The sequence below is a fragment of the Eurytemora carolleeae genome, unplaced genomic scaffold (assembly GCF_000591075.1).
Source record: "Eurytemora carolleeae unplaced genomic scaffold, Eaff_2.0 scaffold152, whole genome shotgun sequence".
Taxonomy (NCBI): Eukaryota; Metazoa; Arthropoda; class Copepoda; order Calanoida; family Temoridae; genus Eurytemora; species Eurytemora carolleeae.
In genome coordinates, this window is record NW_019396057.1 from 267,773 (window position 1) to 408,955 (window position 141,183).

Here is a 141,183-nt window from a genome sequence, read left to right on the forward strand (position 1 = left end):
TTTGGATAAGACGTGAAAACTGAAAAGTAAAGGAATAAGACTGAGGTCGGTCTGTGAGGGGGGGGGAGGTTAAGTAAATGTAAAGGACAAGGAGGGATGTATAAGGACTAGAAGAAGAATGAAAGGTATTTGTGAGGGGTACGGAGGAAATGAAGTTAAAGGGTACAACAGGGATGACAAGTAAAAGTAAGGGGGGGGGTGTAACTGATGATAATTTACCAAGAGACAGCTTTCTCCGTTTAACGTTTATCATTTCATCTCCCACCTCTCATTCTAGACTCCTAAAGTCCTAAACTTCAATCCGTCCCATCTCTATTATCTCTATTTTCATCATTAGATTTTCTCCACTTAGTTCTCCAGTTTAATCAGTCCCATCTCCATTTTTCATTCTCAGCTTCTAACCTTTGATTCGTAATCGTCCAACCTCCATTGTTTCATTTTCTTCTTCAGAACTTCTCATATTCAATCCATCCCATCTCCATTCTTTCATTTTCTTCTTCAGAACTTCTCACATTCAATCCGTCCCATCTCCATTATTTCATTCTCTTTTTCAGAACTTCTCACATTCAATCCGTCCCATCTCCATTATTTCATTCTCTTCTTCAGAACTTCTCACATTCAATCCATCCCATCTCCATTATTTCATTTTCTTCTTCAGAACTTCTCATATTCAATCCGTCCCATATCCATCCTTTAATTTTCTTCTTCAGAACTTCTCCATTTCAATCCGTCCCATCTCTTGTATTTCATTCTCAACTTCTGAACTTCTCAACTAGAATTTGTCTTTCCTCCATCTTTTCATTCTCTTCTCCGGAGCTTCTCCATTTCAATCCGTCCCATCTCTTTTAATTCATTCTCAACTTTTGAACTTCTCATCTAGAATTTGTCCTTCCTCCATCTTTTAATTCTCTTTTTAGGAGCTTCTCCATTTCAATACGTCCCATCTCCATCCTTTTATTTTCTTCTTCATAACTTCTCATTTCAATCCGTCCCATTTCCATCATTTTATTCTCTTCTTCATAACTTCTCATTTCAATACGTCCCAACTGCATCCTTTTATTCTCTTCTTCATAACTTCTCATTTCAATACGTCCCAACTGCATCCTTTTATTCTCTTCTTCATAACTTCTCATTTCAATACGTCCCAACTGCATCCTTTTATTCTCATAACTTCTCATTTCAATACGTCCCAACTGCATCCTTTTATTCTCTTCTTCATAACTTCTCATTTCAATCCGTCCCATCTCCATCCTTTTATTTTCTTCTTCAGAACTTCTCACATTTAATCCGTCCTATCTCCATACTTTCCTTCTCAACTCTTGAATTTCTCAACCTTAATCCTTCTCTTCTTCATCCTGTCATTCTCAACTCTTGAATTTCTCAACTTTAATCCTTTTCTTCTCCATCCTTCCGTTCTCAACTCTTAAATCTCTCAACTTTAATCCTTTTCTTCTCCATCCTTCCATTTTCATCTCTAAAATCTTTTTAATCCGTCCCACCTCCATCCAAAACTGCTCTATTCCTTTCCTGCAGGACAATGTAAGTTTAAAAAAAGGTGTGCATATATTACAATGAGTGTGGGGGGGAGGAGAATATTTATCAAATTAGGTTATGTATGCATCGGACAGCTAAGAGAGGGGAAGCTTATCCATAATTATATTATAAACATTGTGCTTCAAGAGGGAGGAGAGGGACGGAAAGAGAATGGGCAGGTAAAATGAGGAGGGACAAGGAAGAAGGAGAAAGGAAAGGTAGAAGGAGAAGGTGGGAGGTTGAGAAGGAAGAAGGGAGGATTTTGGGCTTAGGGAGGAAGTAGGCAGCGGGATGAGGGAGGAACATTTTGAGGGGTAGGAATGGGGAGGAAGGGAGAGGTATGGGTATAAACGGAAAGGAAGGGGTAGGGTTTGGGGGATGGGGATAGAGGGGTATAATAGTAGAAGTAGCAGTTATATAAAGAGCAGATATAGTAGAAGTAGCAGTTATATAAAGAGCAGTCATAGTAGAAGTAGCCGTTATATAAAGAGCAGTCATAGTAGAAGTAACAGTTATATAAAGAGCAGTTATAGGAGAAGTAGCAGTTATATAAAGAGCAGTCATAGTAGAAGTAGCAGTTATATAAAGAGCAGTCATAGTAGAAGTAGCAGTTAAATAAAGAGCAGTCATGGTAGAAGTAGCAGTTATATAAAGAGCAGTCATGGTAGAAGTAGCAGTTATATAAAGAACAGTCATGGTAGAAGTAGCAGTTATAAAAAAGAGCAGTCATAGTAGAAGTAGCAGTTATATAAAAAGCAGTTATAGTAGAAGTAGCAGTTATATGAAGAGCAGTCATAGTAGAAGTAGCAGTTATATAAAGAGCAGTTATAGTAGAAGTAGCAGTTATATAAAGAGAAGAAGAAAATATATCAAAGGGCAGTCATAAGTAGAGTTGGCAGTAAAAGAAGAAGTCTAAGTAGAAGTAGCAGTAGAAAAAGAAGTCAAAGTATTAGTAGAAAAAACAGTAGAAAGCATAGAATAAGCAGTAGAAGTAGAAGACATAGTAAAAGTAGCATTAGCAGTAGAAGTCGAAATCAAAGTAGGTGTAGAAAAATAAGTCATAGTAGAAGTATTAGTATAAGTAAAAGTCATAGTTGAGGTAGAAGTAGAGAGCTAGAAGTCATAGTGAAAGCAGCAATAGAAGTAGAAATCTTACTAAAGGATACAGTGAAAGTAGCAGTAGAAATATCATTTGCAGTAGCATAAAAGATAGCTGTTTGTAGAAGAAGTATTATCAAAGGCAGTAGGTTCAGCAAAATTTCTGAATTAAAGCTAAATATCCTCCCTAACTACATCCAACATGGTTGTGTAATCTGTAAACAACTGTGGCTATTTTAATTCGCTTAACAAATAAATTGTCATTATCAGGTTGAAAAGGTTTACTAGGTTAGAAAATTAGAGTTTGAGTTAAGTGTTCAGCTCTATTGTCACCTCGTGATTCAATTTTGAAAGGAATTAAGTTTTTGCCACTTACTCTGATTTTCCAACCCCTATATCTTTGCAACCCTGTGTCCTAGACCTTGGATATTTCAAGCTATCAATTCTGTAAAATCAAATAATATAAGCTTAAAATATCATAGGTTTATACTTGCAGGCTGCAAATATATAAAGATGAGAAGATTTGAGTTTGTACAAAGTTTCTGAAAGTTTCTTTTTATTAAGTATAATACGGAAATGATAACCAATATTTTCAACCATTCTTTTTTTTGTTTTTTGTTTTGTCTTATTATTTATCTTCTGTCAGAGGAGAAATTAAACATTTTGTAAGAAAGGCAAACTTAACAAAGCACACAATTTTGAAATCATCGCAAATTTCTTTTAAAAATCAAAATCGACTCCAACCCTGGCTACTATGAACTCTAAACTGTTGACGGATCCTTTGACTTATAAAAATACTTCAACTCCTGTGTTTGATTGGTCAAAAAATATTTTTATTTAAAATGAATTTTTGTACGGTTGTGAACTTATTCTAAAAAAATATTTTGAAAGTAATCATTATAAACTGAAATGTGGAATTTGATTTGAAAATTTGTAGAAATATGTCTAGAATTTCAGTTTTCTACGGTATCAATTTTCATCCAGTCTGGCATTACCCCCCNTCCGGCCAACACCAACCTCACGCCGTTCCTGGAATGCAAATTCTCCGCTCACGAGTCATGTACGTGTACTCATATATGTACATTGTACCACATTTAGACGTTTACCGACCTATGTATTACAAAAATGACAAACTTAAATCATGTTTACAATGTATTTACAACGTTTACATAAAAGAATATTTGTATTTGTGCAGTTCAAATTGATAAGTATTGCATGTATCAAAGATTTACACAAATAAAAATTTGTACTAAATTCAGACAATCGCAACCTCACTTGGAGTCAAAGCCAACAAAAAAACTACAAATTGCAATTTTCAGATTTACAAAGAAAGAAAAATATTTAGATGAAACACTGTGTTTAACTCTATATTTACATTATTATTATTATCATATACATATTATTATCTATGTCTTCTCTATAGTTGACCTACTATGATTAACACGGTTCTCAGATCCTCCGATAATCCCACGATCAAACCCCTCCCTTCCCATCCCTTCAATGCTCAATCTCTCCTCTCCCCATCCCACCCTCACACTCCCCTCAACGCCCTCATCTCCTCCCTCCCTCTCCCTACCCTTTCTCCCTTCCTATCCTTCCCCCTCCCCCCTATACTTCCCCCCCCCTTCTTAAGTCGGTTTATAACTTTTCTTATCTCCCCTGTAATAAATTCTTTAATTGCTTTCCAACGCACGTATTTCCCTCTACAGCGCATCATCCAAGGAAGGAAATGCGATGTAAAAATGTTTAAGACCCTTAATATACACATATTTACGCATATTATAAAACCATGTTGGGGCCTTCAGACCAACTTTGCTCTTTAACGTCTGAGCTGCATATGGAGCTAATCCATAGCATGAAAGGTTCTCAGTTCCTCAGCTCCTTAGCTCAAAAATGTTCAGCTTCTTAATCTTTAGGTTCCTCAGTGCTGTACTGTTTATCACTCCATAGTTTCTAAGCTTTTTCCTTCAAAAATTGGCTCCTCATGCTTATTTGCTTCCAAAGATAAAAAATAAATTAATTCGCAGTTCTAGCTCCTGAACTTCTCCAAGCTCCTGCTCCCTAACTCATCTTATGATCTCTCAGCTATCAAGTTTTTCATCCCTATCAAGGTCCAATGCTCCTCTGCTCCTCTACTCCCCTGCTATCCTGCTATTCTGCTCTCTGGCTCCCCTGCTACCCTGCTCCGTTTCTCCCTTGCTCCCCTACTCTCTTGATATCCTGCTCCCTTGATATCCTGCTCCCCTGCTCTGTTTCTCCCTTGCTCCCCTGCTCCCTTCATATCGACCCTGCTCCCCTACTCCTCTGCTCCCCTGCTTCCCCCCTGTCTCAGTAAACATTACGCCTTACCCCTATCCTTGTTTAATCTAAAAGAAAATAGAAATGATGTTTTTCTAGATGTTTAACGAAGATCTTTAGATGGAGTTGAAACGAACCCCAGATTATGATTACAGCAGTTTTTGCTCCCAACGGAGGAGGGGGGGGAATGCGTTTTTATAGACAAGAGGGGGAAAGGAGGGAACATAGCCGACTCAGGCAAAATATCTCTATTCCCCAGTTTTTACTATTTTCTTTAGGCATCCATTGGAACGATTTTTGTTCATTAAATACGTCTCCCCTTTCCACTATAAATAAATTGAATTGATTCTTCACAGTAAAATCTTCAGTTTATATTTCAAGGTTTTTTAAGTGCGGAGAAAGGAATAAAAACAATTAAAAGAATAGAAACGGAATAGTGAAATAACGAATGAAAAAAAGAAGAAAAAAGTTTGACACGATAAGAACAACTAAATAAATCAGAAAGAAACTCTTTTAAAACTAAATTTCTGTGATTGTTTAAAATGAATCTTATATTACAAAAGTGATAAATACAAAGGAATTGACTCTTTGCCACAAACTCTGAATTTATAATCCTTATATCTTTGGAACCCAATGTCGTAAATCTTTGATATTTCAAACTTAGATTATTAGATCTAACAGAATTCATAGTCTGAAATATCTAAGGTCTGCGTCATTGGAATCCAAAGATATAAGGTTTAGAAAAGCAGAGTTTGTGGCAAAGACTCAATTCCTTTCCGATTTTTTCCCCAACCAAAATCGGTATTGGAAAATATACCCTGCACACTGCACAGTTTGCACAGGATCGAGCAATGATAATAGAAATTCATAAACCTTGCTACTTTAAATTCTTATTTAATTTTGATCACCTATTCTGTATTTTTTCCCGTATTGAAAAAATGCAATACTTAATTTACCTCTTATCTTATACTTATATTTTCATCTTAAATCTGAAATGAAAGAAATCTTTGAACACATCCTCTTGCTTTCCGGTTTCTCAACCCTTTCCCTTTTTTCTCCCTCCTTCTCTTCTCTTTCGTCTCAGATAATATGCTCCTCTTTCCTAGCTACGGGCCTGGTTATATATACTAGAATCATGGAAAAGTAAATGCTAAATTAAAACTTATTTTTTATTTATTTTATAGGGTACTTATTGTAAAAAGGGTTGTTACACGCTTCAATAACCTTTAATTTTATGAAGAATATCTTAAGTGAAGGGAGGGGTATATGGGGGTAAAGTGAATTTACTTTGAGATGGGGGTGGGGGGAGAATAGGAGAAGTGTGGAAAAGAAAGATGAGTAGGAAGGTTGAGGTAGTTTTCTGGTTTCCGAAAGAAACTATTGCTAATTTAATTCAAGGTTGAACGAAGGGGAGGTTTTACGATATTTTAGCAGAGACTAATTCCTCCCACTTTGATATTGTTCTTGAAATATGCTGGACTTCAGAACTACGAACCCTCCGGCGTTTAGTAAGGGGTAATATTAATAACAGGGTTACCCAGAAAGAATGGGACTTTATTAACAACATATTTAATATATTAAGTTCCTAATAATCTAAGGAATCAGGAGAATTCTGGATTACCGAGTCAGAGAACCCTTAACTGAACCTGGAGTTTCTTTGAAACCTCGCCCTGAATACCATGAGAACCTTCATTGTACTTAGGAAAGTTGGAGTATCTTGATAACCTCAGAGTACCTGGAGAACCCCAGAGTAACTAGAGACACTTTGGAGTATTTGGAGAACCTCAGAGTACCTGGGTAACCTCTAAGTATGTAATGAACCTCGGAGTATCTAAAGAACATCGGAGTGAATAGAAAACCTCGGAGTACATGGTTGGAACCTCAGAGTATCTAAAACCCACGGAGCACCTGGAAAACCTCGGAGTACCTAGAGAAGCTTGGAATACTTGGAGACCCTCGGAGTACCTAAAGAACTTCGGAGTACCCGGAGATACTCGGAATACTCTCAGAACCTCAGAGCACCTGAGGAACCTCGGAGTACCTGGAGACCTGGAATATTTGGAGAACCTCGGAGTTCATAGAAAACCTCTGGAGTATATAGAGAACCTCGGAGAAAAACCTGAAGAACCTTTGAGTATAACCTGAGGAACCTCGGAGTATAACCTGAAGAACCTCGGAGTATAACCTGAAGAACCTCGGAGTATAACCTGAAGAACCTCGGAGTATAGTCTGAAGAACCTCGGAGTATAAACTGAAGAACCTTGGATTATAACCTCAAGAACCTCGGAGTATAACCTGAAGAACCTCGGAGTATAACCTGAAGAACCTCGGAATATAACCTGAAGAACCTTGGATTATAACCTGAAGAACCTCGGAGTATAAACTAAAGAACCTTGGATTATAACCTGAAGAACCTTGGATAATAACCTGAAGAACCTCGGAATATAACCTGAGGAACCTCGGAGTATAACCTGAAGAACCTCGGAGTATAACCTGAAGAACCTCAGAGTATAGCCGGAAAAACCTTGGAGTATAAACTGAAGAACCTTGGATTATAACCTGAAGAACCCGGAGTAAAACCTGAAGAACCTCGGAGTATAACCTGAAGAACCTCAGAGTATAGCCGGAAAAACCTTGGAGTATATAACCTGAAGAACCTTTTAAGATTTGAAAAGTGTGAAAGCTTTGAGTTCTAGGAGGGGGGACTGCCCCCATACCCTCTCCCCTGCATATACGCTTGTTTATTTGTACTTTTGTTTAAGAGTTTTGTTTTAAATAATTTATTGCTTGCGTTCCTTGCGTACATATCTTTAAATCCTTGAAATCGGAATTTCCATTGAAATTCGCAAAAAAAAAGAATTTAAAAATGCATTTGTCTGGTAGTCTACTGTCTACACGTAATTATGTTAGGAGGGGATGGCTACATGAACCTTCAATTATAATTTTTACATGTTTAAATTGAGATCTTGTCTGGGATAAGATGATCTTTCAAGCATAGGGTTTCGTATCGGAAGTGGGGCGGGTTGGGGCGGTGCAGGGAGGAGCAAGTGCAACAGGAGGGGAAATGTCTATTTATTACGCTTTAGAGAGGATCGGTCTGCATGTTACTAGGGTCCATATACGCAACAGCTGGCCTACCAACTCTCCCATATTGATCTAAAATCTTCAAATCCTACCAAGTTGAGAGAGCTCAACTGAGAATCATAGAGAGCTGGAGAGAGCATGTTGGCTCACATCTGTAGACTAGGTTGCAATAGCTGTAGTTCAGCCAGAACAGTGCAAAACGCAGAGAGAGGTTTGCACAGCTTGTAATGTTCGGAGTTGCCGCTAGGGTGTGCTGAAGTAGTGTGGCGGCTTGACAGTTGCTCCGGACAGCTAGAAGCGGACTCACACACATGTAAACAATTCCAGATTGTACTTTGCAGTGAGTGTGTGTGTGTGTGACGATTTAGATTCAAAACCCGGAGAATAAAATGGTTCAAAAAGTTATATTTACCATTGACAAGTGATGTAGAAACAGTGACAGTAACTAGTAAGCCCCCTGAAGGCCTAAATTAGGAAAGTCGAAGGAATTTAAGAATTCTGAAATTCGTTCTAATCACTCCAATTAGAGCGAATTCTCTGTCTAAATCAGGTAAATTGAAGATTGATGTCTTTAAAAATTAATTTTCTAGAACTTTAACATGTTGGTGTGAATGGTTAATACTAATAAAAAGATGGATCAAATGTCAAATGTTTTTGACAGCTCAGATTTTAAATTTTTAAAACTTATAAATTATATAAATGTTGATTGACTGCCGGCCTTTTTACAATTTTAATTCATAATTTATTTTTAATCCAATATCAATCCGATTAATGAGTCTTTTTTTGTTGCCATATCTAAATACACGAATTTTTAATGAACATCGCAATGTTCTTTAAAAGAATGCCATTTGAACACTGAATGTCACATATTTCAATGATAATATAAAAGGACTTAATTATTTTGGGTCTGTCCTAGTGAACGATTTTTGGACCCCCCGAGCCCCCCNATAAATATTGTTGTATGGGATGGAAAAGGAGTGGGAGGGGGGGGGGAGGGAAGGGTTAAAGCTAGAATAGTACACCTAATTTGCACGGTTCCCGTTTAAAAATGTAAGTCTGTTTTGTTTTCTGAGTGAATATGCTCAAAGGTGACAAAGTGGAGAAAATAAAAAAGTTGAGTAAAGGGTTTGGGACATGGGAAAGAGAATCGTTCTCTAGGAATATACCATTATTTTGTATTCAAACGTATAATTTTCTGTGAAAGCATTTGTCAGATTAATTTTTCTTTATTAATTTGTATGAATTCTTTAATCATTAAAAATTATTATAAAACCACCTCTCATTGAAAAATCTACGCTGTTTATTCTCTAGATTTCATCATTCTATACGTATCTTAGATATTTCAAAATGAACGAGGTTTAGTGATTAAATATACTTTTATTTCAGTTTCGAGGTTGCGTGAATCTCTAAGCTAGTCCCTGACTCTACGCAGCATGTGTAAGTACTTGAATGTATAATTAAATCTTGTCTGGACGCTTTAGCCAAGCTTTTTTATGCAATACTGGTACCTACACCAGACAAAGAATACCCCCATTGCTGAAATAAGTTTTTATCCCCCACCAGGCATTTTTGAAATAGTTAAAGATATCAGAAATTTAAAATGAAATACTTTAATTGAATAGTAACATTATATAAAACATAATTTTTCCCGTTCAGACAACTTTTATTTATAACCTTCATTTTATGCTTTGAATGTCCTTCTCTATTTTACCCCTTGTATCCAAATTGACAAGTTGTTTCCAAAATAAAATGGAGACTGGAGAAAGTAGCGAGTTATAAAACACCCCAAATTACATTAATGATATCTAGCGTTAAATGTAGATTCAGAAGAAAATGTTTAGACTAAAATGTTTCGGATAAAATTTCCGAGTATTTACAAACATTTTAGGATTTGTACTTTGTAAAGCCTAGATACTGTAGGCTAGACTAAACTCGTGGAGGCTTGGGATCGGAGGGGGGAAGGGCTTAGTGGCAGGGACAGGGGGGGGGTATTGCAGAAAAGTACGAATCTGTCTCTTCAAATTTCGCAGATCTTAATACCCAACTTTTCCTAATCAACATATTTTTCAATGATATTTAAAACTAATTCACACAGTATTCCTTCCCCTCCTCTTACCCCTTCAGATATAAATACTCGTTCTTTAATCCTGCACAATCTTTAGACATATTTCTTTTCAAAGAATGCTGTTTTTTCTTCTACTCTTCTTTAAGAACAAGTAACAATTATGACGTAATCTGTCAGAGTAGTTACGTCAGGCAGTTTTGCAAGTTGTATATCGAGGCCGGGGTGGGGGGGAGTTGGCCTTTCCGTCTGATAGATTATCCTGTATAAGCTCATGTGTGTTGTTGTTGTTGTTGGTGGGGGTGGTAGGGGGAGGGTGTTCACACCTCCATATAACGTTAATAAATAGTGTACGCATACGCAGAGAATATAATCCTTTGTAAAGGGAAATTACTAATATATGTTCAGGGAATTATAATAAATGTATCTTCTATTAAAATAATATATCCCCCCATTGTACCTTCAATAGACTTCCATTCATTCATACATTCAGTCACTGTACTTAAAATGTTCTCATTACATTATGTACTTACTCCATTTACTTTAGTAAATGTGTGCGTGTTATACTAAATGTAAACTGTAAATTTAATGCGTACATTTTCTACTTCATGTAAAGTAAATTCGTACGTGTTCTACAACCGGTACAGAAAAAGCGTACGTTTTCTACTACTACCTGTGGAGTTTATGTCTACGAGTTCTACTACTTGTACAATGTACAGTAAATGCGTATGTATTCTACTACCTGTACAGTTTATGCTTTTGTGTGCTTATACCTGTAAGTCCATCGAATGACAGTAGTAAGCTTTGTTTATAGGGAAAAGAATAACATACTTAACAATGTTTAAAGGGGAATTTAGGGAATACATGTACTATATAAATATTGTTGTATGGGATGGAAAAGGAGTGGGAGGGGGGGGGGGGGGGAGGGAAGGGTTAAAGCTAGAATAGTACACCTAATTTGCACGGTTCCCGTTTAAAAATGTAAGTCTGTTTTGTTTTCTGAGTGAATATGCTCAAAGGTGACAAAGTGGAGAAAATAAAAAAGTTGAGTAAAGGGTTTGGGACATGGGAAAGAGAAGGAACGAGAAAGAAAGACCTGGAAAGAACGGGTTTGAGAAGACGAAGAGAGAAGTGAGAAAGAGAGAACGGGTGCGGGAAGAAGAAGAGAGAAAGATAAAACTTGTGTTGAAAGAAGAAGAGAGAACGGGTGTGGAAAGGATAAAGAGAGAGCCAGGAGTGGGAAGGAGGTACGAGAGAAGGGGTGTGTGAAGGAGAGGAGAGAACGGGCGTGGGAAGGAGAAGAGAGAAAGGGTGTGGGAAGGTGAAGAGAGAACAGGTTTGGGAAGGAGAAGAGAGAACGGGTGTGGGAAGAATAAAGAGAGAGCCGGAGTGGGAAGGAGAAGAGAGAAGGGATGTGTGAAGGAGAAGAGAGAAGAGGTGTGTGAAGGAGAAGAGAGAAGGGGTGTGTGAAGGAGAAGAGAGAAGGGGTATGTGAAGGAGAAGAGAGTACGGGTGTGGGAAGGAGAAAGAGAGAACGGGTGTGTGAAGGAGAAGAGAGAAGACGGGTGTGGGAAGGAGAAAGAGAGAACGGGTGTGTGAAGGAGAAGAGAGAAGGGGTGTGTGAAGGAGAAGAGAGAACGGGTGCGGGAATGAGAAGAGAGTATACGGGTGCGGGAAGGAGAAGAGAGAACGGGTGTGGGAAGGATAAAGAGAGAGCCGGAGTGGGAAGGGGAAGAGAGAAGTTGTTTGTGAAGGAGAAGAGAGAACGGGTGTGGGAAGGAGAAAGAGAGAACGGGTGTGGGAAGGAGAAGAGAGAACGGGTGTGGGAAGGAGAAGAGAGAACGGGTGTGGGAAGGAGAAAGAGAGAACGGGTGTGGGAAGAAGAAGAGAGTACGGGTGCGGGAAGGAGAAGAGAGAACGGGTGTGGGAAGGAGAAAGAGAGAACGGGTGTGGGAAGGAGAAGAGAGAACGGTGTGGGAAGGAGAAAGAGAGAACGGGTGTGGGAAGGAGAGAAGGATTTGAGTAGGATAAGTGGGTGGTTCCCTATATAACTCCTTTTATGGGAAGAGTTGTAATTTCATATATTTTCTGAATAAAAACACTTTTATGCACTTTTTACATCCAAAACTATTCTGTTTTCTTTCCTTGGTAGAGTAGGTGGGAGATGGAGGGGAGGGAAAAGGGATAGGGGAAGGGGTTAAGGGGGGAGTTTTATCAGTAAATACGGTAAGGGGCGGGTCTGTGGGAGTTAAATAGTAAAGACCGAGGAAAAAGTTTCATGTGAAGAATCATAAAACTTTTTCTTTCTACTATCGTTTTATTACCCTCATAATTATTTTAATTATTATTATTATCTGTAAATACCAAGTTTTTATCAGTAGCACCCACTACATCATTATTATAGAATGTATATTTTAACTTTTATTGTTATAGGCAAAAAGGGTTCATAATCACAGATGTTTCGTAATTGATTTGAATTTTATACTCTTTCTATAGCTCCCCTTTTTTTCCTTACAACCTATACCCCCCCCCCCTCTAAAGAAAACTCTTTCATCCCTCTACACTCCATAAAACAAAGTTATTCAATATGTCCTTCCTGGGTTCGGTAAAATTTGAAAACCAATTTGTTTTTCTGCGAACATCTCTTACAAAATGGGAATTTTCACTGGGTTCTTATACTTGCATAGTCCGTAGGGAGGGGATTACTTCCCTGTTTCTTATTCACAGTTTTCTTTTGTATCTTACTCTCCTGTTCTTTCATAAGCTTTCTTTTTTTTCTTACTCTCCTGTCCTTTCATAAGCTTTCTTTTGTTTCTTACTCTCCTGTCCTTTCATAAGCTTTCTTTTGTTTCTTACTCTCCTGTTCTTTCATTAGCTTTCTTTTGTTTCTTACTCTCCTGTTCTTTCATTAGCTTTCTTTTTGTATCTTACTCTCCTGTCCTTTCATAAGCTTTCTTTTTGTATCTTACTCTCCTGTCCTTTCATAAGCTTTCTTTTTGTATCTTACTCTCCTGTCCTTTCATAAGCTTTCTTTTTGTTTCTTACTCTCCTGTCCTTTCACAAGCTTTCTTTTTGTTTCTTACTCCCCTGTCCTTTCATAAGCTTTCTTTTTGTTTTACACTGACTTTGTTTCCCAATTTGCCCAAAACCCTTCAATAACTTTTCACTGTCTTTCCGAATTTCCCTGTCCATATCTAATAATTTCCTTGTCCATATCTTATTAATTTCCTTGTCCATATCTAATTAAGTTACCTGTCCCTCTCTTATTAATTTCCTTGTCCCTATATTATTAATTTCCTTGTCCATATCATATTAATTTCCTTGTCTATATCTTATTAATCTCCTTGTCCCTATCTAATTAATTTCCCTGTCCTTATCTTATAAATTTCCTTGTCCCTATCTTATTAATTTCCTTGTCCATATCTAATTAAGTTACCTGTCCCTCTCTTATTAATTTCCTTGTCCCTATATTATTAATTTCCTTGTCACTATCATATTAATTTCCTTGTCTATATCTTATTAATCTCCTTGTCCCTATCTAATTAATTTCCCTGTCCTTATTTTATAAATTTCCTTGTCCATATATTATTAATTTCCTTGTCCCTATCTTGTTAATTTCCTTGTCCATATATTATTAATTTCCTTGTCCCTATCTTATTAATTTCCTTGTTTATATCTTATTAATTTCCTTCTCCCCATCCAATTAGTTTCCCTCTCCCTATCTTATTATTTTCCTTGTCCCTATCTTAATAAATTCCCTTTTCTTAAACAACTTTTTTCTTTAATTTCTTTCCCTTACCTTTCTATATTCCTGTATCCGAGCTTACCATATTTCTCATCATTTCTTCTTTTCATTCTCTACCATCGTTATTCACACCTTTTTATCTCCACCTCCGAGTACTGCTCCTGTATCACTCTCTCTATCCTCTTCTATCTTCAATATTTTAAATACCCCTATCCTTGTTCCCATCCTTGAGATTTAAAGTTTATCAGATTCTAGTTTTCAATCAGATCTGAGTCCACTATTAGTTCTTCAAAGGACGGAGAAGAGATGGAAATTATATAATCCTGGACAGAATAATATTATCCGAGGGAGTTTTCTCCTCTTATCAATCTTCATAGTTAAATTCTTTTCTCCAAGTTTACATCTTTCACAGCTATTTTAAGCTCTTTAGGTTTATTTCTTTCACAGTTAGCTTTAGCTCTTTAGGTTTATTTCTTTAACAGTTAGCTTTAGCTCTTTAGGTTTATTTCTTTCACAGCTAGCTTAAGCTCTTTAGGTTATTTCTTTCACAGCTAGCTTAAGCTCTTTCGGTTTATTTCTTTCACAGCTAGCTTAAGCTCTTTAGGTTTTTTCTTTCACAGTTAGCTTTAGCTCTTTAGGTTTATTTCTTTCACAGTTAGCTTTAGCTCTTTAGGTTTATTTCTTTCACAGTTAGCTTTAGCTCTTTAGGTTTATTTCTTTCACAGTTAGCTTAAGCTCTTTAGGTTTATTTCTTTCACATTTAGCTTTAGATCTTTAGGTTTATTTCTTTCACAGCTAGCTTTAGCAGGTTTATTTCTTTCACAGTTTTAGCTCTTTAGGTTTATTTCTTTCACAGTTAGCTTAAGCTCTTTAGGTTTATTTCTTTCACATTTAGCTTTAGATCTTTAGGTTTATTTCTTTCACAGCTAGCTTTAGCAGGTTTATTTCTTTCACAGTTAGCTTTAGCTCTTTTGGTTTATTTCTTTCACAGTTAGCTTTAGCTCTTTAGGTTTATTTCTTTCACAGCTAGCTTTAGCGGGGTTATTTCTTTCACAGTTAGCTTTAGCTCTTTTGGTTTATTTCTTTCGCAGTTAGCTTTAGATCTTTAGGTTTATTTCTTTCACAGCTAGCTTTAGCAGGTTTATTTCTTTCACAGTTAGCTTTAGCTCTTTTGTTTATTTCTTTCACAGTTAGCTTTAGATCTTTAGGTTTAGAACTTTCACAGTTAGCTTTAGCATCGTTGGCTCATCTCGGGGGTTAGTTTTTCTCAGTCAGTTTAAGTTAAGCTCCAGGTATAAATTGTATCCGTACTGTTTTCTTTAAAATATAGTTCCATGTTTGTTTTACTAGTTTGAGCATAAACTTGTGTATTTACAATTCTGTTTGTTTTCTTCTCTAGTGTTTACATGCATGTCCAAATGTTTGTAAATTTGAATTTTTGTTTTGTCTGTCATTTTTTTAAATCCCAAATGTTGTTTTCCCCTGGACTCCTGCGCCCCAGATCTAACTAATTAATTAAAAGTTTTATTCTGGACGTTTATTATGATATTTTATTTGACGGAAAGCTATTAATAAGAAAAAAGAAAATATTACAGAATGCGTAAAATCAAAAAAAAACTGTCAGTTTCTAATTTTTTACACCGAAGAACGGTCGTCAGTTAATCGGTCCCTTTCATCGTTTGTTTCCATAATTTCAAGTTTACCTAAAAAATAAGCAAGTCTGGTTCAGAATTTGCTTAATAACTGGTTTAACTGTTTGTTTGTTTGTCCGTTCTTCTGTCTGTAGCTGTCAAATAGTGATGTATCCTCACAAAAGATATGATAACAGTTTTTTGAATCAATTACATTTACATTCTAGCCTTGGGTACTTCTATATACCTATATATAGCGATCAAAATATTCTTCACTCAAATTTTCAACAATGTTTTTTTTTTCACTGTATTTAAGCTAGAACAGAGTTTTTTAACGTTTTTAACGATTAGATTTGGAATTGGGATTTGTTATTTATAAATATATACATTATTGATCTTGGAACAAAAAAGGGGTTGAGGGGGTCAAACCTATATGTGGAATAGTATTAATCATTTTTTTTCGAGGAACAACTGAGCGGAGCTAATTATACACCTTTCAATATACGTTCGGTAGGAGTAGAAAAACATGAAACATTCAGATAAGATTTTTTTCCCTTGCTGGCAAAACATAAAGCCAGACTTCAAATTCATTTTTTTGTAAGATCACAGAGTGTTAAATACAAATTAATTATTTTGTGATCTCTAATCACAAACTAGAAATTACAGCCTCTAATCACAAACTAGAATTAACAACCTGAAATTACAAACTATAATTAACGATCTCTAATCATAAACTAGAATTAATGACCTCTAATCACAAACTAGAATCAACAACCTCTAATCACGAACTAGGTATAGCAATCTCTAATCACAAACTGGAATTAACAACCTCTAATCACAAACTAGAATTAACAACCTCTAATCACAGACTAGAATTAACAAGCTCAAATCACAAACTAGAATTAACAATCTCTAATCACAAACTAGAATTAACAACCTCAAATCACAAACTAGAATTAACGATCTCTAAGCACAAACTAGGATAAACAACCTGAAATCACAAACTAGAATTAACGATCTCTAAGCACAATCTATGATAAACAACCTCTTATCATAAACAATAAATAATTAACAACCTCTAATCACAAATTAGAATTAATAACTTCTAATCACAAACTAAACTAGAATTAACAACCTCTAATCACAAACTAGAATTAACAACCTCTAATCAAAAACTAGAATTAACATCCTCTAATCACAAACTATAATTAATGACCTATAATCACAAACTAGGATCAATGACCTCCCTGAATAACGAGATATTTAACCCTGTTATCTACCCCCCCCCCCTCCATAGTAACCCTTTCTTTACTGTAAATATATGGGGGTAAAGGACTATAACTGGAAGGTCTAATCCAAACCTATTTATTTTAATATAACATATTGAATTTAGCTCCCGTTCTCTATAGATCTAGTAGGATTATATAGTTCCATCCAGTGGAATTTTATACATTCTACATTGTTCAGTCTGTAAAGTGCTGGGTTGTATAATAAAGTTGGTTACTCAAGATGCGCTCCATGTACGGAAAATGTCGTCTTCTAAGATTGAGAGATGAAAACCCCATATGACGTTACTCTCGCCTCTATAATCAGTGACGTCATATGAGGTTTTTATCTATCTATCTTAGGAGGCGATATTTTCCGCGAATTGAAGCTCATCGTGAGTAACCAACATTTTTATACAACCTTGATAAAGTGTAAGTCTTTGAATAGATGGCAATACAGTATGGAAGGATGTTTAGTAGATGATATATATTGAATTTGTAATATCTATAAAGTAAAAGGAGGGTATGTAGTTTATACACAACTGTATATATAATATTGTGACAGTGTATGGTGCAGATTGATATTTGTACAACCCACCCCTTGTACTGTAAATATTTACTAGTTCAAGTACACTCAAGATAAGTACACAAAGTCAAGTGTACTCACCATCATAACTCATTCTGCAACATATTGGTAAGCGTATAGATGGGGGATAGGGGAAATGAGCTAGTAAAGGGGGGAGGGGGGGATTATCATGTTAATAGCCAACACTGTTTTTGCTTTTCAAATTTGTACTTTCAATCTTTTGATTTAGTAGTTTATTCATATTCACTATACTTGTACTTTCATCTCCGCTTTACTTGTACTTTCATCTCTGCTATATTTGTACTTTCATCTCTCCTATACTTGTACTAATGTACTGTCAATCTTTATTGCATTTTATATTAAGTCATTACCATTGAAATTTTATCTTACACATGTCTGTTAAAGTTGCACTCCATTCATTTTTTCATTCTTACTTTTTTGTGATTCTTTTAAAGTTGTACATTATTTATTTCTTTATTTACTTATATTGCAATTTTACCTTATTCATATTTATTGAAATAAGTTTTTATTGAAAGTGAAGGTTATTTATTTTTTACTATATTAAACTTAATCTTTAGTTATTTCAGTGAATGTGTACTAGAATTTTGTTTTTATGAACTTAAAATTTCTCTTAAACTTTTTCATTTGTTTGAATTTGTATTTTTAATATATCCATGTACATTGTACATACAGTTTACTGGAATATAAAAATGTCCAGGGTATTTGTACAAAAAAAGTGTATTCATGTTTTTACAAAATTATTTGGCTTGCTAGCAGTCATTGTTTTTCTATTGTCTGTAAAAAGGATGTTTTAGTAGAACGGAACCTATCCAGTTTTCAGGCATCATTGCCTAGATTTGATTGCGGTATGTCTTATTCTACTTCATGCAATATTCAGGCATTATTCATGCATTCCTCATGCATTCGACTCACTTCACTTCAATTCAGGCCAAAAAATGAATGCAAATAATGTCTGAAAAACAAAATCCAAATAAAAATGTCAATATATTTTAGCCAAAAAAAATATGTTCGCTGAAGCTAGTGAACAGTTAGTGAATCAAAGAGGGTAAAAACAAAGTGGAAGCTGACTCAAGTTAGAAACCAAATAGACCTTTAATAAAAAACTGATAAATTTGATTTTTTTTCAGATGGAGAGAGAGAAAGATATCCGAGTTCAAGTACAGATGATCACTCCAGTAGTGAGGATATACCGAGGAGGGGTTTAGCTAGGAGAAGAAGAGGAAACCTTCCTAAGGATTCCATCAAGGTACTGCTTTTTGCTTTTTCGTCACGAATAGGGTAAACTGTATACAACTTATTTACCCAAACTATTATAAAGTGAGTGTAAGGAGCCCCAACTTATAACTTCAGCTTAGGAATATAGTTGAGAATAACTAGGTTATCCAGGGTAACAATAAAACTAGGAGAATGTTCTCTCCAGGTATATGAATAGAACAAAGAGAATGTTCTCTCCAGGTATAGGAATATAACTAGACGATGTTCTCTCCAGGTATATGAATAGAACAAAGAGAATGTTCTCTCCAGGTATAGAAATATAACTAGAGAATGTTCTCTCCAGGTATAGAAATAGAACTAGAGAATGTTCTCTCCAGGTACAGAAATAGAGCTAGAGAATGTTCTCTCCAGGTATAGGAATATAACTAGAGGATGTTCTCTCCAGGTATAGAAATAAAACTAGGAGAATGTTCTCTCCAGTTATATAAATAGAACCAAGAGAATGTTCTCTCCAGGTGTAGAGATAGAACTAGAGAATGTTCTCTCCATTTATAGGAATATAACTAGAGGATGTTCTCTCCAGGTATAGGAATATAACTAGAGAATGTTCTCTACTGGTATAGAAATATAACTAGAGAATGTTCTCTCCAGGTATAGGAATATAACTAGAGAATGTTCTCTCCAGGTATAGGAATAGAACTAGAGAATGTTCTCTTCATGTATATGAATAGAACTAGAGAATGTTCTCTCTTGGTATAGAAATATAACTAGAGAATGTTCTCTCCAGTTATAGAAATATAACTAGAGAATGTTCTCTCCTGGTATAGAAATATAGCTAGAGAATGTTATCTCCAGGTATAGGAATATAACTAGAGGATGTTATCTCCTGGTATAGAAATATAACTAGAGAATGTTATATCCGGGTATAGGAATATAACTAGAGAATGTTCTCTCCTGGTATAGAAATATAACTAGAGAATGTTCTCTCCAGGTATAGGAATAGAACTAGAGAATGTTCTCTCCAGGTATAGGAATAGAACTAGAGAATGTTCTCTCCAGGTATAGGAATATAACTAGAGAATGTTCTCTCCTGGTATAGGAATATAACTAGAGAATGTTCTCTCCAGGCATAGGAATAGAACTAGAGAACGTTCTCTCCTGAAATAGGAATATAACTAGATAATGTTCTCTCCAGGTAAAGGAATAGAACTAGAGAATGTTCTCTCCAGGTATAGGAATATAACTAGAGAATGTTCTCTCCTGGTATAGGAATATAACTAGATTATGTTCTCTCCTTGTATAGAAATATAACTAGAGAATGTTCTCTCCAGGTATAGGAATATAACTATAAGAAGATCCATGTACAGGATAGAAAGGATAGAACTATAAAAATATTTTCTCCAGAGGGTAGGCATAGAATACACATGTGGTAGGTTGCGTGATTATTTTACTGTATTCATTCTTACAATAAACTTGTTAGAGTTAAACCTTAAATCAGCTCTACGTTTTATTTCTTATCTATTATTGTAACAACTCTTTTATTCACCAGTTGGAGGATTTAATGCATTTTTCCTTGTAATCCGAGCTAAAGAAAATTCTATGAAATATTTTTAGTTTAGTCAACACTTCTATATGTTTCTTGAGCTTGGTATAAATACGCCTTACTTAGCTCATTCTTCGTGAATTGGAGATTTGGAACAGGTTTGGTTCGAAACTATGTTCTTTTGGAACAAGGTTCTCTTGGGACAAGACTATCTTTTTCTATGGATAAGGTTCTCTTCGGAAAAGATCACGGTTCCTTTGGGACAAGTGCAACAAGGTTGATTTTTTTGGGGACAAGGTGAATTTTGAACTGAAGACCTTGTCTTTTAACTTCCCTTCCTAAATATATACTATTGAATAAATATGAAGCTAAACTACGGAAGTTGAAGAATATAAAATCTTTTAACGGTTTCATTCATAGCTTTTACTTTAAGCAAACAATGTTATCTTTTCCATTTTAGGAAAATTCAGCTAATCCTTGGTTATAAAAACATATCTTTGTCGCCATTTTCTCAACACTGTCAGGGCTCAATTTGATGAAATGTTGTATACTTACTCTGAGTTAAACTAACATAGTGCACTCCTTCTTAGCTCTTTCATCACCTACTGTATATTCATCATTCATTTAGAATTTCACAGCTTTTCTTTATAATAAGTAATAATTCATCTTTAACTCCAGTCCATTATATTCAGACGCTTAGATTATTTTTTTGCAACGTTTTTTGCTCCGATTGTTTATCTTTGATAACCTCGATCGGGTTAGCCTTGAACCCTGGGATTCTACTAGTATAGCGGAGGCCGTAGAGAGGCTGAAATAAGAGGCCCACTCTGGGTTAAAATATAAATATTAATCTAATTATTTTAATCTCAAGGAATAATGATTAATCTCTGTATTTTACGCTTTCTTTGGTTCTTCTAGATCTTTGATTTTTTATCTTTCTGTCATCACCGTCCTAGTTTCCCCGTCCTCCTGTCCTAAACATACTAGTTTCCCCGTCCTGTCCTGAACATACTAGTTTCCCGTTCTTCTGTTCTAAACATATTAGTTTCCCGTTCTCCTGTCCTAAACATACTAGTTTCCCCGTCCTCCTGTCCTGAACATACAAGTTCCCGGTCCTCCTGTCCTGAACATACAAGTTCCCCGTTCTCCTGTCCTAAACATACTAGTTTACCGTCCTCCTGGCCTAAACATACTAGTTCCCCCGTTCTCCTGTCCTAAACATCCTAGTTTGCCGTTTTCCTGTCCTAATCATACTAGTTTCCCGTTCTCCTGTCCTAAACATCCTAGTTTTCCCGTTTTCCTGTCCTAATCATACAAGTTTCCCGTTTTCCTGTTCTAAACATGCTAGTTTCCCGTTTCTTTTGTCTTTATACATTTGGTTTTACTATCTTAACATCTTAGTTTTACGTCCTCTTGTCCTTAACATCAAGAAGACCCGTCTTCCTGTCCTATTGTCCTAAACATAATTATTTCCTGTCTTCCTAAGCTAAACATTATAGTTTCCCGTCCTCTTGTCCGAAACCTCATGATTTCCTGTCCTAAACATCCTAGTTATCTGTTCTCCTGTCCCAAATATCCTTGTTTCCTGTCCTAAGCATCAAGAAGACCCGTCCTCCTGTTCTCTTGTCCTAAACATCATGATTTCCGTCCTTATGTCCTAAACTTCCTAGTTTCCTGTCTATCCAAAACATTGTAGTTTCTTGTCCTAATAATCCTTATTTCCTCTTCTCCTGTCCTAAACATCCTTATTTCTTGTCCTCAGTCCACTTCCTGTCTTCCTGTTCTGAATACCGAATGGATTAAGATTTGTGTTTAACATCTTCTGCCTCCGATTCTTTTCATTTTCTGCTTTGCTCGGTTTTTATCCCTAGAATATTGTTGCTAGCTGCAAAGCTGTGTGCAGAGTTGAAGGAAACTAGGTCATATTCTATCCTATCCTAGCTCCACTATCTTTATACTTTTAAATACATTCAATAGATTTAAATATTTGAATAATTCTTTATCTTTGGATTAGTTTGCAATAATACCCTCCTTCTTATCTGTTCACAAAGAATATGTTTTTAATCTATTAAAAACGCCTTTCGTACCTTTCTTGGCCCATCTCATAGCTAAACAAAGTTTTTACCCTACCCTCCCACGCAATTGCCCCCCCCCCCACCCCCACTATCACGACTTCTTTTATCATTTTTTAATAAGATTTTTACTCTATTTTCTGTTATATAGTCTCAGGATGTACTCTTTTATTTTTTGTATTCCAAATTTTGTACTTCAGCTAAAGATTTTATAGTTGATAAAAATTATAATTTTAGACAAACTGGAGATAATTATTTAATTTTACATAATATGGTTGAGTTAATAATATATATATTTAGGTATTGAAAAAATGGCTGTATGATCACCGATACAATGCGTACCCTAATGACGCAGAAAAAGTCTCCCTGGCTAAAGAGGCTGGCCTCACTGTACTCCAGGTGAGAATTTAAATATTGCGTAAAATACCTATTTGCGCATTTATTGGATTTAAGAATTGCAAATTTGTGCCATGTTTGCAAATTCGGTAGAATTTTGTTGCTGAGTAAAAATTCTAGTAAAATTTGCAAGATTGTACATTTTATAATCTAAGTATTAATGGGTATTAATTGTTGGCGCCAGTTTGACGCATTCTAAATTTAGGGACAAATATCCCCCCCCCCCCAAAAAAAAAAATCCAAATATTGTTTATGAAGTGTATTATGGATAAGTGGTATTTTTAATATTTTATTATTCAGATTTTCTAAATATCAGGTTAATGTCACACAAAAAATATTTATATTCTTATTTTTTAAACAGCTTATTATTCAGACTTGAGTTGATCATATGTCCCATTATTTATTTATTTTACTAAACATAAATCATATATATTGTGGGATACATGTGATGTTTCTAAATTTCTTATCAGGCCTTGTCTAAAATAGTGACGTACAGCTGCCATATTGTTTATTTAATATCCATACAATTTATTTTTGTGTCATCTATACAACACTACAGAGTAGACCAAAAAAATTATTAGTGCTTTTTATAGTTACTGGAAACAATACTTTTTTTGTATGAGAAACAGATTTAGCACCCTGTAATCATAAATGTATTTAGTTACATATATCTTTCCTTGGATAAGGAAACTGAATATAAATCAGTTCTTAAATATCGGAGAAAGCCTAGTTTTGTTTTATAAACAATAAACATGTCACAGAGTTTGTTTAAATATTTTTAAACTCCTTATCGTCTAAGCAGCAAATATTTATCCCTTTAATCCGTTAAACCCCCATATTTATCCAAGTAATATTCTTATTTTATTCAATTAGTGTTGAAAGAGCTAATTATTCATTATTTTTACTTTTATTTTTATTTTTTCATAAATACTATTATTACCTTATCTTCACTATTTTTGTAAATCCTTCTTCGGTTTAATCAGCTCCTATGCATCAGTTTATAATCAGCTCCTCTAATTCCCCCTATTTTTCCCTGCACTTCAATTATCCATCGAAAACGTTTACCATAAAAAAGCGTTCAATGTATGACGCATCCAGATAGGAAATCATTATCTTCAACTATACAGACGGATATTTACCAAACCCTCGTAAAGGACTCATCAAAAGGAAATTAAACAGATAAACTGAATTGATTTATCTAAAATTCCAATTTATTTTGAATCTGAAAATTGCAATAATATTTGCTTAATGAAAACTAATTTTTGACTAAACCTTCCTTAACCCAGTCAAACTCATACTTGTTATTGACCGAATCTACTTCAAAACCTTTCAGACTTAAGCGTTAATTTAGAGTCAATCCAGATAGTACATTTGGAGGGTGGGTGAGGGGGGGTATAAGGGGAGAAGGGGCGGATGTGGGGGTATTCCCCCCCCCTTATTTTATACAATTGAAATTGAAGATTAGAGCTCAAGTGCATACTGGTAACCACAACAGTAAAGAGGAGCCAAAGTCTGGTATATTGTTGTAATATGACAATAGAATTAGATAATTCAACCCATACAATTATACAATTACATTTATTATTTATATATCAAGTCAATCCACACTTTCAAATCTTCATGCAATGCATTTAAGTCATGTGTAAGTAAGTTATATGTTTACTATAGTTTTGACGACTACTTTTTAGATATATATATATATATACATGTATGGATTTATGATAACATATATATTTTTATATTTAATATATTTCTATAATTGTAGGTTTGCAACTGGTTCATCAATGCACGCCGTAGGATTCTTCCGGAGATAATCAGGAGAGAAGGAAACGATCCTCAGAGATTTACTATATCCAGGAGAGGAACTAGAGTTAGGTAGGTTTACTATATCCAGGAGAGGAACTAGAGTTATTTAGGTTTACTATATCCAGGAGAGGAACTAGAGTTAGGTAGGTTTACTATATCCAGGAGAGGAACTCGAGTTAGGTAGGTTTACTATATCCAGGAGAGGAACTAGAGTTAGGTAGGTTTACTATATCCATGAGAGGAACTAGAGTTAGGTAGGTTTACTATATCCAGGAGAGGAACTAGAGTTAGGTAGGTTTACTATATCCAGGTGAGGAACTAGAGTTGGGTAGGTTCACATTCGGAAGAGCAGGAACCAGGGTAGGTAGACTGATTATATCTAGAGTCCGGAAAGCCTTAATTGATTAATAATTAACGAGATTAAGTGCAAAATTAAAACTAAGATTAAGAAAATAATTCTGTTTAAACCCTGATATATATCCAGATCTACCTAAGTGTAAACCCTGATATATATCCAGGTCCCCCCGTCTACCTAAGTTTAAACCCTGATATATATCCAGGTCCCCCCGTCTACCTAAGTTTAAACCCTGATATATATCCAGGTCCCCCCGTCTACCTAAGTTTAAACCCTAATATATATCCAGGTCCCCTCGTCTACCTAAGTTTAAACCCTAATATATATATCCAGGTCCCCCCGTCTACCTAAGTGGGATGGAAGTTCTCGCGAAGCTGAGGAGAGTATAACTATATATAGAGCTGAGGATTCAGGACCAGATTTCTCAGATGACGAGCTAGAGTACAAAGATGTTAAGGTTAGACAAATACTTTTTAACGGGTTCTAAATTTGGTATTATTGGATTGCAGAAATGAGAAGTTTATTAGAAATAAAGGTACTGTGCTTGAGGTTTTAAGTGAACCTTGATCTTTAGAGGGGCAAGTCAGATTCACAAAGGTACTCTTTAAATCTTTACATCATCAATCATGTTGAAGATTTCGTCGATTCATTAGCTTTCTAACAAGTCATTTAAAATCAAAATATCTCTGTTATTCTTGATGAGACCAAGGTTTTTAGGGAACCGATGTGAATCGGACATGCCACGAAAACGAAGATTTCCTTGTACTTACGACTGAAGCCACTTCAAGACATTGTGATTGTAGAAAACTTGAATTATTTTTCTCACTTGTTTACGATTTGTGTTTTCTAAAGGACTTCACAAACCTTTTGTTTTTGGTCCGTTTTGATAGTAAGGATTCTTATTGTGTTTTAATTAAAAAAAAGTTCATCAAAACGTTATTTATTCTTAATATAAAGCCAGTGAATAATCAATTAATTTCTTTGACGTATATACACACTGTGAGTCATCCAAGGCTAAATTGCTGATATTGACGTTGCAGTTTAATTTATCCGTGAAATATCAATTTTTTATCATAATATGCCAAGAGGTTCAATGACATGCTAAGTCCTCTAATTTCTAGAGCGGAGAGGGGGTGGGGTGTATTAAAAAATTCAATGATTTTCTCCTTACATAATCTTTACCTTCGAAGTAGGGTTCGCGAAAAAAAACTTCAGTTGATAAAAATCCTAAAATAATTTTTAAGATTTTGGGGTATGAGCAATTAAGAAATTAACTAAATTTTTCCATCCCTGGTCACTTCAAATCATTAAAAAAAAAGATAGAAAAGAATCATTTTTTATTTTTATCTTGAGAAAATTTCAAATTTTAGAATTTGAAATATTAAAAGATTTTTTCAAGCAAATATGAAAATATTGAAAAAATTATTTTAAGTTGATTTCTTACAATGGAAACAACATTGGTTTATTTTATCCCACTTGTCTTTTTCATCTGTCTGTCTCTCAAAAAGACTGTCTCTAAGGATTAAATGTCATGATTTAACCTCATTTTAAACAATAATAATTAATTAGATTTACAACCTTCCATCCTTTCATTAATAGGTAGAGAACGGTTTTAATATTCTTAATACCATTTGAATATTTATATTGTAAAACTTTAACCATTGTTCAAACAACTTCACATTTATTATTTATTAATCCCTCAATCTGATATCTTAGCTGAAAACTTTAGAATTATGAATTTCGAGAGAATTTTTTGATCTCCTCTTTTTTTTATTCTTAAAATTAATGTTATCTTTTTTTTGATATCCAGTGTCTAAAATTCAACAAATTAGTGTCCTTTGATTAAACAAAACAGCCAATCAGAAGCCGGAAACTTTGCCCGTAACCTAAGAGAGAACTCTCCATTGGTTGAAACCCATGAGGGATATCCACAAAATCAAAGGTGTTAAAAAATGAAAATCGAGATTAATCTAACGGGATATTTCTTAAAGTTTAAAGGATACAGATTTCTCTGATGTTTGACTTAGGATTTGTTTGATTGAAATAATACTTGAGGGTGAAATTTTGATCTTGAGAAAATTAGTTTTGTATTGTTTTAACTTAAAGAGACTGTAGACGTAATTTCTAGCGACCCTCAATTTATAGAGTGGCATGTCCGTTTCACAAGGGTACCCTTCAAACATTTTATGTTCAAGAATTAATGAGATATTTTTGAATATATTTTATTTTTTCTCTTTTAAAGTGGTCTTCGGATTTCAGCTACAGAAACAATGGATGAAATTGTCTGAATGTAACACATCTAGAAAAACGACAATATCTTCCACATTATTAATCAGTTAAAGGTTTAAAGTGTTAATAAGATAATGTGTCTCATAATTAAAAAATAAACAAAATGAAAATGATAGGTTTAATGATTAAAAGGATAAAGATGAGAGAATTGAATGTTTAAGTACGTCCAACTATATTCCCCCTGGATACTGAAAACATTCTAGAGGTTTAAAAGAAAATAACTTGGCTCCCCCTTGCATCCCTTGCACAAAACCAGGGATGTATATTTCTCGTGCCAAACAATTCTTTGCGTTTTCTACAACCCAGAAAAGATTATTCGGGGGAGCCAAATTGTCCCTGCGTACACCAGGGTTGGGTAGGATATAATCCTAGTGCAGTTGGATAAAAGAGAGATTTATAATGGATTTAGATTTATTTTTAATTTAGAATTATATTGAATTTAATTCGAAAATATATATACATATACACACACATCCCTGTAGAAGTAATATTGAAGTTTACAGCAAATATAAAAGTTTATTGCAAGGAGTAAGTATGGTTTATACTTTATGAGTTTTGTTTAACCTGTTGTTCTTTCAGTTTTCTAAAGTTCTCTTTCTTCACATTGTATTCTGGGGCAACGATCCCGATCGCTTTATCCCGATATCCACTGTGGGCACTAAATTTTACGCAGACTCTGCTTGATCACTTGAGTTTGAATATCCGCAATTTTCTCTGTTCTCTCCTTGGTTGGGAGCAAAATACCCTGGCTACTGAATGGCTGTTTTTTTTCCACAAACGAGCAATGATCTTGATATTCACAATAAAGAGTTCCCAGTTCTCTGTTTAGATAAAAGTGACGAGCAAGGATCAAGGTATAACGTGGGGGACTGGGTAATCGTTGACTGATTGCCTGTAAAAAACACGTTGATGTTAGGTTTTTGTTTTGTTGTCTAAAGTGGTAAAACACTTAAATCTAATCTTGACAGAATACAATTTTTAATATTTGTTGATTGATTGATTGTTTGATTGATTGATTGATTGATTGATTGATTGATTGATTGATTGATTGATTATTTAGTGTCTGTCTAAGCAGAGGTATGACAGTGGAGAGTCTGGTGTGTTCTCAACCAGCTCCAGTTGTCCCTGTGGTTGCAGTAAAGATGACTCCTTCTCCTCCCTCTATATACCTCAATCCTATATAACTGCTAGGTAATCTAATCCTCCTCCTTCTATATACCTCAATCCTATGTAACTGCTAAGTAATCTAATCCTCCCTCTATATACCTCAATCCTCTATGTGGATTAATCCGAGTTTGTACAAAATTGTTTAAAAAAACGATTACCTTTCCTGTTCTATCTGTAAAATCTTTGATCAAAGTTCTGTGCAATAAAAATTTATTTGTTTTTCCTTGATTCCATCAACCGACAATATGTTTTAACAAATTTAATCTGAAGTGTTAACCTTAGAAGGTTATTTCAAAAACTGTTAAGTTCTATAAATCTACGAACTGCATTGTATAGGCTGACCGAAGTAGCGAGAAGAGACCTCACCTCAAAGAAGGTTCTCTCCTCTGAGGCTAGCGGAATATCCTCAGATCCAGATGGATCATGTAGCATGGAGGTCGGGAAAGACGAAGACCAGCCTCTGGACATGTCGAGGACAAGCAGTACTATTCACCATAAGCGGGAGCCGGAGGACGAACAGAAGCTCTTATTCTCCGGCCTCCACCTTCTTGTTACAGCTGTGGGGATACTAGAGAGACGAGCGCAAACCCGTCCCGTCCTTGCTTAATTAGGACTTGGAGAACTTAAGCTTATAGAATATTCGAACAGGGAACCTGGCTCAAATTCTTGACGACTCGATTCAGTTTTCTTGATGTTGAATCTGGTCGAGTATCTGGGAAGAAAGTAGAGAACCCCGCTCCCTAAAGACCTTTGTATATGCGCCGTGTTACCTGAAAATCTTGAGAAAATGTTTCCAAAAGACAATTCAGATAATCTTAGGTATCGTCAGTCTTCCCTATTTATATATAGGCCAGTCCATATATTGAAAATTTATGTTACCTTGCGACCTTTTTGAGTTACCAATCTATAGGTTCTTGTCAGTCTCTTGTAGATATTGCTATCTATTGCTTAAAAACTAAATCCTTTTCCCAATTCTATGTTTCCCGTTCTCCATTATTTTTAGTTTCGCTTAAACTTTATTCTCCGATTTAATTGATACTCTTTTTAAATTCCTTTCCAGTGGTGCCCCCCCCCCCCCCATGTTGTTTCATGTGATCAGATGTTACCAAATATATTAAAATTCTATATTAAAAAAGTAAAATTATTACAGTGTATTACGCTTCTTTTTAAAAAGAATTGTGGCCGAGAAGCCGGAAATATTTAGTCTTGAAGCTTGTAGATCATAAAGTCTTTGTCTGATGAACACCCTAAGAAAAGTTTTATTCTGTGTACACTCACTTAGTCCTGTAGTTGGGTGTACAAAAAAAACTTTTTTTGGGGGTGGCCATTTTCTCATTGACTTGCTCTTCTACAAGTTTCATCTTTCCTCCTACCTTAACTTAGTTGTAACTTTGGTGTGAAATTTGTACTTTTCAGTTCCTCAAAATACTTGGCATTAGTATCCCACATAGTGGGATTCACGCTTATTATTTTTCTACGTAAAAAATCTGGATTCAAAGAATCATTTTCTATCTTTTATACGCAAAACTAAACACTAAAGTATCATATATACATATATATACACAACGTTTAGTTATATAGTTGGCTTAGTGTTAAACTAAATTTTTTAGAAAAAATACAAAAAAAAATCAAAACTAACATGCAGCGCTTTAAATGTATAAAATGTATATTTCACTTACTTGTGATCCACAACCAAACCTTGTGGTTTGCGAAGCCTCCCTTTAAGGTTTGTGTTGTGGATAAAAACAGGAAGGAATTGTGAACCGTCGCCTCGCTGAAAGACAATATATACCAACGAATATAGTAAATTTAACCTAGGATTGTTGCTACATGGATAGGCCTCAGTTCAAAAGGAGATTTTAAGCAACAATCCTAAAAAACTTGGATCAGGGTATTTATTGCAGATTATAAGCAATGCAAAATAAATTTTCCTCAAATTTGAAAAAGATATATATCTAGAAATCACTTTCAGGTGCTTGACCTCCATGTTTCGTTACAAGTTCTACTGAATAATATCTAATCAAGATATTATTTAGAATTGGTACAAAATATTAAATATATAATCAATGTGTATGTTTAGTAAGAACACAGGGCCCAATCTCAGATATAAATCATTCTGGTTTATTTATATATATATAATTATATATATGTTACAAAATGCTTAGGTTTGGCCCTAGTTCTCTTAATCTCCAGTTTACATATATATAATATATATATTAATATATCTACTTGTATATGAGAGAACACAAATTAGTCCTAACATGTTCCCAAATCCAACATGTTTTGCATTTAATTCAGAATTATTTTCCTTTTGTTGGATGGGAACAGGGTTAAAACTTGCCACTTGTTGGCGGGCTATCTCTTTTTTTTGCAAATTTACTGTTAACCCTTTATTACAAAAAGAATGAAAGTATATCATTACCTCAAAATTGCCAGAAATATAAAACTGCCATCTCTGCTTCTAAAACAAAATTTTTAAATTTTTAAATTTGCAATAGATAGTATTTTTGATTTTAATCATTGATATAAAGATAAAAATCAAACATAAAATTGAGGTCAAATACCATTTTTCAATTAAACCGTGGTTGGAAGGGTGGGATTATGCCCCCCCCTTGTAAACTATAAAATTGCTTGTAAATCTGACACCTCTATAGATTGTTGTGTACTGTGCTAGTCTATTCCACTAACCAAGTCCATCTTGTCGTTATATTGGCCAAATCTTGTTGATACCATTCGTTTGCTCAGTCTCCCAACCCTAGCATATATTTATCCAAACTTGTAAATTTAGTCCCTTGTTGTGATACTTTTCTTTATTTGTGTTCCAGAATATGTTCATTCTTGTGAAATCTATCAGAATGTTTTTATTCTGGTTTTATCTGATCAGAATATGTTTTTTCTGGTCTTATCAACCAAAAGTATGTTGATCTGATATTTACCAGAATATGTTTGTTCTGAACATTTTCCAGAATATTTAAATTCTGATATATCTACCAGAAAATTCGTGTGATAAATCTACCAGAATATTTGTGTTCTGATATATCAACCAGATTATTTGTGTTCTGACATATCTACCAGATATTTGTTTTCTGATATATCTACCAGATTATTTGTATTCTAGTATATCTACCAGAATATTTGTACTCTGATATATTTACCAGAATATTAGTACTCTGATATATTTACCAGAATATTAGTACTCTGATATATTTACCAGAAAGAATGGATGGTTTAATTACTTGGTAATCAACTATAATCATTACCGTATATAATATACATATGCTTGTAGTACATGGATATAAATAAAATCCCAGTTTATTAAATCATTTTTTTTTATCAGACAGAGAAAACAGAAATAGCGAAGAAATCATCCTTATTATTTAAACTTCCCGCATTTTCGGTTTGTGTCACTGTTGTCTTAGAGCAAATCTAAATTAAAGTCATTTATTACAGTGTGGGTCACATTTACTCACATTTTAAAGTAACCAAGTATGATAAGCGGGGGAAGGCCGGCGGCCATGAGCCACCACTATTTCCCCTTCCGTGCCACATATTAGCTTTTTTCTCTTCCGGCAGCCATGAGCCACCACTATTTCCCCTTCCGTACCACCACATTTGATTCTTCCGGGCAAAACTACTTTTTTAAATGGTATATTTAGGGCCTTTAAAGTGTGAGTTTAAAAAATCCAGCCGCGTCACTCAAAAAAGCACAACTCAAACCATTTTTTCAATTCTACTTAAGATTAATATTTTGTGTGTTGAATTCTTAAACTGTTTTACAATGAAATTTTTGACAAATTTGACTGAGTATTTCATCTTGAAATATCACAAAGTTGGTTAATGAGTGATTTTAAAATGGATTTAGTATAATGAGTCAGTAATTGAATAATCATTAGACTTTGTGATATTTCAAGATGCAATACTCAGTCAAATTTGTCAAAATTTCATTGTAAAACAGTTTAAGAATTCAACACACAAAAGATTAATCTTAAGTAGAATTGAAAAAATGGTCTGAGTTGTGCTTTTTTTGTGACGCGGCTGGATTTTTTAAAATCAGACTTTAAAGGCCCTAAATATACCATTTAAAAAAGTAGTTTTGCCCGGAAGAGTCAAATGTGGTGGTACGGAAGGGGAAATAGTGGTGGCTCATGGCTGCCGGAAGAGAAAAAAGCTAATATGTGGCACGGAAGGGGAAATAGTTGTGGCTCATGGCCGCCTGCCTTCCTCCGCTCGTATGATTTCAAGCTCTATTTTAGAATACGGTAGAATATATAATATCAGTAAATAGACCTTTATTTTATGTAAAATGTTTAGATCTTATTTTCATGTTTATTGGGACACATTGTATATCTACATACAGTCGGTGTCTTATATATTAATACAATGAAGATGATTAAAAATTTTCTATCAAGCTTTCAAACAAGATTGAAATAAATAAAAGCTGTCAATCAGCAGTTTCTCTTTGCTTAATTGTTAACTTGTAATCTAAAAAAAAAATTGAAAAGATAAGTCGTCTTCATTGTATTGATGTTAACGCAGACCACTGTAGTTGATCCTCATTTGGGATTTCTCTTGTTGAAAAAATAGAGTTTTGTATTTTAATGTTTTCTATGAGAGAAGGTAATTTGGTGCAAGAGGAGCCTGACAATGTTGCTAAATTCTTCCACTAAATACCTAACAAATAGAAGAGATCATTAATAAGGGCGTATACAGGGGGGGGGGCATCCTCAGGAACTTTTTTAACAATAAAGGAAAACGTTGAGGAGGCTTAAATGAAACTCTGAGACGTTTAGGTCTGGTAAAATTGTATGCCTAAAAATATGTAAAAGGATAGAAATTGAATTCTATCGAATTCCCAGGGTGAAAAAAATCCATTTCTTTTATCATCTTCGAAAAGAAAGGAAAGAATTTTTTTTCATTGCTGACATATGATGTGACTCACCCTGTCCGTGACTTGTAGTGTGTAGATGAAGAGTAGTTGAGCAGTAGAGACTTAGTTTAATTTATCTATTTAATTCTAGATAAGGAGGCGAGTGATACTGTACACTGCAGTACATTCATTACATTTAAACATTTAGCTCTGCACCAGTACAGCGCAGGATACAGAGGAGGGGAGGGGGGGGAGTAGGAGGGGAGGGAGTTGGAAGCAGGGGAGATATGAGTTTGGGTAGGGTGAGGATAAAGAGGTTGGAGTAGGAAGAGGAGTTAGGGTTAGATTAGGAGATAGGGAGAGGAGATAAGGGTTGGAATAGGGAGAGGATATAGAGGTTGGGGTAGGAAGAGGAGTCGGGGTTGGAGTAGGAAGAGAGTTGGGTTTGAAGTAGGGAGAGTATATAGGGGTTTGAGTAGGGAGAGTATATAGGGGTTGGAGTAGGGAGAGTATATAGGGGTTGGAGTAGGGAGAGTATAAAGGGGTTGGAGTAGGAGGAGGAGATAGGAGATATAATAAAGATCAGACTTTAATGACAACAAAAAATCAATTATTTTAAACAATAAAAAAGATGAATTTTGTATTTTGCTTTGAATATAGCTTAAATATTATAAATGTAAGACTAGAAGTAAAAGGTCTGAATTAATTCCGTACAGTCGTTTCTGAAGTCTCATCTTTTGTGGGTAACCCTATATATAGCATGCACGAAAAAACAGACAGAGATAGATTGATAGATAGATACTAGAGCAGATAGATTATATTTTGAATTCAGATGCATTACGTGTCTAGGGATGGGGGAGATTTCGTATTCAGTCTGCCAGGGGGATTTTTGTTTTTACAAAAACAGAAATATTGATCCAACAATTTTTAAGTTTTTGAAATATAGGAGATTCCCTGACGATGGATTTGTTAGAATTTGGGAGGAAGGGGGAGGGGGGGAGCATGATGTCAAACAAAGATATTTACATTTGTTCTTTTCTTTTTAACATTGATGGTTAATTTCCTATTCATAACTATTGATAAATATTTATTCTCTATTTTTACAGTTTTCATTAGTTTTTTTTTCAATAAATTATCTAGATGCAGTTCAAATCTATATCTATATATAATTTGCTTGTCTGTTTGTTTGTAACGGATAAATGTCAAAATTGCTGAAACGATCAGGTCCACATTTTTGGTCTCCAAAAATTTTTGATTTTTGTAAAATTTTTAAAATCCACGATAAAATATTATTTAATCCGCAAACGTTTTTTCTTTTTTTGCTTTTTATTGTACAAAGTGAAGATACGATGTAGAAGATGGGCGCGAAGCGCTCTAAAATCTAGTGTGTATTGGATCGAATTCTTAAAGAAGAAAAGTTGCAAAATTATGACAGGAGAAACACTTTCTAGCTCAATATACATGCATTTTACAATTCTATTATTAATTCACAAAAATCGAAATATTTACCCTAGGTCTGCCCGATCACCAAAAGCATCTAGTTGCCCCGTGTTCCCCCCTATTAAAATGGATAACCTGCATTATAAAAAGAAAGAGATAAAATTGGATGATTTACTCCATGTGGCTTACTGCGTGTGTGTTTTTTGTAAAAATGTGATTTACTTACAAATATATATATATATATATGTAGATAAATAGACCCACTGTGCTCCCTAATAGACACATTGATAACATAATACCAGGATACTATCGGACAAATAGACATTCTTAGACAAGGTAATTGAGATTATAGTTATAGAGCTTCTACCTGGAGTCTCATGGGTAACTCGAGAAAGAACGATTTACTTCGAATTCAGAGAAAATAGTTCAAGTGAAAAAGATTAAACTACCTAAAGAAAGAGGAACTTATATTATTAAATCGTTTAACAGTTGCCAGCTCTGGGATCAAATTTAATGAATTTGAGCTGGGTCGCTGAACTACCTATACTGCCAGTTCAAATTTGAGCCACGATTCAAAGTTAAAGACTAAGTATTTGAATCTGTGATTCAAGTTTGAACCGGCGGTGGTTGGCAGTTCAAATATATTATATTCGGTCCCAGATAAGATATTTGTTGACTCTATAGCTAGTAACTCATTTGGTTCGGTGGACAGTGACTAGATTCAAGATAATACATGATTTCAAGATTAAGGAGAAGGATTGGTAGATTTCAATTGGATTCTAGATTCAACAAATCTGTACAACTCAATTCTATATTTCAATCCACTCTTTTTACAATAACCTAAAAAGGGTCCCATAATGAAAAAAAAACAATATTTGATAGAAGTGAAAGAACTGTATAGAACTGTATAGAACTGAATCGAACTGGTAACTGCCGAAAAAGATCTTTGAAAAAAAGTTCTTGAATTGAAAAGTCCCTGGAAATAAAGTCCTTCCATTTTGAGACATTATTTTCTATGACTTTTTTTCTGGTTCCAGTATGATTTTATACAAAAACCCCGGGAAAAAATCCTTTTACAGAGGAAAATGCCATGGAAACAAAAGTCCGTTTTATGAAAACGTCTAAGTCTTGACCTCATTTTTCTTTAGGACTTTATTTCCTGTGATCTTATTTCCTGAGACTTTATTGGCAGCCCCCATAATATTTAAGCAAAAAAAGTCCCAGGAATCTTAAACACAGGACTTTATTTCCAGTGAAATTTTTTCCTAGGACTTCAGAAAATTGGGACTTTTATACCAAAGTTTTTATTTCCAGTTTTTTATACCAAAGTTTTTATTTCCAGTTTTTTATACCAAAGTTTTATTTCCAGTTTTTTTCAGAAACTTTTTTTCCTGTGAAACTTTCCTACATAAATTCATAGAACTGTATAGAACAGTATAGAACTGTGTAGAACTGTATATAACTATAAAGGACTGTATAGAACTGTATAAAACTGTATAAAACTGTATAAAACTGTATTGAACTGTATAGAACTGTATAGACCTGTATAGAACTATATAGAAATGTATAGAACTGTAAAAAACTGTATAGAACTGTGTAGAACTGTATAGAACTGTATAGAACTGTAAAAAACTGTATAGAACTGTGTAGAACTGTATAGAACTGTATAAAACTGTATAAAACAGTATAGAACTGTATAGAACTGTAAAAACTGTTTAGAACTGTGTATAACTGTATAGAACTGTATAGAACTGTGTAGAACTGTATAGAACGATGTTAGTATTCCTAAAATATTTCTCAATTTACTTGAACAAATATTAGAGCAGACAAGGAATATAAATGAGCCTCTATAATTCTCCCAAACCAAGACAATGATACAATTAACAACAAATTAACAAATGCAATTTTATTTTAATTAAAATTACTTTTTAACGATTCGTTTCTTTTTTTTAGGTCACTGCGTTTTGCACCAGTTTTTACTGTCAAGGAAAAGTCCAATAAGCAGGAAGAAAAAGATCACTTGAAACTCAATATTTATTAGAATATTTTCAAAACAACTTCAACTAAATCTCTACAGGGTAACAACGATCAGGGGAAAAAAATTTGGGTTTGAAAAATTCAAAAATGCAAAAAGTCTAAAAACAAAAAAGTTATTAATAGTTAGAGAACTGTAGAGAACTTTTAATAAAGTTGAATTATGAATGATTGGTGAAGGTTAGGTGGAAAGGTTGAAATATTGACTCTCAGGGAGCAAAAATATTTATTTCAGGGAGCTATTGAATATTTCAGGGAGCTATGGTATATTTCAGGGAGCTAATGTATATTTCAGGGAGCTAATGTATATTTCAGGGAGCTAATGTATATTTCAGGGAGCTAATGTATATGTCATGGAGCTAATGTATATTTCAGGGAGACAATGTATATTTCATAGAGCTAATGTATATTTCATGGAGCTAATATATATTTTAGGGAGCTAAGGTATATTTCAGGGAGCTAAGGTATATTTCAGGGAGCTATTGTATATTTCAGGGAGCTGATGTATATTTCAGGGAGCTAATGTTTATTTCAGGGAGCTAAGGTATATTTCAGGGAGCTAATGTATATTTTAGGGAGCAAAAATATTTATATTATGGACACTGTCAACTCCGGTTCAATGTCAAGTACCGAGTCGACTTTTAAGGAGCTAGAGCAAGATGTACAGTACACATACAGACTTTATAAAGCAACACGGGACTGTGCGCTAAATAAATCAGCACCTTCTAGGAAGGACTAAAAAATATAAACTTTTTGGAATTATTTTATATTTGTAGGAATTTCTCTTATAAAGCTGCATGATGATTATTTTTGTTACTCACAAAAATATATTTTCGAGAAATAATATACATATATCTAAGGAAGCAGTGATGTTTCTTTGAAAAAGTTCTAAAGTTAAAGTCCAAGATGCCACAACATTTCAAAGTTAACCAAGTCTTGAAACTTTTCATAGTAGTTTGGATGTATGTGGAAATAGAATGGAGATGAACTAGAGCTAAACGACTCTTGGCCACCATTAAATTAACTCATAAAAAATGATTTAAAAGATTTAATTTAGATATTTAAATAATTTAGACGTATAATCAAAAACGTATCTGATTTATATTTATCTGAGCCCTCGATTTGAAAACTTCGGCTCGAGCCGTAATTCCTTAAACTCGACTTTAAGACCCAATCTTTGACCCAAGTCAGACGACAGCTTGTGTCATGTGATTGACAGCTGCAGATCTTCGGCTCGACTGAAGGAGTTAGGCCCAATGAAAATAAAACCGACCTTGGTTGGTTTTAATGGAGAATAAGGCTCAATGTTGAGTCTTGTTCTCATAAAAACCCGGAATGCGCCAATTCCTATAACCATGAAAATCCGTCAAATAGAACATTAAACCGGTTTTTGAACTCAACTCTGTGGAAAATAAGATGCAGCTTGAATCCGAAAGCTCAAGCCGTAAATAAGGCCCAACGACAGCTAAGACCCGAGCCTTATTTCCCCGAGTTTTTTAAATCGCTGGCTTTGGGATCTAAATTAAAAACCATTTGACTTTGAACCAGTGTATAATGTCCCACTTTTGCACCTAAACTTAGCGTCACCAATAAGCGTCATCATAAAAGCGCAATCTTGTTATTAATTCATCATTTGTGCGTCCGTCTAAATGCGTCCTCTTCTCCATGGTTATTAATGTTGCCAGCTACTTGGAGGAACAAGTAGATTCCCTTTTTCTATACCACCTCAAACTGAAGTAATTGCATATTAAATTAAAATCTTGAATGTTTTCAATCATAACTCCTGATATTCAAGAGCTACTGCAGAGAAGAACAAAAATTTGTTTAATTGCTAATATGTAGTCGGATAGATTTGGTCCTCTCATAAAATCAAAACAAATAGAGCTACGATGTCACAAATTCGTAGCAGTAAGGTCGCATGAATATGCCCTTCTGTCTATAAGTTTACACCATAAAGAGTAAAAAGATCTTGAAAAAGTATTTAGAATTGATAGGAAGAATTAAATAAAAAGCTCTCATTACAGCGTTCTATGACAACTATTATTAAATAATCAGCTGTTCAGTTAAACTGGATAATTGACAGACTGACAGATAGACTTAACTTACTTATAAACAATAGTTTCCAACAATTTTATACTTCATTTGGGAAAATGGAAGTTTACGAATGTCAGTAATAAAAATAATAAAAATCAAAATGTATAATATCACGGATTTATCTGTTTTCATTGGAGGATTTTCGACAATGATGAAAGACGAATCTTTTTTAAAACATAACCCTACCCAAGGTACTAATGCATGGAAAGTTATTTGCGGTCGCGTATACTCTGCGTACATATTGAAACCAGTTCTCTCTGGGCGGAATTTGTAAACAAGAATAGATGTATCACTGTTCGTCTAGTATCCGAGGAAAATAAAAGCATTTAATTTTGATAATTTTGAAAATTCACATAATAGTTTCCTATGACCAGAATATTTCATAGTTTATTTTTGTGAAAATTGATTCCATGTTTATAGGCTGCGGCATCCGCCTTGTGTTTACCTTTCCGCCCAAAGATGGTACACTGCAGTACAAAAAATACGTACACCTCTGAAATAACTTTCCTTGCATTAGTACCTTGACCCTACCCTAAGATTATGGACGTTACCAAAAGTAAAAATTTGTTAGAATGGTTAATTAGTTATAACTTAGTTTAGAACACAAAAAACGAAAAAAATCAAAAAACAAGACTTTATAACTCGACTGGTCTGGGGCTGATATTTAATGTAAAGTGTAAAATAGTAGAAAAAAGGTCTGGAGGATATAAATTAGTAAAGTACGAGGTTGGTAAAATTACGTTAAAACATATGTTTTCTGTTTCTTATTTCACCATAATTGAACTGAATTAGCACTCGCTGGATTTAAGTTTTTTATCTTCTAAACAGGAGATCACCCTTATCTAATCTTTTGTATCAACTTCCTCCCTACTTAAATATTTATCTCCCCAGCTTGGACTTGTATACAAAATTACAAAATTCGTAAATTAGATTAGAAATATGAAAAGCCCGTTTTATTATCATTACATAACGCGACCCATTACCTAAGCTTTTCTTGATTCCTCCAACTGGAAGGGATAAATGTGGTGTCTATTTACGAATTTTCTCCTTATTTAATTAAATATTGCAAAAAACGTGTTGAAAACAAAAAAGGATTAAACAATAGGGATCACTGAGCATCAATCCACATACACGTTTAAAAGATCGTGGTTTGAAGAGTACTGTCAGTTCCATTTTTCTTTATTTGAATTTCTTGAATAGAATTATTCAGATTTGATAAACTTGTGAAATATTACAAACATGTACTTCAACTCTCCCTGCCGTTATTTTACTCTTTTATTTAAAACATGTAATATTTCAGAACCAGTTTCCTTTTCATCCTGAGCACAAATATTAAATTGTTCAAATTCCTCTTAATATTAGATAATATTCCTAAACTGAGAGATGTTCTTTTTATACTTTATACAAAGTTTAATATTCACATCAACTGAATTGAAACTAAAACTTTAATATCAGCATCTATATCATGTACACGCTAAACTAAAGTTTATTTAGATTTGAATAACTTAGATCCTTGTGGTGAATGCTGATGATAATTTCTGGATTTTTCCAGAATACAGTAGAATAAAATTATAAAATGTAACCAATAATTTTGTATTTTGTAATGAAAATAAAATGAAATATTGATGAAAATGTTAAGGGCACATTTTTGAAAATAAAGAAGTCACAATTTATTTAAAAAGTTTGCTACAGCTGGAGGTACTTTATTTCTTTAGTTTTGCGTGAAGAGGAATCGGGAAGAACTGACATGAAAGTGCTATACATAAACTTTGAAACTAAAAGCAAAATTTGCACCCTCATCCTATACTTACTTTACAGAAACCCTGCTTACATGTCTTTTTACCACCTTTTGACAAACATACCGACACATAAAAATTTACCAATCTAAAGGCGGGATTTTTTGAAGTTATAAATGTACTTTAGGTGGACGTAAACAATTATAGAGTAGTGTATAACAGTTTCAAATCGTTACCCTCCTTGACCCGAAAATTAAAAAAAAAGAATCGTTTAACGAAACTTTTGAGTTTCATTTTTGGGTCTTTACTTTTGCGTAGATTTTTAAATATAACAAGTTCGAAACCGGGTTTCCAATACTGGGTTCATTAAGATACTCTGTCTTAAGTTTCGGGCTTAAAAGCTTGATCTGATTAAAATGAATGATATATCATCATTTTTTCTCTCTGAAAATTGACTATTTTCACTTGCTGAAATCTTCTGCAGAAACGATGGAGGACATGTTTAAATTAAACACTTTTCAAAATCAAGAAGACGACGTTATCGTCAACGTTATTGATCAAATAAAGGTTTAAAGGGTACCGTTGCAAATCGGACCTATTCTAAAAAATAATTTAAAGGTCGCTTGAAATTACAACGACTTTGTATGCGGATTGTAGAAGAACTTATCCTTCATGATAAGTTTTGATGAAGAATATATTTTAAGGAAAATTCTATTTTCTGAGAATTAATGAAGAGCAGCTAGGTCTATCAAACAACTAGTGCCACCGAAGAATTTCTGCAAACTCTTGGTAAAATAACCTCAACAGTCAACATCCCAATAGTCGTATAGAATAAAAATCAAGATGTACTTCAACTAGATATAGTTAGTTCAAATACTTTATTAATGCACTCTATGCCACACTGGTAGTAGTTTAACTATCCGTACCTTCTCTCACAATTCATTAAATTTAACAAGCATTCTTTTCCCAATATATACCCCTGTAGAGGTCTGTTTAAATTGTACTTTGTAGTGTACTATAGTGTACTATATAGTGTACTAAAGTGTAGTGTACTATGAACTATGAACTATTGAATTAATTTGAAATGGAAAAGCTAATCCTGAACTACATATATGTGTAAAGAGTCCAAGAAAAGGGGGGGGGGGTAACGTAAATATCTGAAACGACTTTTGATTGGTTCAAAAAACTGAAAGCATATCTCTATATCTAGATATAGATTGTATCCTGTTTTATTATAGCGTTAAACTCATCCTGCGCCATAAATGTATGGAAGGGGACGTATTTCACTTTTAATATATCCTCCTTCTATCTCAATATATATATACAGAGTGTCCAACAACATTTCGGATCGTTTATGGCACAAATTGCGAATTGAGAATAGGAACTAATCAGAAAATTAGAAAAATTGTATAAGGTTATTTTAAAAATTTGCATGGAGAAAACAGTAGGTTTTTCGAGTATTATCGTGTTTCAGCATTAAACCTTGAAGATAATCCAATATGATATGGGACACTCTGTATATTGAACCCCACTCCCCTCCCCCATGAACTACCCCAACCCCCCGGTCCCTTTCCTACTTTACCAAAATAAATAAACCACTTATTTTACCTTTTTCAAATTAAAACAATCCTCACCCAAAGAAATTGACTCTTTTCCACCAACTCTGATTTCAAAATCCTTAAATCTTTGCAATTATGAATTCTGTTAGATCAAGTAATCAAAGCTTGAAATATCATAGGTTTACCCCATCAGGTTGCAAACATATATGGATTAGAAAATGTGAGCTTGTGACAAAGACTCAATTCCATTCTTTTTTAACGCTGTAAATCTCAATTTTACAAAGAAACGTGAAAAATAATTTTTCCAGTTTTTTCCAAATCTGTGAAAATATCCTTTTCTAAAAAGTATTTAGCGCAGGTTGTCGAGTTCTTTGTTTTCATCAGCCGGAAGTACATGGATATTCCCCGCCATATTTCCCCAGGAGGGGTCGGGGGATAGAGGGTGGAGGCTCTATCCAGTAGGGTTGGGGGGGGAGGCCTGAAAGGGGGGTGGTTAGGCCTTGAAGGGGTGGGGGTTGGAGGCAGGCTGGACTGTATAGTCTAGACACACTGTCTCAGACATTGGTGGTGTCTACTGCACCCTATACAGGGGTGGATACTGGATATATATTTATCTACAATAAACATATTACAGGGGTGTTTGAGATATATAAAATTATAGAGTTTTATACCATTGACATATATTTGCTTTCCCAACCTCTAAATTTTACATATATGTTTCGATTTGGTTCAGCTGTGTGAAGGTTTAGATTAAATGTACCCCTGATAAATCTACCCAACAAATTTATCTTTATTGAAAGATCTAGGTTCTCTAGGTGCATAGATTCAATTAATCTCCGATAATCCGGATTCAGAGACATCTCATTAATCTTAAATTAAACTGGGCGGGTGAGAAAAACAAGAGCTATAGTTTACCAATTTCAAGGTGTAAACTGTATAGAGTAGATTTCATGTTTTGTTAGGAGATTTTCAGCTTATTGTTTAGACGCGTGAGGGCCGTTAAAATACCATCATTTGATACCGTTCCGGTTCAAAGATTTGGATGGATTAGACATTAATTACAGACATATATAAAAACACACAGACATACACCCATGCTCAAAATACATGAAGCTCTTCTCCTTTACTGTTTACTGTGGATTGTGGTTTGGAAATTTTATACAAATCGGGTAATAAAATTGAGGTAGCAAGAATTCAGTTTCACGAAAATTGACACCTACCCTCTAAACCTAACTCCAGCTACCATCTAAACCTAACTCCACCACCCTCTAAACCTAACTCCACTTACCCTCTAAACCTAACTCCACCTATCGTCTAAATCTAACTCCTTCACCCTCTAAACCTAACTCCATCTACCCTCTAACCCTAACTCCAACTACAGTCTAAATCTAACTCTTCCACCCTCTAAACCTAACTCCACCACCCTCTAAACCTTACTCCACCTACCCTTTAAATCTAACTCCACCTTCTCTTTAAACCTAACTCCACCACCCTCTAAACCTAACTTCAACTACCCTCGAAACTTAACTCCAACTACCCTCTAAACCTAGCTCCACCTACCCTCTAAGCCTAACTCCACCACCCTCTAAACCTAACTCCAACTACCTTCGAAACCTAACTCCACCACCCTCTAAACCTGACTCCACCTACCCTCTAAACCTAAATCCACCTACTCTCTAGACCTAACTCTACCAGCCTCAAAACCTAACTCCAACTACCTTCGAAACCTAACTCCACCACCTACCTTCTAAACCTAACTCCACCACCCTCTAAACCTAACTTCACCACCCTCTAAACCTAACCCACCTACCCTCTAAACCTAACTCCACCACCCTCTAAACCTAACTCCACTTAACCCTAACTCCACTTACCCTCAAAACCTATTTAATTCTCTACCTAAACCTATTTCCATACATATACCCCTAAACCTAACTCATCGATTTTGATGGTTATTATATCGTTAGAACTGACAAGGGTCAACCCAGACCGAAATATATTTTCAATAAATGTGGAACTAACATCTACTTTTTTACTCAACAGAGGTTTGGTCCATCACCATCACCGAATTTTAAACTAACTCAACCTACTTCCCAACCTATGAGCCATCCTACACTCAAAACGTTCTTACTTTCCAATTCGTGAACACACTTCACCCAGCCCACCCTCTCACCAAACCCGAATAAAATCAAGATGAGATATAACTCCTGATCCCATTTTCACTTCTTTTCCCTTTATTCAGCCGGCCACCACACACACACACACTCATAACCTGACAGACAGACAACCCATACTGGCTAGACAGACATGATTTAAACAATATTTAAGCTAGGCCTCAAACAGTCACTCAACTTTACAGACACCATAGCACAAAGAAAACTTTCAAATATTAACATTGAAATATAGACGTATAGACGGGATCGTAAAACAACGGAAAAATGTAACAATTCGTGCCGTATACCCTTCAATAAAACAATTTATTCACATGTGGTGTAATTAATGTAAATACTGCATGAAACCATACGTTCATCTTTTTTGTAAAACATAATTCAACCAAAAAGTACAATGCATTGTTTACATACATCTCAGCTGTCACTCTGTGCAGGAACTGGTTGCTTATTTCTGTCTGTTTATTCCTTCTTATCTATAGCTATATATAATCTATATACTTTGCATGTCTGTCTGTCTGTTTGTATTCAAACGTCAAAACGGCTGAGCCGATCGGGCCCAAATTTTGAATGGGACCTCACGTGATCCTTATAGGGAAGATTTATGAATGATCAAAATTTAAAAAATTTGTGCTTAAAAGTTTTTTATTTTTGTGAAATTTTGAAAATGCTCAAAAAAATATAATGAGATCCCCAAACTTTTTTTATACTGTACAAGAGAAGATGCTCACAGATAAAGCCACAATTAAAAGTTGAATATACGACGGGTCTAGTAATGTAATATATATATATATATATATATATAAAGTAGTAATCGCTCTTTGGATTCCCGATCATAACTCATGATCCCTGGACTGATTTTCCTTAAATTTTGATTAAGGAACTCAGTAGAAACACTGGAATGTGTTTAAAAATTCTAAGTTGAGGTGGTATCTTTAAAAAGTAGTTTATTTGTTTGTATTTCCGATCAAACTAAGCAACCCCTTGAACAGTTAGACTCAAATTTAGTTTCAAGGCAAAGCTGAATTGACCGATTTGCCACACATTTTTATTGGTTAAGTAGGGAATGATTTTTGTTTGGTTAAAAAATTACTAGTTGAGGTTGTCGACTATTAAAGGGAAAGATTAGAATTCCAGGCAAAGCATGGTTCCCATATAAAAGATTTTGAACTTAAAAATATAGAAAGCCTTCTATCTAAAATGTAAAATCGGCATGTGGTTATATTTTTCATCTTGTTCCTTTTAAAATCAAAACTTACAGTTTTATCATAAAAATATGTATAATCGGCATGTGGTTGTATTTTTCATCTTGTTCCTCTTAAAATCAAAGTTTCATTTTCATTTTTCGCATTTCTGTTACCAAAAATATATATTTAATGCACGAAAATACATTTTATTTTTTTTAAATTTTATTTTTGATTTTCACAATTTTAAGTTTAAAAGTACGTTTGAAATGCATATGAAATAAGGAAATTGAAATTCTAACTAAAAAAAAATCTGGACTTGAATGTTTAAAATGTTAAAACTTACATCAAATGTTTTATGCTTCTGGTTCTGACAGATTTCATTTCAATTCATCCAGCTAAACGTTAATATCGTAGACCAGTTTTCTGATTTTCATGAACCTTGTAGACCAGTTTTCTGATTTTCATGAACCTTGTAGACCACTTTTCTGATTTTCACGAACCTTGTAGACCAGTTTTCTGATTTTCATGAACCTTGTAGACCAGTTTTCTGATTTTTATGAACCTTGTAGACCATTTTTCTGATTTTCATAAACCTTGTAGACCAGTTTTCTATTTTTCATGAATTTCGTAGACCAGTTTTCTGATTTTCACGAACCTTGTAGACCAGTTTTCTGATTTTCATGAACCTTGTAGACCAGTTTTCTGACTTTTATGAACCTTGTAGACCAGTTTTCTGATTTTCATGAACCTTGTAGACCAGTTTTCTATTTTTCATGAATTTCGTAGACCAGTTTTCTGATTTTCATAAACCTCGTAAACCAGTTTTCTTGTATATGTATAAACCCAGACGACCAGTTTTATGATTTTTATGAACCTCGTAACCCAGTTTTAAAATTTTCATAAACCCCGTAGGTCAGTTTTCTGATTTGTAAACCCTGTGGTCCAATTTTCGGATTTTCATAAACCCCCATAGCCCAGTTTTCTGATTTTTATTGGCCCTGTAGCCCAATTTACTGATTTTTATTGACCCTGTAGCCCATTTTAAAGATTTATATAGGCCCTGTAGCCCGGTTTTTAAATTTTTATAGACCTTGTAGCCCATTTTTAAGATTTTCATAGGCCCTGTAGCCCGGTTTTTTTTTTTTTTTTTTTAGACCCTGTAGCCCAGTTTTCTGATTTTTATAGGCCCTGTAGTCCAGTTTTCTAAATTTTTTGACCCTGTAGCCCAGGTTTATATTTTTAATAGGCTCTGTAGCCCAGTTTTCTTATTTTTATTGATTCTGTAGCCCAGTTTTCTGACTTTTAAAGGCCCTGTAGCCCAGTTTTCTGATTTTCATTGATCCTGTAGCCCAGTTTTCTAATTTTTATAGGCCCTGTAGTCCAGTTTTATGATTTTTTTTTGACCCTGTAGCCCATTTTTATGATTTTAATAGGCCCTGTAGCCCAGTTTTCTAATTTTTATTGATCCTGTAGCCCAGTTTTCTGACTTTTAAAGGCCCTGAAGCCCAGTTTTCTAATTTTTATTGATCCTGTAGCCCAGTTTTCTGACTTTTGAAGGCCCTGTAGCCCAGTTTTCTGATTTTTATTGATCCTGTAGCCCAGTTTTCTGACTTTTAAAGGCCCTGAAGCCCAGTTTTATGATTTTAATTGATCCTGTAGCCCAGTTTAACGGGTTTGATTAACTCAATAGTCTAGTTTTCTATTATTTATAAACCCCTGTAGGCTGTAGCCCATTTTTCTGATTTTCATAAAATCCGTAGCCCAATTTTCTGATTTTTAACCCTGTAGTACAGTTTTATAATTTTTATAAACCCTGTAGCCCAGATTTATAACTTTTATAAATCCCGTATCCCGGTTTAAAATTATCTTAAACTATTTTGGTAGCCCAGTTTTTGATTATGATAAACTCCGTAGCCCAGATTTCTGATTTTTATTAAACCTAACATCCGGCAGAGGCGGATACAGGGGGGGGGGCGGCAGGACCTTTGCACTCCCCTGACGGCTTTCAGAATTGCTTCTCAATAGCACTTAAGGGAAACAAAACCTAGTGCAAAACAGAAAAAATATCTATCTTTAAAAAAAATTTCGCCTGCGAGGCATATTTTGGTTCCTAAATCTGAAATTAGGATTTTTTTATTCCGAAATAATTCTAGCACTCCCCTCACTTAAATCCTGTAACCGCCCCTGGCATCCGGTATAAATTTGTTTACTGAAACTGATGTTTTAAAGTTAGTCTTTTAACTTCAAATAAAGGGAATTTTCAAATAAATGCGCACTATGAAATCCAACAAAAATATAAATTTTTTTTAAAATCATAAAATTCAATGATTTGTAAAACTTGGCAGTCGGCACACCTGTAATTTACACAGAAACTTTTAAGTATTAAACTATAAATCAGACATATTGGACAAATTTTCAAAAATTGATAGGGCCCAAACTTTTTGTGGGAAATCAAATAACATTTTGAAGATGATGCATCAAAAAAAATAGATTTTTGTAATTGCAATTCGAGAAACAGGAAAATCTGCCAAATTATTTTTCTGTTGTCTAAAAAAATACGAAGGATAAATCGATTTTAGATTTAAAGAACAATTTAAACAAAATTGATCAGAATGAGCAGTTAATTAATTAAAATCCAAGATTCAGATGTCTTGACTCCTGCATGATCATCAAATAAAGAGATGAATCATTAAAGTTTATCCAGGTCCGTAGCTAGGAATTTCTCCTAGGGGGCACAAATGTAAGAAAGTAAAGATAGAGGTAAAATTTTTTTGACCTGAAAACTTCAATTTAATGGAATTTTCAGTATTCCCAAAACTAAACTTTGGATTTGAGAAAAACTCCCCTACGAACTTGAGAATGAGTATAAACAGTTTCTCCAAAACCTGGCCATATTTTATACATTATTTCAATTTGTCTCCGGCCATAATGTTACTTTTTGCAATAAGATATATAGTTCATAACATTAATCTAATAAAAGAAGGTAAAGGGATAAGTTTCTCATACACAAAATTATTTTTAAACCCTGTCAATTCATCAAAATTCCCAATTAATTATCTCAGAAAGGATTCAACTTTTCTTTAATTTGAAGAAAAAATTATCCTCAACACATAATAATATGACATAAAATAAGATTTTTCTTCCCTTTTTTCCTTCTTTCTTTCATTCTTCCTTTTAATCTTTTATATCTCAGATAATGTACCCGGTCCCCAGTGGCGGCCATAAGGGGGGTTATTGGGGTTATTTACCCCCCCCACCCGGCCCCCTAGCCTTTCCTAGCCGCGGCGCTCGGCCCGGCCCCCTAGCCCCCTACAGAATCCTTATGTCCGCCCCTGCCGGTCCCCCCTTACCTTTGGCTATGGGCCTGATTTTATCTGAACATAAGGCTGAGTAGTAAATAGTAATTAAGTTGTAATTTGGTTTTGTAACTGTAAAATCCCTGGATTTAAATGTCTCAAACACCGAAAAAAATCAATTTGGCCGCTTATAAGAAAATTGTTCGTGATTTTTTGTTAGAAAAAAAACGTCCCACCCCCGGAAAAAATTACTTGAATACCTTTAAGCTTTTTTATCTATCTCAAAATCGGCGTCGGTTATTAATTCAATTAAGCCAACCCATCATTATGCGGCAATGTGCATTTGTATACATAATTCTTAACATTATTTCCCATTAAAGGAGAGTACACAGCTTGGAAGTACTAGTAGGGGTTAAAGTGTACGAATACTCTCTACTATACTCGATCATACTATAGGAGAAGATACGAGAATGTACGCATTGAACCTTTAGAAGTTTAGTTTCTACCTGCTCCAACAAGCAGACTAAATAGGTCTTCATAGACAATAATCCACATAGAAAAGGTGAAATTGGCTGGAAAGGACATTTAGTATATATAGACTAAAAATATAAACAAATATTGTGATTCGTGATATCAGGTTTTACATTTAACAATATATTAACAAGAAAATACAATTCAGTCAAATTAATTGGTTAACAAACCTATTCTAGACGAATACTATAATAAATTAAAATTGCCTTCTATTGCCTAAATGCCATGTGTAACTTAAAGCAGTCTTAATATATTTAAGTAAACACATAAAAATAGTGATAATTCTTTAAATAAATGATTATTAAGAAATGACGAATACCACTTTACTCCTCGGGGCTACTGGAGAAACTGGGAAGGAGCTACTGAAGCAGTTAGCAGCATCACAAACTATTACTAAGGTAGGATCTGCTGAAGCAGTTAGCAGCATTACAAACTATAACTAAGGTAGGATCTGCTAAAGCAGTTAGCAGCATTACAAACAATAACTAAGGTAGGATCTGCTAAAGCAGTTAGCAGCATTACAAACTACTACTAAGATAGAAGCTACCGAATCAGTTAGCAGCATCACAAACTATTACTAAGGTAGGATCTGCTAAAGCAGTCAGCAGCATTTCAAACTACTACTAAGATAGAAGCTACTGAAGCAGTTAGCAGCATCACAAACACAACTAAGGTAGAAGCTACTGAATCAGTTAGCAGCTTCACAAACTACTACTAAGGTAGAAGCTACTGAAACAATTAGCAGTATCACAAATTATTTCAAAGGTAGAAGCTTCTAAAGCAGTTAGCAGCATCACAAACTACTACTAAGGTAGACGCTACTGAAACAGTTAGCAGCATCACAAACTACTATAAAGGTAGGAACTAAACTGAAGCAGTTAGTAGCATCACAAACTACTACTAAGGTAGAAGCTACTAAAACAGTTAGCAGCATCACAAACTACTATTAAGGTAGGAACTAAACTGAAGCAGTTAGCAAGATCACAAACTACTACTAAGGTAGAAGCTACTGAAACAGTTAGCAGCATCACAAACTACTATAAAGGTAGGAACTAAACTGAAGCAGTTAGTAGCATTACAAACTACTACTAAGGTAGGATCTGCTCAAGCAGTTAGCAGCATCACAAACACTACTAAGATAGAAGCTACTGAAGCAGTTAGCAGCATTACAAACTACTACTAAGGTAGGATCTACTGAAGCAGTTTGCAGCATTACAAACTACTACTAAGGTAGGAGCTACTGAAGCAGTTAACAGCATCACAAACTACTACTAAGGTAGGATCTACTGAAGCAGTTAACAGCATCACAAACTACTACTAAGATAGAAGCTACTGAAGCAGTTAGCAGCATTACAAACTACTACTAAGGTAGGATCTACTGAAGTAGTTTGCAGCATTACAAACTACTACTAAGGTAGGAGCTACTGAAGCAGTTAACAGCATCACAAACTACTACTAAGGTAGGATCTACTGAAGTAGTTTGCAGCATTACAAACTACTACTAAGGTAGGAGCTACTGAAGCAGTTAGCAGCATCACAAACTACTACTAAGGTAGAAGCCATTGAAATTCCTGTAATGCTATTTTACGTTTTGAAAACTAGTGTAAAAAATTCTTAACTTTCCCAAAACAACCGTAGCTCCCCCCCCCCCCGCTCTTCACTGATCTCCCTTTTTCCATGCAATTTGTTGTCTAATAAAAAATTGCAATTCAAGTTGAATTTTCTAGGTAATATCTGTCGGACGGAGACTAGTCGATCTACCAGGGGAGGGGTTCGACAAAATCGAGCAGAGAATTGTCGACTTCGACAACTTGGACAAACATGAAATAGATTTCAAGAATATCGACAAGGTAAGCTTAAATTTTTAATTTGCATGATTAATTAAAAAATAATAAAATTAAAAAAGAATATTAACAACTCACAACAGTGCCCAAAAGACCTATACCCAAGACCTCTTTGATTAGATATCTTATACGGGAAATTAAAAACTATTTTCTTATTACCAAAATAATCATATAAACATCATCGAAACTTAGAAAAAACAAGGTAGCCAATATGCATATATACAACCAATAAAATGGTTACCCTATTAAAATTTTTTAGGCTTTTTGTTGCCTGGGAACAACACGTGGAAAGGCGGGGAAGGAAGGTTTTATCAAAGTTGATTATGATTATGTACTAAAGGTAACACTTTTATCCTTATCTATATATTATTTATTATTATCTAAATATTCTTTTTATTTCACCGAATGGAAGGAATGTAAAGTTTTGTTGTCAAAACACGGAATGCCGATCAATTTCCCTAAAGGATTGAACAAAATGTTTCGTTTGAAATATGCATTTCTATAGAAAAGGTCGAAAAGGTGTTAAAAAATGTTCTCTTCATTATTTTGTGTTTTATTTTGCCGTTAAATAAAGTCTGCATCAATATATATAATCAATTTACGACTTGAAATTAGAATTTGTGAAAAAAAACTCGAACTATTTGAAGTCTGCGGAGATGCTGAAATCCGGCGAATGTACCGAGTTCCATCTTCTGACCAGTAAAGGTTCCAATCCTAGCTCATGGTTCCTCTATCCATCTACCAAGGTATTGTATAATGATACATTATCAGGTTCCAATCCTAGCTCATGGTTCCTCTATCCATCTACCAAGGTATTGTATAGTGATACATTATCAGGTTCCAAGTTTAAGTTTTAACATTATCTGAAGAAGTGAAAAAAAGACATTAAATATTTGATCACATCGCTTAGAACTTGACTATTATTGTTTCTTTATAAAAATAGGCAGAAAGTTTTGAGAATCTATCCAAATATAAATTTGGCTTGTCTGTCTGTTTGTTTGTATCCAATAAACGTCAAAACGACTGAACCGATCGGGCCCAAATTTTTTGTGGGACATCACGTGACCACAGGGAAGGTTTATGAATGATAAAAATAAAATAAAAATGTGTTTTAAAGGTTTTTAATTTTTAAAAAAAAATTAAATTCTTGAAAATCCGCGATTTTTTTTTTTAAATCCGCAAAATTTTTTTCTTCTGTGTTTTAAAATGTAAACAAAAAGAACATGTTCACAATTTAAATATAAGATGGGCGCTTCGCGCCCTAAAAGCCTAGTATATATATACTTTGCTTGTCTGTCTGTTAGTTTGTTTGTATCCAATAAAGGTCAAAATGACTAAACCGATAGGGCCCAAATTTTTTGTGGGACCTCGTGTGATCCCATGGAAGGTTTATGGATGATCGAATTTACGAAAATTTGCTTTAACAAAATTCGATTTTTATTTTATTTTGAAAATCCATGAAATTATCTTTATATAATCCGTGAACTTTTTTGCTTTTGTTTTTCACAATGGAAATAGAAGATGAAACGAAGCGCCCTAAAAGCACTGAATATTTCTGATCACATCAGAACGGATCAGGAATACGGAACTTATGTGACTTATGACATGCACTACTGATGATATTGTATACAGGGTAAGATAGAAGAAGCAGTGAAAGGATTAGGGTTTAACAAGATTAGAATATACAGGCCTGGTCTACTACTCTGCGACAGGACGGAGAACAGGTTTATCACAACATTTCATTAACTATCGGCTTCTGAAATTAAATGATCTTTTATAAAAAATCTACTGTAAGTCCTAATAAGCCTAAAATAAAAATTCTTAAATACTAATACTATTGATTGATTTTTTTAAGCGATAAAAGACAAAATATAATAGTTTCTCACAGTTAGGACAAAGAAAGCCGACCAAGTTTCTCACAGTTAGGACAAAGAAAGCAGTCCAAGTTTCTCATAGTTAGGACAAAGAAAGCCAACCATGTTTCTTATAGTTGGGACAAAGAAAGCCGACCAAGTTTCTCATAGTTAGGGCATAGAAAGCCGACCAAGTTTCTCATAGTTGGGACAAAGAAAGCCGACCAAGTTTCTCATAGTTAGGACAAAGAAAGCCGACCAAGTTTCTCATGGTTAGGACATAGAAAGCCGACCAAGTTTCTCATAGTTAGGACAAAGAAAGCCGACCAAGTTTCTCATGAGTTGGGACAAAGAAAGCCGACCAAGTTTCTCATAGTTAGGACAAAGAAAGCCGACCAAGTTTCTCATGGTTAGGACATAGAAAGCCGACCAAGTTTCTCATAGTTAGGACAAAGAAAGCCGACCAAGTTTCTCATGGTTAGGGCAAAGAAAGCCGACCATGTTTCTCATAGTTGGGACAAAGAAAGCCGACCAAGTTTCTCATAAATAGGGGATAGAAAGCCGACCAAGTTTCTCATAGTTAGGACAAAGAAAGCCGACCAAGTTTCTCATAGTTAGGGCATAGAAAGCCGACCAAGTTTCTCATAGTTGGGACAAAGAAAGTCGACCAAGTTTCTCATAAATAGGGTATAGAAAGCCGACCAAGTTTCTTATAGTTAGGACAAAGAAAGCCGACCAAGTTTCTCATAGTTGGGACAAAGAAAGCCGACCAAGTTTCTCATAAATAGGGTATAGAAAGCCGACCAAGTTTCTTATATTTAGGACAAAGAAAGCCGACCAAGTTTCTCATAGTTAGGACTAAGAAAGCCGACAAAATTACTCATGGTTAGGGCATAGAAAGCTGACCAAGTTTCTCATAGTTAGGACATAGAAAGCCGACCAAGTTTCTCATAGTTAGCGCAAAGAAAGCCGACCAAGTTTCTCATGGTTAGGGCAAAGAAAGCCGACCAAGTTTCTCATAGTTGGGACAAAGAAAGCCGACCAAGTTTCTCATGGTTAGGGCATAGAAAGCCGACCAAGTTTCTCATGGTTAGGGCAAAGCAAGCCGACCAAGTTTCTCATAGTTAGTGCAAAGAAAGCCGACCAAGTTTCTCATGGTTAGGGCAAAGAAAGCCGACCAAGTTTCTCATAGTTTGGACAAAGAAAGCCGACCAAGTTTCTCATGGTAAGGGCATAGAAAGCCGACCAAGTTTCTCATGGTTAGGGCAAAGAAAGCCGACCAAGTTTCTCATGGTTAGGGCATAGAAAGCCGACCAAGTTTCTCATAGATGGGGCAAAGAAAGCCGAAATTATGTATGGGGACAGAGAATTTGGTTAGCACAATGTTATAGTTTCGGGGTTCCGTACTGTTTTTTTTTTTATAAACGAAGTCTATAAAATGTTTTTTTTTAAATAGAAATGTATTGTTTAGTTTAGTTTTTGTTTTCGATTGTTTTAAAAATAAAATTCTTGATTGATATTTAGAGCTGGAGAAGGTTGGCTTAGATGGATTGCAGGGTTCACCGATAAATCCTACTCATGGTCGATACCTACATCCTTACTAGCCAGGTAGGGTTCACAGGGGTGTATATTTTCAAAAAATCATTTCCACCCCTTACAGAAATTCGTTTTTTCCCCCAGATGTTATTTACGTTTGCTCTTTATGGTTATTTTTCGTTGAGTTGGGGAAAATAAATAATTTTCAGGGAAAATATTCGATTATTAGGTTGAAAAGTATGAAAAAAAAGAATTGAAAATCTTACTTTATAATGTCCCGTTTAAACCCCCCCCCCCCCCATCACTTATCACGCAAAACAACATTTATTTTCGCCATTTCTGAGAGAACAAAACTGAAATGTCTAAATAAAGAAATAAAAAAATGTTGTTGTTAAAAAGAAATGGTTTGTTAAATTTCCATCGCACAATTTTTAGTCGGGTTTTTCTTCCCGTTTTCACTCACTTAACCGAAAATTTAAATAATCTATATCTGATGTTTATCATCATCATGATCAATCTTTTTCATACGTCATAAATTGATTCAAAAAAGGAAACTGAAATTAGAAAGTAAGCCTAGTTTTTTCTTTTTTTTTTCTTCAGAGCTATGCTGCTATCTAGTGAAAACTGCCCTGACGGGATTAGTGTACTTGAACACTCCGATATAGTCAAGATTGCTGAAGAGAAATAATATCAAATATCAAGACCATCTACGCCAACAAAAGCGCAGTCCCGATCTATGTCAACTTAATCGCCAATTGATCCGATCCGATCAATGTCAACTTAATCGCCAATTGATCTGATCCGATCAATGTCAATTTAATAGCCAATTGATCCGATCCGATCAATGTCAATTTAATAGCCAATTGATCCGATCCGATCAATATCAATTTAATAGCCAATTGATCTGATTCGATCAATGTCAACTTAATAGCCAATTGATCCGATCCATGTTAGCTTCATCGTTGAACAATCCATGAACATAGTCGCCAGCCCATATCTTCTAAATTCTGGTATATAATCATAATATTTTCATTATAATTTTTTAATCGTTAAGAAAAATTTTGTATTCTGAACACAGTTATAAGCTATAACCGTTGAAAATGAAGAAAATATCTAGCTTTTGGAATAACAAATACATAAGATATTTCTAATTTTAAATAAAAATATGTTACTGGCTGCAATCTTACCAAAAGATTTACTAACATAACATCTGAACATATTAGTTGAATTCTATAAGATGGCTGGACCCTGGCCAATACAAGGAAAATTTTGATTATATTATAAACAATTCTCATACATTTAATAGTATTCTAAATTGTACAACTCATTATATAATATTTTTAAATATTAATTTAATCAAATAATTGAAATGCTTGACATGGGGAAAAAACATAGCTCACTTGATAATATCCTTGAAAACTACAGTGTACATTTAACAACAGATGAATACATATTATTAACTAGAAGGAACTCAATGAACAATAGTTGTTCCTTCATTAAATAGTTAAGGACATCTAGAAGATCAAGTTGACCAAGGTCATCATTTTAATTCATATATAATATTTCAATATTATGAAGATTTTCTAAATTTTTTTTTCAAAAATGTCGATATATGAATGATGCGTGTGATGTTGTTAAGAGTTAAAAGAACATGATATATACAGTGTACACTATGTGAACAGTGGGAAACATAAAACTGTGGAATAGTAGCTGAAAATTCAACTTAAGTGAAATAGGTTGGTGTAAACTGCACAATTAATATTTTAAATATTCATTAGACTAATAAGTCTTAAATTCTATTTCTATTCTACAATTTCATAACTCTCACTGTATCTAGAAAGTAGATTTTCTTGTATTTACTTACAATCAATAAATCAAATTTAGTTTGAATTGAAGCAAAAATAAATTTGTGATCTAAAATGAATTTAATCAATATCTATAAGATCTGGTTTAAACACTTCAACACTGATCGTCAGAAATTTGTCGACAAAAAATATTTTGACAAGATTCTCTCCGTCAACTTCAACCAACTCACTCCTGAAATAAAAATTAACTTTTAGTGATTGAAACCTTAACTCCTGAGCCCGTGATTTAAAAACTTCGGCTCGAGTCGTAATTCCTTAAACCAAGCTTTAAGACCCAATCTTCGACCCAACTTTAACGACAGCTTGTGTCACGTGATTGACAGCTGCAAGATCTTCAGGTCGACTTAAGGAGTTAGGCCCAATGAAAATAAAACCGACCTTGATTAGTTTTAGTGGAGAATAAGGCTCAATGTTGCGTCTTGTTCTCAAAAAAACTGGGAATGCGCCAATTCCTACCATGAAAATCCGCCAAATAGAATATTAAACCGGTTTTTTTAATTCAACTCTGTGGAAAATAAGATGCAGCTTTAATCCGAAAGCTCAAGTCGTAAATAAGGTCCAACGACAGCTTAGACCAGAGCCGTATTTCCCCGAATTTTTTAAATCGCGGGCTCTGACGACCTCTAGTCCAATTCACAACAGTACTCTTTAAACTATCTAGCAATTTTTGTGAATTTCACATGAAGATAGCTATATATTAAACTATCAATTAACAGATAGAAAACGAAGATATATTAAATAATTTTTTATATAAATATAGGAAAAATACTGTAAAATAAAATTGTGAAAATGTTTAATTTTCTTATCTTAGGGTCAATTTATTCTAACAAGAACTGAGAAAACAAAAAATCCATTGAAATAGAAAATATGCTTTCCTTAGAAAAATATTTCAAAATTCAAATACTTAGAAATTCTACAGAATAATAGGGTTTTGTACTTCCATATAAGTAAACTGTAGTACACAAATGGAATAATTTAAAATTTCTAAAAACGATTACTCCATTATTTCAGGAATTTTTGGTCGGATTATACCGTTTCTTTTATACCGCAGTATTCTAGAAAAGATGAAAAAAGGTGGTAAATAATAACAAAAAGGTTAGAGGGTCATTTAAAAAATAAAAAAATGAAGTAATGGTCAACACTCTGGACTCTCGACTATTCAACCTGGAAGAAATCTTTTCTCCATGAGTAAAAACCACCTATACCTGGAAGAATCTTTCTCCAGGAGTAAAAACCACCAAAACCTGCAAAAAATCTATCTTCGCGAGTAAAAACCAACCATATACCTGGAAGAAATCTACCCCCGGGAGTAAAAATAATCTATACCTGGAGGAATCTTGCTCCAAGAGTAAAATCTAACCATACCTGGAAGATTTATGACGAGTTTGAGAACCTAGGTTTGGAATTCCTAGTTCTATGATCTGTTTTCGGTCCAGGGAGAAATCCTTCTGTGAGAATCCAGTTCCGCGAGGAGGATAAACCCTGAGTAAACCAGGAACCTGATCCAGATAGATCTCTCCTCTCCATACACCAACCTTATATATATGAATATAGACTTAGACTCGGATCTTCAGCTTGTCAATCAATCAATCAATCATTCTCACACCAATCAACAGACCGCTCAATCTAGTACCTAGTTTCAATCAAATCAAATCAGAACAATTTATAATTCACTTGATGGAAATGTTTTAGGGAAAAACATGTGTATAAAACCTCTTTAGTTTGTCCTATACTGGGGTGGGGGCAGTGCTCCGAATAATTCCATTTCTGATCCCAAATGGGATCGGGGTTAAATTACTTCTAGGAGCATGAAAATACACCCCTGGGTTCTAACCAATAAGTATCGATTATAAGTGAGATGAAAACGACGCGGACCGCCCTACCTTATCATTATACATGCTTTACAGACGGTACTCTATCTGAGGAAGAGTTTTTAAAGGTCGTCTTCTAATTTTTTAAACGTCTTTTTATTGTACCATATTTAATAAAACCGATATTTTATATTATAAAAATACGTTTGTACTGCCAATATTTTTGAATCCCAAAAAATGTGTTGGTGTTTGGCGTTATTCAGCCTACTTTTTTCACAGTTCGATGTTTACACTAACCTAATCTGAATACATGCAGGCGGTATTTGTACATCAGACAAATATTTCTTATTCAAATAGAGTACCACCTGTAATGCATGTATATTGTATAATCATATGGTAGGGCGGTCCGCGTCGTTTCCATCTCCCTTTTATTCGATACTCCTTGGTCTTAACTAATTTTTATGAATAAATTCACATATTTATTTTATTTCATTTCAACTGCCTTGTTTAATAAAATCCGGGAAGGATGGAAAGAGAATCCAGGAGCCAGTCTGATCAGAACCAGGAACAAGAGAAGATCTTCAAGCTTAATTCTCAACATAAATATATTACAGATTATATAAATATGTTGAGAATTAAGCTTGAAGATCTTCTCTTGTTCCTGGTTCTGATCAGACTGGCTCCTGGATTCTCTTTTCATCCTTCCCGGATTTTATCCTTCCATCTCTTACGGATTCTTAGTTTGTGATCTCTACAATATCATAATAAATTAAAAACTTTCTTTGTGCCGAGAACTTTCATTATTCTGAGTTATGCGATATTTAAAACGAAAAACAAAAATTAAGTAGAAAACCTTTTGAATAAAGTAAAAATACCTGAATGCATTTAATTTCAGGCAGCGTCTGTTCCCTACTTCTTCTTCTAATACAGGAGATATTACTGCTACTGCTTGAGATATTACTGCTACTGCTGGGGATATTACTGCTACTGCTGGAGATATTACTGCTACTGCTGGAGATATTACTGCTCCTAATGTCACTGTTATTTGTATTGTTGACTCTATTGCTGCCACCACCACTACTACTACTACTAGTGCTAGTTAGCTGGGTAATGTTTGTGGGTTTACTGCTGCTCTTCAGTTCAACTTTAATTATACTGAGTTGGTTTGGAGAAAGCTGCTGAAGATGCGCCAAAAGTCTTCTCAGAGCACTTGGTCCTTCCACTGAAAAATAACAAAAAATATATTTTTTCTTTAAAAGCAACTCTTGAAGTAATATGTATTATTTTGTTAAAAAATCACCCCACCCCCCCTCCTACTACCCTCCAACAACGATTTTTCTGACCGTAAGAAAGAATATCGTATCGCTGGGTGGGAGAAAATATATTTTTAGAAGTATCAGAGGGCGGGGTGTCTTTAAAGTTAATGTCCAATTTTAATTTTCTTCTCAAATCATTTTAATCATTTCCACTCCATTACCCCCCCCCCCCCCGGGGAGGGAAGGGGGGGGGGCTTTGTTCGATTAAAGCTAACCTGCTAGTTTTGGTAAAGCTGCAAGCTTAAGGATTTGCTGGTGCTCTGCTGAGATCTGAGATTTGAGCTGTTTAAACTGTTGAATCTGTTCAAGGAGAATTTGAACAAAATTGTCTGAATCAGTCTCGGAGTTCTCCGTCTTTCTTCCGTTAGAAACTCTAGAAAAAAAATAAATGGATGAAATAAGATTGCTGTTTCAGTTTAATCAAAATTTGAGGAACACAAAAAATAAAAATAAACATTTAAACATGTCATCCTTGATAATATAAGAACTAAAAAAACACTGCAATATCTCTTATTAAACCCAGTGAAAAATAAGATATCTCTTCTCAAGTCCAACTAAAAAGCACTTTTTTGATATTATCGACAATTATTGAATTTTATTTCTGTTCAACAAATCCCAAAATTAAATGAAAATCATTTAAACAAAAATAGGGATTGTACGTTAAATAGAAGCAAGTTGAACAAAACTCCGAGAATTGAATGGCCGCGCCCAGCTGTTACATTATTTGTTGCAAAGTTTTCTTTATCTAATACCTGTCTAAAATAGATATAGGTTGAAGGGGAGTAATCCCGACCCCTAGGAGAAGGTTGAAAACCTCCTCGGCCGACACTTCTCCTTCAACCTTCGGTTCCACCAAACCAAACATAGAAGACGTAGTTTTCAGATACTCGTCCTTCCGGCCCACCTCATTTTCTCCTTGCCCTAGCTTTCCCTTCAACCTCTCTATGGTAGAGTTGAGACTAGGTTTGGTAACAGATTCTGGAGATTTCTCTCCTTGTATTTCAGGCTGGAGTTTAGCATAATCTATCCTAACCATACCAGGTTTAGATGGACTCTGATCTCCGCAAGGCTTAGAAGTCAAACAGTTCTGCTCTGGGTGTCCAGGTTTAACCAATGGAATTATGGGATGAATTGTGTTGCTCAGGTTTGGATTTACTACTAGAGATGTTTGATGGGGAACGGTTAGTCCCATTGGACCTAAAACTTTCTCTGCAGCTGTTCCACTGCAGAACTTAAGAAACGCACTTTCAAACGTCTTTGGAGATCTTAAAAAAACCAGTTGTAAACAAAAATGGAGTTACGTTCATTAATTTTTTTAAGGGAATGTAAGCGTAATTTAAAGTGACCCTAAATGCAAAGATGGCAATGCCAGATTCAATCAAAACTTAACCCTTAAAAGCTTTGTTTGTTCAAGTATGAATTGGAGACAAAAAGGTATCAATGTTTTTGTTATGTTTAAACTGTTTATTCTGTGGTTTCTCTGCAAAAATGACTTGCGTATTTCTTGATTTTAATGAAAAAAGGAGAAGTAATCAGAACTAGATTATACCTGGTTAATGACTGGGGTTTAGGATGAATATTGCTGTGTTGAGGTTGGACAGGAAGAACTGTACAAGGTTTAACGTCCTCTGTGACCTCAACCTCAGACGAGGACGAGGTTGAGGAGAGAATATTAGAGGCCGGGTTCTCTACTCTACTACTCACAGAGTTTGAGTTCTTAATTTCAGGTTCAGATTCCTCCATGTTATCCATCTCACTAGTCTCACTGAACCCAGTGCTACTCTCACTACTATGATCCCTGGATCCTCTCCTTCTTGACTCCTCCGTGTTCCACTTCTCCTTCACCTTCTTCGTCTTCGTCTTGTTCGTCATCCTCAGACATGTTCTCATATTACAGGCTTTCCGTAAACGGTTTGGTCCGCCGAACTTTATCATGTCCAGACAACAGAAACATTTCCCGCAGTTCTCCTGAAATATCATTATCTAAAAACTTAGGTCAAAATAACCCTGAGACTAAACCAGTTGAGGTGCTTATGCTACATGGTTACTCCAGAAAGAATGAGACTTCAGAGACGACTTGAACAAATTTATTCAAACTTGGTTCTCTTTGCCCGTTCATTAAAAATGCCTTTTGAAGTTTATATTTTAGGCAGAAATCCAAATTTAAATTTAGTTATATCTTAAATAGCTTTCGGTCACCATATTAGTCGCATCTTTATTTGGTATCCCTGTATAATACATTTATCAATGACAAGGCTGGCTAAACACATCGATAGTCTTTCATTGGTCGCTAAGTCTGCTTCTTGTTTGGAAACTAAGAACAAAAAATCATAAATACAGAGTTACCCACAAAAGATGAGACTGTAAAGACGACCTAAAACTATTACAGTTTGATGATTAAGTCTCCCATGCCTTGAATATAATCTTAGCATGGTTTAATCAATGATTAGGCAAAGAAACAATTTAACATTTGCAGGGAATCATAAATACAAGAAAACGGACATATAAATTCTGTACAATCGTCTCATCCATTGTGGATAACCCTGTATAAAAACTGCATTATTTTGGTTAATTTTTTACCTTGATGCATCCTTGACAGACTCCACAGCGGGTCTTCTTATAATTAGTTTCCTCCTCCATCGAGTTACCAGAATGTCGTCTTTTCTTACTAAATATTAGTTAAATATAGATTACTAGAAATTCAGGGCGCTTCGCGCCATTATTTCTAGGCTGAAGCGCCCATCTTCTAGAAGAAAAGTTAAAGAAAAACGTTCGAGTTCCCCATAATCCGATTAAAATAATAAAAAAGGACTCATAAAAAGCAATCATTAGTTTTTGTAATATTTGCGTGTTCTAAGCCAAACTTTCATCATAAAATTTAATCAAAAACAGCAAATGCAGAGCTAGAAATATAAATTTTACTGCGTTCGTTGATTTACATTTAATTAAATCCCAGGAACCTGCACTAGTTACATTTTTAATATTCAATTCTAGATGATCAAAAACCTTCGGTAAAATAATGTTCCAATTATTTTTTAAATCCGAAAATTTTAGTCAAATGAGATCTATCTAATTTTGATAAATCAGAAATAGTTCATTAATCAAGAGGGTTCGCAAAAAAAGTGGGAAGAAGCTCTAGTGTTTCTACCTGCTCCCATATCCTTCATCAGTAGTAAACGTAGCATCAGAAGGTTCCATCTCTCCAGCCTTCAACCATATATCTTCAAGAGCTTCATAGTCATAATCATAGATAGCCTGCTCTATACCTAGATAAAATATGTGAAAACCGGTCAATCTTTGATGTGTAAAGGTGAAGTCGCTAATAAGGTGCCCAATTTCAACGACCGATAAGTTTTTTTTATCAGGCCAGCTCAAATATGGTTGGTTCCACTTAAAATTGTATTCAATGTTTTAAGATTTAAGCTGGCGCTCAATTGAAACCGGTTTTTGGTGGATTTGAGACGCGGATCAAGTTCATTAAAATCGGACTCTGAAGTCACAAAAACATTAGTATTTTTCTTGTAACGATTTCTCGTCAGCACGAGCGGCAAGCACGATTAACATTAAGCAATCTGCATTTTTTCCTCCCAATGTAATCTACATTCTACATTATGTATACTAACATATCAACAACTCTTAATACCTATCCCCTTATCTCAAGATTTCATAAAGAAAGATGAAGGGATGAAGAATGAGGAATGAAATGTACCTGTGTCGCTATCAGAGTCATCTCCTTTGTTCCCGAATGAGCCCTGAAAATGGAGTATATTAAAAAGTTTGCTCAGATTTTCCAAAAACCATAAATTTCTTGAAGAATCCAATGATTTAAGATTATTGTGAACAATTCACAGAATTAAAGAAGTATCCATTAAAGTTTATCTAAAGAAACAATGGTTTGAATATGTCTATCATGAATACAACAAAAATCAGCAATATCCTTGCTGTTCTTTTATATTAAAAATCATAACAAAACATTCACAAATTGTCAATTAATCGAATTAAACATTGTTTTAAAGAGTAAAATCAATTTCAAGTGACTCTCCATACAAAGATGGCAATGCCCGATTCACAGCGGTACCCTATAAAGCTTTATATGATTAAGCATGAGTTTAGATAACAATAAATAAATAAATAAAATGGTCAACCATCATCCCAGGGGAGTCAGGGTTAAGCTCTCATCAAACCGTACCACCATATTGGTTTATAATTTTAGATATTCATTATCTTTACTTGTAGAAAAACGACAACATCTAAAATTCAGTGATGGTGATGGACCAAACCTCTGTAGAGTAAAAAAGTAGATGTTAGTTCCACATTTATTGAAAATATATTTCGGTCTGGGTTGACCCTCGTCAGTTCTTGAGATTGTTTCAATATCTTCTACATTATCGATCAGGAAAAGGGTTTCAAGAGTACCAAAGTGAATCGGGCATTGACATCTTTGAATTGGTGCTCACTAGAAATTACGCTTATATAGTCCCTTAAAGCGTCAATAAATATTTCTAAAATAGAATTGTTTTGATGAAAGAGAAAGAAAATGGATTCGAGGTTTTGTGACTCAATCCTAATTATAGATTTCAAGCATTAAAGTATATTCAATTCATTAATCATATAAATCTATTCAATCCATTAGCTAAATTGTTAAAACCAATTCCAGTAAATCTTCCTTTGTGTTTCACATAATTTTCTCATAATTATAAAACAAAGAGAACTTGTAACTTTCATTGATTGTTTCACAAACATTGAAATATTTATTTAATCCAAGGGATATACAGGGTTACCCACAAAGGATGAGATTGTAAAGACGAATTGAAACTAAAAAAATATTAAATCAAGTCTTCTATCATATAAATATCTTCTAATGGCTTATCTTATTTTATGATTTGCCAAAGAAAGAAAGAAGTTATAAATCAGGGAACTATGAATATAAGAAAACAGACTGTGTTCTTTGTGGGTAACCCTGTATATTTTCAAGAACCTTTAAATCTTCAGGAAAAATTTTTAATCTCTAATAATTACAGTTATTTTATTTCCTAAAATTATCGCACAAAAAAATATTTTTAGAAGTTAGATGGGTATAAAACTTTTTAAAAAGATTTTTTAATTTTTTAAAAGTATAAAGTATTCATAATTTTAATAAAGCAAATACAAATCAATTCAATTAAGTGTAAAATTTAAAAAATCTTAATCTTAATGATTCTTACTTCAAAATCTATTCTTTTATTCTTTATAAAGATTACAGTGAAGAGTAAGAAATTATAATTTATGGAATATTAAAACCCTTTTAGATATCAGCTACCTATGAGGGGGAACATTCTTCCAGTAGGGGGAAATCGGAAAGAGGGGGGGGGAATATAAATTTTATGTTTCTTACTTCAAAATCTATTCTTTTATTCTTTATAAAGATTAGAGTGAAGAGTAAGAAATTATAATTTATGGAATATTAAAACCCTTTTAGATATCAGCTACCTAGGAGGGGGAACAGTCTTCCAGTAGGGGGAAATCGGGAGGGGAGGGGGGATATTAATTTGATGTTTCTTACTTCAAAATCTATTCTTTTATTCTTTATAAATATTAGAGTGAAGAGTTAGAAATTTTAATTTATGGAATATTAAAACCCTTTTAGATATCAGCCACCTAGGAGGGGGAACAGTCTTCCAGTAGAGGGAAATCGGGAGGTGGGGGGGGATATTAATTAACTCTGTTATTCACTTCACAACTGACCTCCTTAGGTTTAGGAGTATCCTGAGTAAATCCTGCCATACTCCGTCCTCCCAGGGTTCGATGGATCGGATGCCTCTTGTGTTTCTTCTTACTCAGATCAGGGTTGAGGATACAGTCTGGAACCTGGAGAAAAATATTTCAAATCTGACTATTTTAAACAGACAGACCCAGTGTTTAGGATACATTTCATTCTGAAGCGGATCCGGATCCTAACCCGCGCTGAAAAAATAGATCCGGATCCAGGTCGTCAATATTTTTTTAAAGATATACTTTTTTAAATTTTTTTCTCTTGATGAACCATTTAGAAATAAGGAACTTCTTAAATATTTCTCTCGATGAACGATTTAGAAATAAAGATCTTCTTAAATATTTCTTTTTTAAAAGTTCAGATTTGGGATTGGAGAGAAAAAAAGTTGCCTAACATTTTTTGGTTGATATTTTGTCCCTTGGATAACCGGATCCGTGGATCTGCATATTTTTGCGAATCCGGATCTCGGAAGCCAAAATGGTGAGGATCCATTTCCAACGGATCAGACCCATATGATTTTTAAAAGTCCAATAAACAAGAAACACATCTTAATTCTTAATTAAGCAGTGTAAACAGACCCGAAACCTTAATAGGTTGATTTCAAGCTAATTGTTAGAATTAGGACTGTTTCATTGTGGTCTTTCTATTTCATTTTTATGGGGATCACTGTAATGCATTATGATACAGCAAAATATTTGTTGTCTTAATTATTAATAGAACAATTTGGTTGAATAAATACTTTTATTAAATTTTAATTGAACATCCATTAAATCTATTTAATTATGATTAAACACACAGTTAAACATAATTTAATAAAGCTTTTACGATTCTCGGAAAAACTATTTTCATTTATAATTAAATCCAAGTGACCGAATTTAAATATAAACTTTGGCTACTTCGCTGGAAGTTGCCGGTTCAAATTTGAACCACAGATTCAACGTTAAAGTTTCAGGAAGGATTTGAATCGGTGATTCAAATTTTAAGCGGCGTTAAACAGTTCAGCGAACCCCCAAATTTATTAGATTTGGTCCCAGGACTCCTCAATAAAATACTACGACGTAATGTTATTTTACTTTTCGGTCCTTTCTGATATTTAAGTAACATAACAACCCCTCACCCATGGTTTTAACCCAGATAATCTGAGTCAGATTCCCTAGACCAATTTGGCCTGCAATACATCTCTCGTAACACTCAAAGGATGTTTGGAGCCAATGGAAATTAAGTCTTCGCTGCAAACTCTAATCTGTCTAATCAGTTCATCTTTGCAACTCAATATCATAGACTTTAGATATTTTAAATAGTGAATTAAGTTAGATCAAATAATTAAAGTTTGAAATAGCAAAGATTTACACAATCAAGTTGCAAATATATAGGAATCAGAACAAGGTCTGGAGTAAAATTAAACGTTACTTGTCCGTTTTATATGATGAAGGGTATAACAATTCTATTTCAAATATATATGATGAATCTAAAACTATTAAAAATGGTGTTGTCAGGCTGAAAATGTTAATTTTTTAACTTCGGAAAAATTTAAACGAAATAAAGTTTTTTTTACTGATCTGAGCTTCTCAAGTTAATAGTGCACACAAGCGATCGGGATTATGAGAATCCAACACAAAGGATCGGGATTATGAGAATCCAACACAAAGGATCGGGATTATGAGTATCCAACACAAAGGATCGGGATTATGAGAATCCAACACAAAGGATCGGGATTAAGAGAATCCAACACAAACACATTTCCAATCTCGTGAAATAAAAAATAAAATAAAAGAAATAAATAAATAAATACCTCTTCGTTTGTTTTATTGATTAGGAACTCCTCTGCACTAGGAGGAGGAGCTATAGACATCTTACTCATCTTAGGATCATCTTCAGGATGGTATCCTAGATCCTTTCCAGCCAACCAGTTCTCATACCTACATTAATAAATGTGATAAAATAATAACAAGTAAACAATCAATTATTGTATATCCGGTGTTGTGCGTGGAGAGCCTACCCTGCGTGATCCTACTCTCTAGTGTTTACACCATTTCTGCACAATGTTAGGCATCAGACCCAAAGTTAGAATGATTAGAACACATAGAGGGTAAACTCTCAGTCTCCACGTACGACACCGGCGCTAGTTATTTAGACTAGGTACTCAGACCAGTCGAGGGGAATTTTGCAATCGTCTTTCTTTTTTAATACCAACAAACAATAAGAAAAGAGAAACATGCATTCTTATATGGGGGGGGGGGGGTTAGATATATGTTTAATGGTCAAATTTTTCATTCATTCAAATCTTAAACCCCATAAGAGATTCTGACAACTCCTAACTAAATAATCCCCCAACACAAATTTTCTGTTTTCTTCTTAATGATGTTTTATGTCAATTATTTCAAATACTTTAATCACCTTTCAGGTTGAAATCGTTTGACGAAGCAATCCATGGATATGTTGACCATGTCAGCTTTGCAATGGCACCTGGAGGCTCTCTTCCCATACTCAACCCATCTAGGGGTAGCGAAGTTCGTACTCTCAGCACAATTAAACCCTGAAAAAGGCATGCTTATTATATAAAAAAATGAAAAAGGCATGCTTATTATATAAAAAATGAAAAAGGCATGCTTTTTATATAAAAAAAATGAAAAAGGCATGCTTATTATATAAAAAAAAAGGCATGCTTATTATATAAAAAATGAAAAAGGCATGCTTATTATATAAAAAATGAAAAAGGCATGCTTATTATATATAAAAAATGAAAAAGGCATGCTTATTATATAAAAAATGAAAAAGGCATGCTTATTATATATAAAAATTAAGATTTTAAATTACAAAAATATATGTAAGAAAGAAATAACAACAAAAAAGAAACATTTAAATTAAATTAAAAAACTGCGGTTTTAATTCCTTCCCGACAATTTGGGATTTTTATGTCCTAAAGACCTATCATAAGATCCAACAGGTCACTTTCATTTTTTTTGTCGCATGAAAACGAAAAACTGACCTGTATTAAAACCTGAGTGATATCCACAAGGAAACGTGATCATAATCTCCCCCTCATGTTGGACCACCTTGTTATAGGGGATGGAGTGCTGGCGGAGCAGGTTGGGGGAGATGAGACACATCTTATGCCGGAGAAAGGCCGGACACTCCTTCTTCAACTGGGGAAACATTCCGTCTGCCAGTCGTTCAAATCTCTTCATGAACCTGGGTGGTATGCAGTACCAGAACTTGGATGCTCCAAAGTGTAAGTAGTTGATACTGTGGAGATCCATATCCTCTGTATGCCAGGCAAATGTCGTCTTCCAACTACCAAAGTATAAGTACGCTGTGTTCACACCGTTGATCTCAATTCCATAATCCTAGAATATAATAAACATTAAACCATCTAATCTATCCGAGTTTCAAGGGGTTTCCATATTATCTATTTGATAAAAAAAACATTCTGAGACATTTATTAAATTACCGCCTTTTGACCAATTTTACCGACCCAAGATTTGACCAATTTTACCGACCCAAGATTTGACCAATTTTACCGACCCAAGATTTGACCAATTTTACCGACCCAAGATTACCCCTAACAGTAGGATGTTACTTAACTGTACCTTGTGAGATTTAAGTAAAATTACGTTTTGCCTTCAAAACAACCCTCGCTACGCTCTGGATGTTTTGTTTGCAAAATTGGTCTTGGGAACCCTTAGTACAATAAAATTTCCTTAAGTTCGCTGTAACGTAATTGAAAATCATTATTTGAAATGTCAATTTTAAATAGCAGTATTAACAAAAGAATTTTTAACTAGGTTGGGGGGTTCCCCTTTTTAGTCTCTCTCCATTCTACCTTGTTTACGTAATCGAGTATGGATCCCAATCTTGCGATATTCCAATGATCGCAGCTAGGATCAGTTATGGAGCCGCATACATCTGCCCCATACAAGGGAGCGATAAACGTTACATTCTTCCAGTATTTACGCTCCAGCTCCTCATAATCATTGTATTTCGGTGGCTCATATCTACAAAAATAAAAAATAAGATTTTAAAGTTTGAAAGTTCATTGATTGATTTATTACCCGTCATTTTTAGTGTGCTCCTGATATTCTTTCACCGTCATGGTTTTCTTCTGAACATTGATTGATTGGAATATTCCACGGTTCCCGTTTACAACCTAGAATATAACAAGATTTACCAAATTCTGAAATCTAGAAATTAAATGAAAAAAAAAATGTTTCCGAAAACAGTCGAGATCTTGAAGAAAAAAGTTTAATATTCAAAACCTACAAAAAATTTTTTTTGTTATATTTTAATTTGCATTTTTATTGTTCGCAGTTTCCTTTCTTAAGCACAATAACGCTGTACCAACTTATGAAAATGTTAATAAGAAAAAAAGGTTGTCAGTAAATCTAATCCTTTATAACTTGTGTTAAAAAATGAAAAAACGAAGTGCTATACTTAAAAATTCTACAATGGCATATGAATGCTCGAAAAAAGTGATACCTGACAAATAGGGTTCGGTATCTTCATCTGTTGAAGGGTTTTGTCTCTTTTCAGATTATATCCTGCTTTCCTCGGAACCCATTCCTTCGGAGGGATTATCTTCGCTAACCCAGCTTTATGTGCTCCCTGAATAAGAAAAATCATTAATGAATCCATGTAATTAAGAACAATAAGAAAAAAGGGGACCAACAAGTTAAAAAAGAAGGGATATATGTGTTTTATTCCTATTCTTCACCTCGTTAAGACAGTTTAGTGAATACAATTATATTTTAAGCTTTGATCATGAAAGTTAAAAAGTAACTAATAATATTTTTTGTATGTTTGCTTGATCAACACGTTTAACCAATTTTCCTCAAATTTTGATTGGGAAACTTGGTAGTACTAGGGGCATATTATCAGTTTGGTTCATGGTCAATTGGGTAATGATTTTTAAAAAAGAACAGTTTGGATTAGATATATACATTTTTGAAAAGTTAATGGTTCCGCAATCAATACCTGCGCCTCTATCTTCTCCATGTACTTGTTGAAGTCCTTGAACTCCTCCCAGGTTGGACGGAACACCATGATACTCGGAACATCCATACTAGAACCAGCATAACTCCTAAACAAGAATAAAATCAAACTTTAACAAGTTAATAAATACAATAAGTAATAAATGTGCACCCCCCCCCCCCATTAATTAAGGTTAAGTTAGATCGTATAACATAAAAACCCTGTAAAGAGAAAGGGGGAATGTGGTGCCCCTATCCATTTCAGTAAAAATCTGTTATAAATTAAAATATTATAACTAAAGGCTGTCCCCTCTCCCTTTCTATTATTCCAAGGGTGGTGGGGGGATGATTACCCATTAAAAGGTTTGTAAACGTAATTTCAAGTGACCCTTCATGCAAAGATGACAATGCCTGATTCAAAACTTCAAAGTATGATTTTGATATCAATTTATATATAATTTAAAATAAAGATTATTTTACATTAGAGGTTTCTCTACAAAAATAACTTGAACATTTCTACAGCGGGAAATCCTATAGAACTGACCAGAATAGTAAAATTTTAAACCAAGAAAAATGACAATATCTTCTTTTGCGATGATTATAAATAGGTTTCAAGGGTACCGTTGCAAATCTTGCATTGCCATCTTTAAACGGAGAATCGCTTGAAATTATCTCTTACAATCCTTATTAGCCACCACTTGGTAAATTCCTAATATACGATTTTTGGACCCCCCCCCACTTCCCCAATCAATTGTGTACATGGATCTTACACGTATGACATGAATATAATTGACCATGTGTCCGCAGCGATCGGCCCAGAAAGTGTCTTGACCCAACCTAACACTAAATATATACTAATTTTGTTGAAAATTGTTGAAAAAGTGGTCATATACAAAATTGATAGGAGGGGGGAGGGGGGAGACGGTCCAAAAATTGTATACTAGGAAGGACCCCACCACTGTTAGCAAAGATGAAATAGATAACATCAACTTCTTTCAACTCTTTTGCATTGTATAGTTAAAAAAATTTTTATTAAGTGAAATCAAACCATAATAAATTATTCTTACCAATTATGGTCTTCCGGGTCCCCTACACGTATACTGGCCATCCTGAACCTTGATTAGATTAGCAAAATCTCAATTTACAAGTTTGTTTATGTTCCCATGAATTTGAATTTAATTTCAAATAGTGTAAAGATTAGCATCTTTGAATCATCTCTTTAGGCAATGTAGATTTACTGATAAAGTAAAAATCTGAAAATAGAATAATACAAAATTCACTTGATATACTTTTTCGTCGTTAAAAAGATGTGAATAACCAGTATTTATAGATTTATCTAATGTCACGTAGATTACAGTAGAAATGCTACTAATCGCCATATTTGTTTTGGTAAGAATACGCGGCATTGGTTAATATTTCAGCTTTCTTTTATCAAACTAATTTGGAATGGAAGGTGTTTAATATGTCGTCTTTGACAGTCGTGGCCATGGGAATTCGTTCAGAGCCCGTTCTTTCTTTAGAGAAGTGGATATATGATAGTGGTCGACGGGGATGGTGTATTTTTCGACCTACACATATCCGCTATACTCCACTTCTGACCTACGCCAAATCCGCTATACAACACATCCGACCTATAGCACGTGGTTTTACAGCTGAGATATGGACTTGTGGCCGCAGCGCCCGCCCCCCTAGCCTACGTCCTAGCCGCTGCGCTCGGCCCAGAAATTGTCTTAACCTAACCCTCAAAATACAAAAATCAACAGCTGGCGTAGGTCCGATATTGCAGTTGGGATCGGAAAGTTAGTATAAGGTCGAAAGTTCAGAATGTATGGGTGTCCCACGAAACATGACAGTATGCAAGACTACTTGAATTTCGTCTTGATTTTTGATATAATTTGCTGCGTTTATTTGTCAACCTAATTTTTGAAGTAATTTTTTCTAGAGATAATAATCACAAAATTCCCCTAGTGCTGGCATTTCCAAAAAGTGGTCTGCCTTTTTTGTGCTTTCAATATTGCCCGAGATATGAAGAATTCCGTTCAGATTTCGACAATTTTGCTTTTATTTAACAAAATTGAAATCTGAACCAAACTCTTTATATCTCCGGTAATATTGAAAGCACAAAAAACGCAGACCACTTTTTGGAAATGCCAGGGCTAGGAGAATTATGTGATAATTGTTTCAAGAATCATACATGTTGAAGTATATAGAAGAATAAATGTCAAAAATAAATTCAAATATCAAAGACGACTTTCAAGTCGTCTTGCTATTGTCATGTTTTGTGGGACACCCTGTATGTTATGCCTAATATATATTCTCAACACTTTCTAGGTTTCTTGAGGAATTGATTTCAAGAGAGGAAAATCAATTAATTCTTAAGCTTCAGGACACATTCTCCGGAGAGAAAGACTAATCCAACATGAACTCATTCATCCTTCTCCGGAGAGAATGCGTAATCTAACCCAGACACATTCATCCTTCTCAAGAGAAAAGGAGTAATCCAACCCGGACCCATTCATCCTTTTCCGGAGAGAAGGCGTAATCTAACCCCGACTCTTTCATCCTTCTCAAGAGAAAAGGAGTAATCCAACCCGGACCCATTCATCCTTTTCCGGAGAGAAGGCGTAATCTAACCCTGACTCTTTCATCCTTCTCAAGAGAGAAGGCGTAATCTAACCTGGACTCATTTATTCTTCCCCGGAGAAAAGCATAATCATAATTGCGAAAATACTGCCAAGGGAAAACTTGTTTTTTAAAATATTTAAATTTAAATATCTAATATTTAAAGTGCCTAACTTGATTAAATAGTCTTTGTTCATTTTTCTGTATCTAACCAGAGCTGGGAACTTTTGAATGGTGGATATCGGGATTAATGCTTGATCCACTCTTTTTCTTAATCTCCAGATTAACATAATCTTGCAAGATTATCTTAAAAGTGTATGAAAAGCGATAAAATTCATATTAATATTTAGTCATCTGAGAAACTGTAGCAGCCAATCAGAGAAAAGCGGGCAACCAATGAGGGAACAGAAATATTCTCATTGGAGAAAACAATTAACGGATATCCAAGGAGAGAGAAAAAGAGTGGATTAAGGACTAAAATGAAAAGTTTCCACAGTGGATATTCGGATCAAGAAGTCAGGATTAAAGTTTATCCATTCTAAAGTTTTCAGCTCAGAAGCCATTAAAATATGATTTCTGTTCGTTGTTCTGTTGACAGAGTTGACGTAAATGATCTAACTTGACAATATACAGTTGTAGAGCTAAAGGCCTCTATGGAAGATCAAATGGGCGATTTCCCAAAGGGGTGAATCCCTAGGCATCTAAGAATATCAAGAGGATTTCCCTGGGGAGGTCAGAGCCTAGGTTATTGTCCAGGGGCGTCTATAAGTTCATCAAATTCGATTTCCCCACTCTCTCTACTGATGTAGTCGACAATAATCCAATATTGATATATTTCCAACCAAAAAATAGTTACATTTAAATGATGAAATATTTTTATAAATCTTTGACATATGGTTATGAATAATAATGGGTTTTAAATATTACTATTGAGCGCAAGTAGATTAAATGGGGGTTTCTAATGATCAGGAATAAAACATTTAAACTTCTGAAAATAATGACAGTTTGGTAACAAAGATTCGTTCACTGCAAATCACGAATTTTTTAGTCTTTACTATTTTTGAAACATGATCACTACATGAGGAGGTTGTTTATAAAATTATGCCGGAGCTAAGAAAATGTTGGGTTGGGCCACCGGAGAAAATCTTGGTCAAAGACGACCTTACAACGAAGTAAGGTAGGACGTTAATGGTTGACAACAGTGGTCACTTCTGATTCGAGGTCGCGAATATTTTTCTGAAAATTACCTATATAATGCACATTTCACAAAACTAGACGTTTAAAGAAAACACAATTATTTAACTTTATTTTGTACTTTGTTTATTCATCCACAGGTCCCACATGGTCAGCATCAAATTGTAAAATGTTTGTACTTTTATGTTTGTACTTTTCTATCAAGTCATCACTCATCAGTCTTATTTAGAATCATCTTAATCCGTAGTTTGTTATTTGTATTTTGTATTTTCAAAACAAAAATTAATTTGTAACTTTTGTATGTTTTGTATTGAAATGAAAATTAGGACGAATAGTGGGTTAAGTCTTAATATCTCTTAATTGATTGTCAATTTCATAAAAATCTGATGAAAGTTATCTGATTCAAAACCTTAATTTTTTAAATAATATTAAAAGCGTTGAATTGACATGGCGATTTTTATTAATTAAGTGTGTTGTGTAACTTGTAACATCAAAATTGTAAAAGAAATCTTTTTAAAATGAGTTTTGATATAAATATTTATTCAAATTCCCCACAAAGGTAAATATAAAGTTTTAAAACAAATTTCTAACCCTCAAGGACTCAATGGTCTTTTTAAAAAAATGAGACTTTAAATTGTTCGAGCCAAAATCGAGGAAATTATTTAATAGTAAAATTAATGCGTTCCAAGATTTTTAAAATGCCATTTGTAACTCAATTCATAGAAGTCCTCAATGGCTGTCAATATTTAATTAGACCCAATTTCTGAAGAATTAATATGGCCTCGTTAGCTTTTCAAATTTTAAAATCATATAAGTTGAAAGAGAAAATATATGCAAGAGACATTGAACTAAAATAATCATACAGGGCTACCCACAAAAGTTGGGACATAAGAGACGACTGTACGGAATTTATACTCTCTGTTTCCTTATATTCACGATTCCCTGCAACTGTAAACTTGTTTGTTTCTTTGTCAAAATAAGCCGTTAGATAACTATATCTATAAAGTCACCTAAGGCGTATTACATAAATTAAACTTATATCGTCACATTTTAACAGATTCCGGTCGTCTTCACAGTCTTATTCTTTGTGGGTAACCTGTATATAAAATCAGAGCTATTGCATTTTCCATCGCAATATCTGAGGGATAAACTCTGTTTATGTATAACACTTGTCTTCTACAAAGACGACATTTACCACAGGTCTACTTTTTTATTTTACAGGGTTTGAAATTAGAATTGGAATTGAGTAATGAATTCGAAATCGTCCTCGTCGCTGATTTACTATTCTTGAATTTCGATGTTGTCATCAGAATATAGTTTTAGCAGCTTGGAAATTAAATGATATTAAACAAATATAAACGTAAATAGTTTATTAATGCAAGCTAACACATGGACTGGTCATAAAAAGAGAATTATTCAGTGTGTTCCACGAAACATGACAGTAGCAATACGAATTGAAGGTCGTCTTTGATTATTGAACATACAGGGTGTCCCATGCAACATGACAGTTGTTGAATAGTTTACAATGTCTTCTTCCATAATTTGATAAGTTGTTTAATATCAATTAGACAACAATACAAATATTATATGGGAGTCATGTTATAGTAGAATTGGTTTCAAAGTAAAATAGGTTTCAAAAAAAGAAGATTATTTTTCACGAAATTAACTGCAAAAATCCTTTAATATCTAAGAAAGTATATGAAAGACGACTTTCATAACTATATTTACCAACTGTCATGTATTGTGGAACACCCTGTATCTGTGGTATGCATTTTTGTACTTTCAATATTACCGGAGATATGAAGAATTTCGTTCAGATTCAACAATTTTGGTTTTATTTAATAAAAGTGAAATCTGAACGAAATTCTTAATATCTCCGACTATAATTGAAAACTGTACAAAAAAGGCAGACCACATTTTGGAATTGTCAGGATTGGAACATTTTGTGGATACGGTTTCAACAATTATACATGTGAAAGACACCTTATAAATAGGTTAAAAACACATTGATAACTTCTTGAAAATTTTGAAATGGGTCTAGGTGAACACTGCATAAAATTCCTGTGTTTCATGTTGATTGGACTATATTTAAGATCAATAAAGATATTACGCAGAGTTATGGATTTTGCTGCAGAAATATTATTCTATAACAATAAATTGGTAGTTTTGATCATAGTTTCTACTATAAATATAACAATTAACTATGCTGCACTGGGCTTTGTCTCATTAACTTCACTTGGTTTAGTTTTTTTCAACAACATTTTTGAAACAAAACATAAAAGTAGATCTTTTACAATAATTCCCATATATATCTATATAAACATACTTTGCTTGTCTGTTTGTTTGTATTTAACCGATAAACGTCAAAACGACTATACTGATCGGGCCAATTTTTTTGTGGGACCTCACATGTCCCTAGAATCAGAATTACAAAAAATTGTTTTCAATAAATGTTTGTTTTCGTAAAAATTCTGAAAATCCACGAAATTTTCCCTAGGGTCATGTGAGGTCCCAAACAAAACAAACAGACAAGCAAAGTATATATGTATAGATAACAATGTCAACAAAAGTGTATTGTCAAGATTTTTTTATGATTTAGCACTTCAAATACTTTTTTATAATGTATATATATTTTTTATCAATCGTAATGAAATAAATATCTAAATAATACTGATATTGATACATTATAGAATAAGAAAACACTATGAATTACAAACGAAAACTCTTTGTTTCTGATAATCTGAAAGATTAATTAGGAAACTCGTAGCATTGGTGACAGTCTGAATTTGCTTATATTTCTCTCAGAAATTGCAGTACTCTTATATTGTATAAAAGTGTTTATTACAGTCAATCGACTAGTCCCTCTGTAAGCGTATTTTTAAGTGACCCTCCATTAGGTGTGATTGATTTGTGACTTTTTTTTAGAAATCAGCCAGCCGCCCACTTAAGGTAGCTGCGTTTTTACTTTATAAAAAATATTGTAATAAAAAAAAATTAAAAATCGTCCATAGGGTTGCGAATTGACAATTTATTATTGGAGAAATCAACGTAAGGCAAAAAAAAAAAAAAATATGATACATATCATTTTCTTGGAAATTTCATGCTGAATTCAGATTCGAAAACCATTTTTAAAAATATTAAAATCTAAAGAAGTTATGGCCAAATAACGATACTAAATTCAGGTTTTTTAACTTGTTAATGTTTTTGATTAGTTTTTTAGCTCTAACTCACTCAATTTTCAATTTTTTAAAAACGCTTTTCTGATTTGAATTCGGCATTAAATTTCCAAGAAAATGATGTATAACATGAAAATAAAAAATAAAATTTTTTATGGCCTTACGGTGAATTCTCTAATATTAAATCGTCAAATCGCAACCTTCTGGACGATTTTGAAAATTTTTTTTAATTGCAATATTTTTTTTAAGTGAAAACCCAGCGACCTCTGGTTGGCGGTTGGCTCAATTCCAATATTGATTACCCTTACCCTCCATTCAAAGATGGCAATGTCCAATTTTCAACAGTACCCAGTCTAAGGGTTTCCAGCGAAAACGGAAAATCGTTTTGCGAAAATTTTGTATTTTTCCCAAATATTTTATTCCCGCTTTTTTCACGAAATTTTGCGTTAATCTGTTTCGCGAAAAAATGCGAAAGTTTCGCCAAAAAAACAAATGCGAAAATTTTTAATTATGATAACTTCTAATTTTGAACTCTGAGAGAAGAGAATTCCACAAGTTTTGAGCAATTAATTGTTGCAGCTACAAAACTGATGGTTTCCGCGGAATATTTTTTTCGCGAAAAAGTTTGCGAAATACGAACAAAAAATTTTAACATATTTTCGCGAACGTTTTCGTTCGCTGGAAACCCTATAGTACCCATGAAACCATGATCTGATCAAAAATATAGAAGATATCATCGTTTTTCTGACTCGAACAGTGTTTATTTCTGTAAGTTTCTCCCTTGCTGTGCTGCAAGTCATTTTTGGAGAGAAATCGCGAATGAAAATAATCAGTATGACGTTTACAGTGCCTTTAGTTAAAAAAAACAGTTTTTTGTTTTTGTTTATTTATCATCACGTTCCATTAGACAATTGTATCACTGTTTGGTGAGTTTATCAAATCTATCACTTTATTCGATTTCCCTAACATCAAGCTTATATAAATGTTTATCACTTGTCCACTAGTTTTATTCTTTCTTCTGCCCAAGTCTAGTTATATAACTCCGCCTGTAATCAATAAATAAGATGACGATAGAAAAAGTTAGAAGTAAAAAGTAGTTTGAGATACTTGGAGCTTGTTATCTGGATTCTTTATAGACATTATTTATGTGACATTTCATTTTCGGAGTCTACATTGTAAACAAAGGAACACTCTTTGGAATTATCAGGGCAAAAGTATAGGTTAATACGAAAAGTGACTGAAACGATTCACTCTGACACTCATACTTTTCGTAACATCTTCGTAATATCTTCGGTATCATATCTCATTAAAATCAAATAAAGATCCCATTGTCTCTTCCTTTCAGCTTGCAAAGAAACTTTACTGAACCATAAAGGAAGGGGGGATCAGGGGCGTATAGAATAATTTGTCAAGGGGGGAGGGTTTTTTTTTAGCTGGGGGCTCCCAGTTAATTGGACCCCCATAGGACACCCCACTGTATATGCAGGTTTGGGGATGATCCCAATCTAAAAAATGAGGAGATGCTTTAGTAAATAGAGAAGGGGACTTGGTCGAGGTGTACCCCAGGCCCTTTCATAGAATACAAACTTCTCAAAATCCTCTACAAAACTTTTAAACCGACGCCATTTACTTAAAATCGAAAAGATTATTTTAATTTAAAGGAGTGACGTACTATACATGGAAGCTGAGTTTAAAGTGTAGTATTGTAGAGACAATCTATAGGATTCATTTGATACCTATAAGACCGGGTTATTACATAATTGTAAAAAACCTTTCTTCTGCACTGACTGGAACAACTGGTGAAATATTACAAACGGCTTTACGCTCTTGTTAAAAAATTGTACACCGTAAAAATGTTTTATTGGTGTAATATGAATCCTAAACTTTTTTCTCTACAATACTTTCAGCTCAACTACCATGTCTAGAAGGTCACTCTCTTTAAGACTATGATTCTAGATTGTGTTTGCACAAATGTGTAAATGATAATTTACCTATGTTCAGCTTCTCTCAGATACATTTGCTTCAGTTCCTGGTTGATGACGTCAGCAGGCCGGTCAGTTGGTCGCTTACCAGTATTCACCTGAACACAGTCAACATATTTCAAAACTTTTGTCTTCTTACGTTAACAACGAGCTAAGTTGGTTCCCCTAAAATTTGATCCCTCAATTTGAAGGATTTTAAGTTCAGTCTTTGAGGCTAAGCGCTTTTCATGCTAAAAGTTTTGGCCTCTGACATCGGTAGATTTCTTAAAAGTTATAAACTAATTTTGTTGAAATTTTTTATGTGTTTATCCTATTCTATTCTATTCTATATATTTTATTTAATACAAGCGTGTAAACCCAATAATCCCCAATGCTTTGTCGTAAAGTAATTAAGACAAAGGTCAAAAGGTTACTGAGTTATGATCGGACAAACAAACAAACAGACAAACAGAGATTACAACTTTATAAAGAAGATGTTTTAGATACAGAGCGTCCCATGTCATATTAGATTATATCAAAGCTTTAATGCTAAATTGCGAACAAAATACTAAAAAAATCTAGTATTTTCTACATGCAAATCTTTTTATTAGCAATATACAATTTTTGAAATGGTTGGTCCTTTTTTATTATTCTGATTAGTCCTGGAAATCGCAATTTAAAGCTATAACATGATCCAATAAGATGACCCTGTATCTTGGACAGGGTAACATTAAATTATAATTGATAATTATATAAGTATTAGTAATATAAACTTAAAATAAAACTTTAAACCCAGTTCTATCGGCTAAGTGTGGATCTCAAGTGGTGGTGAGAAGGACCCTAGTGATTAGGAAGACAAACATATATTTATATGTTCATATTGTAATGATGAAGGCGAAATATATATCTTTATATCTATCTATCTACGAACATAATTATAAAAGTTTTTTAAAAATTATGCTCTTCAAAACTTCGTTCATAATTTTTTGTTATAACCTTTTTGACTGGAGCAGGATCATTAAATGTTGTGAATCTGATTTCTGAGGTTGGGTTTAACTTCTCCGGGTTCGAGAAGGATGAGAAGGAAGGATTAACTGGACCGGAGCAAGGACTAGGTTTCACGGAATATCTTGAAATAAACTCTTCTATACTCGGTCTCTGAAATAGGATTCATTTGATCAAAACTAAAATATTTTAACAAAATATAAATAAAGGAATTGAGTCTTTGCCACAAACCAAAATTTTCTAATCCCTATATCTTTGCAACCTGTTGGTGTAAGCCTTTGATATTTCAGGCTTAAAATATTTGATCTAAGAGTATTATAGTTTGAAATATATAAGGTCTACGACGTTGGGTTGCAAAGAATCTGGCAAAGACTCCATTCCGTTACCTGTCCAACCCTGTCAAGAGATTTGTTACCTGTCCAATCCTGTTCAGAGATGTGTTAACTGTCCAACCCTGTTCAGAGATTTGTTACCTGTCCAACCCTGTTCAGAGATTTGTTACCTGTCCAATCCTATTCAGAGATTTGTTACCTGTCCAACCCTGTTCAGAGATATGTTACCTGTCCAACCCTGTTAAGAGATTTGTTACCTGTCCAACCCTGTTTAGAGATTTGTTTCGGAAAAATCTATTTTTAAATCCTGGGGTCGGTTCTTTTACCTAAAGATTTATCAAGTCAAAGTAAAACGTAAATTATCGTGAAAACAATATCATTTTTTAAAATTGTGTTAAATAGGTGAACTTTTTACGCATATTTTTTGTGGTAACTCACATGAACTCCATGAACCCAGGGAAGGTTTGTGGTCGGTCAAAATATAAAATATTGCAAAAAGTTGTCCATTTTTTAAATAAAAAAATAATAATGTAAACAAAAAACTAGCGAAAGAAAATTTGCGGCTTAAAGCAAGATTTAAGAGCTAAAATTGTTACTTAAATGGCTACGTACGAAGCACTCTTAAGCCTAGTTAGAATAATACACGCAAAAAGTTTTTTGATGATGAAAAGTTTGTAAAAAGGTGTTTTACCGGTTTAAAATTAGCATTGTTGTTTCCGGGTGTTGATAAAGATGTTGCTGATGCTGTTGGTTGGAACAAAACTGTTGACTGTGGTAGAGGTGGACCTGGAGCTAAGGATGGATTTCTGCTAGTACCTGGAGCTAAGGACGGATCTCTGCTAGTTATCTGAGCTGAACCCGGAGCAGAGGATTTAGATCTAGTTCCCCGTGTTTCAAGGTTTCTAGATCTACTCCGTCCTCTCTCTAAAATATTATTAACAATAATTTAATCGAGAGAAAGGATGAAAAGATCTCTTAATAACAGTTAAAACTAAAACAAAATATAAAGTTTGGCCTGGTTATCCATGTTTGAGCCGGGTTGAAGAGTTGAGAAAGCTGTTACATCAGAAAGAAACTGAGTTATTGCCACAAAGTCTGATTTTCATATATCCCTATATCTTAGCAACCAAATACCCTAGACCTTTGGTATTTAAAACATTGACATCTAATAGATCAAATAAATAGCAATCTTGTAGTTTAAAATATCCAAGGTTTACACAGTTCCTGAACAAAATTGACGGTAAAGCCCAAGATGAAACTAAAAAATAGCATTTGTGAAATAATAGGCAAAGCAATTTTTATTATCTCCTCTCCTAACCCCTCCTTCCTTCGGGGCCTCCCCTTACCTGGTTCCACATAGGTGTCATCCTCTGAATGTCTCTGCTCTAGTTCAAGTTTAAGCTGAGTTTCTTTCTCCAGATCTCTTCTTATCTCCTCCTGTAAAAGATAGTTCTTAAAACATGGACCGGAGATAATCCAAGCCTTCCTTCAGATCTCACCTTATCTCCTCCTGTAAAAGATAGTTCTCAAACATAGAACGGAAATTAAGCAAACCTTTCTCCGAGTCTGATTTCATCGTCTCCTTAACAAATACTTTGGTAAACCTGGATAATATTTAAATAAAACCTTTCTCCGAGCATGATTTCATCGTCTTCTTAACAAATACTCTGTTAAACTTTCAATATGCCTTAACTACCATTGAACCAAACCTTTTAAATTATCTCTTTCTTTAACAAACATTTAAAATGTAAAACCGATTTTTAGCCGAAATACATATCTGTCTAACAAAAACTTTTATGAACTGGACCAAACCTAAACCAAACCTAAACTAAACCTTAACCAAACCTAAACCAAATCTAAACCAAACCTAAACCAAATCTAAACCAAACCAAAACCAAACCTAAACCCAACCTAAACCCAACCTAAACCAAACCTGAACCAATCCTAAACCCAACCTATACCAAAGCCAAACCATAATTAAACCAATACCAAAACAAAACCTTTCCGAAACCTCTAATTATCTCATATTTAATGAACACTTGTTAAAGCTTTATCCAACTCTCGTGTTATTTTTTTATTCGATTTACCTACGATGATCTAAAAGATGTATAGTCTAATTAGATTTTAAAAATAGGTTAAAAAAGTAAAACAGTAAAACAGCCAAAGAGAAAGGAAGAGGCCCAAACATGAAAATTGCTTGCTTCATAAAAAACTAAAAAATAAATTTTAAAGTACCGAATAGATAAAACACAAACTCTAATTTTCTAATACATAAATATGTATATTGTATAATCCTATAACCCTGTTAGATAAAAAAATCCAAGTTTTAAATATCAAAAGTTTACACCATCAGGTTGTCAAAGGTTAAGGGAAAAAAGATCCAGGGTAACCCACAAAAATGTGGCTTCAGAGACGACTTTTCTTACTTTCATAGAAACTTGTTCTCTTTTTACCAAATCATAAAATAAATGATTTTAAAGAAAAGTTTTTTTCCTATGTTAAATTGAAAGATTTTCAGATTGTCATTTGTTGGTAACACTGTATATAAACTTCATATCCATGGTACAAATATGGTTTAAGGTACTTTGCCAAAGGCATTTTCCTAAGTGACAATTTACCAAATGTGCAATGTCCCATGCGGCAACTTCCCAAAGGCTAGGTTAGGCCCTCCCAACCGCCGCAGGCTGCATTGTGGGGCCGAACTCTGCGGCTAGGATACACTTGGGAAGTTGCTGCTTGAGAAATTGCTCATTTGTGAAGTTGCCACTTGGGAAAATATCCTTGGGAAGTTGCCACTTGGGAAAAATCCTTTGGGAAAGTACTTAACATCACCAATATTTGTCGGTAACTCTGTATATAAACTTCATGTCCATGGTACCAATATTTGTTGGTAACCCTGGATATAAACTTCATGTCCATGGTACCAATATTTGTTGGTAACCCTGGATATAAACTTCATGTCCTTGGTACCAATATTTGTTGGTAACCCTGTAAATAAACTTCATGTCCACGGTACCAATATTTGTTGGTAACCCTGGATATAAACTTCATGTCCAGGAGGGGGCGATAGGGTTTCCGTACACTTTGCTGTGATGTTTTTGGACTGCTGAAGAACTAGTTTTTGCGTAACAACAATAATAAAGATTGTAAACAATAACACAAATGATAAACAGACATCTGGCATCTCTGGTGCGTTAGATGAAGATTCACCGTAAACTAACTCATGTTTGTTTACATTAGATTGGCTGCCTTTGTTATTGTTGTTGCGCAAAAACTAGTTCTTCAGCAGTCCAAAAACGTCACAGCAAAGTGTACGGAAACCCTATCGCCCTCTCCTTCTATTCAATTCTCCTCAATGTCCTTAGTACTAATATTTGTTGGTAGCCATATAAACTGCATGTCCACGGTACCAACATATTTATGAAGCAGACATTTTTATTTGAATCAAATCCTTAAATAGATTTAATCTAGATTAATTTAATCAAAGTTTTACTAAGAGAGAATGAACCGTACCCTTATAAAATTGCCGAAAGTTTGGAATAGAAACGAATTGAGTCTTTGCCACAGAAACCATATATTTTGCAATCTGATGTTGTAACCCTTTTGCGTTGCAAATGTACAGGGATTAAAAAATCAGAGTTTGTAACAAAGGCTGAAATCCTTTGAGTAATCTTGTTTAATGATTAAGATTGCCTATTTTATTTATTAATAAATCAAAAAATTAACTCCAAATGCTTCCAACATGCATTATTTGACGGGAGTAGTTTAAAAATGTCATATTTTAAGAAACTTGGAAGGTTTTTGAAATCAAACGAGGTCGTGGAGTCGTTATACGTACGTCGGGTTTAAGAAAAACAACAAAGCTCCGCGTACGAAAAAAAAAATCAGTCGTTTATCTGAAAACTATATATTTTCTCAAATGTAAAGTTGCAAAGGGAAATATGTTCAACTTTGAAATTGTTATTTTTATCAAAATCCATACCCAAAATCCATACCTAAAATCCATACCCAAAATCCATACCCAAAATCCATACCCAAAATCCATACCCAAAATGATTATGAAACTTTTTGTAACTTTAATAACACATTCCTTTCTCATAGTCCACATGAAGTCCCAATTCAAGAATTAATGTGTGCAGTGTGGGGGGGGGGTATGCTCAGGGGCCAAAGGAATTACGCCCCCCCCCCCTGAATATGCTACTGCTCCTTTAGACTGCTATAACCTACAAAGAAAGCTAGAGAAGGGAACCCCCGTGGTAAAAGCTTTGAATTGTGAGGTTCTTTGCCAAAGGCCTTTTCCAAAGGGCAAATTTCCAAGTGACAATTTCCTAGCTGGCAACTTCCCAAATGTGCTTTTTCCCAATTGAGGCAACTTCTCAAATATATCATTTACTCTCAGACAAATAAGAATCGGGATTCAATGATAAACCCGAGGGTGCAGGTTTAAAGGGTTTAAATTTCCATTGATTCTATTTTGTCTGAGAGTAAATGACATTCCTTTGTAAAAAACAATAAATTATTTTTATTATTTATTATTATTTATAAAAGGAGCGGGATTAAATAAAAAACCAGCTTTTTATAAAGAAATGCACATTTAAGGCGTAATGTTAGGCCTCTGAGGCACCCAAGGCTGCAATGAGCTGGCCGATCGCAGCTAGAACAGATTTAGGGAGTTCCCGCTAAGAAAGACACCCTTAAAAAGTTGCCGCCTCCCTTTAGGAAAGTACATAATATCGAAATAGCCTACCCCGAAAAGGAAATGTAGAATTCGAGGAAAAGTTTTCATCCGAAAAGAATAAGAATTATCTCATTGTTACATGGATTATTAAAAAATTTAAAATTATTTTAAGAATTCTTTTTATTTATTTGTTTTACATCCCTGAGTTACCTGTATAGAAAGTATTGCTTGTTTTGGAGTTTTTTTGAAGCTTCCCTCTTGGTAACGCATTCTTGAAATCTTTATCTGAAATATTAAATACTAGCTAAATATCTACCAGCTCAACTTACACCTTTAAACCCATCTAAAAAAGTAAAAAAAAATGAAATTAAAATTTTCTCATCATATTTAAATTTGAGGCCAATTAGTCACGGGTTCATGAGTTTATGATTGGACAAGCAAACAGACAAACAGAGATTACAACTTTATATATATTGTGATAATATTTTTAAAGGTTTGTATTAATTATACAATTAAGTGTTATTGTAAAAGGAATTGAGTCTTTGGAACAAAATCAAATATTTAAACCTCAATATCTTTAGAACCCGATGTTGTAAACCTTTGATATTTCAAGCTCAGATTATATGATCTAACATAATTCATAGTTTGAAATATCTAAGGCCTGCAACATTTGGTTTCAAAGATATAGTGATTAGAAAATCAGAGTATGTGAAAAAGACTCAATTCCTTTGTATTTTGATGTTCAATTTCAATGTTTTCATAGAATCTTTTTTTGATGAAAAGTAACAATTTTAATTTTTCTCATTTTGACAAAAGAGGTTGGTTACGTATAGACAACTTTTATCCTTTATATCCTTTATGAACCAGAACTGAGGTTGAATTTAAAGAATTTGAGCCGCGGTTTAAAGTTGAGACGTGGCTCAAATATGTTGGTTCCACTTAGAATTGTGTTGGATGTTTCAAGATTTAAGCCGGCGGTCAATTGGAACCGAGATTTCGGCTCATATTCATTAAATTCGGACTCTGGTATAACTTTTGAATTGATGGATCTGAAATTAATTCTTTCAATTAAATTAAGTTCATTATTTTATTTCACGTAGTTGCTTTAAGCACGTGACGAGTGCACGATTTCACCCCATTGCAACCATTTCATTTTAGAATCTAAGAAGTTACTGAAGTCCCAAATATTCTTTTTTAGAAAATCACTTTTTATAGGATAAAGTCTTTATGTGATAAGTAAAAGTCTACTAATATCTTTATTTATCACTTCAAATTATCATCTTTTTTTTTGAAAAAGACATTTTGATTTAAATCACTTGACAATAGCAGAACTTTAGTTTCAGGAAGCTTTTTTTAGATTTTTTTTGGACTTTTAACAAATTGTGTATATTTAACTGTATAAGTGGGTGGTTACTTGTTAGATGAGGTATCCTATCATCTACTATTTCCGGAAATTGAATCGACAGGGCGGAACTTTTAACTCACTTCCGGTTCACATTCTGCGGCCGCCGTTTTTTTCAAAATTAATTAAAAACTTTGAAGTATTTGATTTTTCTACTTATTTAATCAAAATACTGAAAATAATATTATGAATCATTACTAACAAAAGATAAAGTTTGAAAATAATGTCCAAAAAGAAAAATATTTTTAAAAAGGTGTTCGCCTTTTTCCTCCCGTGAAAAGAGATCATTAAATCAATTTTACGAGAAATCAAAATAAGCGTTCTCCATTTACAATATAAAATGTAAATACATATAATAAACATTTTAGTATTAAACAATATCAAAGCATAAATAAACACCAAATAAAATAAGATTTTCACAATTTACCAAAAAATGAAAAATATAAATATTAATTTTCTAATTTCTATATCTTTTAAACCTGATAGTGTGGCCTTTGATCATAATTTGACTATACATCATATGGAAAAATTATAGATTGAAATATTAAAGGTCTTTGAAATCAGGCTGTAAAGAAAAAAGATTTGTAAATTACAGTTTGAAGCAAGCCATTAGATCCTTTCCGAAGATGTAATTTAAAACTTTATAGATATAAAAATGCTCTGGTTTTAATTTATCAAATATGACCGAAACTGATTAAATTTCTAGTTGACTCCCTCATAGCAATCGACCTGCATAATTTAAACAGCTCATCATATTTTCTCCTAGAAAAAGATTTGAATATCGAAGATAAAAACAATGTTGATGTCTATTAATTCATTAATTCATATTTTGATGTCCAATAATCCATTAATTCATGTTTTGATGTTCCTTAATGCATATTTTGATGTCCAATAATCCATTAATTCATGTTTTGATGTTCCTTAATTCATATTTTGATGTCCAATAATCCATTAATTCATGTTTTGATGTCCAATAATCCATTGATTCATGTTTTGATGTCCATTAATCCATTAATTCATATTTTAATGTCCATTAATCCATTAATTCATGTTTTTATGTTCCTTAATTCATATTTTGATGTCCAATAATCCATTAATTCATGTTTTGATGTCCAATAATTCATTAATTCATGTTTTGATATCCAATAATCCATTAATTCATGTTTTGATGTCCAATAGTCCATTAATTCATATTTTGATGTCCAATAATCCATTAATTCATGTTTTTATGTTCCTTAATTCATGTTTTGATGTCCAATAATCCATTAATTCATGTTTTGATATCCAATAATCCATTAATTCATGTTTTGATGTCCAATAATCCATTAATTCATATTTTGATGTCCAATAATCCATTAATTCATGTTTTTATGTTCCTTAATTCATATTTTGATGACAACCTAAACAATAACAGTCCTGATATATTATCCTACATCCTACAATGCTGTAAAGGCTTGTTTCTACCCGTATAGTTTTCTCAACTGGTAGAAAGCTTAGTGTTATCTTCCCTGCTCTGTTATTCATTAACTAAATATAAAAATATATATATATTGCGTAAAAATAGCATTTTCTATATAATTTTGTAAAAGGGGCGAGGGAGGGAGTTTTTCAAAAGAAATGTCGATTGTAAAACTAGATTACTCACTATTAACCCCTGTTTTATACCTGAAAATGTTCTCAATCTCTAGGTCTGACATCGGACCCTGGGGAAGGTTTATGGATGCTCAGAATTGCAAAAAAATGTCTACAACAATTTTTGATTTTCGTAAAATTTGAAAAAATCACGTAAAAAAAATTATTCCACAAATTGTTTAATATTGTTTTATCGCAGAGAAAATGCTTAAAGATTAAGCAACAGTTCAAAGGGAAGTAAATTCAATCAGAAGTTTATTTATCAGATACAAATTTCAGGTTTTTACCCCCAAAATTTTTTTAACTTTGCAAGAATGATTGTCAGATCTTGATGTTACAAAGGAACTGTTTAATATTATAATTTAACCTTGGTATTCCTCAGCTAAACATATAGATATTTACTTTTCTAAATATATAAAATATTTTTCCAGTTGATGTTGAATTGTTTCTACATAAATATCAAATGTGAATTTTTGAATACATTTTTAACGAAAAAAAACAAAAACATATTTAATCAATTTCTTTCTAGTTTGATATTGATATAAAAATGTTCTCTAGGTATCAGATTATGTACGGGACAGGATATCAGCTCTGAGATTACAGAAACCTGGAGAGTTTACTAATGTTGCCTGTATCCGGAGTAACGCGATGAAATATCTTCCAAACTTTTTCCGCAAGGGTCAACTCACGAAAATGTTTTTCCTGTTCCCCGATCCTCACTTCAAGAAGGCGAAACACAAGTGGAGAATTATTAATGAAACTCTACTGGCAGAATATGCTTATGTTCTCAGGTTAGAGTTTTTTCAATGCGACACTCAACCTTAGGTTAAACTCATTTAGTAATTAGTACTCAAACACCTTATATGATGATTAATGATATCCAATAAACAAAACTTAATATCCAACTCTCAGAAGCTAATAACAAAGACTCAACACCTATTATTCAGGCCCCCCCACATCCAATATTTAATATAAAACACTTCTAATATACAACACTCTTCTCCTAATATACAACACTCTTCTCCTAATTTCTGTATCTGCAGCAAGCTTCTACACTTAAATTTAATACATTTATGCAGTTTAAATAATGATGTATCTTATATTTTGAGCCCAAATATTCAAAATAACTTTATTGTAAACATATCGCAGCTAAGGAATAAAATCGGAACTCCAATTTCTTTGGTTTTTAGCATTTGTTCCGTTACGTTTTTTCTCACTAGAATGAGCATATTTTATGTTGAGAGAGATATGTGGTATTGGCAGTTGGGTTCCACTCCCCCCCCCCCCTCTTCTCTAACTTGTCTACAATCGAGAAACTTCTTAATATTTTTTATAAATATATTTCCCACTTCAACTCAGACTAAAGTTTCCAAACCAACTCTGGAGGCCCACCTAAAATCCAAACTTTCATTCTAAATTGTTTTATTTTATGTTTTACAATGTATTAGTTCGAATTTGACTGCAGGGTGAATAGATGTAAATTCTTCAACAGTTTATTCTTTACCTTACATGTGCTTCTGATCACTATTAAGTGTTTGTTACATACTCCCAAATACTTCAAATTCTTTGTTAAGTGGTCCTAATCACTTCTTATAACTTGAAAATATTCCCAATATTTCTAACTGATTTCAAATTATAAAAGAAACTTAATTTAAACTGATTTACCTTTTAAAGTGGGTCGTCCCTGATTCACAACGATACCCTCGAAACTTTTGACGATTGATCATCGAGGACAGAAAAGTCAGTGCGTATATCTCATAAATTTTGTGTAAAAAGTTGAAACCTGAAGTGTACGCTAGAGTACAGTGTGAACTAAACGAGCATGACGTCGCATTTTTCCTGGAAAACCAAGAATATTCTAGGTCAAAAATACTCCAAAATATTCCTAAATGCTAATATAAAAACTTTAAAATATTCCTAAATGCTTATATAAATACTCCAAAATATTCCTATCCAAAATATTCCTAAATGCTAATATAAATACCCCAAAATATTCCTAAATGCTTATATAAATACTCCAAAATATTCCTAAATGCTAATACAAATACTCCAAAATATTCCTAAATGCTTATATAAATACTCCAAAATATTCCTAAATGTCAACATAAACACTCCAAAATATTCCTAAATGCTAATATAAATACTCCAAAATATTCAAAAATGTCAACATAAATACTCCAAAATATTCCTAAATGCTAATATAAATACTCCAAAATATTCGTAAATATATTTTATTATTCTAAATCCCTATTTTAATAAAAAATCCTCGCTAGGAAAATGTATTCATGTATTTACAAGAAAACATGTATTTATTTTATATTTATGATTTTATAAATAATAAATTAATATTGAGTAGATCAAGGATATATCATTTCTTTTTTAATGAAGAAAATAATTGTTTACAGGTCAATTACAGAATGTCAAAGTTTTGATTTTTCCAAGACATTGATATACATATATCAAAAGCAGAAAATAGGCCGAGCTCGGTGACTAAAACAGACTAGATACTGAGAACTGCGACGATGAGGGCAAGTATGCACCCGTACACTAACACAAGTGACACAAAATTTACATGAAAAAAGTGTTATCTTACACCTTGTCATCGGGAAAAGTGTCGTGACTATTTTTCATACATCGAAAGAATTTATCAAATGTCGTATTCTTCACTTTCTGATAATGGAATGTTGCAGATATTTAGTTTTTTAATAAAATGATTATATGGAGCTCTTTAAAACTGTTCCCGTATACTCATGGCTATTTATTTATTTTCGCAAATACTGAGATTTACATAAATATGTATTAAAAGTATTGCAAAATTGTCAAGACGACATTTGACGAATTCTTTCGATGTAGTGGCTCATTTAGGGGTTGACTCTATACCTAAATCTCAGTAACTGTAAAAATAAATAAAAAATCATAGAAAATGCGGAAAGGGACCGGTTTTAAGAGCTTCATTTAATTAATTATTTAAAAAACTTATAAATATCTGCAACATTCAATTATTAGTAGGTTAAGAAATCGACATTTTATCAATTCTTTCGATGCAAATAAATAACAGTAAAAATTTAATTAATGATTACTCATTGTATTTCTTACATATGTTTTCAATATTTTTTGAAATAATGAAAATCACGGTTTATTTTTAAATGCCCTTCTATCAAATAGATTATCAAGAACAATAGGTGGCAACAGAGAAATGGACCAATTATACACGACGTCACAAGTGTCAAATATAGCATTATTTGACATGTTTTCCTAGATTAAATAAAAAAGTGTAAACACAGTAAATAAAGAACACATAAAATTGCACTTATTTTACTTTAAGATTTAAGCACTTTATTCTAAATTATCACTATTATTAATAATTTGTCAGACACAAAAACTGAGTTGACACATATGTGACGTAAGAATACAGCTGTTCTGAGAGTGTACAAATTCTACGTTGCCATCTATTGTACTAGAATCTATTTGCCCTTTTATTATCTTTTGTAATATAAATAGGCAAATCAAATCTAATTTTAAGCCTGAATCAGGGCAAATTTTATCCCACGCATAAATGTTTACGACCACTTTGGAATATTTTAATGATTTAAAAGATAAAATATTAATGTTTTATAAGTTTTAAATGAAAATTAATACTTATATTTTTAAAAATGTNCAGTTGAGATGGCCGCCTCAGGGGTTGTTAAAAATTCTACAAAGTTTTTTTCATTATTCAAACGCACAACGAGAAGAAATAAAAAATCGGCGATAAAAGTATTTTTAGTTGGATATAACGAAATTGGATTTACTTTCCTGGAATTTAAAGCATTTGTGCACAAGTCGTGCAATTAGACCTATGTTTACACATAATAATTGTAACTATATACGGTAAAATTTAATGTGATTAGTGTACCTTTATCTTAAACGAAATGTTTTTAAAAATTTAAAGAATTTAAAAAAAAGAAAAATGTATCTTGTTATATCGTATTTGCAGTAACTGTTGGTGTTTAAAATATTACTCATACGATTCACAACAATATTTTAATATTTTCCTCTGCAATTGAAAATTTACATTCTTTAGATAAAAAATTTGAATATTTCCCAAATGTTTGCTCCTGTCAAAAGTTTATATGGGTGCCTTAATCAACAGACCATTTACAGAGGTTTACGTCAAAATTCGTCAACAGTCTATGCCTGTATTTCATACAAATCCGCCTGCAAAAACATTTCCTGAAACCAAAGGCGCAAGTAAAACATTCATAATTCCGATTGAAACCCATACTTATAGCATAGAATATTGGCCCTAAAAGCGTCCAAAAGTAAGGTTCCTCTGATAGATATGCTTCTTTTTATACTACTCTAGGTTATGTAAAGGTTAGAAGAACATAGCTGGACAGAGATTGATGGTGATGGTGTCTCTGTATACAAGTTCTTTACTCCTGGCAATGTGAGTATAAGAAAGGTGAGTACCGGACGTTATAGGACAGTTGGGAGCTAATATTGTCAAAAAATGTAAACAAAGGAATTTTCCTGGGCAGAGTAAAGAAAGCCTGACTGTTGTTAATTTATCATAAACCAGTACCTAAGCAGTCCTAACAGGTCACAGCAAAGTGCGCAAACCATATCCCCCACCTTACATCTAATCACTTTGACTCAATGTATGTAATATTTATCATATATTTTTCATTCATAAAATGTTTTGTCATGTTTGGTATACCACAATATACTAGGTCTAGTAAACCCAGAAAAAGGTGAAAGAATTGATTTGACAGAATTTTCTAGATTTTCCAGTTTAAAAAGATGCTGCATTATGGTAGTCTCTTCAGAGGCTACAATTTAGAAATTAAAAATTATCAAGTGGAAGGCGTCAATTTACACTGCACACTTGCTCTGCCTCATCGGTCTATTTAACGTCATAACTTGAGTCCAAAAGTCGACTTCCTATTCCAGATTTTTCTGGTTATCACTGTTTGAAGAAATTATTTCAAGGGGTTTGTGTTCTGTAAATAGATATTTTTAAAGGGACTGTTCTCGTAATTTTAAGTGACCCTCCATTTATAGAGAGGAATGTCCGATTCACAAGGGTACCCTAGAAATCTTAATCTGTTCCATAATGTGGAAGATAACGTCGTTTTTCTCTAGATTAAAAGGGTTGAAGCAGGAGCCACTTTTGTTGGAAACCAAAATTATAACAATCAGGTTCTAAAAACATATCATGAGGCCAATTAGGGTTGGTTTTACTTAAAATTGTATTCAATTTTTCAAGATTTAACCCGGTACTCAAATTGAAACCGGTTTTCGGGGGATTTGAGACGCGGCTTAAATTCATAAAATTCCGACACTGTACATCTAATAAATATTTGATCAGACTAAGCATGGGTACCGTTGTAAATTAGACGTGGCATTTCATATTTGAAGATCACTTGAAATTACGCCAACACTCCAGGGGTCCACATAATTCCTTTTTCAATCCCATTTGGGATTGACAAATTTGAAAGAAATGGGGGCAAATTTTTTTAAAATGATAATTTAAAAAAAAATTGGGGGCATTTTTATTTAATTGGGGTCATTTTTTTAAATTGAGGGCAAATGTATTAGTGGAATATAAAAATGTTTTTTTAATTAGAGGCATTTTTTACAATTGGGGGCAATTTTTTTCCCAATTTGGGGCAAATGTGTTCGTGGAATTTGAAAATGTTTTTTTAATTGGGGGCATTTTTTTCAAATTGGGGGGAATGGGGGCAAATGTGTTAGTGGTCAGTGGAATTTGAAAATGTTTTTTTTAATTGAGGGCATTTTTTTTACAATTGGTGGTAAAGTTTGGGATCGAGAAAATAAGCTATTTTGGGAATTATATGGACCCCTGCAACACTCCCTTTGATAGTTTTCTAAGAAAATTATAGAGTTTGCATTTTAAAGGTATTGTTTACTAATTTACAAAGTAATGTGGCAGACGACAACACTTGTTAGGGTAAACTTTGTGAACGTGCAACTCTATCAATGGAGGGTGACTTGAAATTACGCTTACATTCAGAGAGTTAAAAGACGGATTTGCAATTATAAATTTCAGAAAACAGGGGAGGTTTATAAGGATGCCAGAGATTTTCCCATTCTCTGTGCCATAGAAAAACAGAGCTAAAAATTAAGAAGAGAGAACTAGAGAGATAGAGAGAGATAAAGAGAGAAGTAGAACGGTTTTGCTATAACCAAAGAGGATTCTGCGATCCGAGGATCCCGGTCTCTCAGTTCAAACCAATCCTTACTCCGGGTCCTGGTTTAGTAGAACGAGGTTTCTCCGGAGACCTGTTGATCTCTCTCCGTTCTTATAGAGTATAATTACCAAAGGACCTGTTGATCTTATTCTAATTCTTCTATCTGAGTAAACTTACCCGTTACCATCAGACCCTAGATTGTTAGAATAGATTGTTTATATTGTTTATGCAGACTATAAAGCTGAAAATTGTAAAACCCCTTGTATATCAATAACTCGTCAAAAAGAAAGGTTAATAAATATGTTTTACTTCTCGGGGTCAATCTGTAAAAAAACAAATCCAACTGATCAGTATCTCGTCATTCTGAATTGTGTATTACTAAGCCAAAACTTAAGACAGGGTATCGTTATGAAAACCAGTTTTAAAACCCGGGTTTGACGAATGGGGTTAGTCAGTTTTGTGGATATCAATATTTTTGTCATGAAATACTATTTTATTTAGTTTCTTTATATTCTCCATTTTTGTCGAATCAAAATCTACAAAATGTTAATTGATCCCAAAAAACACTCGGGAGTTTCGTTCGACGATACTCTTTTAAATTTTGGACTCTGAGCCTGAAATTTAAAAGGGTATCGTTGAACGAAACTTCCGAGTTTCCTTTTTGGGGTCTTATTATTAGTGTAGATTTTGATTTAAGAGATTTGATAAAAATGGTAAGATATAAAGGATTAAATAAAATAATATTTCAAAACAAAAATATCGATATCTACAAAACTGGGTAAACCCATTTGTGAAACCCGGGTTCCAAAACTGGTTTTCATAACGATACCCTGTCTTAAGTTTTGGGCTCAGGTCCTCTATACAAAACACTCCATACAATTGTACTGAGTATAAACAATACTTGCCGGTACTCTTTTTATTCAATGTACTGTATGGACGTAGCTAGTACAGAGTTAAATTCATACTTTGTAATTCAGCTGAAACACTTCGGTACATGATGAAGACAACATGAGCTATCTAGTTTAATTTATCTAATCATCGGACCTACTGATCTCATCCAATACTAACTCACAAGTAGACCTATTGTGTTATCTTTCTTAGTTTCTGAAAACAAAAGAACTGCAAAAAAAGAATTTCTCTTATTATTTACGTCAAATTGATCATCTTTATCTGATTGATCACTATATTCTCTACTTCCATTGTGTTTTTTAAACCCTAACTTTAAAAGTATGAAATATTAATCCGTTCATTGATCAGTGATAAGATTTTTTTATTTATTGAACACTTCTGATTATATTCTTTATTTCTAGAGTACTATATTGATCTTATTCCGTATTTCTAGAGTACTATATTGATCTTATTCCGTATTTCTAGAGTACCATAGATCTTATTCTTTATTTCTAGAGTACCATTGATCTTATTCTTTATTTCTAGAGTAATATTGATCTTATTCTTTATTTCTAGAGTACTATTGATCTTATTCTTTATTTCTAGAGTAATATTGATCTTATTCTTTATTTCTAGAGTACTATATTGATCTTATTCCGTATTTCTAGAGTAATATTGATCTTATTCTTTATTTCTAGAGTACTATTGATCTTATTCTATATTTCTAGAGTAATATTGATTGTATTCGTCTTTCTAGAGTACTATATTAATCTTATGTTATATTTCCAGAGTACTATTGATTGTATTCGTTATTCTATATTTCTAGAACACTTCTGACTCTAATCTTTATTTCTAGAGTACTGTATTGATTTTATTCTATATTTCTAGAACAATTCTGATTATATTCGTTATTTCTAGAGTACTATATTGATCTTATTACTATATTTCAAGAGTACTATTGATTTTATTAGTTATTTCTAGAGTACTGTATATTTCTAGATTACTATATTGATCTTATTCTATATTTCTAGAGTACTTTATTGATCTTATGTTATATATCTAGAGTACTAAATTGATCTTATTCTATATTTCTAGAGTACTATATTGATTATATTCTATATTTCTAGAGTACTATTGATTATATTCTATTCTATATTCTTATTCTATATATATTGAGTGCATGCTACTGATCTTATTGTTTTTTTAAAATTTTTTCCTTATTTCTCAAATTTAGAAATCGAATTTGTATTTTCATACATTAAAGATTGAAACCTTTGCAAAGAAGATTTAAAGATAAACTTGTAAATATTGGGAAAGAAATATAAATTTGCTAAACCGTAAAGAGAAAAGACTGAGGAAATGGAATCGGAAAATATTAGAATATTGAATGATATTAATGTATTTTCGCTAATTATTGTTTGATTTATCATCTTTTAAAAGTGAATAAGAATAATATTTATTAATTTTTGATATTATAAACACAATGAAGTTTATCTTCCCACTCGAAGATCGAAACTAGAGAAGATGGATTTTATAGAAATCTGTCATGAAGTGTAAAACCAATTATTGTCTAAATACATACCGCTCGGATAAATTATTGTCTGAATACATACCGCTCGGATAAATTATTGTCTGAATACATACCGCTCGGATAAATTATTGTCTGAATACATACCGCTCGGATAAATTATTGTCTGAATACATACCGCTCGGATAAATTATTGTCTGAATACATACCGCTCGGATACAAACTTGCGCTTCATAAAAATGAGAACTCTAAACGGAATGGAATAGAATCTAATCTTCAATGATTTGTAATATTTTATATAATTTATAAATTAAAGGTATATTTCTTTATATTTGAACTATATTGAACCGTGAACGGTATTTTTCTTATGTGTCGGTTCAATGTTCTATAAACAATAATTAATCTGTAAGATTTATCCAAAAAGTATATCATATCATATTAGATTATATCCGAACTTAAAACGCCAAAGTACGCACATATTTATCGAAAAACCTAGTATTATCTTAGCAATATACAATTTTTCTAATTTATTTGTTCTATTTAAATTGTTTTATTAGTCCCGGAAATTGCAATTTAGAGATAAAGACGATCCAATATGATGTGGGACACCCTGTAGGTGAATTATTTCTTTAATGGGACTGTAAGCGTAATTGTAAGTGACCGTGTCCGTCCATACAAAGACGGCAATGCCCGATTCACAACGGTGCCATTGAATTAATAATGTAGAAGATATTGTCGTTTTCTATACTGCATTTACACCGGCCAAAACCAGACTTTCGCTGATTTAAAAAAGGCAGAATATTCTGATTTATTTCTCTAAAAAGAATTACTTCGTAGATTTTCATACTGTACAAAATATACTGCATGAAGTACGGTGGTTAACATTCTTATAAAGGAAGGAACGGTTCTGTTCTAAGGTATTAAGGGTCATTTAACAGTATATCGAGAAGGCACTCTCTCTTTAATTTTTTGCTGGAAATAAAATTTTTTTTTACTTTTGTAAAAAGCAAGTCTTTTTACACTAAATAAATAATTATATCTGCTTTAATAATAAAAAAATGGTGTTTGCTATATCAAACTACCAAAGTGAATGTATTTACTTTTACTTTTCCGTTAGATTACATTTTCTGGAAATTACCAGGCGTGTGCCCCCCCCCCTCCTCTTCTGGCTTGTAGGGCCTTGAATGTTTAGAAGATAATTGAATGTAAGAATGGATTGGTTTATTTCCAAGCAGTCCTAACATTATCTAATCAAATAGGGGATTACTAAACGGGAACCTTACTTTACTTAATTTAGACAGTTGCCTAACGGAGTTACGCGCACTTGCCGCGTTGAATTACAAGAAAGAGAGATAATTATATATTTTAGGGTTAGGGTTGGCTAAGACAATTTTGGGGCCGATAGCTGTGGCTAGGACAGGCTAGGGGGCCGAGCGCCGCGGCTAGAGCAGGCTAAGGGGCTAAGTGCTGCAACTAGAATGGGCTCTCTCTGTCTTGTAATTCAACGCGGCATGCGCGCGTAACTCCTTTGGGCTTCTGGCCTTTATTTTAAAAGTAAATACGGGGTTACCCAGAAAGGATGAGACTGTAACGAGGACCTGAAACTCTTGAAATATGACGATCTCAAAATACTTGGACAAAAAAAGAAAAAACGTATACAGTTGCAGGTCACCATAAATATAAGCAAACAGACAAGTGTCATTCCGTACTGTCGTCTATGAAGAATCACCCTTTGTGGCTAGCCCTGTATATTCACTGTGCACTTGACAGAAACATAATTATAGTTAGTTCTTTTAGTTTTATCCCTGAAAGAAAAATGCAAAATTGATATTTTTGTCAATAGTTTATGTGTATAAAGAAAATCTTTAATATTTTTTGAGAAATTTTGGTTGAAGAGATTAAAATTTTGAAAATGTTGGAATTTTAGCAATATATTTCACTAATGGTTAAGTGGGAGAGATGGTTGCTACAGATTGTATAATAAATAATTCAAACTTCAAGTTTTTTTTTTAAATTTTAAAATGTAAAATATTGGAAATATTGAATTTTAAATCTGTATCTAGGATAGAATGGAATACTGGAGCTGGGAGTGTGTTATCCTTGTGGTAAACCATTTTTTCATTCTCAGCAAAAAAGTTATTTTAAAACAAATCTTCACAGATTAGGTTTTTGAGTTAATAAATAAATAAATGAAGGTTTGTAAAATTAGGGAAATACTGAAATAGGAAGACGCTATTAAAGAAATACTGAATACTGAGTGAATTTGATGTTGTTACAGAGCAAAGAAATTTACTAGTAAGCTATTCTTACGTTCCTGTTCCAGGCTTTTCTAGTTATCACTGTACATAACAACATTAATTAACAAAGACTTAAAAGTTGTAAATTCTTAGGTTTCAGAGATGATACTTGCTTTGGTCGGAATAGTTCTTAATCTGATAGTTGTGAGTACTGTGAGAAACCAGGAGAGTCTCCAGGTAAAGGATAAATATAGGGTGTAGTCTCCAGGTACCAGGATATATACAGGGTATAGTCTCCAGGTAAAGGATATATACAGGGTGTAGTCTCCAGGTACTGGGATATATACAGGGTGTAGTCTCCAGGTACCAGGATATATATAGGGTGAAGTCTCCAGTTACCAGGATATATATACAGGGTGTAGTATCCAGGTACCAGGATATATCAGGATATATCAGGGTATATCAGGATGCATCAGGATATATTTAGTTAGAAATTTTCTTTTTTCTTTATGAATAATTATAATTATTAAGGAAATCTTAAGTGATTGACGAAAATAATAATAATACATTTTAGGCTCACATGCACACTTTACTCATCGGTAACATAGCTTTCTCCAACCTTCTGGTTTCTTTTCTCGCCAAGCCGATCTCCGCAATTTATCTCAGCTACGCTTTCTCCATCAGAGAGTGGCAGGTCAGCACGTTCCGGCGGATTTTTGGCGGAAGAGAATGGGAAAACTTTGAGTAACTAAAAGAACCAATTACAACATTTTTTATCTTCTTATACATCTCGAAAATGCTCTAAAATGTTATTATAGTTTTGTTCTGAAGTTTTAATTTGTTTTCTTGAAACCTTTCCAAACCAGACAGCTTTCTTTGGAAGATCAGAAATAATTTTTTTTTTTTACAAAATAAAGTGATTTGGAGTCCACAAGCTGCTTAAATGGAGCGCATATTAAAGGCACTTAGACGTAAATTCAACTTCGTTTAAAGAACAATAGTCCCGAGTAAATACGGAACCCTTCAAACCTTAACAAGCGTAACGATGAGAATGAAATCGTCAGTTAGTTACCTGGAAAAGAGTTAAATTATGTCATTTCCTTCAATTCTTTCCTGCACGAATCCGCAAGTATTTTTTGAAGAAAACGCAATTCAAAATTATAAATTATGAGATAGAAAAACAAGGATATTGCCTTAAAAAAAATAAGCTTAAGTATCATTTATTTTTAGTCTTGATTTATTCTAGACCAATGTAATAATGTGTCTCTCCGACTTATAATCATGAAAAGGAGCCTAATACAAATTATTGAGTCATCTTATATCCCCTTTTCTTAGGACACTAGGTTAATAAACGTACTTTTTGCTTTATTCGACCATACAAATTTTGCTGCAAGCTGATTTTGTTTCTACAAACAGATGCATATGGCTTAAGATTAAGAATAATCTATAAATGCAAAAGTAGAAAAAGAATATTCTTTGTCTTTTTACTAAACGAATTGTCAGATTACTGTCCAACTCTGATTGATTGATGCGACCTGGAATGTGTAAACCATAAGAAAGATGCAGATGAAGAAACCTAAACTGAAAACTCCCCACAAACTCTAAATATCAAATCCCTATATCTAAGCAACCTGGTGGTGTAAATATTTTAAACTCATTTAACAGAATTTATAGTTTAAAATATCAAAGACCTATCTATATCATATTGCCAAGATAAAGGTATTAGCAAGAAATTGAGGCTTGCCACAAACTCAGATTTTCAAATCTCTATATCCTTGCAACCTCATGTCATAAACTAGAAAATTTGAGTTTGCGGCAAAGACTGAATTTCTTTCTTATCCCTTTATCTTGGCAACATGCTGTAGATAGTTATTTGATATTTTAAACAATACATTTTGCTAGATGAGATGATATAGTTAAAGTTTGACAGATTTATACCATCAGTTGCAAAGATAAAGGGATTTAATGATTAGAGTGTTCCGTTTCTTTTATTCTTACATCTATACATATATTTTGCTTTTCTGTCTGTTTGTTTGTATCCAATAAACGTCCTAACAGCTGAACCGATCGGGCCCATATTTTTTGTGGGACCTCGCGTGACCCCAGGGAAGGTTTTTGGAAAATCGAATTTTCAAAAATTGCCTCCGTCAAAATTCTATTATTGAAAATTTTGAAAATACACGAAATTTTTTTAAGAAATCCGCCAAATTTTTGTTTGTTTTTGTATTACATTGTACACAAAGAGAACATGTTCACAATGAAAATGGAAGATGGGGGCGATGCGCCCTAATTGCCTAGTATATTAAATAAACATTGTAATTTTTCATTGTTAACTTTTCTTCAGGCGTCATTTTCATTGTTCATATTCCAATACATATTTCAGTGAAAACATTTTTTGCTGTTGTTACATAATGAAGTAATAAGTACCCTTTTCCTCTAGTGTTTACTGAGATGGAAAAAATGCGCAATAATTTTAATGTTCTCAGAGCTGGGAACTTTTGAATGGTGGATATCGGGATTAATGCTTAATCCTCTCTTTTTGCTAATCTCGAGACTAACATAATCTCGAGATTAAATATGTAGATCAACAAATTTGATTCTAGGAACGCCAGATTTGTTGGTTTTCTTGACTGGAAGGGCCTTCACTTAATTTTTCACCCATTTTCTTATTAAAACATTAGTTAAAATTGGTTAAAAAAGAATCTCAAACGTATTATTAAATATTTTTCTTCACTGATTAATTTTCAAAATGGCCGACAGCATATTCTTTATTTGTTAGAAATCGCGGATTTCTCTCATGGGATAGAAATCATTTTTAAGGCTGTCTTTGGTCAATACAATTTACGAACTATATTTCCTGCACTCTCATTGGAGAAAAAAATGTATGGATATACAAAGAGATATGAATGCAAGCTCTGCTCGCATTCATCAACTTTACCTCGGCGGTCAAACATCTGATATACTCCTCTATTTATCAAAACTGCTTATTCAGCTTTATTAAACAATCCATAGAATCAAATGCTTTACTGTATTCCAAACATTGAGAAATATATTTTCAAAGGAACTGAGTTTTTGCCACAAACTAAAAATTTATAATTCATATATCTTTACAACCTCATTGTTCAAACCATTGATATTTTAAACTTAGAAAATTTGATCTAACATAAATCATAGTTTGAAATATTAAAGGTCTGCAATTATGTGTTTAAAATATATAGGGTTTAGAAAATCAGAGCTTTTGGCAAAAACTTAATTGCTTTCCGAATTTAGAATTTAAGTATCATATTCCAAAACCGTTGAACGGACTTGGAAAGATTTTGTATTGAATCACAAACTGGAAGGTTTTGTATTGACTCACAAACTGGAAGATTTTGTATTGACCAACAAATTAGAAGGTTCTGTAAGGACCAACAAACGGAAAGGTTTTGTATGGACCAAAAAACTGGAATGTTCTATATGGACCAACAAACTGGAAGGTTTTATATCGACCAACAAACTGGAAGGTTTTATATGGACCAACAAATTAGAAGGTTCTGTAAGGACCAACAAACGGAAAGGTTTTGTATGGACCAACAAACTGAAAGGTTTTGTGTTTTGTATGGACCAAAAAAATGGAAGATTTCAAAGTTCAAATTAGTTTTGAAAACTTTGATGGATGGATTTGAATTAGATGTCGCTAGTTAAACTGTTGCGACAATATAAATATCTGTAAGTAAATACACGTACAATAATTGCACAATGTATGTAAAATGTTTTAGGTTGGATTAGCGTTCTGTACGTTGTACACACTAACTTATCACACGACGTGGGTGGTCATTCCTCTTTCTATTCTCACTCTTTCATGGTTAGGTAGGTACCATTCATCTTTTATCTGCCCTAGGCTGAAAGCTTAAGTTGTCACTTGTCAGCTGTTTCACTTGTAAATGGTGATATCAACGCGACGATAGAAATAGGAACTAATTATTAAGATATTTTTAAGTTCTTTACAACACAAAGGACACAAAGTAAACACAATTCCTTATCAACAACGTACTAGTGATAACATTTCTGGATATCTTAATGTAAACCAAGATATGTACACTCAAGGTGGGGGGGGGGGAGTATTTGTGTACACATTTCACGTATTAGGAGCGCTGATATTGCCATAGTTTTGTTAAAACAATAAACAAAGTTCGGAACTTTGCTGAACATGGTAGGACGTGTAGGAAGGGTAGGTAGGAAGGGTAGGAAGGGTAGGAAGGGTAGGAAGGGTAGGAAGGAAGGTTAGGAAGGGTAGGAAGGTAGGAAGGGTAGGAAGGGTAGGAAGGGTTGGAAGGGTAGGAAGGGTTCGAAGGGTAGGAAGGGTTGGAAGGGTAGGAAGGGTAGAAAGGGTAGGAAGGGTAGGAAGGGTAGAAAGGGTAGGAAGGGTAGGAAGGGTAGGAAGGGTGGAAAGGGTAGGAAGGGTAGGAAGGGTAGGAAGGGTAGGTAGGGTAGGGAGGCCTTCGGCTTCAAAATTTGTTTACCTTAAACCAAGTATTTCCTAATGTATGTCGCAGTAAAATGTACACAAACCCTATCTTTTCCCCTCCCCCTTCAGTACACATACTTGATGTAAACAAACATAAAATGTGAATAGATTAATTTTGTCCACAGTAAACATAATGTTGCTATTGTATTTATATAAGGTAATTTAACAACACTCACTAAGCTAGGGAATGCGAAAAGTTTGTTTTGTTGTATAGGTTTAAAGGTTTTCATATATAATTATAATGTATTGTATTATATTGTGTTGTATTATATATAATGTTCTGTATCATAAGAATAAATAAATGTATTTATTGTAATGTGTGCTTTGTGTTGTATAATACAAATATGAATGAATAGTATTGTAATGCATAACATGAATGTAATGTATGTTGTGTATTGTATAATATGAATATATATATATGTATTGTATTGTATCGTGTGGTGTATATTGTATAATATATAAATGTATTTTATAATATGAATTTATAAATGTATTGTATTGTATTGTATAAATGAAAGCTAGATATACCTGAGAGTGGTTTATGAAGTTTATCTAGATTATACAAACAGAAAATAATAAACTTCTGAACAAATTCCACTAATTCTAAATTCTACAGTACTGTACAATCAAAATTGTACTGAACTGTAGAATAGTACAATCGCCAAGTGAAACTAAAGGTCCTAATCAAAAGTATAGACAGTCCTAACTTTAGCACACATTTTTACCCAATAAATATGCAATTTAGTTAATTGTAAATTTACATTTTTTTATGAGCTGATCTTTTACGCCTTTTTGATGATTTTGAATGAAAGTTGAAAATTGTTCAATAGGATGCACTTCGTTGCAGTTTTACGTAACGATAGAATGCACTTCGTTGTAGTTTTACGTAACGATAGGATGCACTTCGTTGTAGTTTTACGTAACGATAGGATGCACTTCGTTGCAGTTTTACGTAACGATAGGATCACTTCGTTGCAGTTTTACGTAACGATAGGATGCACTTCGTTGTAATTTTACGTAACGATAGGATGCACTTCGTTGTAGTTTTACGTAACGCTAACTGGAGTTTATCCCAGCAACTATAACAGAAAACTAACAAACAAAAAAATCACCATCTGCTTACATCTTTTAAGAACTTCAAAATCATTTTGAGGAATCTTAAAAAACATAAATTTGCCATGAAATAATTTGAAAATTTATAAAAATTCAAATAAAATTTTAACCTAGCTCTTTGAGATCTATTACATAATTGAATAACGTGACATTTACTTTAACTAGGCTCCTAGGGAGTTTCGCGCCCATGTTCTATTTCAACTTTTAATTGTTGCTCTATCTGTGAGCATTTTTACTTTGTACTATATCAAACAATAACAAAAAAAGTTCACGGATTTAGTAATATCTTTTCGTGCATTTTCAAAATTTAACAAAAATCAAACACTTTTGGACACACATTTTTGTAATTTTGAGCATCCATAAACCTTCTCTAGAGTCATGTTAGGTTTAACACAAAAGTTGGGCCCGATCAGATCAGCCGATTTGACGTTTATTGGATACAAACTGACAGACAAACAGACACCGAGTCGTGTTAAATCTCTTTGTTTGTTTCAGGGATCAGCTCATTGTTCACCAAGGCTCAGTGTTTACGACCTGAAAGTCCAACCTCTGTAATAATAGAGGCTGAAGGAGGTCATGAGGAGAAAACAAGAAGAGTCAGGGAGGTTTTATTATTCCATATCAGCCGCAAAATGTTTGTTTTATGATACCAAAGGAACTGAGTTCTTGCCACAAACTCTGATTTCCTAACCCCTATATCTTTGCAGCTTAAAGATATTTTTAACTTAGATTATTTGAAATATCTAAGTTCATCAACATTGGGTTGGAAGAATATAGGGATTGGAAAATCAGATTTGTGGCAAATACTCATTTCCTTTATCTATAGTCTTTCTTCAAACTTCTGTTATATTGGGTAACCCTAGCCATTATTATTAGACGTCAAATAACTGTTATATTTACTTTTAATATTCATTCGTATCAAATAGATGAAATAGCGATAGCAACACTTCTTTTTCTTGTACTGGCACAACTTTGACCACTGTTTATAGTGCCGTTTTTTGTACATGAATTGTACGGTACTGCACCTAATAATACTGCCCGACCGCCCTCTACCATGCGGAGCAGGTGTACGGTATAGTGCACCTTATCTGAATGAGAGGGAGGTAGTTGAAATAGGTTCGGATGGATCAACTTTTTTTTTTAAATACTTAAATCCTTTAATCCTTTAAATCCCTAAATCTTTGCAGCCTGATCGTGCATGTAAACCTTTGATGTTTCAAACTTATATTATCTAATCTAACAGAATTTATAGTTTCAAAGATTTAAAAATTAATTTCAAAATTAGGTTTTGTGGCAAAGACTCAAATCCTTTAAGTCATACATTCTTACCTAAAACCTAGATTTGGTTTAAACAAGATAAAATAAACAAGAAAGTTCCGTAAATGTTCGTTTGAAAATAGAAAATAAAACTTGATTTAGAATTTGCATTTCAAACTAAATGAACCAAGGATCGGAAATTAAAACTTGTTCAGAGTAAATTTGTTGTTTAAAACTATGTTAAATTAACTCTGTACTGAACATTCTAAATATTACTTATTTAAATTAAAAACTTTAAGAGAGTCTTAAAAGTTTTAGAAAGTTTGAAAATAGAAATATGAAAAAGTTTACCTAAAAAACTCTAATAATGAAATTTTAAATATAAGTATATAAGGATTGGATAAAAAATTAAATCAAAAAATTTCAAACCCGGAAAATTTCATTTCCTGTTCGGGCAGGGTCAATTGGAACGACTTTTTCTAAAACTCATACCCCCTTAAAGGGACTGTAAAGGAAAAATGAAAGCTAATCACTTTAGCTCTCGATCGAGACCCATGAAAGTTTTATCTGATGTTACTATCTCGAGAAATTGATATAAAACTGTGTTAAAATCATACGAAAGTTCATATATGTATAATTTAAAAAATCTTAAACTTAAATCACGTGACCAGAACTATCACCAATGGCAGAGCAGTATACTGATCACGTGTCTCTGCCTGTATCACGTGACCACTTTACTGCACTGTCATTGGTGGATTTTCTGGTCAAGCAATTCGGACGTGTAAATAATATTATGAATTAAATCTATTAAAAATAGAAATAACAAATATAAAATTAGAATTGGAGTAAACCTAAGTAATAATTAGCTTTCTCGGGGATATTATCGTTTTCAGATTGGTTGCTTATTTGCTGAATTTGATCTATTTAAACCCACTACTTTTATACAAAATTGTATATATATTAATTTTCGTATAATTTTAACACAGTTTTATATCAATTTCTCGAGACAGGAACATCAGATAAAACTTTAATGGGTCGCGATCAAGAGCTAAAGTGATTAGCTTTCAAGAATACTGTCTGAATACCTCTTGTTGTAAATGGCAAATTAATGTGTTTAGGTATAGTGTGAAATTTCTAATTACTCTAACTAGAACAAGTAGAACAAGACTATTTTGCCCATTTGCAAAAAAATAGGGTTGAAGTTAATTTGAAGGATTTAAGCTTTATTGGCGGAGAATATTATTCTAAAACATTTAAATTTTTCTCACCCTGTTATTCCATTCTCATGTTTTCTCACCCTGTTATTCCATTCTCATGTTTTCTCACCCTGTTATTCCATTCCCATGTTTTTAAGCATTTCACAATAATGGTAACAGACCTTTTTTATTTCTTTAAATAAAAACCAACTGCAAAACTTTGCATACAATCTTTTATTCATTTTTATCATTCCAGTTAGCGGCCATACTTTCTGTTAGTTTATTAATCTCTACACATAACATTTTATTCTCGAAAACTTTTTTATTCAATTTTGATTGAATTTGTCACACCTAATATTTCCCGTTGAAGGGTGATTAAGTGACTTCATCGCCCTCCAACAGGGCGAAAAAATTTTTTCACCCTGCTATTAAAATTTAAAAATTTCATACCTAATTTTTCTCATTGTAGGGTGATAAAGTTACTTCACCTTATAACAGGGTGATTAAGTAACTTTATCGACCTGCTTTTAAATAATTTGAGTAAAATTGAATAAAACTATATAAATGTTATTGAAATGGGTATCATGCGTGCGAAAAAGTTTTTGCTGTGATTTTAATTTTTTCTAGTTTATTTTCGATCAAAATAAAAATCCCGGCAAAAACTTTTCCGCACTTAATAACACCCATTACAATGACATGAAAAGCTATAAAAAGAATATATATTTTATTGGTTTTTATCCGAGAATCATAGGGCATAAAAAAGGGAAAAAATTCTATAATTAGCTGGCTAGTCAGGTAACTATAGAATTCTAAAAGCCGGCTTTTAATCCAAGAATCTTTATTTGAAGATGTTTAAAAACAAAATATGTGAATTATAAAGAATAATAAAACCAATTCAAATAGGATTGTACCAACAGCCAGACAAAAGGTATTTTAAAAAATGTATAATTTTTAAATGTAAAAGATTTTATTTTTAAATGTAGTAGATTTTATATAATAACTATATTATTCCACTCCTGAATCTGTAATGTTATAATTTAATATCTTTGATAGTGTTTACCATTGATATTAACTTGATCTAACAGAATTCATAATTTAAAATATTAAAAATGATATAAACTATAGATATATGGATTTGAAAAGTAGAGAATGTGACGAGTAATTAGTTCCTTTAATACCCTCTGAGATTTGAGAAGGAAATTGAGTCTTTGCTACACGCTCAAATTTTCTAATCCCTATATCTTTGGACCCTGATAGTGTAAACCTTTAATATTTGATCTAACAGAGTTCATAGTTTGAAATATCTAAGTTATACAATATTGGGTTGAAAACATCAGGGGTTAAAAATCAGAGTTTGTGGCAAAGACATTTTAAAAATCTAAAAATAAAAAGCAAATAAACTAAATTGAAAACCTTCCGAAATTTTATCTTGTAAGTTTGTGAGGTTGAGACTGGATCTGTCTGGTTGGATAAATTAAGTTTAACTCTGAATCCATCCAACATGAAAAATTAGAATTAATGACCATCTGGCCTTCCAGCTTGCAGCACTCCAATTCTTTAACTTAATTATATTTTCTTTACAACTTTTATAATATATTGATAACAGTTCTGTTGAAATAATAGTGGTGTTAAATTGCACATTTTTATGTTTTTATTTGTTATTTTTCACCCACAATGTTAATTCTAAATGGGATACCAAATTTTTTCATTATCGAACTAAATTTTTTTAGAGAAATTTTGCAATAAGAATGGTATGAAAATATTTCAAAACAGTGATTGTTAAGTTCTCACAAAATTTAACCCTGAGTGTCATTTTATTGCATTATTTGACAAAAAAACATCAGAATTTGTTCGTACTTTGAATTTCCTCAAAAGCAAAAAGAAGTTTGTTTAATTTCTAAAGGAAGCCAACTAAGAATTTCTGGATAATTAAATCTTTAAGAAAAGAAAAAAAAAAAACTAGTTTCACTCAATAACTTTGATTAGAACTGCTTAAGTGGGTTTCCATCATATTTTAAATTTCTCCAAAAATCCTTACAAAATTTCAAAATATCTTTGAAAAATTTTCCTACTGTTTTCTTTATCTTTGGTATTATTTCAAAGCAAGGAAAATTCACATTTGGAACATTTTTCTTTATAGAACAAACCTTCTCCTGCCAACTTTGATTTAAACCTCTTCCATCTTCTATTAATCTCCAATTCATTTCATATTCATCTCCCGTCATCTCCTATTAATCTCCTATTCATCTCCTTTTTATCTCATTTTCATCTTATATTCATCTCATATTCATCTTCTATTCATCTCATTTTTATCTCATATTCATCTTATATTCATTTCATATTCATCTCATATTCATCTCCCCTACATCTCAAATTAATCTCCTATTCATCTCCTTTTTATCTCATATTCATCTTATATTCATCTCATATTCATCTCCTACTCATTTCATATTCATCTCCTATTCATCTCCCATACATCTCCTATTAATCTCCTATTCATCTCCTTTTTATCTCATATTCATCTTATATTCATCTCATATTCATCTCCCATTCATCTCCTATTCATCTCTTAATCATCTCCTTTTAATCTCATATTCATCTTACATTCATCTCATATTCATCTCTAATTCATATTCTATTCATCTCCTATTCATCTCCTATTTATCTCCTATTCATAACCTATTCATTTCCTATTCATTTCCTATTTATTTCCCATTCATTTTCTATTCATTTCCTATTCATTTCTTATTCATCTCCTATTCATCTCTTATTTATCTCACATTCATCTCACATTCATCTTACATTCATCGCCCATTCATCTCCTATTCATTTTCTATTCATCTAGCTCCTATAAATTTCTCATTCATTTCTGGTTCATTTCATCACCTCTAGTTCCATTGCACTTAAAACCAATCTCTTTCAAGTGTTTCAATCAACTTTCAACAAAGGAATAAAATTATTGTCATTAAAATTTTCAATAAAAATTTGAGGATATCCTTCTATTTCAAGATATCCTTGTATTTCAGGATATCCTTGTATTTCAGGGTATCCTTGTATTTCAGGGTATCCTTGTATTTTCAGGATATCCTTGTATTTCAGGATATTCTTGTATTTTATGATATCCTTGTATTTCAGGGTATCCTTGTATTTCAGGGTATCCTTGTATTTTCAGGATATCCTTGTATTTCAGGATATTCTTGTATTTTATGATATTCTTGTATTTTAGGGTATCCTTGTATTTCAGGGTATCCTTGTATTTCAGGATATCCTTGTATTTCACAGTATCCTTGTATTTCAGGATATCCTTGTATTTCAGGATATCCTTTTATTTCAGAGTATCCTTGTATTTCAGGGTATCCTTGTATTTCAGGGTATCCTTATATTTCAGGGTATCCTTGTATTTCAGGGTATCCTTATATTTCAGGGTATCCTTGTATTTCAGGATATCCTTTTATTTCAGGATATCCTTGTATTTCAGGGTATCCTTGTATTTCAGGGTATCCTTATATTTCAGGGTATCCTTGTATTTCAGGATATCCTTGTATTTCATGGTATCCTTGTATTTCAGGGTATCCTTGTATTTCAGGGTATCCCTATATTTCAGGGCATTCTTGTATTTCAGGGTATCCTTATATTTCAGGGTATCCTTGTATTTCAGGATATCCTTGTATTTCAAGATATTCTTGTATTTCAGGATATCCTTGTATTTCAGGGTATCCTTGTATTTCAGGATATCCTTTTATTTCAGGGTATCCTTGTATTTCAGGGTATCCTTGTATTTCAGGATATCCTTGTATTTCAGGGTATCCTTGTATTTCAGGATATCCTTGTATTTCAGGGTATCCTTGTAAGTATCTGGGTTGTATCTGGATTCTACGGACTAATGGCCTGTTTTCCGGATAAGGTGAAATTCACAGAAGACAATTTTTTTTAAATCTAGATAGATAAAGAACTTCTAACAATTTGTTAAATCTAGATAACTAAAGAACTTCTAACAATTTGTTAAATCTGGATGATAAATAAAGAACTTTTTACAATTTGTTAAATCTAGATAACTAAAGAACTTCTAACAATTTGTTAAATCTGGATGATAAATAAAGAACTTCTGACAACTTGTTAAATCTAGATGCATGATAAATGAAGAACTTCTAATAATTTCTTAAATCTGGATGATAAATAAAGAACTTTTAACAATTTGTTAAATCTAGATTATAAATGAAGAACTTCTAACAATTTGTTAAATCTGGATGATAAATAAAGAACTTCTGACAACTTGTTAAATCTAGATGCATGATAAATGAAGAACTTCTAATAATTTGTTAAATCTGGATGATAAATAAGCAACTTTTAACAATTTGTTAAATCTAGATTATAAATGAAGAACTTCTAACAATTTGTTAAATCTAGATGATAACTAAAGAACTTCTAACAATTTGTTAAATCTGCATGATAAATGAAGAAATTCTAATAAAGTGTTAAATCTGGATGATTAATAAAGAACTTCTAACAATTTGTTAAATCTAGATGCATGATAAATGAAGAACTTCTAATAATTTCTTAAATCTGGATGATAAATAAAGAACTTTTAACAATTTGTTAAATCTAGATTATAAATGAAGAACTTCTAACAATTTGTTAAATCTAGATGATAAATGAAGAACTCTTCACAATTTGTTAAATCTAGATGATAAATGAAGAACTTTTAACAATTTGTTAAATCTAGATAATAAATGAAGAACTTTTAACAATTTGTTAAATCTAGATGATAAATGAAGAACTTCTAACAACTGCTTCTCCAACTCTATCTTCAAACTCGGTTTACATTCAGGAAATTGGGAACATTCTCTATTTAATAAATTAGAGTTAATATACAGGGTGTCCCACATCACATTAAATTAGAGTTTATTTACAGGGTGTCCCACATTACATTAAATTAGAGTTAATATACAGAGTGTCCCACGTCAAATTAGATAGTTGATCAGTTTAAATTGGGATATTTGGGATGAAACAGCCAACATTTGAAAATTTAATCATTTACAACCCGGTGTGGTAGACATACAATATTTCAAGTTTGAAATATCGCCAATCACCATGATCTCGATGTTTCTGCATGGCTCCAGGTGGGAGAAACACCTAGCGGGGAAAAAAATATTCGTTTAAATTGCACTGTACATAAAACAAATAAAAAATATTATGAAATATCAACTATATATAGCTGAATGATTTGTTGTAATTAAATTGATTTTTTTACAATCTCAGCCGAATATTTAAACTGAATTTGTATGGACACTACGTTCTTCGGTATGAGTGGTTAACAATTTTCTCCTTATAGACGCAACAGATAGAAGTAAGATTAGTAGCGATCACTATCGATTATTTTTATACGTATACTCCCTTTAAGAACATAAATTTTGCATGTAGAATGAACCTAAACCTGGAACCAAGGATGAGGTTGGATTTTCCTCTACTCTACCTGGTTCCGGAGTATCCTCTGTTCTGCCTGGTACCAGGAGACCCCGGAATCCTGATCTATCCTACTGTCCTATTCTCACATTCGAGGAACATCATAAACTTAATAAGAATATTGAAATTCCTTATGAATGTCCAAATAAACCTACCTATAATGAATATACATATATATCTGCCTATTATGAATGTCGAAATAAATCTACCTATAATGAATGTCCAAATAAATCTACCTATTATGAATGTCCAAATAAATCTACCTATAATGAATGTCCAAATAAACCTACCTATAATGAATGTCCAAATAAATCTACCTATAATGAATGTCTAAATAAATCTACCCATAATGAATGTCCAAATAAATCTACCTATAATGAATGTCCAAATAAATCTACCTATAATGAATATCCAAATAAATCTACCTATAATGAATATACATATAAATGTACCTATAATAAATGTACATATAAATCTACCTATAATAAATAAATCTACCTATAATGAATGTCCAAATAAATCTACCTATAATGAATATCCAAATAAATCTACCTATAATGAATATACATATAAATGTACCTATAATAAATGTACATATAAATCTACCTATAATGAATGTACATATAAATCTACCTATAATGAATGTCCAAATAAATCTGCCTATAATGAATGTCCACATGAATCTACCTATAATGAATGTCGCAAGCTAATTCTAAGGTCAAAGATGACTTTAAATTATTCCGGGTTATTTAGAATATTATAGTATAAACAGTATGAATTTTATAAACGAAATCATCAATTACTTGTATTGTTTATTTGAATTGTTATTACGGTTTTATACCTACGTAACGACTAATGACACATAATAAAACTAAATTTCCTCTCTCTCTCTAAATTTGTTCTCAGCTTAAAAAATATAGTTAAGTTTATGGTTTAACTGTAAAGGATAATGTACTCACCTCAATTCAACTCTATCTGTCTCTTTATATTCCAGCTCTGGCAGGTATATATTTCAGTGACGGGTGGGCTCGTTAATTCTTTTTAGTCCGTTTGTTAATAGTTAAAACGGTACCCGTTAGTTTTTTACTAAAATCTTGACGGTCTTTTCCGTTTTTTAATAACTTTATCATATCCTTTTATCATCCAATGAAAACTATATGATTTCATAGGAAATGACGTTTGCCACAAATTCAAATGTACTTTTCCATATATCTCTGCAACCTGCTGGTGCAAGAATAAAAATTAATGAATTCTCCGTTCTTCTTTTAATTATCGGTACTATTCTAGATTATCAACCTAAATCCTATAAAATTAGTTTCAGGTTAATTTCTTAAGGATGGATGCAAACTTTCTCCCTCTTTTCAGGTCCAATTCTCCAGGAGGAATACGAGTTACGGGCGGGTCATATTCTCTTGGACAGATTTATAATTTCTCCATGTTTCAGGTCCTGATGTTCTCTATGACAGATTTATACCTTCTCAATGTTTTAGGTCCTGTTCTCTAGGGTAGATTTATACCTTCTCCATGTTTCAGGTCCTGTTCTCTAGGGTAGATTTATACCTTCTCCATGTTTCAGGTCCTGTTCTCATGGGTAGATTTATACCTTCTCCATGTTTCAGGTCCTGATGTTCTCTAGGGTAGATTTATACCTTCTCCATGTTTCAGGTCCTATTCTCTAGGACAGATTGATACTTTCTCCATGTTTTAGGTCCTGTTATCTAGAACAGAGTTATACCTTCTCAATGTTTCAGGTCCTATTCTCTAGAACAGAGTTATACCTTCTCAATGTTTCAGGTCCTGTTCTCTAGGACAGATTTATACCTTCTCTATGTTTTAGGTCCTGTTCTCTAGGACGAATTCACATCTTCTCCATGTTTCAGGTCCTGTTCTCTAGGACGAATTTACACCTTCTCCATGTTTAAAGTCCTGTTCTCTAGGACGAATTCACACCTTCTACATATTTAAGGTCCTGTTCTCAAAGATGGATCCAAACCTTCTTCATATTTTTAAGGTTCTGTTTTCTAGGACGGATCCACACCTTCTCCATGTTTCAGGTCCTGTTCTCTAAGATGGACCCAAACCTTTTTCAATTTTAGGTCAAATTTTTCTGGACGAACAATCAGTGTCTCTCTGTTTTAGGCCCAATTCTCTCCTTCCTAGTTCTCGTAGTTCTCTGTCCTTTTCTATGTGTTTCAACCTTCAGGAAATAAACTGGATAGTCTCAATGATTGTAAGGATTGTGTGGATTGTATACACAATCGAATATAGATTTCGGGAACATCTAGTGTTTTCAAAGTTCTATTTCCAACATTTAAGAAAAAAAATATTTTCTTTTCTTTGAAAAGATTTATTGCAAATACATAAATCAGGATAAAACTAAACATGTTAAAAGTTTTATTTTACACTTTTTCAAGATTTACCACTTTTTTATAAAATCAAGTAATCTGGCAAATTTTTATTTTCATGTATTATTGAACAGACGAGAACCAGGGATGGACCATCCAGCGATATCTTGGACCAATGGACCAGGTATATTTGATTCATAAATAGACCAGGTACACTGCAAACCAAGGGACCAGGTATATTTGATTCATAAATAGACCAGGTACACTGCAAACCAAGATGTTCACTTGGACCAACGGACCAGGTCCACTGCAAACTAAGATGTTTACGTTCTCACGCAAATATCAATCAGTAATTTACCAATAACTCCTTTTAAACCTAAGCTTGAAGCAATCACGTTGCATTTTTAAAAATGTAAATGGGAATGGTTTCAAATTGTATAATGAGTATTTTGTTATATCTTAAATTTACATTAATTTCGGGAGAGTTTTCTTTTTTAATTTTTGAAATTATTTTTTATATCTTAAAGGAACTGAGCTTTTACCACACATTCTGATTTCCTTATCCCTATATCTTTGCATTTCAATGTTGAAGACCTTTGATATTTCAAACTATAAATTCTGTTAGATCAAATAATTTAAGTTTGAAATTTTAATGGTTTACACTATCAGGTTGGAAAGATATAGGAAATAGAAAATTTGAGTTTGTGGCAAAAACTCAGTTCCATTTACATTCATTACTGAAGAGATATTCTCCAAGTTAAATGAAACTGCAGGAAGGATGAAAGTTAGATAATTAATTTCCAAAATTTACATTACTATACAACAGCTACAAATGGTTTAGAGTTGAATTAATTAATTGTTTTTATAATTATATCAGTATGAATTCAATATAACTAATTATAACACTGTTATTTGGGTTCGCAGTGTTGTAAAGTTTTTGGACAGAAATTTTCTCTTTATCAAAAAGGCGAGAAACTTCGAGATATAGAGAAAATTTAAGTCCAAAAACTTTATAGCACGTCGTGCCAAAATAATAGTGTTATGGTTAATTTTTTTGAAACGTTTGTGTACTTGTTTTTTATTTCAATGGCTATTTCTATAGAACAAATAAGCTTTGAAAAAAGCAGAAGTAAAAAATAAAGTTGATTTTAATTTTATTTTCATTTAAATTGAAAAAAATTATTTTGGAAATATCCTATTTTTTTTGGAGAAAATCCGGGAACCAATCAAAACTTTATAACACACGTGCTATAATGTACAGCTGATTTAACTTTATAGCACGATGATTACTTTATAGCGCGATGATTACTTTATAGCACGATGATTACTTTATAGCACGATGATTACTTTATATAGCACTTTTATTATAAAACTCACGATGATGTGAGTAAGAATGATAAAATACACATTAGTTTCATAAAAATCTATAAGAAAGGTAATATATTTTTAATTTAAAATCAAAATGTCTTCTAAAACATAAAGCAGTTCATTGATAATTTAAATCGATAGAGTTTTTGACTGTAATAACGAAAAGAAGTTTACAAATCAAATATAAAAAAAGCATAAGTACTACCAGTAAGCTTATAGTATGGTATTGTAAGAATTAGTCACAAATTTTGTTGATGTTCTAAACGAATCTTAAATAAAGGATAATGTCAGTTCTGTTTTTAAGACCAAAAATAAACGTTATTTTTTAATTAAATCAAACCATGTAAACTTGAGAGACGTTGTAAAAATTCGTATTTTTATAAAGGAATTGAGTTTTTGTCACAAACTCTATATATTTGCATTTCAATGTCGGAGACCTTAGATATTTCAAACTTTAAATTGTTTTAGATCAAATAATGATAGTTTGAAATATCAAAGGTTAACACAATCAGGTTGCGAAGATATAGCGATTTGAAAATCAGAATTTGTGGCTAAAACTCAGTTCCTTTCTCAAATCATTACAAGTTTATATTGTTCTTTAAATTATTTTCTTTGTTTTCTGTTATATCACGTACCATAAAACAGTAATGAAAGATAACTTTTCCCATAAAATAATATAGAACTTTATTGCTTTGAAAGTAAACCATTATTAAAGGAAGTCTTTTATTTAGTATTATCTCAAGTTCTGAAGGCAATCCTAACAAAAACTATATTGTTCTAATAAACCTTGAATTGGAAGTTTATAAAACGTTTCTTTAAAAAGTAATCTTGATAGGAAGATATATCCCCAAATACGTAGATCAGGCCGACTTTAAAGAGTTGTCAGGTCTTTAAACTTGCTGACACTTTTTGTACCAGATAAAACAATTCCAAAACTTAAGAGTAATTACTTTTATGGGAGTAATTGTTGAAATCTTGACAAAGATATTGAGTCTTTGTTGCAAACTCACATGTTCTAATTCCTATATCTTTGCAACCTAGATATATTATTTCAAATATTGATGATTTAATCTAACAGAATTCAAAGTTTGAAATATCTACGTTCTATACAACATTCGGTCGCAAAGATGTAGGGATTAGAAAATTAGAGTCAGTGAAAAAGACTCAATTCCTATATACGTATAGAATATAAATAATGAAGTAATACTTATCATTAAATGTCTTCTACGCTTAGGTGGCCCCTGCTCCTGTATCCTGACCCCCCTTCTCTCCCTGATCTATATATTCTCCTACTCCACCCATATGCTTTACTCGGATAACTCAGATCTACCGATTATGGAGAAACTTCTTCTTAAATATCAGGTTTATAATATCCTTTTTCTCAAATATCAGGTTTATAATATCCTTCTTCTCAAATATCAGGTTTATAATATCCTTCTTCTCAAATATCAGGTTTTTAATATCCTTCTTCTCAAATATAAGGTTTATAATCTCCTTCTTCTTAAATATCAGGTTTATAATATCCTTCTTATCAAATATCACGTTTATAATATCCTTCTTATCAAATATCAGATTTATAATATCCTTCTTCTTCAGGTTTATAGTATCCTTCTTCTTAAATATCAGGTTTATAATATCCTTCTTATCAAATATCAGGTTTATAATATCCTTCTTATCAAATATCAGGTTTATAATATCCTTCTTCTAAAAAATCAGGTTTATAATCTCCTTCTTCTCAAATATCAGGTTTATAATATCCTTCTTCTTAAATATCGGGTTTATAATCTCCTTCTTCTCAAATATCAGGTTTATAATATCCTTCTTCTCAAATATCAGGTTTATAATCTCCTTTTTCTCAAATATCAGGTTTATAATATCCTTCTTCTTAAATATCAGGTTTATAATCTCCTTCTTCTCAAATATTAGGTTTATAATATCCTTCTTCTCAAATATCAGGTTTATAATATCCTTCTTATCAAATATCAGGTTTATAATATCCTTCTTCTCAAATATAAGGTCTATAACATCCTTCTTCTCAAATATAAGGTTTATAATATCCTTCTTCTGAAATATCAGGTTTATAATATCCTTCTTCTCAAATATAAGGTCCATAATATCCTTCTTCTCAAATATCAGGTTTATAATCTCATTCTCAAATATAAGGTCTATAAGAGGGGCACAGGGAAAAAAAGAGTTGTGACAATTTTTGACCATAACATTTTTTTCTTTAATAGTTTCGGTACTTTCCTTTTCGTGACAATCATAAAATATTTTCCATTTTTTTGTTTTTGTATTAAAGCTCTCTTGCCCGACCTGCCTATCTCCTGTGTAAATAGGATAAAGAATGTATGAGCATGAGAAAGAATAAATTATTTTTCAATATTTGCTATTTTTCAGGTTGGGTTCTGCCATATTGTTCTCTTCCCTCTACTCTCAGGAACTAGGATTTTTCAAATATTTAGTCTTATTTACTCTAAGAAGTCTCCAGGTACTCCAGGTACTTCAGGTAATCTAGGTGCTCCAGGTACTCCAGGTACTCCAGGTGCTCTAGGTACTTCAGGTACTCTAGGTGCTCCAGGTACTCCAAGTTCTCCAAGTTTTCCAGATATCTCAAATATTCAACGTTTTATTTCATTAAGATAGGATTAAAACGTTTGTTCTATGTTTTGTTTTTAATTGTCTCTGAAGTATATTTTACAAGAAAACTATGCACTTGTATGCCTTGTTAATTCTGGTTTGTTCTGTGTTTTGTTTTTTATTGTCTCTGAAGTATATTTTACAAGAAAACTATGCACTAGTATGCCTTATTAATTCTGGTTTGTTCTGTGTTTTGTTTTTAATTGTCTCTGAAGTATATTTTACAAGAAAACTATGCACTTGTATGCCTTATTAATTCTGGTTTGTTCTGTGTTTTGTTTTTTATTGTCTCTGAAGTATATTTTACGAGAAAACTATGCACTAGTATGCCTTGTTAAGTCTGGTTTGGTGCTTGTTGGTGTTATTAGAGTTAAGGTAACTATCATTGTAATTTAATCGAATATCCATTTATAAAAGGGTATCCCGGATTCTCAACGATCTTTAAACATTTAGTATACTCTTGTTTTTCTACCTAATCAAGTTTTAGGATCCTCCATTGTCTCTGTAGCAGAGATATCGTAATTGAAGATAGTCAATTTTACAATTTTAAAGTGAAAAAACATCAATATCTTGTTAATTCTTGATTAAACAAAGCTTTTCAGGGTACTGTTGTCAATCTAGAAATGAAGGGTAATTAAAAATTTCGCCTACTGTCCCTTTAAACCCTGTCTTCTTAAACTGCATTCGGTTAATTAACACGCAAATTCACACTTTGAAGTTTTCATTACGGATTAAAGTTTCCCCTCTTCACTGTTGAACTAAACTTTTAATTCTCTTCAGTCCTGTTTAATGGATCACAATACCCTTGTCATCTTTAAATTACTTGATACAATTTTAAAATGGAAAGCTTGCTTGAAGTTCTACTCTTACCAAAATATTTTTCAATCAACAATATATTTTTTCGACATTGTGTTCGTAGTGGATCGTAGAGTAGAGTCATACTCATGCTTTAATGTCATCAAGAATTCTAAACTTTAGATTATTCTTTAAACAAATCTCAACCCTACTCCATCTAAATCGCATCATTTTAATCTCAATATATTTCATCAGGAGTTCGTCCTATAATATCGCAGATAAGAGCAAAAACTAAAATAATTTTATAAAATAAATAATATCAAACATAAAAGCTTGAATAAACAAAGAAAAAAATAAGAAAATATTGCAACTTCACAATAATTCTAAAACTCTGAAATGAGGCATTTAAATTTAGAATTGACTGAGATATCAGTCTTTTGTTTGATTGATTTGTTTATGATATATTTGTTAGTGAAAGGGACTGTTTTCGTTATATTAAGGGACCCTCCATTAAAAGAGGGGTTAGTTCTATTTACAATCAAACCCTTGAAACCTTAATCTTATATCAAATATGAAAGGTAATACAGCAATCGTGTCAATTTTGTGAAGAATCTACAAAATGAAAATATAAAATTTAAGGAATCGTTTATGCCACTGTACTCCTGGAGGGTCAATTGAAAGTACGTTTACAGTCCCTTTAAGAAGCCTTCTCTCCGATGAGCTTCCATTATTTCTAAATGTTTAATGTCGCTAATTGCCTAGCAGTTTGGCATTGTAAGATCTAGTTCATTAGAACTTTTAATAGCTCTATTTAACTTAATTTCTCCCAGAGCAGATTCAACTAACTTTACACTAATTTCTAGTTTGCGTCCTGATAAAAAACAAACAAAAAATCAAGTCACCCTCCCGATTCACAACGGTACCAATGAAACCTTTATCTGTCAATAATTTAAAAAATATTTTCGTTTTTCGGACACATGAAATTACGGTTACAGTTCCTTAATATAAATCCTGGTTTGAATCCTAGTGTTTCTCCGTGCTGATCTTAGAGCTGGAGTAAAGAGAACTATGCATGGAAAAGTGATCTGTGCTGTAGCGATGGAACCTGATAACCTACACAGTGTTTAAACCTTGAAATATGTAACCTAAACCTGCACAGTGTTTAAACCTTGAAATATAAACCAAAACCTGCACAATGTTTAAACCTTGAAAAATGAACCAAAACTTACACAGTGTTTAAAACTAGAAGTAAGAAAACTAAACCTACACAGTGTTTAAACCTTGAAATATGAACCAAAACTTACACAGTGTTTAAATCTTGAAATATGAACCAAAACCTACACAGTGTTTAAACCTAGAAATATGAAGCCTAAACCTACACAGTGTTTAAACCTAGAAATATGAAACCTACACCTACACAGTGTTTAAACCTTGAAATATGAACCAAAACCTACACAGTGTTTAAACCTAGAAATATGAAACCTAAACCTACATAGTGTTTAAACCTAGAAATATGAAACCTAAACCTACAAAGTGTTTAAATCTTGAAATATGAACCAAAACCTGCACAGTGGTTTAACAAAGAAATATGAAACCTAAACCTACACAGTGTTTAAACCTTGAAATATGAACCTAAACCTACACAATGTTTAAACCTTGAAATATGAAACCTAAACCTGCACAGTGTTTAAACCTAGAAGTAAGAAAACTAAACCTACACTGTGTGTAAACCTTGAAATATGAACCAAAACCTACACAGTGTTTAAACCTTGAAATATAAACCAAAACCTGCACAGTGTTTAAACCTAGAAATATAAACCAAAACCTACACAGTGTTTAAATCTTGAAATATAAACCAAAACCTACACAGTGTTTAAACCTTGAAATATAAACCAAAACCTACACAGTGCTTAAATCTTGAAATATGAACCAAAACCTACACAGTGTTTAAACCTTGAAATATAAACCAAAACCTACACAGTGTTTAAACCTTGAAATATAAACCAAAACCTACACAGTGTTTAAACCTTGAAATATGAACCTAAACTTACACAGTGTTTAAACCTAGAAGTAAGAAACCTAAACCTACACAATGTTTAAACCTTGAAATATGAACCAAAACCTACACAGTGCTTAAACCTAGAAATATGAACCAAAACCTGCACAGTGTTTAAACCTTGAAGTAAGAAAACTAAACCTACAATATGTATCAAAAACCTTTACCATTGTATAAACCATTTAGACCTAGATCTATGGAACCTTGTTTTCTCCTTTTTTCTTTAAATGATAAAAGGTCTCAACTAATCTATTTTTCAAAGTGTCCCGATTATTCGTTGAAATTTATTTCAACAATTGCTCTTTATTTTTTCTACATTGCGATTTATCAATTCGATTAATACTGCAATAAAACAGTAGCAATATAGTTGATGTATCAAATAAACAATTTGTAAAATGAAACACAGTCTTATTCACAATTAGAGCGGAATGTTTGATACTATTTGAAGATCGTCTTTGATCTTTTTGATTAATTTGCAGCATTCGTTTGTCAACCTACTTTTAAACATTGAAAAAAAATCACACTGCCGCTTCCAGAACTTGGATTGCCTTTTTGTGCTTTCAAAATTAAAAGTGAAATATTTCGTTTAGATTAAAACTTTTTAAGATAAAACCAACGGAAATATTCATTTATTTTTTCTAATTATTTCAAAAATTAAAGACAATCTTTAAGTCGTCTCTTCATAATAAAGTAATTCTTCTTTATTTGTGAATATGACTGTATGTAATTAATTGAACTTGTAAGATATAAAAGAAACATAATTTATATATGTATTTATGTGTATTCGTACTGTCTGCGTTCAAAGTCGTTGTTTTAAAAGCAATCGTAAAAATCTTGATGTATCTTTTTCCACATAAAATGTGAGTTTAATAGTTTTTATTTCACTTTAATAGTGTACTTCTTCTTGAAATAAATCCCAACAGATTCAGATAAGTTTATAGATTTTGGTAAGATTTTTTACTTTACTTTGTAAAAGCTGTTAGAACCGATGATCAAATTTTTAACAAAGACGACTTTATATGTAATTTGATGTGTAACTATATGTACTACTGCAGAGTGTCCCATGAAGTATGGCAGTTCTTAATATCTCCGGTAATTTTGAAAGCTTAAAAAAGACAGACCACCCTTTGGAAATGTCAGCCGACTGGGAGGTATTTCATGACTTTAAATTCAAGAACTTTACTTAATAATCTCGAAGAATGAATGCCGCACATTATTCAAAGCTCAAAGACGATTCAAAAGTAGTTTTTTAACTGTCATGTTCCGTGGGAAACCCTGTATCTGAAAAAAATACTCTTAGAGTTCTTTCAAAATTGTTGTAAAACTTTCATCTCCGTAAAGTAGAATAATAAATGTTATAAATACAAATTCTTCTTTTCACAACATTCATTTTCTGCAGGTGGTTACGGAAAACATTAAATATATTTTATACAGGGGAGTACAGAAAACTTTATATATATTTTATACAAGGGGTTCAGAAAGCATAAAATATATTTTATACAGGGGGTTCAGAAAACATAAAATATATTTTATACAGGGGGGTGCAGAAAACATTATATATATTTTATACAGGGGGTACAGAAAACATTAAATATATTTTATACAGGGGAGTACAGAAAACATTAAATACATTTTATACAGGGGAGTACAGAAAGCATTAAATATATTTTCTACAGGGGGGGGGGGGGTATACTAAACATTAAATATATTTTCTTCAGGGGGTCCAGACAACTTTAAATATATTTTCTACCGAAATTTAAATGAAAACGTATTTTATGAAAAAGAAAATCGCACTCAAAGCAGATCTCTGTAATATTTGGATTTTTATTGAGAAACAAATTGCATTTCAAAGTAGCAGATGTGTTCTTTAGATTTTGTCAGTTCTGATAATAAAGAGTTAATGACGACCTAAAGTTCCTTAATTTTTAACATTAGTCTTTGGTCTTTAGTATGGGCTTTTCAAGATGTGCTTTGGAAAGAATGCAAACAGCTTAAAGCTATGCAGAACCATCAATTAAAGAAATAAGGCTGGTAAGATTCTGTACAGTCGTCTCTGAAGTCTCATCCTTTGTGGCTTACCCTGTACCAACATAATAATATAAGCAATTGCCTGAAGGAGTTACGCGCTCGCCGCGTTGAATTACAAGACAGAGAAAGATTAGTATATATTTTAGCGAGTGCTCCCTTCTCAGCCACACTAACATTAGTCAATATACTAAAAAAAGCGTCGGTCTAAACTTTCAAATAATCAAATAAAAGGTTTTCTCTTCTCCTCCTTCTCAACCTTTCTTCTAACCTTATTAGTAAACTTTTCGGACCTTTAATTACAAAACTTTTTTTCTTTTCTTCAAACTTTTCCTTTTTAATTTTCACAATTTCCTCTCTTCTTCAACCAAGTGAACACAGTCTGAAGATTGTATATATTTGTATTGACCAATTAACAAATTTCAAGGAACTGTAGATGTAATTTCAGATCATCCTCCATTTGTTGAACGGTATATCTGATTCACAACGGTACCCTTGAAAGCTTTTCCTGTTTGAAAATTGTGAATTTTCAATTGTGGTTTCTCTATAAAAGTTTAAATCTTTTAAGAATTTTATCATGGTTTCCCTATACAAGAGTGACTTGCGCATTGCTTCTGCAGATACAATGAGAGGAAGTTATCAGAATTAAACAGTTTTCAAGCTAGAAAAATGACGATATTTTACACATTATTAATCAGTAAAATTTAAAGTGTATCGTTGTGAATCGGAAATACGGTTAATTTAAAGGGAGTGTTCTCGAAAATGAAAGGAGGTATAGGTTTACGTCGAAAATAATTTGATGGTGATCGCAACTAATCTTACTTAATTCTATATATGTTGCGTCTGTAAGGAGAAAATTGTTAAACACGACTGATACTGAAGAACGTAGCGGCCATACAAATTCAGAAAGTTGCAATATTTAACTCAGATTTGTTAAATAATTCAATTCAAACAAATCATTCAGATATTACAAGTTACAACGTGTAATCATTGAATTTTATTCCATGCATTGGTATACTATAGTCGATATTGCGTAATTTTTATAAAAACTTTTAAGTGCATTGCATATAACAGGTTAAAACGACGATTTTTTGTCCGCTATGTGTCTCTCCCACGTGGAACCACAGAATTAACGAGAGCATATACACTTGGCGGACAACTAATCGTCGTTTTTAACCATTTTATCCTACTACATAGAAGTAAGATTTATAGTAGCGATCACCATCGAATTCTTTTCGACGTAAGCCTATACCATCTTTCATTTTTCGCGAACACTCCCTTTAAGTTGACAGAATGCTATCCATATTAGATATTTAAATATGTTCGGTTGTGTTTAGAATTGTTTTGTCAATTTTCTAAATATAGATATATATTGAAATATTTTCATAAATACTGAGTGAGAGAAGAATAAAGAAAATCTGAACCTTCAATTTATTTTATTCTATTTATCTTTGTCAAAATATATTTTACAATGGATTCTTTAAAAACAAGAGCTGATATCTGATATTTGAATATATTGAAGGAGTCTAGACGAATGATGGGGGGGGGGGGGGACGAAATAAAAGTCGATGTCTAAAATTATGCTGAGATATTCTCCAAGGAGAGACTGGTATTTAAATCTGGAAAATATTGGAAAAGAAAATTATTTACATATTTTACATTTATGAACCGAGATTTCTTGAGAAAAAAATTCATTCATATAGACTTCAAAAGACTGAAATCTTCACTTTAACTTTGACAGGCAGTTTCCAGACAGAGCAGAATTTTCTCCTGACTCCTGACTCCTGACTGACTCGACTGACTCCTGACTCCTGACTCCTAAATCCCCTGACTCTTTACTGTAAATATTAAGAATATAACTTAGAGATATCCATATTTCCTCTAAAAGTTAGAAAGTTGTTTGAAAATTCTATAAAGGATTTGGATTTAAGTCAAATACAAGTTCTACTATAACCTTTTCAAATACAAAAATACATCTTTCTCTTTATAGATACTTTACTTTTATGTCTGTCTGGTTTTTTATGGCAACTCCAATGACCCCAGAGGCCGAATTTGAAGAATTTGAGCAGAGGCTTAAATTTAAGCCGCGGATGAAATATGGCTGGTTCCACTTAAATTGGTATTCAATGTTTCAAGATTTAAGCTGGCTCTTAATTGAAACCGGTTTTTGGCGGATTTAAGCCGCGGCTTAAATTCCTTAAATTCGGACTCAGGAAAGGTTTATGAACAGTCAAAAATAAAAAAGGTAGCCTGGATAAAATGATTTAATATTCTTAAACAGAAAAATCCAAGAAAAGAAAAAGAGTCTTTGCCACAAGCTCTGATTTTCAATTCCCTATATCTTTGTAACCCAATGCCTTAGATTTAAATTTAGATCAAATAATCTAAATTTAAAATATAAAAGGTTTACACTATTAGGTTGCAAAGAAAGAGGGATTAGAAAACTTGAGTTAGTGCAAAAGACTCAATTCCTTTAAAGGAATTGAGTTTTTGCAACAACCTCAAATTTTCTAATTTCTATATCTCTGCAACCAGTGGGTTTAACCTTTTGAAATGTCAAACTTAGATTATTTGATCTAACAGAATTCATAGTTTGAAATATCTAAGGTCTGCAACATTTGCTTCCAGAGATATAGTGATTAGAAAATCAGAGTTTGTGGCAAAAACTCAATTCCTTTAACATTTACGAAGAAAAATGTCGACTTGAAGGAATCGTTACTGTATACCTGGAAACTGAAAACCCAGTATCTTGAAATACAATAAAATATTAACCTCAAACTTAATATTTTATTCTTTCTTCTTAACTTTTTACTCTCGTAAATTAATTTTAATGATAATATATTCAGAAATGCACAAATACAGAGAGAAATTTTTGTTTTATAAATAATAAAATAAAACTTTATAGAAAGAGTTAAAAGAGAAATATCATATCTTTATAGAACGGGTTAATGGGACTGTATTTTAATTTATTCTCAATTAATAGAGTGGCATGTTTCATTCACAAGAGAACCCTTAAAAGCTTTTTTGAATTAAGCATGATTAAACTATCCATGTTTTTTGTTTGCAATACTGATTATTTTTATTTGTGTTTCCTCAAAAAAGTGACTTGCACGTTTCTTGCTTCAGAAAGAATAGAAATATTAAGAGAGATATTAATAATTTGGGCGGTTAAGGGGCCTTTTAAGAGTAAAATTAAACTTTTCTACAGGAATGGTTGAAAAGCTTTAATAAACCTGAAAAGGAAGGTTTAGAAGAGAAGATGCTTAAAAAAAGGTTTAGGTTTTTAGGAGAAAGAAAAATGTTAAACCTTAAGATATGTTTGGACCTTGAGAAGTATTGAACCTTGAAGAAAGGTTGAGAAGAGAAGCTAAATATCGGATAAAATGGCCGGTTTTAGAAAGAAATTGTATATTTCCAGGATAAAGCAATAGTATTTAAAGGTATAGAGTCTATAGAGTATATAGTCATTTAGTTGAAAAAAAGGATTTTTATACTCTGCAATTGAACTTGGTTTTATCTTTAACCCACTCTTTGCCACTGGTGGAATAAAAAAAAACTATGTAGAATAACTATCAGTAAGTAGGGTAATGTCGGATACCCCAACAAATTGGGTCCGATCGGTTCAGGTTTATGAACAATCAGGTTTAGGTCAAACCAAATCAAAGGTAGAGTTTTTCAGATCGCCATAGATTGCTAAGGTTGGGGGGGGGTGGGGGGTCTGCTGAATCAAAAATGTCAAAGTTTGAAATATCAAAGGTTTACAACCTCAAGTTGCAATATTAAAGGAATGATAAAAAATAGTTTGCATTGAGTAATCAATTTCTTTATAAATGTCGTCAGATGAGACATTCCTGTAAATGTCTAGTTTGTGTCAGACATGCTGTTGTTATTGTACTGCCGTAATACTTATCCTGACTTGAAAACACCTTTTTTCTTTGTAATATTCTATTTGTTTTGAGATAGAAAGAGATTCTAGATCCATCCTGTCAATCCATTGAATCCGTTCAATCCATTTACTCCTGATCCCTAGGGTCCTTTAACCAAACAGAGATAATAAGATTGATTGATATAAATAGAGAAAATCAAAGACGGTAGAATAGTAGAAGCAGAGATAAGAGAGTTACAGAGATATCGATTAACACCTATAATATGCGATATTTTCCACAGCATGTTCTATTGTGTACAAGTACTGTACACGACAATATTCATAAACGTTATGTTTTATGTTTAAAATTGGAGTATATCTTTAAAAGTTCTAAAACTTTACCCCTGAATGCAACAAGTGGCCGTCAGATGTCAGTCAAAAAACATTACATGGAACCGTAGCATGGCATGCCGGGACACTATAGGCCTGCTCAGCCTATCCAGGTAGAGTGTATGAGAAGTCTGTGTAGTCTGTGAGTAGAAGATATGGCATTGAATTTATCCGAATAGTGTGTACGCTCTGTACACTTTTATAAAACGTCATTGGCTGCAGTATTGGTTTTAAATTCAAACAATCAACATTAAAACTCTAGTTATCAAATAAATCATTGCAGGTGCTAAAAATGGTGGGAAAATAGCGACACAATTTTAAACTTCTAAATTTGTCTTAATCAATTATAGGATCGGATGCTCTCCTGCTAAAATAAAGCTAAAATTGTGATTTTGTTACGCATTTAATTTGTATGAAAAATATCACATATTTCAAAACAAAATTTGTTATATGTCATAAGGTATAGTTTTGTAATAGTCTTAAGCAGAATAGGCCAGTAACGTGAGATAGGCCCGAAAAAACCTTGGTTTTAAGCAGCCAATTTTTTTAAATTAATTACAATGCAATCTGTTTTGATAAAGTTTACCTAAAAAGATAATAAAGTTATGCATTTCTAACGGCAACAAGGGCGTATACAGAAATAAATGTAGGGGGGGAAAATTTTTGCGCGAAGCGCAAAAAATTTTTTTGCCCCCCCCCTAGGAGCTCCTAGGGGGGGGCAAAATTCGAACTGTAAATTCATAACACTTGGCTTCTTGGATATCAGGCATAAGTATAAGATACTTAAAAGGCACACATACAGTCCAAATAATTACCTTCTAAGCATTGTTTCTAAAAAATCGACATTTTATTATCCTTTTATAGGTATATTTAGTATTTAAACTAGAGATAGTAAAAGACATTTTTGAAAATAAAAACTTAACTTAAACTTAAATTCTATGAGATGAAAAGAAGCACAAAGGTCCAGAAAATAATTATGACTTGTAAAAGTTTCTGTTGTGAAAAAAGTAGGAGTACAATTGCTGCAATCTAAGAATGAATGATAACTCAAGGCTTATAAATAACAGTATTTGATTCATGATAATTATTAATCAGCAATTCACAGATACCAGTCACAACGGCAACTTTTAACAGACTCACATCACTACTAAACAAGACTAGCATATAATGTAAAGTGTGTGAGCTGTACAAATGTATGCAGACTGTGTGTTCTCTGAACCCAACTAAACTCTGTGTACTCTGTGAACGTAAAAGTTAAAATTAGGTTAGGTTGGTTAGGTTAACTTGGTTACAGCATGAGCACTGCACTGTAATTATATATATTTTAAAATTTTGATTTTTCATAATTATCATGAAAAGCAAACTTATTTTTTTTTGTGTTCTTCACTCTTCAGTTAAGATTTGAAAAGTGTGAAAGGCTTGCAGAATTCTAGGGGGGGGCTACGCCCCCCCCCTTTACAAGTCTAGGGGGGGGCACTGCCCTCCATGCCCCCCCCTGTATACGCCCTTGGGTTATTACGTAAAAAACGCAAGTTTTGGTGATGTAAATGCTTAAAAAGTCCTAAACTCTTTTTAAATTAAAGAAAAGACGACATTCTATGGCTTCTTATTGAACCCAATTGAGGCGTCTGGTTTTGCGTATAAATCCCAATGCCCAATTCTGACCCAGAGAAAACAAAAAAAAACTTCAAAGATTTTAATTCTACATTATATGCTTAAGTTTGTTCTTCTATTTTGCATCCATCTTTTATTTTGCACCCATCTTTTATTTTGCATTCATCTTTTATTTTGCACCCATCTTTTATTTTGCACCCATCTTTTATTTTGCATTCATCTTTTGCACCCATCTTTTATTTTGCACCCATCTTTTATTTTGCATTCATCTTTTATTTTGCACCCATCTTATATTTTACACCCATCTTTTATTTTGCACCCATCTTCTATTTTGCACCCATCTTTTATTTCGCACCCATCTTTTATTTTGCACCTATTTTTTATTTTGCACCCATCTTCTATTTTGCACCCATCTTTTATTTTGCACCCATCTTCTATTTTGCACCCACCTTCTAGTTTGCACCCATCTTCTATTTTGCACCCATCTTCTTGGAAAAAGTGTACTATGGGGCGAAATATGTTTATCATTAAATACAAATATATGGCTCTTTTAACAACATTTTTGAGACTATTTTTTATTAAACGCATAAAATAATCAAAGCAATTGATGTTAATAAACTTTAATACTTTTACTTGTCTATTTACGATGAAAATTATAATACAAATTGTGAAAACTCTTTGATTAGAAAACTAGAATAGGAAGACGACATTAAGACAATACTGAAGTTCATTTGATGTTGTTTCAAAGCAAACAGTTTTGATAGTGTAAAGTTATTAAATCACTTGATTTGTGAAATGGGTCTGTTTACACTGCACAATGGTTATAACTGTGGATCTACTGAGTTTCTGAATAATTCCTGATGGTTCTATGTACGAACTTACGAAGTATGTTCAGTATTAAATTATTAGAAATAAATACCTAGTTCATTGCTCTTAAACTTCTGCCAGGGTAAAAATTTGACATAGTGCAAGAAAGACAAATGTTTAAGCAAAAAAAATTATGCAATGCCAAAGGAATTGAGTTTTGCCACAAACTCAAATCTTCTGATTCCAATATCTTTGTAACCTGATGGTGCAAACCTTAGATATTTCAAACTTAGATTATTTTATCTATAAGTATTAATAGTTAGAAATATCTAAGGTCTACGACATTGGGTTACAAAGATATAGAGATTAGAAAATTAGAGTTTGTGGCAAAAACTCAACTCCTTTGGACCCTGAAAGAAAGTATAAGCAAAAAACTAACCAAAACTGAACGCGCATTCCTAGTTTTCTTAATGATTTCTTTTATCTTTTTGGTACTTTCAAGAGTCTCCTCATAAATTAAAAATCTTAAACAAATTAAAAAGCTAAAAAAATTTGCTCCTTTTTTCTAAAATCGTTCGTTTCTTCGTTCAGGACCGAGCCAAAATTTTGTAAATTTTTGTTAATAAAATCTGACGCAAACAAACTTGTAGAATATGTAGAAAATAAAATGTTTAATTATGTTTTACCTCGTAGATTTTTGTGAACTCCTAAATATTAAAAAAAATGTATCAAATAAGATTTCCAACCTGCCCACAATAATCGGTATTGAAATCTATTTATACATCAAATTCTAAACTCTAAACTATATATCTTCTCAACAAAATCTTGTATTATATATTACATTATTTAAAAATTGAATACAAGAAATCATTTTAAACCTTTTAATTCATTCCAACTGTGGTTTTTTATTATTTGTAAAATCTTATTTTGTTTATGGATCTATGGATCTATAACAACCCCAAATTGTAACAATCCTGTTCTGACTGAGCAATATCTGATGTTCTGAAATCTGAAATTGAATTAAAATAAACACACTCTACTACAGTTTATATAGTTTGGTCTTTACAACAATGTTTATGTCTTAAAGGTACTATAGCATAATTTCAAGTGACCTTCTAAAAGTCTCAAAACATTTTTTTTCGAAGACGTTTTTAAACCGCTATGGACATAAAATAGTATTTTCGCATGGCACAAGAAAGGTCAGCTGAGAATGAGATGAGTTCACACTGTACGAGAGCGTACACTACAGAAATCTGAACAATATATCGGGCATTGCCATCTCTGCATGATGCATCACTTGAAATTACGCTTACAGTCCCTTTAAAGTTTTGATTCTCTCTATTAAATCCAAATCGTCTTGTGATTAAATAAAATATTTGGTTAAGACTGCTTTACAATAGGATTAATTTGTCCCCTGCTTGACACATACATTTTTTTCAAGTTTGCAACCTTGGTGTTTTTTGGATTTTTTGGGACTGTCTTAGTGTTTTTCCTCATTTTTCGGAATTCGACGAAAAAGAAAATTTAGTTTAAACTTATATAATGAAATGTCTAATTGCATTGTTTGCCTTAAAGACATATGTGAAATGATATATTTTGTATTTATGCAAATAAATAAATTATGTACAATACATATACAGTAAACAAATTAAACCTTATAATATTGCAGTAAGAAATTTATTTTATTTAAAAAACTCGTTGTTCAATGAATCGGCAAGAACACTGAATTCCTTGAAGTCCCCCTGAGATAAGAGTTCTATTTAATAACAGCAAAATTAACCTATTGTAAACATTTTTTTAAGTTAAACATTTGTCCTGAAATAATTAAAACTTGGTTGGTTAGAAATCTTTTATAATATTTTTAGGAAAAAGAAAAGTGATTCCTTGTTTTAACAAAACTGTTGGTCAGCAATAATCCATTACTTTTTCTTTATTAAAAGTCATTTAAGATATTACACAACCTTGTGGACTTTTAATGATAAAAATAAAAAAGTAAGAAGTAAAAAAAGTGAAATTAGTAACATATACAATGAACATATTCAATCAGTCTTAAGAAATTCAAATCCTTGATTTAAAAATCATGTATATCCAGATCTGGAGGAATACATATTATATCTAGATCTGGAGGAATACATATTATATCTAGATCCTTAGGAATACATATTATATCTAGATGTGGAGGATTACATATCATGTCTATATCTGGAGGAATACATAATATATCTAGATATGGAGGAATACATATCATATCTAGATCTAGAGGATTACATAATATATCTAGATCTGGAGGAATACATGATGTATCTAGATCTGGAGGAATGATATATCTAGATCTGGAGGAATGATATATCTAGATCTGGAGGAATACATATCTAGATCTGGAGGAATACATAATATATCTAGATTTGGAGGAATACATATTATATCTAGATCTGGAGGAACATATCTAGATCTGGAGGAATGATATATCTAGATCTGGAGGAATACATATCTAGATCTGGAGGAATACATAATATATCTAGATTTGGAGGAATACATATTATATCTAGATCTGGAGGAACACATACTATATTTAGATCTGGAGGAATGATATATTATATCTAGATCTGGAGGAATACATATCTTGATCTGGAGGAATACATATTTGGATCTGAAGAAATACTTGTTTAGATCTGAAGGAATATATATTCAGATATGGAGGAATACACGTTTAGATATGAAGGAATACATATTCAGATATGGAGGAATACATATTGAGATCTGAAGGAATACATATTTAGATGTGGAGGAATAAATATTTAGATCTGAAGGAATACATATTTAGATCCAGAGGAATAAACATTAAGAGCTGGAGGAATGAATATTATGAATGTTTTTTATACTTAGTTTTATTTTTTATATATTTTTTGTATGTATTATGTATTTTTTGTATGTTGATCAACACCTCTATATATTATCATATTTATTCCATTACCCTGTAATAATGGTTAGTAATATATACATAATCTAAAAGTAAATAGTTTTATGAATCTATAAACATTTACATTTCTAGAACCATGAATACCAAACCATGTACTGTGGTCCCCAAAATAATCACACATATGAGCTTACTCAGTTTGCATGTTGTGCAATCGAAACGGCTGAATCGATCGGGTCGAAAATTTATGATGAGAGTATAGGGTTAAAGAATTTCTATAACTTCAGAAAGATTTGATTTCAAAATTTTATAGATTTCAAAATAAGGAAAAAAGCGAAATTGTGTTGTGTGTTTATTGAATTGAAGCCAACTGGTTAATAAACAATTTGCTTCAAAATTGTCTCAAAATTAACTTTCAATTGGAACAAATTTTCCGTTTAAAGTTTTCTTAGAATTTGAAAGTTGAAAACAGAATTGTTTAAATTATGCAAATATGCTTAGAAAACTTAAATCTCAAACTCATTCATTTAACTTAAATGGACTGTAAGCGTAATTTAAAGAGGGGCGTCCACGATTTACAGCGGTACCCTTTAAACCTTATACTGATAAAGGATGTCAGACATTTCTTATTAATCTACTGAAACGCTTTTAATTGTTAAGCACTAAGTGTGCAAGCTGTTGAGAAATAAATCAAAAGTTACTTGCTAAAAGTGCCTTAAAAGAAAAATTTACGTTCTAATGTTTAAAAACCACTTCTAATGTAACCATGTCCTGTCCAATATGTAGCAGTAAGAAATAATTTATTAGTTTTTCTTTATTAAAATTATTTTAAGGTATTGATATTTTAAGAATGGGATATCCTTAATCCCGATCGGTTAATTAATCTGTAGATTAATAACAAGAGGATAACAAGCATTATATAACCTGGAGATTAAGAAAAAGAGTGGATCAAGCATGAATCCTGATATCCACCATTCAAAAGTTCTCAGCCCCGGACCTTTAATAATGGCAAATACTTAAATTTAAATTAGTAACGTATCAGCTGTGTTGAGTTCACCCTGTACTCAGCTTACACCGCGCCAGGTTTTAGAACAATTCAACTACTGTTCGATATATTTATACACAGAGCTCTCTCTACTCGATGAACAGTTAAAGGTTCAAAGGCTACTGTTGTAAATCGGACATTCCCATCTTTTTATGGAGGGTCACTTGAAATTTCACTCACAGTTCCTTAAACTAAAATCAATGCCACAATTTTTTTCCCCTTCATAAATTATTTTTTAGTGTTTCTTATCTGAAACCCGCACATTTAACCCATATTTGTTAATATTACTTTTGATGCATATTCGTTCTTATATTATTCTGCAAACAATAACGCACCTCATACACCTCCGTATACTTGGCCAGTTACTTTTCTAAACTGGGACTCATAAAACTCTGGATGCAGGGGTGTACGAGGGGTGGGAGCTTGCATTTACCTACCTCAGGCAATCTACATTCTACATTGCATTAAATTGCACTCACCCAAACTAAAAGATTAAGAAAAGAAATAAACTATATTATGATTCACAACAATACCCTTCAAAGCTTTGTGGTCTCTCTACAAAAGTAATTCATGTATTTCTTGCTTCAGAAACGATGGAGAAATGAAGGTTTCAAAGGTACATCGGACATGCCACTCTATAAATGGAGGGTCACTTGAAATTACGCATGTATTCCATTTAAGTATAATTACATCGTACAGAAAAAATACTTTAAAACATAACTTTTTTATTTAAAAAGCTTTAATGAATACGCCTTCAGTGTAAATATATATTTGATATCATTATTTATAACACAATATCTATCAATCCTATGAAAATATAGATATTTGATAAGAAACGCTTCCATCTCTATTTTTCACCCCTTGAAGCTTACACCACAGTATTAAGAGGGAGTGTCTGATGAAGTCCACTTAAGAAAATTACATGAATAATTTATTATCATTTGTTTTATGGAAGTGTGTATATTTTCGAATAGTTAAGAAAGGTATCAATATTTTTTCAAAAAATGTATTTTGAAGGGAGGACACAATGTTGCCACCGGCATCTATAAATGTCCCCCCCCCTACACAAATTCTCTCATACGCCCCTGTCTGGAAGACGACATTTAATCATTTTTTTGTGTATGAAATGGTACAGGTATAACCAGAAAACACTGAAAATATGAAGACGACCTTAAAACCCAAGTTATTACCTTAAAAAGTGCAATGAGCATGATACACAGCATTTTTGCAGTGCAATTTCAGACCCATTCACTCAATTAGTAATTTAATATGTGTCTAGTAAAATTGTTTGCTTTGTAACTACATCAAATACTTTTAAGTAAAGCTATACAATATATCGTTTTCTGGTTATCACTGTGCTATAAAGTAATTCGATTTACCGTAGCTTGAAAATCAACTTGTTAAATGAAATGACTCTGTGTCCACCTCACAATTGTGTCATGTTCGTTCGACTAAATTTGTTAAAGTCGTCTTCCTATTTCTAAGTTTTCTGGGTCTCACTGTAATAGGGATATTTTTAAGTTCATTCAAGATCACTTTTTAGCCTTAATTTAAAACCTAATTTAAGAAACATCTTTTCAAACTATTTCATATTCTCATATATTATAATTTTTTTCAGATTTAAAATCTACACACCTATTTATCCTATTTATATCATATTTCATATTTTTATACAACTACAAAGCACGAGATAATACAAATAAAAAAATCACAATTTACTATGTAGTTTGGACCCGCCTAACCAGAGTAGGTTGTTTTAATTGGTTGGCCCACTATAAACGAATGAGAATTGCAGATAAAAACAATGTACATTGTACATTTTAAACATAAGAATGATAATAAATCAGGTAAAAGGTAAGGAGGAGGTGAGGGAGTATAAAGTAAGGGTTGGAACAGAGGGTAACATAAGTTATTAGAATCATGTTTATGAACTACAGGGTGAAGAAGATAGTAAAGACTAACACCATTAGAAATAAAGGGACTGTAAGTGTAATTTTGAGTGACCCTTCATGCAAAAATAACAATGCCCGAAAAATAACCGTAACCTTGAAATCTTTATCTGATCATCAATGTGGAAGATAACGTCGTTTTTCTCGCTCAAAAAGTGTTTATTTCTGTGACTTGCTCCAATGTTTCTTAAAAGCAAGAAATGCGCAAGTCACTTTTGCAGAGTAGCCAAAAATGTAAAGAAAGATTTACGTCTAATTTATACTGAATCAGATAAAGGTTTAACGGCCGTAAAGTTGTAAATCGGCTTACTTGACTGGAAAATAAACCTAAACCCACTTGTACTGTATGTATTTTGAAAATAAACCTAAACCCACTTGTACTGTATGTATTTTGAAAATAAACCTAAACCCACTTGTACTGTATGTATTTTGAAAATATACTTAAATAGATTTTATATTGTTATTAAAAGGTCTTTTAAAAATTTTTTCATAGTAATAAATGCTCTTCTCATGAAAGAAAAATACAAATTAATAAAATATAAGAATTATAGTTATGTTATATTGTATGACGGCTACAGCTGATGAAAATTCTAGGGCTGCTTATTCTCTTATACTTTTTATTACCTTTCTATGATAGCTTTAAATTATAGTATTTTTACATTTTCAATTTTTTATTGACAAGATTTCATCGTATATACTGCCCCCCAGTGCAGTACAGTTTCAGTATAACCGGTTCCTTTCTTTGCCGCGCTCATCCTTCGAGCACGTAATATGTTGACACGACTGTAAGTAGAAAGTCGCATAATTCAACTCACCATAAATCTGGACAACAGTTAAACTAACTGTGCACTGTGCACCCCTTGGATTCACGCGCGCGCTTCAGGTGTTGTTTTCTTCAGTTGTCAGAGCATGCCTGAATGTTGCGCGCAACAATGGTGTTGACTGTTGAGTGATTAAAGTAGTGAAATAATAGATTCAGTGAAATACATTTTTAAAAATATGAATAAATCTTAGGTAAGAGGCTGTCACAAGATATTTATTAAAGGGACTGTCATAGTAATTTCATGTGACCCCCCCCCCCCCCTCCCATCAAATCAAAGAGTTTTTAGACAGAAAAATAAGAATATTTTAGTCATTTTTGCTGAGACGAAGGTTTAAAAAGCACCGTTGTGCATCAGGCATGCACATTTTTTTAAACAAAAAGTCATTTGAAATTAGCAAACAGTCCCTTTAAATCTTTAATTATTAATTATAATTATACAGTTTTTAGAATAATTATATCTATAAAAAAATTCAGTTTTGTCACAAAGACACAAATTCCTATAATCTTTGCATCACAATCTCGAAGAGATATTTGATGTTTCAAACTTTGAATTCTGTTAGATCGAATAATTTTGTTTGAAATACGTAGTTTAACACTTTTAGGCTAGAAAAACCAAATTCCTTTATTTCAAAAAAGATTATCTAAAAGAAAACCAAAAATACCCCAAATAAGAAAAATAATAATTTTGAAAAAAAATTGTAAAAAAATAATAAGAATAAAAATTATCGAAATGATTATAAAGAAATAATTCCAATCAAAGCAAATAAATTATCAAGTGCATTCTGTATTGGATGCTTGTAGCTCTATGCGCTAAAAAAGGGTTTGATTTTGATCACATTTTACTCCAACGATGTCATGCTTAATCTATATTTAATTTCATTGCCTTGTATTATTGTACTTGCTAATCTATTCGATAATAAAAGCAATAAGATGCATAATATCTAAATTATTGTAATAAAATGTGAGTAAGGTTTATTTTAAAATACTGAAAAGGGTTCAAAGCAGCGTTAAAGCAGTAATTACAATTTTATTTCTATTTTATTAAGTTTTATTTCCTACTCGTTATTCCTGTTTTATTTCCTAATTAATGACAGCATAAGTTTGCATTTTTATGTCTGTATATTTTACTAATTAAGCCTAGGAGCTAGAGTAAGAACATGTTGATTAGGAAATATACCAGGGGTGTAATTAGGAAATATATCAGGGGTGGAATTAGGAAATATATCAGGGGTGGAATTAGGAAATATTAGGGGTGTAATCAGGAAATATATCAGGGGTGTAATTAGGAAATATATCAGGGGTGTAATTAGGAAATATATCAGGGGTGTAATTAGGAAATATATCAGGAGTGTAATTAGGAAATATATCAGAAATTAGGAAATATACCGGGGTTGTAATTAGGAAATATATCGGGGGTGTAATTAGGAAATATTTCAGAGGTGTAATTAGGAAATATTAGGGGTGTAATCAGGAAATATATCAGGGGTGTAATTAGGAAATATATCAAGGATGTAATTAGGTAATTTATCAGAGGTGTAATTAGTAAATATATCAGGGGTGTAATTAGGAAATATATCGTGGGTGTAATTAGGAAATATTTCAGAGGTGTAATTAGGAAATATTAGGGGTGTAATCAGGAAATATATCAGGGGTGTAATTAGGAAATATATCAGGGGTGTAATTAGGAAATATATCAGGGGTGTAATTAGGAAATATATCAAGGATGTAATTAGGTAATATATCAGAGGTGTAATTAGTAAATATATCAGGGGTGTAATTAGGAAATATATCAGGGGTGTAATTAGGAAATATATCAGGAGTGTAATTAGGAAATATACCAGGGGTGTAATTAGGAAATATATCAGGAGTGTAATTAGGAAATATATCAGAGGTATAATTGAAACAAACCTTATTTTACACAATTTAGCATAATCTGTAAGGACAAAAAATATTCAGATCTTTTGGAAAAATTTGTCAAGAAAAGACAGGATTCTTGAGTTGCTTATGGTTTTTGCAAGAGATTTGAAAAAAAATAGAATTGAATGAAGATATTTATAAAATGTTATAAACGCATAGAGAATAGAATATATTCTATTCTCTATGTATAAACGGAATGTAATGTAAACAAGTGTTATGAGTATCGAGTATTATAAAAAAAATGACAGCAATCTTTTTCCTGCAGTGAGTCATGTTATTTCTGACTGCTCTTTTTAACTTGAAAAGTTGTATTCATTTAGTAAAATCAATTCAATTCTAGCGCTATTAAAAGCAACGTGTGCTCAAGGTTATAATGCAAGGAAAGTTATTTCAGAGGTGTACGCATCTTTTGTATTTCTCTGGGCGGTAATGTAAACACAAGACGGATGTCGAAGCCTGACATGGGATCCATATTTCACATAAAAAATCAATGAAATATTCTGGTCATGGAAACTATTATGTGAATTATCAAAATTATCAAAATTTAATGCTTTTATCCTCCTAGGATACTAAACGAACACTGATGCATCTTTTCTTGTTTACAAATTCCGCCCAGAGGGAACTGTTTCAATATGTACGCAGTGTATACGCAACTGGAATTAAATTTTACCTACAGTTAGACTTTACAATTGTGTAATAGGAAAAACATATTTACACCTTTTACAAAATTTTAAATCATAATTTTTGTCTAGTTGTCGTCTTCCTAAACCACGAATTGTGTGGGTCCCACTGCGAACATTTTAAACGGACCCCTAAGATTTAAATTTTCGTTTCAGTTAGAAAATAAATCTTAATTAACCTGATTTAAAAGAAACAAACGAATATTAATACCAGTATTTTTAGCATATTTATATAATTTGCAACATCTGTTGTTTTTGGTAAAATGTAAACTATCCCCTCATTAATCATATAATAATAATTCACATGATTAAACCTAATCCGTAAACCAGGGGTTTATTGAACTCGTGAACGAAGACGACTGGTCGAGCGATTATTTAGAAATCCGCCAGTTGGTTGATTTATTATAATCACTTCCTACACTGTTTTATTCATGTAAACAAAAACAATATCTTCAATTAATTTGAAATTAGAAAATTTTAACATTTTCTGGAAATTCAAACCACAAAGCAATAAAACAATTGTTAAAAATATCATATTAGTTTACAATAGATACTTAAATTCAGAATGATTTGTTTTTACATTTAATGCTTTACACAATTTTAATTCCTTTCTTCAAGTCATATCCTGTCTTACCATATTATACCTTCACCTTTTTCTTCTTTTTCTATTTAAATTTTTATTCTATTCTCACTCTCTTTCCCTCTAATTCTTTTTTTCATCCTCTTCTGCCACATTTCCTTTCTGTGATAGATTTTTTTCTTTACTTGTAGTAAATGCATAGTTTAAAAGTTGTATTCTTAAATCTCCTTTTGGTTAAAGGCAGCTCTGATATTTTAAAAACATCAAGAAGTATTGGTCCAGAAATATAACCATCAAGTATTGGTCCAGAAATATAACCATCAAGTATTGGTCCAGAAATATAACTATCAAGTATTGGTCCAGAAATATAACCATCAAGTATTGGTCCAGAAATATAACCATCAAGTATTGGTCCAGAAATATAACCATCAAGGATTGACTATTTTTAATTATAAGGTACTGTTTTCTTTTGAATAGAAATAAGAGTAGTGTGGATCGACTCATAATTTAATAATGGTTAATTCTATACCCCATTTCTTTTTTATTAATCCCTCCCTTTAAGATGTTGGTAGATTGAGAACTGTATATTGTATATTGTATGTAGTGTAAACAGTGTTGTTTATTATTGTATAATTTACCTAATCTACTTCAACACTAATCATACACGGATGTCAAACATGTTTTGATATGGTGTTCGGCGTGTTTCTGCTTGGGTGTCAGATAGATAGAGAGAGAGGCGTGTTTGTTAGATATACGGGGAGGTAGAGGTTTGTTTGTTTGATAGACAGGGAGAGAGAGGTTTGTTTGTTTGATAGACAGGAAGAGAGAGCGGCGTGATTGTTTAATAGGCGGGGAGAGAAAGGCATGTTAGGTAAAGAGACAGGGAGAGAGAGGTTTGTTTGTTAAATATGGAGGAAGAGACGGGGAGATAGACGGTGAGAGAGAGCTGCGTGTTTGATAGATATT

General features: G+C 32.9%; 5 protein-coding genes across 7 annotated transcripts; 3 read left to right on the plus strand and 2 right to left on the minus strand.

Moving 5' to 3' along the window:
• Positions 1 to 8,053: 8,053 nt before the first annotated feature.
• Positions 8,054 to 29,310, plus strand: LOC111707549 (homeobox protein TGIF2). The gene is made up of 8 exons (XM_023480667.1): positions 8,054 to 8,563; positions 9,400 to 9,450; positions 18,451 to 18,569; positions 22,454 to 22,552; positions 24,315 to 24,424; positions 25,044 to 25,167; positions 28,060 to 28,190; positions 28,503 to 29,310. The coding sequence occupies exons 2-8, from the start codon at positions 9,447 to 9,449 to the stop codon at positions 28,771 to 28,773; spliced, it is 858 nt and encodes a 285-aa protein (XP_023336435.1). The 5' UTR covers positions 8,054 to 8,563; positions 9,400 to 9,446; the 3' UTR covers positions 28,774 to 29,310.
• A 19,683-nt stretch (positions 29,311 to 48,993) lies between these two features.
• LOC111707531 (oxidoreductase HTATIP2) lies at positions 48,994 to 55,459 on the plus strand. 2 transcript variants are annotated; one of them, XM_023480651.1, is made up of 8 exons: positions 48,994 to 49,106; positions 49,382 to 49,473; positions 50,803 to 50,925; positions 51,179 to 51,259; positions 51,567 to 51,665; positions 52,552 to 52,643; positions 54,297 to 54,380; positions 54,909 to 55,459. In XM_023480651.1, exons 2-8 carry the CDS (start codon positions 49,384 to 49,386, stop codon positions 54,994 to 54,996), a joined length of 657 nt encoding a protein of 218 aa, XP_023336419.1. In that variant the 5' UTR covers positions 48,994 to 49,106; positions 49,382 to 49,383; the 3' UTR covers positions 54,997 to 55,459. The 2 variants fall into 2 exon arrangements, with proteins under 2 accessions (XP_023336419.1, XP_023336426.1); XM_023480658.1 differs by having other exon boundaries at positions 49,089 to 49,181.
• Positions 55,460 to 55,643: 184 nt separating this feature from the next.
• On the minus strand, positions 55,644 to 71,291 carry LOC111707520 (uncharacterized). 2 transcript variants are annotated; one of them, XR_002766461.1, is made up of 19 exons: positions 71,087 to 71,291; positions 70,024 to 70,129; positions 69,529 to 69,654; positions 69,105 to 69,199; positions 68,876 to 69,047; positions 68,042 to 68,399; positions 67,450 to 67,588; positions 66,845 to 66,971; positions 65,025 to 65,147; positions 63,010 to 63,052; positions 62,449 to 62,566; positions 61,881 to 61,968; positions 60,850 to 61,268; positions 60,053 to 60,565; positions 59,516 to 59,673; positions 58,860 to 59,206; positions 57,539 to 57,708; positions 56,137 to 56,345; positions 55,644 to 55,978 (listed from the first exon to the last, which is right to left on the minus strand). XR_002766461.1 is itself a non-coding variant. In XM_023480635.1 (18 exons), the coding sequence occupies exons 1-18, from the start codon at positions 71,125 to 71,127 to the stop codon at positions 56,234 to 56,236; spliced, it is 3,255 nt and encodes a 1,084-aa protein (XP_023336403.1). In that variant the 5' UTR covers positions 71,128 to 71,291; the 3' UTR covers positions 55,644 to 56,233. The 2 variants fall into 2 exon arrangements, 1 of the variants encoding a protein (XP_023336403.1); XM_023480635.1 differs by having other exon boundaries at positions 55,644 to 56,345.
• Positions 71,292 to 77,712: 6,421 nt separating this feature from the next.
• Positions 77,713 to 85,278, minus strand: LOC111707479 (uncharacterized). The gene is made up of 7 exons (XM_023480591.1): positions 85,198 to 85,278; positions 81,656 to 81,746; positions 81,001 to 81,233; positions 80,567 to 80,635; positions 79,969 to 80,130; positions 79,003 to 79,091; positions 77,713 to 78,057 (listed from the first exon to the last, which is right to left on the minus strand). The coding sequence occupies exons 1-7, from the start codon at positions 85,255 to 85,257 to the stop codon at positions 78,018 to 78,020; spliced, it is 744 nt and encodes a 247-aa protein (XP_023336359.1). The 5' UTR covers positions 85,258 to 85,278; the 3' UTR covers positions 77,713 to 78,017.
• An 11,086-nt stretch (positions 85,279 to 96,364) lies between these two features.
• Positions 96,365 to 120,740, plus strand: LOC111707664 (uncharacterized). The gene is made up of 16 exons (XM_023480802.1): positions 96,365 to 97,247; positions 98,695 to 98,736; positions 99,022 to 99,105; positions 99,443 to 99,562; positions 102,627 to 102,717; positions 104,984 to 105,089; positions 107,845 to 107,869; positions 110,780 to 110,845; positions 111,704 to 111,769; positions 112,387 to 112,500; positions 113,350 to 113,407; positions 114,544 to 114,607; positions 114,884 to 114,933; positions 117,352 to 117,479; positions 118,515 to 118,554; positions 120,577 to 120,740. Exons 2-16 carry the CDS (start codon positions 98,701 to 98,703, stop codon positions 120,675 to 120,677), a joined length of 1,149 nt encoding a protein of 382 aa, XP_023336570.1. The 5' UTR covers positions 96,365 to 97,247; positions 98,695 to 98,700; the 3' UTR covers positions 120,678 to 120,740.
• Positions 120,741 to 141,183: the final 20,443 nt, after the last annotated feature.

Coding starts and splice junctions, on each gene's coding strand:
- LOC111707531 (XM_023480651.1), top strand. CDS start 49,384: ATGACGAATACCACTTTACTCCTCGGGGCTACTGGAGAAACTGGGAAG. Junction 49,474..50,802: donor CATCACAAACTATTACTAAG/GTAGGATCTGCT, acceptor TGAATTTTCTAG/GTAATATCTGTCGGACGGAG. Junction 50,926..51,178: donor ATTTCAAGAATATCGACAAG/GTAAGCTTAAAT, acceptor AAAATTTTTTAG/GCTTTTTGTTGCCTGGGAAC.
- LOC111707520 (XM_023480635.1), bottom strand. CDS start 71,127: ATGGCCAGTATACGTGTAGGGGACCCGGAAGACCATAATTG. Junction 67,589..68,041: donor TCACTCAGGTTTTAATACAG/GTCAGTTTTTCG, acceptor TGCCTTTTTCAG/GGTTTAATTGTGCTGAGAGT. Junction 59,674..60,052: donor CCTATATCTATTTTAGACAG/GTATTAGATAAA, acceptor TTTTTTTTCTAG/AGTTTCTAACGGAAGAAAGA.
- LOC111707549 (XM_023480667.1), top strand. Junction 18,570..22,453: donor TTCCTAAGGATTCCATCAAG/GTACTGCTTTTT, acceptor ATATATATTTAG/GTATTGAAAAAATGGCTGTA. Junction 22,553..24,314: donor CTGGCCTCACTGTACTCCAG/GTGAGAATTTAA, acceptor CTATAATTGTAG/GTTTGCAACTGGTTCATCAA.
- LOC111707479 (XM_023480591.1), bottom strand. CDS start 85,257: ATGCGTTACCAAGAGGGAAGCTTCAAAAAAACTCCAAAACAAGCAATA. Junction 81,747..85,197: donor AAGCAATACTTTCTATACAG/GTAACTCAGGGA, acceptor TATCTTTTACAG/GAGGAGATAAGAAGAGATCT. Junction 80,131..80,566: donor CTCTAAACAGGGTTGGACAG/GTAACAAATCTC, acceptor ATCCTATTTCAG/AGACCGAGTATAGAAGAGTT.
- LOC111707664 (XM_023480802.1), top strand. CDS start 98,701: ATGGAATACTGGAGCTGGGAGTGTGTTATCCTTGTG. Junction 99,106..99,442: donor GAAACCAGGAGAGTCTCCAG/GTAAAGGATAAA, acceptor AATACATTTTAG/GCTCACATGCACACTTTACT. Junction 112,501..113,349: donor GTCCTATTCTCACATTCGAG/GAACATCATAAA, acceptor TTAACTGTAAAG/GATAATGTACTCACCTCAAT.